This window comes from Zingiber officinale, chromosome 4B (genome assembly GCF_018446385.1).
Source record: "Zingiber officinale cultivar Zhangliang chromosome 4B, Zo_v1.1, whole genome shotgun sequence".
Classification (NCBI taxonomy): Eukaryota; Viridiplantae; Streptophyta; class Magnoliopsida; order Zingiberales; family Zingiberaceae; genus Zingiber; species Zingiber officinale.
Window position 1 is genome coordinate 124,617,900 of NC_055993.1, and position 144,179 is coordinate 124,762,078.

Consider the following 144,179-nt stretch of genomic DNA (forward strand, 5'->3'; position numbering starts at 1 on the left):
TTTCGTTTATTGTTATCCATGGTATGACCGTCCCGACCTGCACGTATGATCCTCCCGACCTGCATGTTGGGTCAGATCTCTGACCTGTGTCCGCCGACCTGCATGTTGGGTCGGATCTCTGACCTGTGTTCATCTGTTGTTATCCATGATATGATCGTCCCGACCTGCACATATGATCCTCCCGACCTGCATGTTGGGTCAGATCTCTGACCTGTGTCCGCCGACCTGCATGTTGGGTCGGATCTCTGACCTGTGTCCATCTGTTCAAAGTAAATCGTATTCGTTATATCCATCCGATCCATAAGCTGGTCTTGAGACGCCCTCAATCTCTGGTTGCACCTGACCCTTGTGAGCGGTCCTCCAGTGAATTTTGTCCTGGGAGGGTCGGGTCCTTTTCCAATTCCCTTTAGAGACCGGATCCGTCCCCGGACCCGGTTCAACTTGTGATTTAGTCGTTTGACCAGTACCTCACTTGAAGTTTTGACTTTGGCCACGTGTATCGGAATCTTGACCTCCTTGTAATTCTGACTTTTGACCCCCATGGTGACATTACCATGGAGGCAAGACTTTTAACCTCCAGGCTGGCTTAACTTTTGACTAGCCACGAGGGCTAGACCTCTGAACGCCAAGCTGGCATAACTCTTGACTCTTTTATGGCTTTGACTCCGTGTCATATCATCTCACAGACCCCACATCGATGCACCGTATCATCGACTATTAATGGTCAAATGGTTGAAGACAATGAATGGTAATTACTCGATCATTCAATACAGTGGGGGATGGAGCTCCTATATAAGGAGGTCATGTCCTTGAGCAGGAGTAGCAAAGAAATTTTCCCATCTTTATCCCCTTATTTCTTTCTGTCTATCGTGCATTTCGCTCGTCAATCTACCCATGATAGCATTCAGGTACAAGCTCAATTCATCACAACTTACTCGTGCTTAGTGGTGATCGCGATCTACCTTTGTATCATGGGAAACAGACGTCCATCATAACCTTAAAGAATCAAGAGGGGGGCGAATATGTTTAAAGAAATTGTATCAAACTCATACCTCGATGTCTCCTTTTCCTTAACCTAGCGACCCATTCGGTCTTGGCCTCCTAACTCTGTGTTCGATGACCCACTCAGGAGTTAGACCCACTCAGCATCTCACCCACTCAAGGTACTTAGGTCTCGTTCAAGTCATTCAGTGACAACTAGAGATGACAATTTCCTCCTAACTCGATTGAGGATCCGATATCCGACCCGAATAAAAGAGTTTATAGATGGACTATCAACATTCGATAACTGACCTAAATACCGGATTAAATAATAAGTTATATATGTTGGAGTGTATACTTAAAAGTTTAGCTTTTGTACACATTAATTTTGAAATAAAGAATCACATTTGTCAAATGTTTACATTTATTTGTTAAATGTAATTGTTCAATTAATTTATATAGTAGATAACATGGAGTGTGGAGTCACACTTAGAAGATCATGTTGTCGGTTCTCTATAAATTATAAACAGTTGCTCACGACTAAGATGGAAAGGAACAAACCATTAGAATAGACGTAGTGTAATTAAGTATTAGTTTATCTTGACTAATAAATTACACTGATACACTTTAAGTGTATTGAGTAGGATCATTTAGGTAAGTTCTTTTTGTACTGACTTAGTAAAAGAACTAGACCTTAGTTATTATGGAAGTGTGTGCTCTTAATCCTAATATAATAACAAGCATGTATATTTAATATTTATTTCTTTGACTTATCAAAGGGTGAGGTTTAGCTCGATAAATCAATATGCCCGATAAGTTGGGAAATGATATTACTTATAGTATGTGTTGTTGATTATAGAAGGAATTTGTGTCCTAGTTATCTAGGTTGAGAATGTCCCCAAGAGGAGCTCATAAGGATTACCATGTTAAACCCTGCAGGTGGACCTAGTCCAACATGACAATAAAGTTGAGTGGTACTACTCTTAGAGCTAGATATTAATTAAATGAGTTGTCAGTAACTCACTTAATTAGTGGACATTCGTAATCTTAAACACAGGGAGACTAACACACTCATGATAAGAAGGAGCCCATAATGTAATTTGGGATTGTAACTCTCTAGTGGAATGAGTTATTATCGATGAACTTGAGTTGTGTGTTCTTGGTGAGCACGAGATACTCAAGCTCATCGGAAGGCCAAAACCAATTTCTCCTCTAGGTCCCTGTAGTAGCCTCAATAAAGCCTCAAGTCCATCCAAAGAAAAGCCTATCTTGGTGTCCAAGAAGGGGCCGGTTCATTGCTTGGTGACCAAGCAATGGCCGGCCACATATTCTCTAGAAATGGCCTGCCCTTGCCTTGGGCAAGGGGGTCGGCCGCAATATTTAAATTAGGAAGGTTGTTTTTGAATTTTTAAATTTCCTCAGATATTTACAATTTGTAAAAAGAGAGATTTTAAAAATTTATAAAATTTTCCTAATTTAAATTAGGTCACAAGGTTTTAAAAGAGAGTTGTAAAATTTATAAAACTTTCTTTTAAAAAGAAATATTATTAGAGATGTTTTAAATTTTAAAGCTTTCCTTTTAATATCCACATTAGGAAAAAAAAAGAGTTTGTAAAATTTTATTAGAAGTTTTCTTATTTTAAAATTTTATAAAAATTTTTTTTCTTTCTTTCCCTTTTAATAAGTGGTCGGCCACCTTGCTTGGTGCCCAAACAAGGGGCCGGTCAAATAATTAAACATCAACAAATAGTTGTTTAATTAATAAATCAATCTAGGATTGATTAATTAAAAGGAAATAAAAAGAAAAAATAGGAAATAGGAATGAGTCTAATTTTTTATAAAACTCTTTCCATAATTTTTCGTTGGGAAACTAATATAAAAAGGGGGAAAGGCGAGGCCTTGAATAACATAACAATTGATATTGTGTTGTTGGAGATCATCAAGTGGCCGGCCCCTCTCCCTCTCTTCCCTTTGCTCTCTTTTGCTCCTTTGTGGTGGTGGTGGCCGAATTCTAGAGAAAGAGGAGAAGCTTTCCGGATGATGTTCGTCTTGGAGGATCGTCGCCCACACGACGTCCAAGAGGAGGCGAGGGATACGGCAGAAGATCTCGAGGTTTTTAGCATACAAGGAAGAGGTACAACTAGTATTTAATTTCCGCATCATACTAGTTAATTTTTCTTTGTATAAATATCAAATACAAGAGGCATTCGATTCTTGTTTTTCGAATTTAATTTCGATGTTGTGTTCTTTTTCTTTTTTCTTTGTGATTTGATTGTTCCTTTTGGTTAACCTAGAGTTATATAAGGAAATTAAATATTAACTTTCCTTAAAAGGCTTTGTCTAGTCGGTGGTGGTTGCTCCCATATCCAAGAAGGCCAAGTGCCTCACCATGCAGTACTGGAAGCCAATTTTGGAAACTAATATTTAATTGAATTTATAACCTAGGTGATTTGGATCAAACGTGTTAAGTTCCGTAGGAGATCCAAATCTAAACCTAAAAGAACATATAAGTTAAACTTGGAATCAAACGTGTTAAGTTCCGCAGGAGATACAAGTTTAACTTAAAAGGACACATGGTAGCTAGGAAAGGTTCAGATCACGTACAAAATTTTTGTACAGTGGAGCCATTGGGTTTTCCGAATAGCAACCAACAATATATATATTTAATGGATATGAGAATGAAGGATATGGAATATGTTCCGAGCCCGAGGCATTGCCATCCTTAGCGATGATGCGGCCGACTCGAACTCGATGACTTAGCTACTCTACCGACTTGGTAGTCAGGCGACTCAATAACTCAGCAAACTTAGCACTTGGCGACTATGCAAGTTCGACACTTGGTGACTCGGATGCTCTAGGGCCACTCAAACCTCACTACAGTCAGTACCACAAGGCTTTATCCAATAATGTCTCTGATAACTCAGCAGCTTTATCCAAAAAAAAAGGGGAAATACATAAACCAAAAACACAAGGAAAATAAATAAAAAGTAACTGCTAACATATAGAATGTGACATTTTACTGCCACCTAATAAAGTTCATATAGATTTCTACCAAACTAAAAAGGATAAGAAATGATAACAACCGCATGTAACTTAACTTGTGGTTCCAGAAGGATTAAAGCTTTCATAATAGTTGAAGGAAACACTAGGGAATAATAAAACATAGTGGAAGAAAATCAACTTGCTAACAAAGATGCAAGTTTCTGATTTTTGTCTTTAAAGTTTGAGTGATAGTTGAAGGTCACTCACCAAATTTTAGCAAATGGTTTTCATAAATAGGTCATAGTCGCCTGATCATCTGAACATCCATATATGCATCATAGTTAAAGCACCAAACTAATAGATCGTTGCCCAATGTTGTTAATCACAAAGCATTAAACAGGCACTCACTCAAAGTTAATCAGCCCATGAACTAAGAGGGTAATTTATCTAACCTGAAACTCAAAGCAAGGCAGTGCCCAATTTCTTGGTGATGATTCACCATGTGCTTATTGATAAAACGACTGCAGAAAACATCTTTGCAGCTCAAACACAACTAGTTTTCAGCAGGGTGATGACACCTGAAATTTCCTTTAACACAACCAGTTAACTAAATGATGTTTCAGAGACGTTATTACGAATAGGTGATGGAGTTTAGATATACTGAACCATTCAAATCGAGGAAGGGCCTTACAAAACCTCTAAAATCGTTAGGGTTTATCTCCTACATTGATTCGTCTTGATCTCCAGATACATGGAATCGTAGTATGATAATTTGTTGTAAAAAAAAAAAAAAAAACTTGAATTAGATATTCAGATATTCATAAGTTGATGAAGAGGCAAACCTAGAGCAGGGGGAACTGGAAGAGGAATTTAGGATAGGTCGTAGCACAACGATGACAAGTGGTCGCAGGTCATTCGAGCCTCAACCCAGCAGGATTTGACACTAAATAACTCTTCCTCATCCACCTTGAGCTAAGGATCAGAAATACACCAATCATAATGATCAACTGGGTACTAGCACAATGGATCCAAAGATAAGAAGGCAAACACAAGGATCACTTACTGTTCCCATCAACGAGCTGTCTTTCGCCGCCATGGTGGCTTGATTCGAAGAAGGGAAAATTGAAACCAAGATGTCATTTGACTATTATCAAGACAAAAAAATTGGCATACCTCGTTTCGTCCCCTTCGTAGATGGCGTTGGGGCGCTTCTACTGAGATAGGGCTCAAAGGGAGGGCCTCTGTCGTTGATGGGCACCTTTGTTGATGGGCCTCGAAGAGGAGCTACTGATAGGGCTCAAAGAGGGTGGAGGTACCTCTAATGTTGATGGTGCTCGAAGGGGGAGGGGGATGGCACCTCTGTCGTTGATAGTGCTTGAAGAGAGGGAGGGAGGGAGATGGTGCTCGGAGAGGGGGGCGCCTCTGCTGAGAGGGCTCGAAGAGAGGGAGGGGACGGAGCCTCTACCGCTAATCGTGCTCGAAGGGGAAGGGGGAGGGGGCAGCGCCTTTGTCGTTGATGGTGCTCGAAGAGGGGGCATCTCTACTGATAGGGCTCGAAGAAGGGGGGGGGGGGGGGGGGGGACGGTGACAGCAGCATTCCACGAAGACAGAGGGGCAAAGGGACGGAGATTTTTTTGGCAAAGGCGAAGAGAGGAAAGGCGGCAGGGATTTTTTTTACGAAGGCGAAAAGACGCACATGTGACTACTTAAAAAAATAGAATTTTACAGTAGTGTATCCGTAACGAGATACTAATAATGCGCCGTTAAAAGTAATTTTAATTCGGTATAATAATTATTAACAGTACACTCCACACGCTGTTAATATTAAATTTTAACGTAAAAAATATTATTATTAACGATACGTTTTAATTATATGTCATTAATGATGTACTGTATAAAGTCATTTTTATTATATTATAGTGCTCATCCTCATCCCATGTATCTCTGTCATTGATAAAACGTGATACTCTGATCGAGGGATATATCAATGAATTAAACATACTTTTAAAAGCGGGAAGACTTGGAATCCACGGGTCTGACTTAGCCAAAATATTCCGTCCATTCCCCACGTGCCAACAAACACAAGCCTTTCTAAATAAACGCCCTGACCTTAAAGTAAAGATCTCCAACCATACGAGGGATGTAACTCAATATCCGCCGCAATATCCTCTAGATCGTAAAAAATGATGTAGGAGATGATTTCTTGATTTGGATTAGTTCAGGGGATGACCCCCATTCATAAAATAGATGGGGACCATTCATCCTCACCAATCCAGATCAAGGGACCATCCCTTGGACCACTTTTTACGGTCCAAAAGATTTGGACTGTTAAAGTACTGCCCCTTCAAAACCCAAGCCACCAACAACTATGGAGATGATATTATCCTTCAAATTTGTTTGGTCAATGCTTTGTTGAAAGAAATTAAGTCAAGAAATCTCATCCCTCCATGTTTCTTCAATCTGCATATAGCATTCGACACTATCCATATATAGGATCTCTATTGGTGGCTCTATCCGTCCTTTTAGGACGATCTAATGGCTAGTGTTTGAGGGGTTGTCATCTATTGACGACTCTATCCTTTTAATTCATCAGAATGGAATAACAACTTAATAATTACATAGGAATGACAATTATGGTTAAAGAGTGGTATTAAAATATTATTTTTTAGTAAATAATTTAATAGAAAGAAGATATTTTTATAACCATTTAATCCAACCACCGATTTATAATTATTTTTAGACAAAGATAAAAAATTGTCCTAAATTTTATAAATCATAAACAGAGCATTTATCTCAAAAATAAATACCCCTCAATTAACCATTATTGTAAAAGCTACCAGATAGCTTTTACAATGTATGTTAATTATCCAATAACTATTATAATGTATTGAGGATGAATTTACAATTTAAAATTATTGTCATGTAGAAGTTAGCAACAATTGTTACAACTTATAGAAATTATTTAGTAGTTGTTTAACGTGTTTAGTGTGAGTTTAGGATTTATGAGTAAGGATTTAAAATATATATACACTATTATATCAAACTATTATTTACCAACTCAATAAAAATTATTTGAACTCCATCAAAATTACTTTAAAATAGTTGTAAAAGCAATTATATAAATAGTACAACCCTAAACCCTAAATCACAAATCTTAAACTCTCCCTAAGCACATTATAGTAGCTACTTGTAGCTTTTACTCGGTGTAAACCATAAATTGTAAACACTAAACTCACTTTAAACATGTTTTAGCAACTATTGGTAACTTTACACGTTGTAGAAACTACTCAGTATCTTTCACAACTCTAGATCCAAGAATATTTTCAAGATATATAAATGATAAATTCAGCTAACCTCATTTATTAATTACGATATAAGAATCATATATATGAGAAGCATCATTTAAATTTTTAGAAAAATAGTATCCATCCATATTTCTCTTAATTTCAAACTCTTTGTTTTTAATTTTTGGGTATGATTTTTTTGAGTTTGTAAATTTGTATTAGGAAATTGATTGAAAAATTTTATTATAATAATAGTAATTTGTACAAAATATTTGATTTTACTTACAATCAATCAAAATTTTTATTATAATACCTTTTTGTTTAATGTTTTAGATTGATAATATTACTAGTCTTTCAATATGTGTTTGTTATCGTATGGAATTGCTTTTGAATATTTTAAATTTTGCACTTAAATTTTTTTTAATGAATATTGTAACTTACTTTTTTTTACCAGAAATATAAATATTATTTACTAAAATATGTGCATGAACATTAAACAACATCACGGTACATTTTCCACATAATCTATTTTTATAATTAAATTTTCATAATATTACTCCAATTAATATAATATGTTGTATGTCTCTTCAATTATTTTTTTACTTCGTACTGACTATTATTTATGTTGGATAATATGTTACTGACGATATTAAAAAATATATTAAATTAAAATTATATAAAATAAAATTTAATTTATCTATTGAGATGACTTGAACAGATAATCTCAGACTGTCAACGAGCTAATTCTGTTAAACTTCCGGTTTACGGAGTTGATGCGGTGCATAATATAATCGAGAGTCGATCGCCAAGTCAGGAAGAAAATTTACTGTGTAAGATACCGAGCCCTGCACTCAGTGCAATTTCTTTGAAACAGATTCGTCTCACCTCCGACTATACTTCGATGTTCTCTCGGGTCCCAAGATACAACAACAAAATCACGCACGCAACTAAATACTGATCATTGTTCATGGCAAACTGAGCATGCACCCGAGTGCTATTACAAGTAGTTCAGTCGAACGGATGCACAACTAAAAGAGTTTTTATGGGAGAACATGGGTGGGCAGAATTTCGCTTCCTGCTCTTCCTCTCGCTCTCTATCTTTTGCTTAAGATATGAGATTTTTATATAGAGGCTCAACCTTTTGATGTAAAAATTAACTATTAATGGTCATTTATTGTCATTAATTGCTAGCATTTTCAATTGGATCAATTAATGTTCAGTTATTGTCATTAATTATTGGTAGTTTCAATTAAATAAATTAATGACTATTATTATCATTAATTATCTATAATTTTAATTAAATGAATTAATTATCATTAATTATCAACGGTTTCAATTGGATTAAATTAATTGAAATTAATTCATATATTTCACCTAAGCAGCAAAAAAAACGTGACAAAATATTGGTTTATTCTCTTGGACAATTCTTACTTCGGCTGGTCCGACATTCCACGTGTGTAAGTCGTGCTCGCACAGTCACGTTGGTTTAGTATAATTTGGGTCTTGGATGTGCACTTACCCTTATGCACCAACGCGTGAGAAAATCACTCCCCATGTATATATTTACAACATCAATGCATGTTTCATAATTTAAACCAACAATAAAGCTAAGAGACTTCTAATGTGGACTAAAAACTCATGTACAATAGAGCTTCTTCGTCTTCACCTCTTTATTCCATTCATATTTCTAATAATACCCCACATGAATGGGAAATAGGGTATGTGATAGCATTCAACAGTTGAGTCTAGTATAGAATAAGTAAATTTTACCCTTTGAACCTGTTGGGGTTGCAAGGTTGCAAACATAGTCCCATATTGGAAACACATGGAAAAGATCATGGGTTTATAAGAGAAAAGATATCTCCATTGGTATGAGGCATTTTGGGGAGAGCCCAAGAGCAAAACCATGAGGGCTTAGGCCCAAAGTGGACAATATTATGCTATTGTGGAGATATCTAAATTCTTTTCGATCCTACAATTGGTATCAGAGCCTGGACTGCCAGAAGGTCTAACCGCCGATTGTGCACAAGAGCTATGGTCTGATTGAGCCATGTGGGTACAATATTGACCTCGAACAAAGAAAGTGGGGGCTCCTATGTTCGGATCAAGAGGACCAGACACCAGGCAGGAAGTCCTAGTAGGTCGGGTGGATCGAGGGGTAGGAAGACCTGGTGGGTCGATGATCGAACGTGGGAAGCCTATGGTCCTTTGTTTGAGGGGGGGATTGTTGGGGTTGCAAGGTTGCAAATATAGTCCCATATTGGAAACACATGGAAAAGATCATGGGTTTATAAGAGAAAAGATATCTCCATTGGCATGAGGCATTTTGGGGAGAGCCCAAGAGCAAACCCATGAGGGCTTAGGCCCAAAGTGGACAATATTATGCTATTGTGGAGATATCTAAATTCTTTTCGATCCTACAGAACCTTCCCTTGTGAAGATTTGTTTGCATACTGGTTGACAGTAGACATGATGTCCTTAAACTGCTCTGCCGTCTGTATAAGGATTGACAATTTTCACCCAAGACTCTCCTTGATACAACTCAGTTCTTATGAGTGTATTCATTATTGGTCACGAACACGTCTATTTCTGTGAGAAGCTCTAAAATTATGCGTCAATTCTCTTCGAAGCGGCTCCACTTCTTTTTCACATAAGTGATCTCTTAAGAGTATTTCATATTACTTTACTGGATAATTAAAAGTCATATGCTTGACCTCTATCCTTCACTGATCTATTGGGTCGTTTCCTCATAGTGAGTAACTTTGTCGGTGCAATTAGGTTGTCCCTTTGAACCTAGTTTTTGGGATCTCCGGTCTGCATAGGTTAGATTTCCTTTGCACCAACATTTCTCATCGGCATCAAGTTCATCCCCCGTGATGAACTTGTAACTAACTCTCTGTTTAACCTTTTGGTTAACAAATCTACTAGGTTATCCTTTAACTTCATATAGTCAATAGTGATAACTCCCATTAAGAGTAGTTATCAGATGGTATTATGTCTACGACGTATATGTCTAGATTTACTATTATACAGATAGTTCTGTGTCTGACCAATTGCTAATTAACTATCACAATGTATGCAAATTGTCGACACAAATTTCAGCCATCTCGAAATATTTTATAAGAATTGTCATAGTCATTCAGTCTCTTTACCACATTTGCTAAGAGCTACAAAATCATATTTCATCGTGGATTAGTTATTATGGTTTACTTAGAAGATTTCCAAGAAATTGTTGTACCTCTAAGAGTGAATACATATCTATTTGCATACTTAGAGTCTTTTTATGTCATATACCCAACTCGTATCGTTGTATCCTTCGATCACAACAGGATATCTCATATAGTGCAATTCATATTCACAAGTATACCTCAAGTACCTCAATATTCTCATTATCCCTTTCCAGTGCTCAACACTAGGATTACTCGTATATCTACTCAATTTACTTATTGCATAAGCCAATCTGGTCGTGCACAACTTATCAGGTACATCAAACTTCCAATCACTCGAGAGTACTATATCTGAGAGATACTTTCACCTCAATTTTTCGATAGATGTTGACTCGTATATATCGGCATTAGTGCCAATGCAGTATCATCCTTGGTAAATTCCTTAAGAATCTTGTCCACGTAATGAGACTGACTAAGAACAAGTTCTTCCGTTGTTCTTAGAATTTTTTATTCCTAGGATCACATCAACTAGGCCTATGTCTTTCATATCAAATTTTGAATTCAACATATCTTTAGTGGATTTGATTATCTTATCATTACACCCAATAACAAGTATATCATCTACATATAAGCACAAGATGATGTAGTCATTCTCTATGGTTTTCATATAGACATATTTATTATATTCATTAATTTTGAATCCACATTCCTTCATGACATTATCAAATTTCTCATGTCATTGCTGTTAGGATCAAAAGTAGCTAGAGGGGGGGTGAATAGCTCATCGCGTTTGCTCGTCTCGTTTGGTTGCGCTTCGTTGCTTGTTTCTTCAAGAGATGGCAGCAGAAATACAAAGAAACAACATACAACGCTAACACGATTGGTTTACTTGGTATCCACCTCACAAGAGGTGACTAATCCAAGGATCCACACCTACTCACGCACCCTCCACTAATAAAACCCTCCTTTATGGTAACTACCAAGGGCGGAGAAGCCCTACAAGACTCAATACAAGAAGAAAGGGAAAGGTAATGAAATACAAGCTTACAATGAGAGCAAAAACCCTAACCCTAGTTTCTTCTTCTTGCTTTGATCCGCCTCTTGACTTGAAAGAAACTCCAAGAACCTTCAAGAACTGGCGATCTCGAGCTTGAGAAGAGCTGTGGAGGAGCTGGTGAAGATCTGAAATGAAAACAGTGAAAGATCCGAAGGAAATGAACGCCTGCGGCTTAAATCAACGCTAACGGTCGAATCCCGATCGATTGGAATGCTCCCAATCGATCGGGGAGGCTTTGGATCGATCCACGGATCTATCCAGAGCGCCTCTGTGCTCTGGAAAAACTTCTGGATCGATCCACGGATCGATCCAGCGCTTATCGCGCGAAGCAACAGCGTCCCAATCGATCCACTGATCTATTGGGACCTCTGGATCGATCCACCGATTGATCCAGAGGGGTTCTGTTCGCGGGGACTCACCGGATCGATCGGTGGATCGATCCAAATCTTCTGGATCGATCCACTGATCGATCCAGATCTGCTGGATCGATCCACGGATCAATCCAAACCTGCTGGATCAATCCACGGATCAATCCAAACCTGCTGGATCAATCCACGGATCAATCCAGATCTTGGTTTTTGCCCAAAACCAAGCCCAAAGCCCCCTAAACCAACATCTAGTCAACCATGACTTGTTGGTACATAAGACCTAGCATCCGGTCACCCTTGACCAGCTAGGACTCTCTCACCAAGTGTCTGGTCAATCCCTTTGACCCACTTGGACTTTTCTCTTCTTGCCAAGTATCCAGTCACTCCCTAAGACCTACTTGGACTTTTCTTCCTCGTGCCAAGTATCCGGTCAATCCCTTTGACCTACTTGGACTCTCATCAGATGTCTGGTCAACCTTGACCCATCTGGATTTCTCTTGCCTGGCTTCACTCACCAGGACTTTCCCAATTGCCTAGCTTCACTCACTAGGTCTTTCACCTGGCTTCACTCACCAGGATTTTCCTCCTGCCTAACATCCCAGTTAGGACTTCTCAGTCAAGTATCCGGTCATCCTTGACCTACTTGACTCTTCTTCAATCAACCTTGCATTATCAAACATCGAAATCCAAACCAAGACTCAAGCTTGGTCAACCAGGTCAACCTTGACCTGAGGAATGTTGCACCAACAATCTCCCCCTTTTTGATGTTTGACAATACCAACACTATCACTTACAATACCACATGTAAGTTAGGCTAATCCCATAGCCTAAACCTTCTTCATGCCACTAGGTAATGAATACATAAGTTAAGCCCTTCATTCTCCCCCTAAGAGGGCAAACTCCCTCTAGGTGATAAAAGCCTAACTTACTCCCTTTCATTCTCCCCCTATTGGCACACATCAAACCATGCCCATTTTTGGGTACACATCAACAGATTCACTTGTTGAAAACTCTCCCCCTGAAGAGTTGCTCATCGTCGTTCACAACTTCACTCGTTGTGATCAGCACGATAATGAAGGTCCCATACCCTTCATTAACCTTAACCCTACATTCTCCCCCAATGTAGGCAAATGCCCATCCTTGAGCATTATCCACTTGAAACCACTTGAACAATGAGGATATCCACTCCACATTATAGTTCAAACGCTCAACCTTGAGCATGTTCTTAACGGAAGGTTAACCACCTTCCAAGGTTCATGAAAAATAATTTTCATGCCTTTAAAGAGTCTCTCCCCCTGAAGACATGGTGGTAACTTCTGTCATTGCACCAACAATGACTTGGAATCCCTAAACCTTTAGGAAACCCAAATTGAGAAGTTTTGAGGTTCAAAAATTCAATATTGAAATCAACTTCAACCTAAACTTCAATTTAGTCTTCCTTAACCATTTCATCCCAGTTTTCAACATGAAAACATCCTTTTTATGTATACAAATGTATTTTGAGGGGTTAGGAATGGTTACCGAGACTAAATATGGTTCAAAGATGCTGAAATCAGGCATTCCCAGCCAAAATCAGCAACTTGAATCGATTGGAGTTGGGTTCCAATTGATTGAACCTCTCTGAATCGATCCACTGATCGATTCAGACTTCCTGGATCGATCGGCTGATCGATCCAGCGAGCAAATCGATCCACTGATCGATTCAGTCTTCTTGGATCGATCGGCTGATCGATCCAGCGAGCTTCTGCTCGCAAGAAATTCCTTCTCAATCGATCGGCTGATCGATTGAGGCACTCCAATCGATCCACTGATCGATTGGAGGTCTGAAATTGCTGAAATTCAATTTCAGCCAATTTCAGAAACCCCTAGAAAATTCTACAAAATTCCAAAAATCATAAAAATTTGTGTAGACATTATTTAGGGTATAATTTATCATGGAAAAATAGTTTTCTATGAAAATACATCATATTTTCAAAGATTGACACAAACTTGAGAACTTGCAAAAACTTTAGTGTTTTCTTCAAGTTTGTGTCTAACTATTCAATGGTGATTACTATCAAAAGATAGTCTTCACCAAGGTTTTCCAAACTTATTTTAAAAACATTTTCAAAACCAATATCCCACCATGTTCCTTGGGCTTAATGCACATGACTTGTACATTAGCTTTCCCAATGATGGGAAAACACATAACTATGTGTTTTGATGAACTTAAAACTCAAAAGAATGCACTAAATCAACATCTTGAGTTTTGTTCATCATCCTAACATCTCACTTGTATCTAGTGTGCACTGAAACACATACAAGTCATCTTATAGGTCTTTGTGAGATGTAAGATTTTGGTTTTGCCCTATTCTAGGGATCATGCATATCTATCTAGGCATTTTGAGAGGTAGACATCCACAAAGGATGTTACTTGTTGATTCACTTGTTAAACAAATGCCACTTGTTTATTCCACTTGTTGTAAACAAATGCCACTTGTTGAACTAATGTCATATGTCCTTAATTTTTTTTTTTAAGGAAATAAACATAATGCATGATAATGTTATGGCATACATCAAAATAAAATAGCTTTCAAAAAAAGATTCCTATAACTACATGATGTATGTATGACATGACATGGTATTTTTGTATTTTTCATGATAAGTCATGAATGCAAAATAAAAATCAAAATAAAGTATGATGTCATGACATATTATGGGCAAACAATCATGGCAAGGTTTAGCATAAATAAAATATACCTAGATTACCTATCTAAGTATCCTTAAAGCTTAGCTAAGTTAAAACTTAACCCTAGATTGCCCTCTAAATGCTCCAAGAAAATGCCAAAACCTAAATTGACATTTCTATTTCTCTTGATTTGTTTATGCCACTTAAAAATTAAGCATATCCTCAAATGTTGGCATATTCCATTTTTCCTCAAGAATAATCACATAAATCAAGGCCCGGATTGCCTTAAATTTCTAAGAGAATACCAAAATCCCAACTTGGTATTTCGCTAGGTTTTCCCAATTTATGCCATTTTAAGATAAAATCAATTTTTCACCATTAGACACATTTTACTCTTTCAAGGAGTAAATAATAATTCCATTTCATTTTCAAAGGTTAACAAAAACCTTGAAAATGCTCCTTGAGTGTCAATTTCCTCAAAGTTGGGTTAACTACCCTTCTAATCGGAGTTGACACTCTCTGACCCATCTATGGGGTAGAGAAAATGCTCCTAGGAACCCAACACCTATTGGTGCTCCTTGGATGCTCTAGGTACTCACTAGGGATAACTTCCCTAGATACCTTCCTAGTGACCTTGTTGGGCTTCTTAGAAGCCTTGGTCACATTTTCTAGGTTAACTATAGGGATTGCTTCCCTTGTGACCTTGTTAGTGACTTTCTTAGACTTCTTAGAAGTCTTAGTCACATTTATTGCAAAAATACTCTTAGGAATAACCTTCCTAGTATTTTTGACTTGACCACTAGACCTAGGGTTGGTTCCATAACTATATGGAACCCTATGGTAAGAGGGCACGTCCTTCTTAGCCTTGGGTTTGTATCCCAAACCTCTATGGCCATTGGATGGCTTTTGTACCCCTAAACCTAGGTTATGCTCATTTTGCCCTAATAGGATATTTTCCATCCTTTTTAGGGTCTTTTCCATTTTATCAAGTCTTGACCTCAAGAGTTGATTTTCCCTCACTAAGTCCTTTGTATTTGATTTTTCATTTGTTCCATGAGCATTTTTATTCTTGGGCTTGTATCTATTATCCTTAGTGTTCTTGCCCAAAAGTCTATCTACCTTCCTAACCTTAGGTTGGTTGGTCTTGGCATGTAGGACCACATGCTTTTCCTTAATGCCCTCATGCTTTCTATTCTTATGGTAAATTGCATTAAAATGATAAAAATTTGAACTATCATGCTTTTTACCATAATGTAAAGGGGTAGGCTCAATGAATGTTACCCTCTTCTTTACCTTAGATGCTCCCCCTTTAGTTGAGCTTCCTCTATGAGCCTTGACCACCTTCTTCCCCTTAGGGCATTGATTTCGGTAATGCCCCTTTTGATTGCAAGAGAAGCACACAATGTGCTCCTTGCTCTTCTTTGTTCCGGGGATGGTCTCCTTGGGCTTCTCCTTGCCCTTTTGTGCCACTTGGCCCTTCTTCTTGGCCAATTTAGGGCATTTGCTCTTGTAATGCCCATGTTCCCTACATTCAAAACATATTATATGATTTTTATTTTTAATTGAAACATTTATACCTTCTCGTGTAGAGATGACACTTGCTCCTCCATTTGATATTTCTTGAATTTTGGAGGTGGCACCATCTTCTTCCTCTTCACTTGACCCGGATGTGGAGGCCTCTTCTTGCTCCGGGTTCATTGATCTACACTCCCCCTCAATCCTAGAGGTGGAGGCTTCATCATCTTGTACATGGAACAAGGAGTATGCTCCCTCCTTGTTCTCTTCATTGCACTCCTTTGAGGATGAAGCTTCTTGGACTTCCTCTTCTTCGAAAGTTGAGCATCTCTCAACTTCGGAGTCCTCCTCTTGATCTTGCTCCAATGAGTCTCCCTCTTTGGATTCCTCTTGATTCGGTACAGTGGAGGGGATCTCTTCATGAAGCTTGGCTAATTTGCTCCATAATTCCTTTGCATCTTCAAATTCTCCAATTTTGCAAAGGATGGTGCTTGGCAATAAATTGACCAAAAGCTTGGTCACTTTGTCATTGGCCTCGCACCTTTGGACTTGCTCTTGGCTCCACTTGCTCCTCTTGAGAACTTTGCCCTTTGAGTTTGTTGGAGTCTTGAAGCCTTCCATAAGAGCAAACCATTGCTCTATCTCCATCATAAGGAAATTTTCGATTCTTGATTTCCAAGAATCGAAACTCGTAGAAGTGTATGGTGGAGCCACCCTCGTGTCGAATCCGAGCCCATCTCGGAATTCCATTGTAGAAGTTGAGCTTTTGAATTTGTTTGACTTTGATGAATTTGCTCCAACTTCTTCACCATCTAGCTTTTCTTGATATGTTTGCCCCTTCCAACGATGATTCCGGTGAAGAGCGGCCTCGCTCTGATACCACTTGTTAGGACCAAAAGTAGCTAGAGGGGGGGGGGGGTGAATAGCTCGTCGCGTTTGCTCATCTCGTTTGGTTGCGCTTCGTTGCTTGTTTCTTCAAGAGATGGCAGCGGAAATACAAAGAAACAACATACAACGCTAACACGATTGGTTTACTTGGTATTCAACACCTACTCACGCACCCTCCACTAATAAAACCCTCCTTTATGGTAACTACCAAGGGCGGAGAAGCCCTACAAGACTCAATACAAGAAGAAAGAGAAAGGTAATGAAATACAAGCTTACAATGAGAGCAAAAACCCTAACCCTAGTTTCTTCTTCTTGCTTTGATCCACCTCTTGACTTGGAAGAAACTCCAAGAACCTTCAAGAACTGGCGATCTCGAGCTTGAGAAGAGTTGTGGAGGAGCTGGTGAAGATCTGAAATGAAAACAGTGAAAGATCCGAAGGAAATGAACGCCTGCGGCTTAAATCGACGCTAACGGTCGAATCCCGATCGATTGGAATGCTCCCAATCGATCGGGGAGGCTTTGGATCGATCCACGGATCGATCCAGAGCGCCTCTGTGCTCTGGAAAAACTTCTGGATCGATCCACGGATCGATCCAGCGCTTATCGCGCAAAGCAGTAGCGTCCCAATCGATCCACTGATCGATTGGGACCTCTGGATCGATCCACCGATCGATCCAGAGGGGTTCTGTTCGCGGGGACTCACCGGATCGATCGGTGGATCGATCCAGATCTGCTGGATCGATCCACGGATCAATCCAAACCTGCTGGATCAATCCACGGATCAATCCAGATCTTGGTTTTTGCCCAAAACCAAGCCCAAAGCCCCCTAAACCAACATCTAGTTAACCATGACTTGTTGGTACATAAGACCTAGCATCCGGTCACCCTTGACCAGCTAGGACTCTCTCACCAAGTGTCTGGTCAATCCCTTTGACCCACTTGGACTTTTCTCTTCTTGCCAAGTATCCGGTCACTCCCTAAGACCTACTTGGACTTTTCTTCCTCGTGCCAAGTATCCGGTCAATCCCTTTGACCTACTTGGACTCTCATCAGATGTCTGGTCAACCTTGACCCATCTGGATTTCTCTTGCCTGACTTCACTCACCAGGACTTTCCCAATTGCCTAGCTTCACTCACTAGGTCTTTCACCTGGCTTCACTCACCAGGATTTTCCTCCTGCCTAACATCCCAGTTAGGACTTCTCAGTCAAGTATCCGGTCATCCTTGACCTACTTGACTCTTCTTCAATCAACCTTGCATTGTCAAACATCGAAATCCAAACCAAGACTCAAGCTTGGTCAACCAGGTCAACCTTGACCTGAGGAATGTTGCACCAACAATTGCTTTGGTGCTTGTTTCAAGTCATATAATCACCAATCTACAAACCTTGTTTTTTCTATCTTATCACAGAAAACCCTTTAGGTTGCTCCATATAGATTTTCTCTTCTAAATCCTCATTTAGAAATATTAATTTTTTACATCTATTTGATATATTTCGAGATTCCATAAAGCAACTATAGCCAGCAATACTCTAATGAAAATTATTCTCGAAATAGGAGAATACGTATCAAAGTAATCAAGGACTTCTCATTATCGGTATCATTTGATTACCAATTTGGCCTTATACTTATCAATTGTGTCATCTAATTTCATTTTCTTCTTAAATATCTACTTGCAACCTAGTGGTTTATTTTTCGAAGGAAGATCCACAAGCTCCCAAGTGTTGTTTTATAAAATAGATTCTATCTTAGATGCAATTGCCTCTCTCCAGTGAGGTCCATCAAAAGAACTTACTGCTTATGAGTAAATGCGGAGTTCACTTTCTAACATGAAACTGATAAAATCCATTTCTTAGGATTTTTCCGCTCGAGCTCTTTTACTCCATCTAAGCTCAACCTCGTATGGGTCCTCATCATCATTTCTATCTTGTGTTTCATATGCCCATTTTAAGAAACTAGCTTCCTCTCGGGTCGTATACGGAAACACATGCTTGAAGAACGAGACATTTCTCGATTCTATTATCGAGTTATTGTGTATATCCGGTATTTGTGACTCATACACAAAAAATTGATATGCACTGTTGTTATATGCATATCCAGTAAATATGCAATTAATATACTTTGGTCTTATCTTAATCAATTTCGGATTAGACACCAAAATTTTAGCAAGACACCCCTAAATTCATAAATATTTGTAGGGTGGTTGTCTTCTATTGCATAATTTATAAGAGCTCCTATCTATTTTCTTCCGAGACATCTTGTTTAAAAGGTAATTAGTTATTAACATAACCCTCCCCCCCCCCCCCCCCCCCCAACATGAATTCTGGCAGTCCAGAGTTTAATAAAAGTGTGTTCATCATCTCCATTAGAGTGTGGTTCTTCTGCTTAGCAACGCCATTTTATTGAGGTATATAAGGAGCTATGGTTTCGTGTCTGATCCTATGTTTAACACACAACTTAGCGAACGGTGATGCATATTCACCACCTTGGTCACTTCGAACCATCTTAATCTTTTTATTAAGTTGGTTTTCAACCTTATTCTTATAGAGAGCAAATTTTTCTATAACTTCATCCTTACTTTTAAGAAAATACACATAATAGTATTTTATATTATCATCTACAAAAGTGATGAAGTATTTATTCTCACCACGTGTTGGTGTACTTTTGAGGTCGCACACGTTGGTGTGAATTAGCCCGAGTAGTTCGTTGCTTTTTTCAACATGTTGAAAGTATGATTTTGTCATTTTTGCTTTAGCACAAATCTCACACTTATGTTTTGGGTCAAGGTGGAATATATGTATGATTTGCATGTTTATTAATATACGCAATACATTGTAATTAACATGTCCTAGTCTACCATGTCACAAACATGAAGACTCAAGTATATAAGTGGAAGAACTTTCATCTTTATTTATCTTGGGTCTAATGGTCATTACATTGAGTTTAAACAACTCATCATATACATAGCATCTTCCTACAAATATTCTATTTTTGGATAGTATAACTCTGTCTGACTCAAAAATAATGTGAAAGTCATATTTGCTTAATAGTGATTTGGACACTAGATTCTTCTGAATCTCTAGAATATACAACACATTGTTTAGAATAAGGTCCTTGCCCAATGTCATTTTCAGCACAACTTTTCCTTGGCCTATGATGTCCGAGGTTACTAAGTTCCCCATGAACAAATTATCCCCACCTTTGACTTCTTCAAAGTTGTGGATCAACTCTTTATTACAGTAGACATGTCTAGTGGCTCTAATATTGATCTACCATTGTCACAAGTTTGAACTGATCAAGTTCAGTTCTGAGACCACTGCGCAGAGGTTATCCATTTCTGGTCCCTCGTTCAGGATGACCTCTTACTTCTTCTTCGACTTTCTGCATTTCGAAGATTTGTGATCGACTTGACCACAATTGAAGCACTTCCCAGAGAATCTCTTAATGCTTCCTCTGGGTCCTATCATGGAAGTCTTGGGGTTCTTTCATTTCGAGTTTTGACCATGCTCGACTATGTTGGCTTTCACAGTAGCCTGAGGGAACAACTTTCTCTCTACTCTTGTTGTCTTCTTCGATGCAAAGTCTAACAATGAGTTTCTCTACATTCATCTCCTTCCGCTTGTGCTTTAGTAGTTCTTGAAGTCCTTCCACTCGGGAGACAGTTTCTCAATGATAGCAGTCACCTGGAATGTTTCACTCAGAACCATCCTTTCTGAGTGGATCTCGTGCAAAATCACCTGAAGCTCCTAGACTTGGCTAATCACCATCTTGGAGTCAATCATCTTGTAGTCCAAGAATCGACCCATGATGAACTTCTTGGCCCTTACATCCTTTGTCTTGTATTTCTTGTCCAGGTACTATACACAGCGTACAACGAGTTGACAAAACAGTTGAGGATATAGTTTCGGCAAAGGAACTTAGAGTGAGTCTATACCTCCACTGTACTGATGGTCTACGCTTCAATATCCTCAGCACGCTTAGGAGGGTCTTCGATCAAGAACTGAGCTAGATTAAGTGTGGTCAAGTAGAAGAACATCTTCTATTGTCACCTCTTGAAGTTTAATCCAACCAACTTCTCTGGCCTTTCCCTGTAGTTCATTAGCACAATTACAATCAAGGTGAAGGGGTCTTCATGTGTTGAGTCTCTTGCACCTCAACACTTTGTTTTGTGGCCATCTTAACAGAACGAAGTCTGCTTCAAGATTGTTGGACAATCTGTTGCCTGAGATATTAAGGAAAATTACTGAATTAAAATTACACAAAATTAATTCAAATTTATTTGTTGAGATGACTTGAGCAGATAATCTCATGTTGCCAGCAGGCTGGTTCTGCCAAGCTTCTAGTGATCCAAGTTGCGAAGTTGATGTGGTGTGTTGCAGAATCAGGAGTTGATTGCCGAGTCGGGAAGGAAATTCACTGAGTAAGATACCGAAATCTGTGTTCAACGCAGTTTCTTTGAAATAGATTCGCCCCACTTCCGGCTGTCCTTCGAGGTTCTTTCGGGTCATTTGTTTCTCAGGATACAATGACAAAATCATATATGCAACCAAGCACTGGTCGTTCGTGGAGAACTGAGAATATACCCAGTGCTATCATGAGTAGTTCAACTGAACAGATGCATTGCTAAGAGAGTTTTTGTGGAAGAACATGGGTGGACAAAACTTTGTTTCCCGCTCTTCCTCTTATTCTCTATCTTATGCTCAAGATTTAAGCTCCTTAATTATATAGGGGCTCAACCTTTGACCGTAATAAATGACCGATTAATAATCATTTATTACCATTAATTGCTAGCAATTTTAATTAGATCAATTAATGGTCATTTATTCCTATAATTATCGACAGTTTGAATTGAATGAATTAATGACTATTATTGTTATTAATTGTCGATAGTTTCAATTGAATAATTAACAACCATTTATTGCCATTAATTATCTGCAGTTTCAATTAGATTGAATTAATTGAAATTAATTCATCTGTTTCACCTAAGCAGCAAAAAAAATATGGTAAAATATTGGTTTATTCGCTTGTCAAATCTTGCCTTGACCAGTCCGACATTCGACGTGCTTAGATCATGCTTACACATAAGTCAACCTTGGTTCAGTACAATCCGGACTCTGAATTTGCATCCACCCCTGAGTACTCACGTATAAGAGAGTCTCTCCCCATGCAAATGTTTACAACATCAATACATGTACCATAATTTAAATTAACAATAAAGTCAAGATATTTCTAATACGAGACTAAAAACCTATGCATAATAGAATCTCTTCATCTCCCTCCTTTATTCTATTCACATTTATAATAATTTATACCAGAGTTATATTTATAAATAAATCATAAATATTATTTTATATACCTATAAAATTTTATAAATTAGGATTTAAAAACTATTGATATTTTAATTATTACTTATTAAGTACTTCATAAATTCGTGTTACTAATTTTCGAATATTATTTTTCCACTATGTTCCTTTTACCTTGTTAATCATTCATATATCCATCTAGACATACTTTAACTATCAAAATTTAGTTGTAATGGATAATCAATAGTCCGAAAAGAGATTCTTCATCAATTATTAATGGATACATTGATAAAATAATTATGAGATTGATACACTGATAAAATGACAACGAATACAGTTCGATTAGAGAGAAAAATCAATTGGAATATATATCAATCAATAAAAATTGATTAGTTGTCTCCCACAGACGTAGCTAAGTTAATATTTAGGTGAGGGGTTGTCATAATCACAGGATTTATGATCTTGTATTAGACCCCCTTTGATTGACTGAATTACTTTTATGATTTACTCAGAGGACGTTTAATTTAGGAGAATAGGAATGATTAGTGAGGAATGAGAATGAGAATCATTGATTGACATTGTTAATATTTAGATTATAAGAATATAAATACAAATAAGGAAATGAATCCTTGAAATTGGGTAATAACTCATTCTCATGTACCTCCCCTTCAATGAGTCATTATCATATTTTCATCAATCAAAATATTTCCTTATTCCAAAATTACCCTTAACCTAAAACTAAAATTTTCTTCTTAATATCAAATATCAAAATATATTTATTTATTTTTTCTTTCATATCACTTCTCTCTCCTTGTTTTCTCTCATCATATTTTCTCTCTCATCGTTTTATCATACACTTTTTCTCTCCTCAATCTCTTCCATCGCACTCTCTTCCTCTTTTTCTTTTCTCATCATATTTTCTCTCTCCTCAATCTCTCCCATCACACTTTATTTTCTCTTTTTTTCTCATCACACTTTCACTCTCATCACACTTTCTCTCTCCTCAATCTCTCTTGTCACACTCCCTCCTTTTTTTTTTTACCCCTACGGGCTGGATCAGCTGGAAGGGTGCCTGACGCTTGCAACGGAGGTTTAGGGGTCGAGGGTCGCCAGTTGCACACGCGCGTAAAACCTTGGTCTGCTGCGCTTTAAATTCCACTCGACCCCCAGTCACCCCTCCTGCCCAGCTTAACCGTGATTTACCCTCTGGAGATCTATGGGGTCGGACCCAAGGGGCCGCTAAGGTGGCGGTTCCACCTTTTTGCAACACTCCCTCATTTTTTTTTCTCAACACACTTTCTCTCTTATCATACTTTCTCCCTCATCATACTTTCTATCTCCTCAATCTCTCCCATCACACTCACTGTCCTCTTTTTTTCTCATCGCACTTTCTCTCTCATCATACTTTCTCTCTCACCATACTTTCTCTTTCCTCAATCTCTCTCACCACACTCTCTCTCCTTATTTTTTCTCATTACATTTTCTCTCTCTTCATACTCTCCCATCATACTTTCTCTCACATCATATTTTCTCTCTCATCATGCTCTCTCTTATCACATTCTCTTTTCTCATTTTCTTTCATCACACTTGCTATATCTTCATTCTTTCTCATCACACTTTCTCTCTCATCATACTTTCTCTCTCATCATTATCTTTCATCATATTTTTCTCTCATATTCATCTTTCTCTCACATCTAATTTTTTCCTTTGATTTATTCTGATAGAAAATATACAATTAACCAAACATTGCTTTTAAGAGTGATATTCATGGTGGCAAAAAGCGAATACGGTCGCCCCTAGCGCCCCCGCCAACCCGTCCTAGGGCCAACACGGAGGAGGTAAATCACGGGCGGCTACTAGCCTTTGGAATAGTGACTAGTACATAAGGGAGGCATTTATCTCGGCTTTGTCGAGATTCGAACCTCAGACCTCATACGCTAGCCACTAGACTCATCCGAGAGGACTTTTAAAAGTGATATTCATGCTCATACCCATTCCCATTTCACAATACAATGATTCTCATTCCAATTCCTATTCCTAGGAAAGAACCAAACACTCCCTCACTTCTATTAAAGGGCCGAGTGTAGGGATGTAAATGAACCAAACGGTTTGCGAGCTATTCGAAGCTCGATTCAGTAAAAAACTTGTTCAAGTTCGTTCGTTTATCTTATCGAGCCGAGCTCGACAGTTTTATCGAGCCGAGCTCGAGCTCGACAGTTTTATCGAGCCGAGTTCGAGTTTAAGGATATTCGGCTCGTGAACTCGCGAACATGTTCGTTTATAGGCTCGCGAGCTAAAAAAATGAGCCTTAAACCGAGCAAAAAAACGAGCTCAAAAAATGAGCTTTAAAATGAGCCAAAACACGAGCTCTAAAACGAGCCCGAAAATGAGTACGAGCTCGCTTAACGAGTTAGGCTCGTTAACTTCGATAATCGAGCTAATAACGAGCCGAGCTCGAGCCTTGTGATAAAAACTCGATTCAAGCTCGAGCCGAGCTCGAGCCCATATATAACTTAAACAAACCGAGTTCGAGCCTAATATTGTTCGGCTCGGTTTGACTCATTTACATCCCTATCTGAGTGAGAGTTATTTAAAAAAAATAACAAATAAAGTATATAATATGCTTATAATTCAATAGTGCTGTTTATTTATTTATTTTTAATATTCTCGTCAGTAAAGTCAACTAAGTTTTAGCTGATAAATCCTGAATTCCTTCATTGTTATCCTCTTAATAAATGATGATGTGTTTTCGAGATGATCTTCCATAAAATTAAAATAAATATCTCTTTTATGTGTTAATTATTATTTTAAAATTTAATAGTCATTCATGATTTATTTTTTCCGTGGACCCCTGAGTACTAGGACGAGTCTATTTACCTTTTGTCATAATATACATGAAGATCTTCTTGGCGCTGCAACAAGAGGGAGGAGTAAAGCAAAAATAAAAATAAAATAGCGACAGATTTTACTGTCAAAATAAGATTTACCTTTCTTATCGAATTTAATTTTAACTTTTACCTGATATTTTTAATTTTTTATTAATCAAAAATAATTTTGACCGTTAAAATTTTTAATAATATTTTACGTTTTATTCAAACGGCGAAAACATAAAAATTATTAATAAATTTAAATATTTATGTTATGTTTGGACGAGTGAGAGAAGGAAAGAGCGGGAGGGAGGAGTAAAGGAAAAATAAAAATAAAATAGCGACAGATTTTACTGTCAAAATAAAATTTACCTTTCTTATCGAATTTAATTTTAACTTTTACCTGACATTTTTAATTTTTTATTAATCAAAAATAATTTTGACCGTTAAAAATTTTAATAATATTTTACGATTTATTCAAACGGTAAAAACAAAAAAATTATTAATAAATTTAAATATTTATGTTATGTTTGGATGAGTGAGAGAAGGAAAGAGAAGTAAAAGCATTCATGATGTATTAATGGGATATTATAATACTCTTTTGGTAGAAGGAGTATTCAAAGTGTTGAACGCATTTAAACAAATGTGGGTGGGCCAGCCAGGACATCCATGTGTATTTTTTTTTAAATTTTATTTATTAAAAACTTAAATAGTTTTAAAAATAGTAAAACGATTGAAATAATAAAATTTTAATATTATTTTTTAAAAATAGTAAAATTATTTTTTTTAAAAAATAAGATTATTACAAAAGGTTCTAACATATGTTACTTTATGTGACAGGAAAAGAAGAGAAGGAATTTTAAATATATAAAATTATAAAAATAATTTTATTTTTTAAAATAAATTTACATGTGAAAAAAAAAGTTATAACCCATTTTATTTTATTTTACATCCCAAATCGATTCATGAGCGGACGTTACCTTCTCGTCCTTTTCCCCTCAACTCACTCCATCCCAAACAAGTTCAAAATTCCTTTTCCGCTTGCTTACCCTCCCAAAAGAGGTAGTCGAGTATATCCGATCGTTTCAAAGACCGGCGTAAGGGCAGTAGGTATCATGGAGGAGGAGATCATGGAGCGGCGGAAGAGATCAACAGACGATTCTCGGAGATATTCCCGACGCCGCAACCACGAGAGGAGTAAGAGGACTAAGCGAAGAGACGGATGTCGTTTCTCCGAGCCGGAAGATTCGAGGGTTACGAGGGATATCACAGAGAAAGAGATCATGGACTACATGGTGAAGAAGGTGCAAAAGAAGGTATTTATCTTTATTTCTTTTGAATACGTTTATTGCGGTTTGTGAGAGTTCTCAAGTGAGGGCAAACTGTGCTTCTTTTTAGGTTCTGAAGGTTGCGAAGAAACTCAAAGCAAACAAGGTGACTGGATATTCTAACGATTCAAATCCTCTTGGAGACCATAATCTGATTGAGAAGTAATGTTTCTTTTTTGTTTTTAAGTTGTTTTTTTTTCCAAATAAATTATGTTTAGATATTTTATTTATTCGTATGTTCATTTTTAATCTTTGGTTCTTTCTTTCCTTTTGATTTACTCAATCCCAAGAAAAAAATCTTGATCCTTGGTTTGCATGATTGTAACTGTGATAGTGAATTAAAGATATAGAAGAATAGTTGTGATTTGCAATCAATCATACCATTAATCATCTGAATTTATCAAATAGCAGGACATAATTGTATAGTTGAGACGTTTTTTTTATGTGGAGTATATTTTTATACCATCCATCACTTGAAATAGTTTGTAATGATTAGTAAGAAAATGTGTTAGGTAGGAGGGGGAAAATGTAACAGACATAGAGTGGTCAGGTTGAGAATCCTTGTTGTTGTTAAGAATGTAGAACTAAAATTTAGATTGGACAAGTTGCAAATCAAAAGAAAACAAAATGAATAAGAGAGAAGATGATAGGAAAAATTGATAGGGAAAAGCTGAAAGGCACATTTCTTTGCTTTGTTTAAAAGATGTCTGTAGAGGGTGGCTTTGGTATTTGAGTTCCCTTATTAGCTCCTTTCCTCCAAATTAGGTTTAGTTGGAGAAAGCAAAGGTAGACAAACATGAAGTGGAAATAAGTTTTAGGGTTAGCATAACCTACTCAATTACTGACAATTAGACTACTTAGTAAAAGCTACTCTATGACAAGGCTGCTGAAGCTTTCATTGTATATATTTGCTCTACACACCAAGGCACGTAGAAAATCAGACATGAATAATTAGATATGACATTTTTTGTCTTTATCTTATGCATTCATTTCTATTCTACAGAAAATATGCTTTCTTTCTAGTTAGACATTCATCATTGAGTTACATGTTAGTTCCTGTAGAAACATCATATCACTGTTTTGTACTTATTACTCTATTCATTTACATATTGGTAGGTTTGTATGGATGAAAAAGATAGAATCTGATATTACACGAGGTGTACTTCTTGATACATCAGTGAATGCTGAAAAGAGTAGACAAAGAGAAAGAATGGTAATTATAGTTGATAATGATACAATTTGTAATAGTCAATTCTTTTATGTTGTATATTTTGTTTTGCTTGGATTGATCAAGGAAGACTGGCTTTAGTAACTAATTAAGTATAGTTACCTAGTCCTTATTCCTTGCATGGATACTCATGAGTGTACAACTTAAAAACTCATAGTGGCATTTAAGGTTTGCTCCACCTGTCGCTAACTAAGATGGTCGCATTAAGTGCAGAGTTGCTTCTTGTTAGAGAATATACACTTTAATTCTGTCTGTGTATGTGATAATATAATGTCACTACATATTAGTCAACTTCTTAGACGTTGGTCTCTTTATATTTGCTGAATTTGTAGTTTGAGCATGATTTTGCATTTTCTCTCGAGATATGCTGTACTTAAGGGAAATGAATGGTGATTATTGTTCATGAATAAAGATAAAGCTTTCTAATCTGCTAAAACAAAATTGTATTCCATTGCATAATGCTAAGTAGATTTTCCTGGATTCTTCTCTTTTGAGTAATTCAGTTTATTATTCTATGTTCTCTTTTTGACCAAAAAAAAAAGAGATTGACATTATACAGGAGATAGAATTCTCTAATTTACTTCTTTTTATTTGCTACAGATCCAAAGTTTATCTGAAAGTAGGGGTATTTATTGCTGCATGCTAATATAATCTACTGATGTAGGCTGAGATTGAAAATATCAAGAAAAGAAGGGAAGAAAGGGCAATTGAGAAAACACAACATGAGGAAGAAATGGTTTGGCCAAATTCTCAATTTTCTATGAATACACTTATCTGAATCTTTGTAAATGTTTTCCTTGTGTTAGTTTAGTTAAATCTTCTCATACTTTCTTTGGTAAAATGCCACAGACAATGTTGGCAAGAGAGAGAGCCTGGGCTGAGTGTATAGATTGGGAGAAGAAAGAAGAAGAGGTGATTACATTTTCAACTTGCCACATTTGTTCTACTCCTGATTTTGTAGTCTTTCATGATATTCTTATCATCTTCTATTAATTTTGTTCTACCGTGCAGTTTCACTTTCATCAAAGCAAAGTTAGATCCAAGATTAGATTGCAAGAAGGACGTGCAAAACCCATTGACATACTTATCAAGACCCTTAATGGTTTAGAAGAATTTGACTTTGATCTAAATGAACCATACATTGTATTTAAGGTATTTAATTCTCAGTTCTCAACACCTTTTGATAAAGCTCTAACTTAAAATTTGCTAATGCCTATTAGGTTTCTTGAGTACTCTTTGTAATATCGAAGTCTATGTTACTCCATGAATAACTTTGAGAATTGTAGATTTCCATAACAGTTACCTCGTGATGTGATTTATTTTTTTTTAATTATTATTATTATTATTATTATTATTATTATTATTATTATTATTGAGTAAATTATTCATAGATGCTAAACGTTGAAACTGCAGGGGCTTACTGTGAAGGATTTGGAAGAACTTTGTAATGACATTAAACTGCATCTAGATTTGGATATAGCAACACCAATTATTATTATTATTATTATTATTATTATTATTATTATTATTGAGTAAATTATTCATAGATGCTAAACGTTGAAACTGCAGGGGCTTACTGTGAAGGATTTGGAAGAACTTTGTAATGACATTAAACTGCATCTAGATTTGGATATAGCAACACCAATTCATATCAGATATTGGGAGGTGAAGTCTTTGGCTTTAGATCTTTCTTGGTGCTCACAATTTGAATTTCTATACATTCCATTGTACCGCCTTCTCTCTCTTTCTCTTACATGAGAAAAATGTTTATTCTCGATTTATCCTTTTAAAATTTGTCATTTACATAATCATATTTGTTATTGGCACTAATGGCTTAACATTTTTAATTTAGCTGATTCCAAAGGAAAATATTATTCACATGAATTTGGATGAATGAAAGATGAGGGATGTCTAATGCAATGCAAATATCTTCTAATAAACTTGCACACGATCAATTTATGTTATAAAAAGGGAATTATGTTTTCTGAACAACTTTAAGATTTCAGATTATATAGGTGGTCCATCTCCATCCAAAAATAATTAGCAAAAGAGTAGGTCAAAAGGTAGAAGATACCTGCATTCCCAAAATTTTCTATTTGGTTGATGTGTCTCAGTTTGGGCTTCTGATCATTAGATTAGATTAATGAAAACAAAGCTTGGGATTTCATATTCATCTGAAAGTTGATGAAATTGAACCTTTTCTGACTATGGTTAATTAATAACTTTGATTCTTTAATTTATCTCGACTGATAGGTTATTACTATATTTCACAATTGATTGAACTCTTTCTGTTACTCAAATGGTAATATTATAATTGGGCTATGGAAATTTCAACACTAATTTGTGTAATAACTTCTTATCGTTTTTTTTTCTATCCATATTTCATAATTTGATTGAACTCTCTGTTACTCAAAGGATAATATTCTAATTAGGCTACTGACAGTTCTAATCTGATTTGTGAACTATGGTCACATAACTTTGATATTTTTTCTTACCTCTATGAATTCTTTTCCTTGTTCCCCCTGATGTAGTTGATATCTTGTTTGCTCCTGATGTTGCACAGGCATTGATAATAGTTTGTAACTGGGAACTTGCAGAAGCCCAGAAAAGAGATGCAATTGATCGAGCTAGAATACGTGGTGAGCAAGCACCTCCTGAAATTCTTGCAGAAGAAAGGGGTTTGCACTCGAGCATTGAAGCTGATGTGATGAATATGTTGGAAGGGAAAAGGTCCAAGGAGTTGGAGTTGATGCAGCAAAGAATTGAGTCACTAATGTGCTCAGGCACTGCCAAGGTTGTCGAGTATTGGGAGGCTATTCTCGAACGCCTGCAAATATACAAGGCGAAGGTATGCTACCAATCTTGACAGCAAGAGTGAGATTAGACTCATTTACTTCTGTTAAAGCTTTGTACTAGTGCTAGTATCTAGTCTCTAGTACAATAATTGCATGTTTTAAATAATTGGAATCATCCACAATGACCTCTTTCATTCTGCTAGAGTTGAATCAACTTCATAATCAGATGTTAGTCTTCATGCCTCTTCTATATTCCTTCATATTGGTCTTTTAATGTACCTATCCTGAATCTATGCCCTCTGCTAGTTTTGCTATTGGAGTTAAATTGAAATCATTGCTATTTGCTATTGGAATAAACCATAGTAAGAGTGCTTGTACCTTGAGTTGTAACATTAATGTTGTGTGAACTTGAATTAGAAATGGAATGAAATGACTCTCTTGTTTACTTGGAAGTAAACAAAAAAAGAGAAAGTAATTTAATTCCTTAAGTTTCCTCTATTTTTATTTCCACTCAGACTAGGCAGAAATAGATTGAAATGGAGTTTAGACATCTCATAAATAAAAATGTGTATTCTCCCTTTTCAATGTTGTCTAGCTAAACAAATAAATGAAATAAAGTGAAAATAAGATAGTATTCTTTTCTTTTCTCTTCAACTTAAACTATTTCGTTACATTCTGTTTCCTCTTCTCTCTGTAAAGATCAGGTATAGATAATGTGCTTCCCATCTTGTAAGCTGTGGTTATTGGACCCCTTCAGTGGACACTTCAAGTTGTTCTATGTGCCCATGTTGGACTTGAACACTGTCACTCCCATGCCAACACTCCAAGTGGACACTTGCACATCTATTGGTTATGTGCAAAAATTACCCATTCTCTAAGAAACTGAGCTTATAGTTATATCTTCCAACAATCAGTTCAGAGTTGGCCTTATTTTTTCTCAAGTAGGGATAGGAATCCTTGAATAGAAAAGGATAATTGAGGACCCATATCAGATGCGCCCTTATCTCATTACTTATCCTTTTCATTTCAATGGTAAAGAATGTGCCCCAAAGACATATTTAAATTAAACATGTGTCTTCCATTATGCATCTGGCTATATTGTTCAAAATTAAAATTTTAGGATTTATGAAATCTATGCCTACACTGTGCATTTTAAAGTGTTTCTCTCAATCTATTGGTTTTATGAAGATGAATTTAGCTCTTTTAATTTATGGGTATTATTGCTCAAACACTATATGTAGGCTACTCTTAGAGAAATCCATGCCTCACTTCTACAAATGCATCTTCAATGTTCGGAGCATCCTGCAGAGCTCAAGAACCGGTTAAAAGAACATGAAGATGCAAAAGCAGAAGAGGAAGAGTTGCAGCATCTGGAGGGTATATAACTTCGAAATTTAGTCGTCTTAGTTATCTGAAATTGCCTGAGTGCTATACTTATGCTGTAAGTTTTTTCCCCCTAGATTCCAAGCATTATTCTCCTGAGCATGTAATTGAGGAAGCTGATGAACCTGAAGAAGAGGGTTCATTCTCACCTCAACTCTTTCAAGGTGATGAAGACAATAAAGCAATTGATCCTGAGGAAGACTGGATTAAACTGGTAATGTTCCTCTCCTACTGTTGGGCAACTTCTATTGTACATGTCATTGAACAAGCCTAGAATTCATCTCTTGACTTTTTGTTCTTATTCTTGATATTCCAAGTTGAATCCCATGTTGGGGTTTTAGTGTATGTGTTATGGAACAACCCTAGAATTTATCTTGACTTTTTGTTTTTATTCATGATATTCCATGTTGAATTGGGCACTCCCAGGGAGATTATAAGGTTTGGTTACTGCATTTGCAGTAATTAGCAGGTGATAGTTTTGACTACTACATATTTTTGGCTCAAATTTGTGAAAGGTAAGTCTAGAAAGTACATATTAAAATCGTCGTTTTCGATCTTATAATATGCTATTAATATGGATATGGCAATTTGTTTCTCTTCTGGTGGTCGCTGATTTTGAATCATGTTGACTAATCCTGCCCAAAGTTTCCTCCAACTCTTTCTTTTTGATTAGTTGGTGTTTGGTACGGCTGATTTGGAAGGACGAACTGCCCATATCATCCATTCAACTGTGTCATCAGTGATGGATAAGCTTATAGCTTTTGCGAAATCTGACAACCAACTTGTTTGATTTCTCCTTATTGCATCACTTTCTGAATTGGGAGACTTTTCATAGCATGCTTAACATCACTTTCTGAATTGGGAGACTTTTCATAGCATGCTTAATTAGCTCATCTCTTGCAGGGGCAGAAACGCAAGGCTGTAGAAATAGAGCAGCAAATGAAGACTCGGGAAGCAATGACTGCAAAGAAGGCGAGCACACCCGAAGAGAATATGGAACTCGAAGCCATGAGAGTGATGGGAACTATGGATGAAGGGGATGCAGTTTTTGGCGCCAACTCTGAAGTAACTCTGGATTCATTGGTACTATTTTACTCTCTTTTCTTCATATCAAAACTACATGTTCTTTTGTGCTGTGACTTATTTCATCAGTTACCAATTTATATGAAATCCATTTTGTTTTAGAAGCCTCGTATATGGATCATTTGAAGAACATTGTGTGTTGATTGAAAAAAAGAGATACCTAACAAGTGAAAGTTTTAAAGGAATGCATATTGAAGAACACTTATTTTTCTTTTCTATTGGGCTTTCATTTTTTCAGGTATATTGGTGGCATGATAAATACCGTCCGCGAAAGCCGAAGTATACCAATTTGGTTCATGCCGGATACAAATGGAACAAATACAATCAAACTCATTATGATCACGACAATCCTCCCCCTGCGATTGTCCAGGGATACAAGTTCAAGATATTTTACACTAATCTTGTTGATAAGTCCAGAGCACCAGTGTATACTGTTGAGAAGGATGGCGACAGTGATGAGACTTGCATTATCAGATTTCATGCTGGGCCACCCTACGAGGATATTGTGAGTTGCAATTTGTCTTAAGTTTCTAATAATATGTTAATTAAAATAGCAAATGCTGACATTCAGCCCTTGCTAATGAAGAATTTCAAATTTTAATCCTATTCTAAAATATTCAATCAAAGCCTCTTTCCACCTATTGTATTAAGATGTCCTTTTGTAGTCTTCATGTCATGTTGCCAACTAACTTGATAAAAGGTATTTTCTGCCAAAATTGTCATAATTAACCGATACACCCTGACATATGGGTTAATTTTAATACAAAATGTTATCATTATACATTTGATTCACTCTTTGTGAATGAGATTAAGACTTTGAAAGTTGGCCAATTTTTTGCATCTATGGCACTTTTTCCTCATCTTTTAATTTATTAGTGTCATCTAGAATCAAATTTTGCCAAGTTTATTATGAATATCATTTATAGCTTTTCCTCATTTTTGAATTTATTAAAACCACTTGCAATCAATTTTTGCCAAGTTTAGTATGAATATCTTTTATAAGCTATTGGGCAAAACATTTTGATGGTCAAAAAGAATTTATTAGCACTGTGGGTGAGGCAGTTGCCTTAACCATTTCAAATAAGGTTATCTGAACTTGGAAAATTTTAATTAGAAAGATTCAAGCTAGGTACCTGTCCTAGTTGTAATTTAATACTAATATGGTTGCCTAATATGTTTGTATTGTTTGTTTGTATAAAATTTGACAGGCTTTTCGCATTGTAAACAAAGAATGGGAATATTCTCATGATAAGGGCTTCAAGTGTACCTTCGAGCATGGGACTTTATATTTGTTCTTCAATTTCAAACAATTTGGATACCGACGGTAGGAGCTGGGGACATATTCATTTGAACTTGATAAAAGAGTCTTTTATTAGCAAACGATTACTCAAACAAGTCTTTTGTAATTGTCTACATTTGACCAAGAAGTACATCTACCTCTGCTGTGCTAAATTGTGCGAGCAAGACTCGCTTGTTAGTTTTTTTATATGTTTATTTCATTTGGGCTGTGCTGCTAAATTATATTTGTGACTTTGCTATCTATCTGATTTTCGACAGTCTAAATCCTAAAACATTTTCAATATTTAAACTTTTAATCCAACAGCACCCAAACATAACAATTATAACAAACTAAAAAGAAGTTAAAAATTATGAGAATATTCCCATTCTTACATAGACTTTCTACTCAACTAACTCTAGGTGCCATGGCCTTACAGAAACTTTGATGACCAATTTCAAATGCCAAGTTCCAACTCAATAAGAAAATGATATTTTACTTGACTGAACCGTGTAAGTTTCAGTAGTATTCATTTTACGTACTTAAATTTTAAAATTCCAAAATGATTAATAAAAAACAAAGAAGAAAAGAAAAAGAAAGAAATAAAACAGGTCATATAAATCCTAGAGAATCGAATGTCGACGTTCTTGATGTGATTGATCTCTTTAGATATTGACCCTATTAATTAACACTGTTCATCGATCTGTTGGATCTTATTTTTTTATTTATTTCATTCAGAGTGAAGGCCATCATTTTTATTTCTTAAAAAATGTATGATGCTTTGGGCGGCCTTCGATATAATTAGTATCAGCTATGGCGTGAGAACAAAACAATATATAATTGACCATGAGAGGAGGCCTGGGTTGTTAAGATAAAAAAAATAATAATAATAATTTACTCGATTGTTACTCATTTATAATGACATGTTATTGTAAATATAGTCTCATTACGATGAGATCATTTAACAACAAATAGAGTATTGTAATATAAAAACACGACATGAACATTATTCTATATACAGCAATAATTGTCATGCGCCTGATCTCAACCGAACCCTTCGACTGGAATTGAAGCCTGCTATTTCCTCAGCGCTAGTATGTCGTCAACAACCAAAAAAAAAAAAAAAAAAAGTTTCGTCATGCCACAAGCTTTAACGGTCAATTGCGAAAATACAAATAAATAAATAAATAAAAATTCATGCTGAAAGTATATACTTAAATCGACAATTCCTCATGATGATAGTGTTAAATGAAAATACGATGTTTGTTTTATATTCTCTTTTCTTTTAATAAACGAATTAGTGGCTAATAACAATAAAATTAAAGAATCTCCGAAGACTCCTTCAATTTACAATCCACTATTTTATCTAACGGCGGATTCAATTTATATACCTAGAAGTTTTTATCCATCCACCTTAATATTCTCCAGCTTCCTTATTGTCATCTTTTCAAATTTCTCTTTGCATTTTTGGTCGCGGACATAATTAAACACTCAATCAACATATTTGAGTTTCTAGATATGAGATTGAGTTATAAATCTAAAGGTCAAGTCAAAACTAAATCATGTAGAAATAGCAGGCTAGCTACTAAAGCAATATGCAAAATATGAACATGCTCTATCCTCAAAAATTGTAGCAGCCAGCATTATTGAGAACAATTAAGGAAATACCTCCTCTATATTCACAGGAGGAGCTTGGAGCTGGAACTGGTTCAGTAGCATTTGGCGTCCAGATCTCTACGCCATTGTCTATACCGCAACTAGCAATAGCAGCAGCATAAGGATGATATGCAATACGGTTGACAACAAATTTATCTCCTTTCAACACGCGCTAAAGCATGCCGTCCCTTTTCCTCCAAATAAAAATTTGGTTGCGGTTTGAACTGCTGCTAACGTACTCACAAGTCACAATTTGGAACACTAGTGATTTCCCACAGAACTACGCCCAAATCGTCGCCTCCGGAGATGAGCATATCACCATATATCTGCATTGAATCTCACAGTGTCTAATTTTGTGTGAATGCTAAAACGCAGAATAAGATCCTGTCACCAGAAGTTAATCAGAAAAGTATCTAGTAAATGCATGCATGCAGTTCACTCACGCATAATAAACTAGAGAAATATTTAATTAAATAGGTAATTAATTAATTACCTCCGAGGCACCATAGCGACTGGCGAATGCTCTCGGGATTAACTGGCCCGTTTCACGGCGCTGTACTCGACGATGGCCTCTCGCCCTCTCCATTTTGGATCACCTTTCGAGCTAGTTCCAATCAACAATCGACGAGCAGATCAGTTCAAACTCCTTAATTTTCAATCAAACAGTGGTGGCCCTTTTATAATAAGGAGAAAATTTAAATTAAAAAAAGGGAAAATATTACATTTCAACTATAAAGAGAAACCGAGTTTGAACATTTTACTTAGAAAGTTTCTATCGAGATATTTGCTCTAATTCTAATTAGGGGTGAACATTCGGCTAATTCGATTAATAAATTAACTAAATTAATCGAAAATCAATTTAATATTGACTAATCGAATCAAATCAAAATTTTATTAAAATTGAATTAATCGAATTAGTTATTTTAGTTAACACTGAATTAACTAAATTTATTTAAAATAAAAATAAAAAGAATTTATATAAAATTAATATCAAATTAACTGAATTAACCGATTTAATCGAATGCATACCCCTAAATTTCTAATTTAACTATATGGTTGCCTAATATGCTTATATTATTATTATTTTTTATAAAAGTTGACAGGCTATTCACATGGTAAACATAGAATGAGAATATATATTTTCACAAGAAAGAATAGCTTTAAGTCTATACCTTCATGGATAAGACTTTATATTTATTCTTCAATTTCAAACGGCACCGATACCAACTATAGTAGGGCGGGTTGGAACTTATTCATTTAATTAAAGCTTAATAGAAGAGTCTTTTATATTACCTATAAAACATATATGATTATTAATATTAATATTAATATCATACATGTATAAAAGAATTCATATAATTAATTAATTAATTGTCCCCCGGTTAAATTTATTTATTTGAATGTATATATGTTTTAAAATTTCTATTTAAGTTTTCAAAAAGAAAATGTAGATCCGCTACAACGACACTCTTTTAATGTTGGCCCTACGGATATGGAGGGAGGTACATGTAGATACATAGACATTAGGTGCATAGTGGGATAAACCCTAGGTCGTCAGTTCTTGCGAATCGACCCCTGACCATTACGTCAGAAATGTCATGCGCCCACTGTATGTGCTACGCCCTGTAAACTCTATTTAAGTTTTCAAAGACTAACTATAAGATGGAGCTAAATTGCTAAATTTCCTAAGCAAACATGCTTTTTTTGCGCTCCTCCTAACTCCAAATTATTTTATACTTTAGGTTATATATATAAATTTTTTATCCTGCATACTCCCGAGCAACCTCATAAGTTTGGATGTTCGGATGTTCATTTTGGTGCCTCAATTCTCAAAAGTGAATAGAGACATTGGATGGACATCCAGGCGTTCGGACATATAAGATGATCCATGAATATGTAAGTTAAGGATGTACACGATATCATCTATATATTAGGGTCAAAATTTTAAATAATGCTAAAGCGATCGAATTTGGCAATAAAGCCAATTTTTGTGTTAGTATTGTCCATATAAATAAAAAGTTAAATGAATATTAGTTGAACGTAAATATTAATAGTAAATTATAAAAAACACCGAAATGAAAATGTAAATTATAAAATAATAATAACGAAATTATAGAGGTTATTTTAAAAAAAAATTGAAATATGAGAGTAAAATAATAATACTCAAATAATTGAAATATGAGAGTAAAATAATAATCCTAATGAGTATTTTTGGATCGGACTTGGACGAAAAATTAACACGTGACGTGATATATAAGGCTTAACTTATGCTCTATCCAATTTAAGGATTAAGAATTAATTAATATAGCATAATTTTTAACCTGTCTTACTTTTTATGTCATGATTTTAACCATGAAAAATAAAATTTTTAACAACGATTATATATATATATATATATATATATATATATATATATATATATATATATATATATATATATATATATATATATATAATCTCATTCTTTACTAATTAATTTTGGTGAAGCCTAAAATGAATTTACGTTAATATCATTTTTTCTATTCACACTAAAAATAATTCAAATATTTATTAGTAATTCTACAAGCGAAACAATCAGTGATCAACACTGTAACACTACCCAAGAAAAGGATATTAGAAAGCATTGCCAAATGGCCATTGGAGGCGGGGAATAGAAGGGATGGCTGCCCAATAAAAATAAAAAATAAAAAATAAAAAAAAGTTTCATATCTTCAACGTTTTACATAGAAAAATTTTTATCAATTAAATATATTTAAAAATAGATATTTTAAATGTAAATGGATACAAATGAATACACATATTTGATAAAAAAATACTATTTAATTCTAAATTTATAATAAAAATATAATAAATTGGCGTAACTTGCTTTACGTATGTTTTCATACGTAGGTAATATGAAGTGGCATAAATTTATTGGCTATTTGGTTGGACGGGCTAACCCGAAGGGTCTAACCTAAATTGACGCCTCTATTGAAAAGGATTTAAATGAAGGAATTTGTTGCTAAAAATTTGATAGTTATGCTTTAATCGGTAACAAATGTAGGTTTTTGAATTTTATACGTGTGACGATAGACAGAACCTGATTCCAAGTACCGAGTCAAAAGTTATGTCAATTTGAAATTTAAAAGTTCATATTGGATTTCAACACGGATTGAACCTATATCACAAAAATTGTTAAGCTCAAGATTAACTCGATAATATTTTCAAACTCAAACTCATTAATTTAATTAAACGAATTCGAATGATGTTTTTTCAACCACTAAAGTGATATTGATTTTTGAAAATTAGCGTCTATAATAGTGTGTTGGTTGAAATTCAATACATTAGTATTGTTTTTGAATTCAAAGCTAGAGTGATTGATGGAATGGATAAAATAGAAAATAAATATGATGTTTAATAAATTTGAAAGTTAGATACGTCTTTCAAATCACCATGGTCAACCGGAACTAAAGGAACGTCGTAGATGACCAAAACGCCCGCCTTTCGGAATGCAATGCTGACGTCCTCCGCCGTGATTCCCTTCTTCTCAACATTGCCGCACCGGTGTTCGTGAGGACAATGATGAGCGCAATGGCCCTCGCGCGCCTCAAATCCCTGTGTGACGCATCTAACAATGCACTCAAATCAAACATAAGATTCACTAACTATATATACACCAATCTCAAAAGCTTAATTAAGTAATCAGACCTGATCTCCTATGTAGGAGTGAGTAGTTGTCATGGTTCGTGCATAATGCCTACAAAAAATTGCAATGAATACAAGCAGGAATTAGATTCAGTAATCGACATCATGCAACACAATCAACAACGTCCCAACGCCCTCACCAAATTCTTCATCCAAGATCTTGAAAAAAGGAGCAAGGCAATTGGTCGTGCAGGATGCATTACTACACAAACAGAGCACGATCTCAATATTTATACAGCAACTACCAAAGTCTAAATAATATACCTAACTATATTTGTCGTCTCGTGACTGTAATCTCCTTCATTCGTGCCCACAACGTATGTTGGGATGTCTGCCCCCTTTGCTGGTGATGTGATGATGACCTTCTTAGCACCGGCTTGTATGTGTTTCCCGACTCCTGAGCCATCAACAAAGACACCCGTCCCCTGTTCTCGTACATGCACATCTTCAATGATGTACCTTAATGACAATGTCTATTCCTAACTCTGCCCAAGGTAACCGGAGAGGATCAAGCTTGGACACAACCTCGATGGGCTTGCCATCTACAGTGATGGTCCCATTGTCTACGATCTTCGCATCGGCTTTGAAGGTCCCAAGAATGGAGTCGTATTCGAGAAGGTGAGATGCTTATTATAGTATGTCTTTGCCATAATTAAGAAAAACTAAATGACGAGACATGTCATACGTTCTTGATGTTGCCAATGTCGTTGACAACAGTGGCTTCCAACGACGAGTCCTTTGGCCATGCCAACAGTGGAGGAAGTTTCGACCTATTCTTCCAAAGCCATTGATCATGACCTTCGGCTTGCAGATAGAAAATAGATATTGTATTGATTTTTAGCTCATGACCAGAGTTTATTGTCGATACAATATTTATAATGAACCAGTGATAAGTAAAGATCTTTAATTTGTGGGATCGTGATAAATAAAGATCTTTAATTTGTGAGATTAGATATAATTCCTAAGAATTTGAAGATGATTGTAATCCGGATTCGGAATCCTAAAATATCGGGAAGTATATCCCTTAATACCCTCCCGCAAGTGAAACGGGGAGACACACACTGTGAGTTTGTCTTGAAGAAGGGCAAAATGATGTGAGGTTAAGCTCTTTGTGAAAATATCATCAACTTGATCCTTAGTAGAAATGTACTGAATGAGAAGTTTCTTCTGAGCAACACGCTCGCGAACAAAATGGAAGTCAATCTCAATGTGTTTTGTACGAGTATGAAAAATCAGATTGGCTGTGAGAAATGTGGCTCCAATGTTGTCACACCAGCAAACCTGTGGTTGCAACATGGGAACATAGAACTAACTCACTTAGAAGTGATTGGAACTAGCATAATTCAACAGTGGCATGCGCTAAGGCATGATATTTTGATTTAATACCTGCGGCATGCGCCAAGATATGATATTCTGATTTAATACTAGAGTGAGCAATCACTTGCTACTTCTTAGAATTCCATGAGATAAGAGCGTTGTCAAGAAAAATATAGTACCCTATGGTAGATCAATGATCATTAGGGCAACTTACCCAGACAACATCAGAATAAGTCGTTAGACTTAAAGAAGAGAAGGATCGAATAAGAATACCATGACACTGAGTATGTTGAAGATATTGAAGAATACGTTTGACAACCACCTAGTGAGACATAGTAGGAGATTGCATAAACTGACATGCACAGTTGACGACAAATGAAAGTTCTAGGTGTGTAAGAGTGAGATACTGAAGAGCACCAACAATACTCTGATAGGGCTGAGAATTAGCCAGGGGATCACCATCATGACGAGAGAGATGATCAGAGGTAACTGAAGTGTGAAGATGTTAGGATTGGCAAGTTCATAGCTCAAGGATCTACATGCACATCTTCAATGATGTACCTCGATGACAATGTTTATTTCTAACTCTGCCCAAGGTAACTGGAGAGGATCAAGCTTGGACACGACCTCGATGGGCTTGCCATCGACAGTGATGGTCCCATTGTCTACGACCTTCACATCGACTTTGAAGGTCCCAAGAATGGAGTCGTATTTGAGAAGGTGAGATGCTTATTACATTATATCTTTGTCATAATTAAGAAAAACTAAATGATAAGGCGTGTCATACGTTCTTGACATCGCCACTGTCGTTGACGTTGCACCTTGTTCCAAAGAGTACATATAATAGGGCACTCAAAGAATAAGTGACCATTTGACTCATTTTGACATTGGCAAAGCATACAAGTCTTGTTCTCCACATAAGGCATTCTATCCGTTGTTTGTTGCTTCCCATGAGCAAGTAACCATAGAATGAATCTATGCTTCGGCATAATTTTCGGCCTCTAAACCAATGATGCCCATGTCACCTCAGGACCTCTCAGCATAAAGAAACCATATGCATTTGTAGTCCCACTTTTTCCTCCTGCAAACCACTCACCCATCAACAAGTTCGCCTCCCCACTTCCATTTGTAGCCCTTCGAATTTTATTTCGAATGTCCACAAGCCGTTTAATAAGAGGAGAGTTCGAAGCTTTGACCTCCCTTTGCCAAAAATCAGTATCGTTGAGATAATGATTGTGCACCCATTTTACCCATAGTGAATCCGCATTAGTTTGGATCTCCCATAGTATCTTGTTAAGAAGTGCTTCGTTCCATGCATGTAGGTCTCGTAGTCCATAACCACCATCATGTCGAGAAAAACACATAGTGGCCCAAGAAATAGGAGGGTGCTTTGAAGACCACACAAAGGTACGACATATTGCTTTGATTTTTTCAATGACACCGCCAGGAATAGGGAGCATGGAAAGCCAATAACACTCCATACCTTGAAGCACCGTCTTCACCAACTCCAAGTGCCCCGCATAAGATAAGGTGTACTTTGGCCAAAAATTAATCTTCCTTGTAATAGTATCAAGTAATGATCCATAGTTTGCAATTCGTAACTTCGGCAGTATGATCCATAGTTTGCAATCCGTAACTTCTCTGCCGCTAGTGGAATCCCCAAGTACCAGAATGGAAATGTTCCTTCCTGGAACCCAATAAGTTGGAGCAATTGGTTCTTCATTCTATCATCAATCCCCACCATATTCATATGAGACTTCAATGAATTAGCCTGAAGTTCTGCTTCATTGTCAAAAACCTCCAAACAATCTGCCTATACTTTTATTGAGGATTCATCTGCCCGTGCAAATAACATCAAATCATCTGCATTTGTAAGATGTGTGATGCCAATCTTTTTACACATAGGATGAAAGTGAAAGGAGGGTGACAAGGAGGCAACCTGCAACCTGCGTGATAATACTTCGATGCATAACCCAAAAAGTAGGGGAGATAGGGGGTCACCTTGCCTTAGACTGCGACACCGACTAAAGAATCCATAGATGTCGCCATTTAGATAAATAGAATAGGATGTCATAGTTACACACTCCCTAATCCATCCACAATATCATTAGGAAAAATCAAAACTAACAAGGGCGCCCATGAGGGAATCTCAATCTACTGTATCAAATGTCTTCTACAAGTCAACCACGATCATACATCTCAGGAAAATTCTTTTGCATGCATACTTCCGTAACAACTCCTGTGTGAGATTAATGTTGTCACCAATAGATCATCCTTTCACAAAAGTCGCTTACGCCGTATCCAACAAGTCCCCCAAGACCCCCGCTAATCGCTCGACCAGTACCTTTGCAATGATCTTGTAGAACACATTGCAACAAGAGATAGGTCGGTAATTTGAAACTCTTGGGGCATGGTATGTCTTTGGCACCAAAGATATTAATGAATGGTTCAATTGTTTGAGTAGTTCGCCACTCTGAAAAAATTTTTAAACGGCTGCGATAAGCTCCGGCCCAACAATATCCCAAGACGTTGCTCCATATCCATCTGGACCCGGTGTTTTATCACTCCCAATATCGTATAAGACTGCTTTAATTTCCTCCACCTCCATCGACCTAATTAAGTCCTCAGATTGACCATGAGTGAGTTTTCTTCCAAGAAATCCACCGCTGTCCATGGGGTCACACACCACTTTTTTCCTAAGTAGATCATGAAAGAAGCCCACAAATTCATCCGCCAGTTCACCTAAGCTTGATGTTTGTTCCCCATTTCGCTTTGTGAGTGTGATGATGGCTTGCCTCTTGTTGTTCCGCTTCACTACATCATGGAAGAATTTAGTACACTTATCAGAGATTCTTAAGTAAACATTTTTCGCACGTTGTTGACAAAATTATTTCTCTGCCTCCGCTAATAGAGTGACTTTCCTCCGTATATGATCATAGTCAATGGGAATAGTACCTCCTGCTATGACCCCTTTCTGTATCTCCTCTAAATCTATATTTGCTCTCTTTGCCTTCTCCGAAATATGCCTAAAATTATTTTTATTCAACTCTCTCAATCTTTTCTTCAAACGGGTCAACTTCACTTTAAAAATGAATTGAACATACCCAATAATCGGGGGTGACCATGAGTCCATCACAAACTCGATGTAACCTTCATTTGGTAACTACATATTAATGAACTTGAAAGATCGATTTGGAGGTCGATCCTTCGCTAGAGTGTGCACTATGGTGCAAGAGTGGTCCGAGAGACACCGGAGCATTGTAAACTCCGCATAAGTATCGAAATCTGCCAATAACCAAAAATAATTCACCAAAGCTCTGTTCAATTTACAAAAATCGTACCATTGGTCCAAGTGAGCCGACATCCAATGGAACGAAGATCCACCAGACCACATACTTGAGTAAAATTTTGAAACTCTCGCATTTCATAATTGGTGACTGGAGATCCCCTTGTCTATCCAATATCGATACAATAGAATTAAAATATTCAAGAATCAACCATAGTTTTGAAATGGACTCCCCAAGATCTGTAAGAGCCTCTCATAATGGTCTCCGAGTAATAATAGAATGAAGTCCATAAATAAATATCACTAAGAAGTTCCTCCCGGCAATCCGGCACCGAACCCGACAATGAATGAATTGTTTGGTCATTGAGGGCACACCCATATCAACTCTGTGTATATCCCAAAGAAGCAGTATACGACCATGATTAGACATATCAAAATTATGGACATGCCCCATACCTGAAAATTGCTGACGCATAATAGGGTCAAGAGAATTGTTGTCCAACTTCGTCTCCAATAACGTCATCACTTGAATATCTTTCTGTTTGAGAAGGTTGTGCCCCCCCCCCCCCCCCCAATGTTTTAGGGACTTGTGAAAGCCCCTAATGTTCCATGCGGCTACCTTCATTTTACACCTCTCGGTCGGGTTGCTCGGGCCCGTAGTTGTCGTGCACTATGTGGGGGCGTTGTATTGTCAATCACTTCCTTGTTCTTCCCTTTATTACATATGGAATCAACCTGAGAGGATGCTGAAGAAGATGATCCCAGTGTCACTGATACAGCCGGAGATGATTATGCCAAGGATCGATTTGCATCACTACTAGCCGTTTGAGGCTAATGATCCGTTAAAGAAGAAGAGGCCTCCTTGCTACTTGAAACCTCCAGTATAGCAGACAACTCCTCTTCCACATTCGGCATCTCTACATGGTGTACGTGTTGCGCACCCACCTCTTTATGATCTAGGGGAGGTTCAATCGCCACGGGCTTAGGACTATGCACCACCACAATTGTCAATCCATTCTGTGTTGCCGGTTCCTCGACATTCTACGATTGTTGGTTGGTTTGTCTTGCCCGACTTCTGTATCTCGGTTGCGATCTCCTTCTCCCCCAATGACCTGCTGATTTGGACCTCGACCTTCCTGCATGAAGTACATTCATATTTGATTGAGATGCACCCCGACAGTCCTCCTTTCGATGATCAATCTTCTTACAAACTTCACAATATTCGGGCAATATTTCATAAACAATCCCGAGATCAACATGTGCTCCAGTAGGTAACGTGATTGATACCTCATAAATTCTATCGCCAATGATCGGAACCTCCACCAAGAGACGAGCATACTCCAGTCGCTCCCTTGATCGCGTCAAGTTATCAGTGTATAGAGGCTTCCCTATCTCTGAACCAATCATACTCAGTACTTTTTGTGACCAACAATCTGGTGGTAACCCATGGATTTGAATCTAAACTGGAACTAGCCGGCCATCCTCATGGAAGAGAAAATAATTTGGCATAAGCTTCAAGAAAATGAGAACTCCAAAAGTAAAATAAGGCCCACCTTGCAATACAACATTTCGATCCTCTTTTGTATCAAAACGGTAGACCACCCACCCACTTTTGTGCATAGAAAATTTGTAGGGAACCCTCCACTGATTGAAAATTGCATAGACTCCATTTCTTCCAGGATGTTGGCCCATGAAACAACCAATAAGACAAAAACTCATGGTGTCTTCAATGTCATCAATATCATCAAAATCAAAAGATAGTCTCTCGCCTTTAGCTTCATATTGCTCCAGAGACACGCTTAATGTTGGCTTCCGATTGTTTCTGAATAAGCTTTCCCATGTCTTCTTCTTTTGTGTCGCTTGTGCCAATTGGGTAGGTGGAACAACATCCTTCTGATTATCACCATCTCCAGCCCCTGGTACTGGATTCGGTGTCACCCCCTCCGTTGGTGCAGCCTCATTCACGTTGATAGTCTCACCAACAGCCTTCGTGTCACGCCCCCAGAGGAGTCCCTGCTAGACAAAAATCCGGCAGCATCTCCCCTGTACCGGTGACAATATGAAGCATACATACATACATCACACTATATAAACATAAACAACATATTCATCAGCCACACGGCTGGAACATACATAAAATAGAAACAACATAACCACGAAATGTATCAACTATATGTATATGTCATAGTTTTCATAAACTACAATTACTATACAGATAAACGACATCTGTAACAAAATTGTAAAATGTAAATACAGCGAAACAAAAGTAAAAAAAACCAGAAAATCAGCACGTCGAGATCTCTGAGCAACTCTATGAAAGTCCAAAATCAACTATAATATCAAAAGGATCCCTGTGTCTGTAAAACTGGAGACCAAGGAATGTAGCAAATTAGCCAAATGGTTAAGTGGATACTCAAGAAAGATGTGCATGAATTTAATCATATTGAAGAAGTCAAGGAAGTAAAATAAATCATCATCTTTTGCTACAACTTTAGGATTTATTCTTAAAGTTCTACATTTATACATATATTGTTGGTTGCTACTCGGAAAGCCTATAGGTTCCATTGTACAAAAATTTTGTACAAAGGTCTGAACCTTTTCCTAGCTACCATGTGTTCTTTTAAATTAAATTTTGGATCTCCTGCGGAACTTAACACGTTTGATCCAAAACTTAATCTATTTGTTCTTTTAGGTTTTGACTTGGATCTCCTGCGGAACTTAACACGTTCGACCCAAGTCTCCTTAAGTTATTAATTCCATTAAATATCAATTTCCATAAAAGGTTCCCAGTACTGACGTGGCGAGGCACATGGCCTTCTTGGATATGGGAGCAACCACCACCGACTAGACAAAACCTTTAATAGAAAGCTAATATTTAATTTCCTAAAATAACTTTAGGTTAACCAAAGAGAACAATCAAATCACAAGGAAAAGAAAGAAACAAAAGAACACAACTTCGAAAAACCATATTCGAAATACTAGAACGTAAGCCTCTTGTATTTGGTATTATTTCCATAAATAACTAGCATGATGCGGAAATAGAAATTACTAGTTATACCTTGTAGAAAAACCTCTTGATCTTCTACCGTATTCCTCTTCTAACCTCGGACGTTGTGTGGGCAACGATCTTCCAAGATGAGAAACCACCAACCACCTTCTTCTCCTCCAAGCAAGGTTCGGCCCACAAAGGAAACTTCACCAAGGAGGAAAAACAAAATACTAACCAAGCTCCAAGAGATGCTAGCTTTCTCTCCTTCTTCTTCTTCTCCGAGTAGTATCCGGCCACCACAAGAACTCCAAGGGAGAGGGAGAGGTTCGGCCACCACAAGAGGAAGAGAAGGAGATGATGGCCGGCCACACCAAGGAGCAAAAGAGGGAGAGGAATAATAGATGTTGTGTCTTGTGAAGGCACCCTCACCCCTTCTTTTATATTCCTTGCCTAGGTAAATTAGGAAATTTAATTACAACAAATTTTCCTTAATTTCCTTGACATGATTTAATTGAGAAAAATAAAATAATATTTCCCAATTAAACAATGATGGCGGCCATCAAGAGGAACAAATTGGACAAGTTTTAATCAACAATTAAAACTTTCCTTATTGTTCAGAAATTTTAAAAATAAAATTTCTCTTTAAAATCTCTTCATGGTTAATAAAGGAAATATCTATAATTTTAATTTTATTAACATGTGAATAATTTTAAAGAAAATAAAAAACTCTCCAATCTACAAATAAGGAAAGAGATCTAATCTCTTTCTTTAATCTTTGTAAAACTTTTACAAGAGAGATATTTTAATTTTAATTCTCTTTAAAATATATCTTCCACATAATAATAAAATCTAAAATTAAATTTCTTTTTATTTAATTATGGCCGGCCCTACTAGCTTGGGTTCAGCTAGAGCCACCACCTTAAACTCAAGCTGGCCCTAGCTTGGTTCCCAAGCTAGCTTGGCGCCCCTTTAGGTGGGTATAAAAGGTGGGTATATGTGGGTATAGTACTCTATAAATAAGAGGCTACGATAGGGACCGAGAGGAGGAATTGGTTTGGTCTCCGATAAAATTAAGCATCCCGTGTTCGCCGAACACACAACTTAATTTATCAATGATAATTCATTCCACTAGAGAACTATCATTGAATTACGCACCAATCCCAAATTACATTTTGGGCTCCTTCTTATTATGAGTGTGTTAGTCTCCCCGTGTTTAAGATATCGAATGTCCACTAATTAAGTGAGTTATTGACAACTCATTTAATTAATATCTAAGTCCAAGAGTAGTACCACTCAACCTTATTATCATGTCGGACTAAGTCCACCGCAGGGTTTAACATGACAATCTTTATGAGCTCCTCTTGAGGACATTATCAACCTAGTATCACTAGGACACGGTTTCCTTCTATAATCAACAACACACACTATGAGTGATACCATTTCCCAATTTATCGGGTTTATTGATTCATCGAACTAAATCTCACCCATTGATAAATTAAAGAAATAAATATCAAACATATGTGCTTGTTATTATATTAGGATTAAGAGCACACACTTCCATAATAACTGAGGTCTTTGTTCCTTTATAAAGTCAGTATAAAAGGAACGACCTCAAATGGTCCTACTCAATACACTCTGAGTGTACTAGTGTAATTATATAGTCAAGATAAACTAATACCTAATTACACTACGACTTTCTAATGGTTTGTTCCTTTCCATTCTGGTCGTGAGCTACTGTTTATAATTTATAAGGTACTGATAACATCATCTTCTGTATGTGACACCACATACTATGTTATCTACAATATAAATTAAATGAACAACTACAAACAAATGTAGATAATTAGACCAAATGTGATTCTTTATTCATAATGAATGTTTACAAAGCTTAGGCTCTCAGTATACACTCCAACATATATATGTATAATCATCTTCTCATTATCTTTAATCAGGTAAAATTTTTAGATAGAGTTTGGGATCTTCACCTTATCATCACTTGTCATCATTAATAAAATCAATTCTTCAATCTTATTATTTAATCACTCAATTATAAGTTATTATGGTAAGATCAACATGTATATCAATAGTCTGAATCTGGTAAATCAACTAAAAAGTGAATCACTGGAGCCAATATCATCAGAGTGAAATATCATATGGATAGGCTAAAAGCCTCCTAAGAGTATAAACTGTCGCATACGTCATCTGACGTACGGGCTATCAACCCTCACCGGTGGAAGACATAATAAACACTGACCGAGGGCTACATCACGCCAACACGCCTCGGGTGTACGGTCAGATACTCTGGACCGCGGCCGCCGCGCTACCACAATAACATGTGGGCGGTCCAGTACTCTAATATAGAGCTCTGGTATAAAGCTAGGCTCATGGTCTTCATTTTTTAATTCTTCATTTACTATCTTTATTAATTCACCGTTATGATTATATTCATCCATTTATCATGATTATTCTCTTTTCATATTGATTGGTCAATCAAGGTAATATTTTCGTATCAAATCTATTAATTTATCATTATAGGGTCCACAGATAAAAAGCTACAAGTATCAACAGATAGAGTATCAAAAGCATGAAGTATGAAAGGTCAAGCAAGTCAAAAGAGACAAGGTACCAACAGAAGAGTAATTCAGAATATTTCTTTAATTTAAAAAAAAAACAACCCTTCCCATATCAATCCCAATATGAACCCATATGTGAACAAGAAATAATATTAATTATTTACCCTCCAATAATTTTAATATTTTTACTCATTTCGCTATTTATAATATCAGTTTAATCCCCATTTTGAAAACAATAATACAACATATACATATTCCAATTTATATATTTATTCATGCACAAGGAAATAGACAAGAGTAGATGTATCCACCTTATATACAGCAAAATCTCCGAGTATCGACAGGTCACCGTGCTCCACTCGAACTCAGATCTACAAACACAATACCAAACATAACTTAAATCATCAAAATACTATCTAATAATAATAATGACCTAAAATCTACACATTATCTCTGATTCAAAATCAGTGAATTATTTTGATCTCGATACCTCGTACCACTTTGCATTCCTAAATACAACATCTGTTCTAATCTAGATAACCCTTCTAACTACACATCAATTTAACCAAAAGCAACCTAAAATATACCTTCTAAGGGTTTTGTGTGGCTGCTGGAAATGAGGACAGCAACTAGGGCTATTTTCCCTTCGTCGTTGGCCGCCTCAGCTAGCTCCGGCGAGCTCCGGCGGTGCTGCCAAGAAAAGGACAGCAGCTAGGGCTGCTGTTGGAGGAAACAAAAGGTGACTAGGGCAGTTAGGGAAGGTTGAAAACAAGGAAAGCTACTGGGATAGTGAAGGGGCAAGGAAAACCTTTTCCCCTCTTTCACCGGTGGTCTCGGCGAGCTCCGGCGAAGGCCACAGTTAGCTCGGATGGCTGTTGTGTTTGGCTAGAAAAGAGAATGACAACTAGGGTTTTGTTTCCCCTCTTCTTCCGGTGGTTTGGCGAGCTCCGGCGAACTCCGAGGAGCTCCGACAGTGCTGCCGAGAAGCAAGACAGCAAAGAGGGGAAGCTTGTTGCCCTTGGAGAAGAGAAACGAAGAAGAAGAGAGGGGGAGGGTTTGAGGCTTCGGTGGGGAAGGGAAGAAAAAGGAAGGGGCATGGGGGAGGGTGTGTGCACGTGGATGAGTGTGGCTGTATTTGTTTTTTTTTCTCACACTTAACACTTCGACTTTCCATGTTCATCTACCTCAGCACCATTTTTGATATTAGAAGCCTTGCCATCAAAAACGCCCTTCACAGATTGGTCCACCTCACTAGAACGAGGGTCCATTTCAAACTCCTGGTTCACTTCATGAAATCCATTGGTTGCCAAGTTAACTGCTTCAATGTGGTTAAATCTTTGTTCTTCATATGAGGCAATTTGCAATTCACATGTTTGACTCAAGGGAGAGTACTTGAGTCTCTTTTTCTTTTTTCCCATATTGGAAAGTTGACACCTAATCACACTTTAAGGAAATTAGTTTCCAAAATTAAAGCCACCGAATAAAGATTTGCCGTTGAAACTAGGAAAGTGGCCCCATCCAAGATTTGTCAATCAATGGGAAGATATTTGGCAATTAATTAATACAATGAATGTAAATTAATGAAAATATTTGTTGTTGAATACTTTCCTTCTTTGGCAAAACTTGGCCAGAGAAGACAACCACCTGAGTTCACCGCCAGGAAAAGCTGCTACCAGAAATCACCAACCACTTTTAACTCTAGAACTCAGAGAGGCCTACGAAACCAGAAAGAAAAACCAAAGAGAGAGAAATAAGGGGAGGAAAGAAATCCAACGGATGGAAAAACCTTCACCTTGCACCGATGATGAAAAAGAGAAAGAAGAGGAAGAGTGAGGGGGCGATGAAAGCACCCACACAGGTCGCCGAAGAGTGACTCCGGTGTTCCTACCAACCTTCAATCAACTTATCTCTAGAAATTCTAGAGAGAAGGGAGAACTGAGAGCTCTTTCATAATTCACCCTCTTATAGCCGGTCGCCAAGGGACTAACAAGTGATATCAGAGCCCAGCAGCTTCAGGAGCACTAACTGACGAACGAAGCATAAGAGATGAGTAGACCGAGCATCAACCCACTGAAGTTTGAAAGGGAATTCGCAAGTTGGAAGAAAAAGATAGAGATATTCTTTAAGGCAGATTTTGATTTACTTTTAATAATGATATTTGGTTTTGCAGCACATGAGGGTAAAGAAGAATATCAATGGACGAAGAATGAGCAAGCTGACTTCATGGAAAATGACAAAGCAGAGTTCCATCTGCTGAGCATCTTACCATCATAAGAAGTCAATTGGATCGGAGCCTATAAGTCTGCCAAGGAGCTCTGGGAGAAATTTTTGGAACTACACGAAGGAACATCTGAGGCAAAACTCGCGAGATGGGATCTACTCAGGAAACCAGATCAGTAACATCAAATTAAAAGAAGGAGAAACCGTTGCACACCTTTACTCAAGAATAAAAGAACTCATCACCGGACTCACGAATCTCAGAGAAAAGGTAAGCAACTGAGATTCGCTAAGGTACGCGCTTAACGCATTTCCTAGGACTACTGAATGAGTATTATTAATAGATGTTTATTATATATTTAAGGATCTAGAAATTAAGTACTTTAGAAGAATTATTTTTAATATTTGAAGTCCACGAAACAAGATGCGCAAATCTGAAGAAGAAGTCAAAGCACAACATTTCCTTAAAGGCAAAAATGGACGAACAAGATTCTGAATTTTCTCTCGATGATGACGAAATGACATTCATGGTAAGAAAATTTAAAAAGTTATTTAAAACTAAAAAATTTAATCATGTGTAGGGTACAAGAAGAAAAAGAAAAGTAAGATACTACCACTGCAATGAAGAAGGGCACGTGAAAGATAAATACACAAAATTGAAGAGAAAGGACATCAGAAGAAAACAACACCTCAGGGAGAGCCTCAGATTACGGGATCAATAAGGTAAATCAGGTACGGTCTCTTCCTCCTGACAAGTTATTTCTGTTCGTAGAAAAAGACAATAAAGAGTTAAAATCAACCTTAGATATATCTTATCGATTATAAGAACTCGACAAAATAAAAATGAAAAAAAAAAATAGAAATAGAATATTTAAAAAATTGTGCATGCTTACATGTTCAAAATGTTAGAAGATATAATGGTTTAAATTGACATTTTAAATATCATAAGGGCCAAATTAGGAAAATATCACAGAAATATATTCCTAAGAAATTTTTGATTAATCTAGTAGGAAGGAATATATTTTGGGTTTCAAAATCATATTTAGATTAATTATTTGTTTGGGATTTCAGAGAGAAAATTAAATATTTACTTTCATTAAAAGGCTTTGTCTAGAAATGGTTGTTGTTCCAATAACCAAGAAGGTCTAGTGCCTCGCCACAGTCTGGAAGTCAATTACTGAAATAAATGTTTAATTACTAATTGTGAAACATTTAATTGTTAACTAATACGTTAAGTGTTTGTCAAAAATTTTGTTAGAAATTAATTAGAAGTTAATTTTTATGAGAAAGATAACTTTATCACTTATCTATAGAAAAATTTTTAAATTTTTCTGAATGTTAAAATTTTTAATTATTCAGCAAAATTTATTTTTCTTGAAAGTATATCATATTCTCTCTTAAAGGAAATTTTTCAAATTTTTTTAACTCATTATTACTCTATATTTTTTTCATACTTTTGAATTTAGAAATTATCTCGAGAGTCATTTCTCTCTATCCAATTTTTTTTTAAACAAATTTTTTCAAAGTTTTTTTAAAAAATCTATAGATTCAATTTTTTTTGGAGTATTCCCTTAGACTTTTCAGTTTAGACATTCCAAGTAGCATTTTAAAGTACCCTATTTTTAATGTGATCAAAGGGGGAGTAATGAAGATTAAGTCTAAGGGGAGGGTAGTATAATCTTTTTATAAGTTTTGTACTTGTAAATATTTATAACTGTTATTTGTTTGTAATTTACCCTAACTTAACCTGAGGTTGCTCATATCAAAAAGGAGGAGATTGTAACTATTCTAAAGTAGTTTTGATGTGATCAACCAAGTCAGGTTAGGTCTTGTTGTGGTTTAACCCTTGTGTCTAAGTGTGCAGGAACTTAGGAGCACAGAAAGTTGAGCGAAAAATGCAGCTAGCGAGAATGATGGCACTGGAGAGAGATGACAGGCTTGGTGGGTCTGAGGGACGATGTGCTGCAGAAGAGTACGTGGGCGGATGAGAAGGAGGCGTGCGACGTTTCCGAGGGAAGAGAAGCCAGAGCGAAAGGTTGCTTGAGAAGGTCGAAAAATGGGTTCGGGTGAGCCCTATTCTAGAAGATCGAAATCACCCAAGTGAGCAGAACCGGAGCGGAAGATTTGGACCAAAAAGTCAACTAGAATTTGACTTTACTGGTCCAGGCGCCCAAACCCTTCCAGGCACCCGGAATCAAAACTTCATCATTTCATAACGTGCCATGATTCATTACGACAGGGATAAAATTATATTCCCCTCCAAACGCCTGGACCCCTTCCAGGAGTCCTGACTAGGGTTATAAATACAGCCCTGGTCCCAGAAGATCAGAACAACACTTGTAATTGATTCATCTTTAGTTTTGTTCTGTAGTTGAGTGCTTCAACTGCTGTAAGAGGCTTCTGAGATTGTTTAGTGAGCTTTAATTTCCTTGGATTAGCAATCCCCTGATTGCAAACCAAGTAACCCTTTTGTGCCTCTTCTTTTTCAGTCTCTTTTTTTTTTTGTATGCATGTGTTAGACTAATAAAGTTGTAAAGTTTGAGAAGGGGTTTGTTTGTTTTTATTGTGCAGGTTATTCATTCCCTCTAACCGGTCGCCAAGGGACCAACACCCCAAACATCGAAATGTATTAGATCAAGAGGTCCTGTAGTTCAAGACTGAGATAATGAAAATTACCATTTATAGGCCTTTCCAAATTAACATGTATAACAGAAAGAGATACTCTAATTGCCTAAAATAGGTAGACCATAATGAGAGATAAGACGAGCAATTATAGCTAACGTCGGATGTCCCAGACGATGATGCCATGTGCTGGCAAAAGAGCGCTCACCATGACAAGCAGACTTCTTGATAGAGGGCTCATTGGTCTGGGCTAGATGATAGAGATCATCCTTAAGGATACCTCGAAGTAGTTCCACCTTTGTAGCCTGATCCTTAATAACACAACAAGTCAGATGAAATTCAAAAAAGGCACTTTTATCGGTCATAAAACAAACAATACTAAGTAGATTTTTAGTGATAACAAATACATGTAATATATTTCAAAGTTGTAATAATATGGTAGGGCTAAAAATAGGCGAGTCACAAATAATAGATATGGGAAGAGTCGTACCATTGCCAACAACAAGTTGTTCCGTACCTTGATACGGGGAGTGAACATGTAGGTTCTCTAAATCTACTGTTAGATGATCAGTGGTGCCTGGATGAGGGTACCAAGCAAAATTAGAGACCGTGACAGGTTCAGCTATCATAGCTGATGGTGGTAGTGGAAAATTAAATTTTTGGTCAAAATGATATCGATACAATGTCGCAGAATGACCCCCTCCGTTATAGATCGCATTGGTGCGATGTACGATAGTTAGTAGTGACATCGCCAAACCTGTCACATAGTTGACACTGGGTCATTTATTTTCATTATGACGACCTCCACAGTATGCACAACCCTTGCATTGATGATTATGGGTGAGGAGTCTATGGTTTGTTATGAAAGGAGCTGAACTCGGGTTCTCTGAATATTGGGCTTGATACTTACCTAATGAAGAAGTGGATGATGACCTGTGAGGGTTGTGAGCCCTTGAAGGGTTCGAAGAAGAGGGGCACCCAATAGAGGACCCCCTGAAGTAGCGACTATCTAGAGTGGTGCCTCGACGGAATTTCTCCTAGACAATTCGAGATACATACGCCATAGAAGATGGTTCGGCGGTGTGCAGCTGTTCCAGTCTCCGCTCATGAGTAAGTAACATGTCGGTTAACTCTTTTATGCTTACTTCTTCACTCTTGGTTGTTATGGCAATCACCATAGATTCATATTTGGATCCGAGTCCTCTAAGAATATTGAGCACTAGATCGGTCTTTGGAATCCGATGTCAATGCCTGTGAGATCATCCGAGATGGATTTCACTTTCTGTAAATATTTGGTCATGGACAACTCGCCCTTCTTCATTGTTTATAGTTGGAGTCGGAGTTGCATGAGGCATGCACTAAATTGTGAGTCCACCATTCTCCCCTACGATATCGACAAGTGCCTTGAAGTGGTGCATGAGGGGTCAACGACTTGACCCAATACTTCATCTAAAAGTGTTGATAGAAGCCAACTGAGGAAACGTTGTTGGTCTTGCTACTCCCGGATTGCATATTTAGGATTAACTTTGATCTCCTCTACATCGACTTCATTCCACTATTGTCTCGGTTGGGATTGTGGACTCTGTTAGAGTGTATACTAAAAGCCTAGCTTTTGTATAAACATTTATTTAGAAATAAAGAATCACAATGGTCAAATATCTACATTTATTTGTTAAATGTAATTTGTTCAATTAATTTATATAGTAGACAACATGGTGTGTGATGTCACACACAGAAGATCATGTCGTCGGTTCTTTATAAATTATAAACAATTGTTCGCGACTAAAATGGAAAGGAACAAACCGTTGAAGTAGTCGTAGTGTAATTAAGTATTAGTTTATCTTAACTAATAAATTACACTGATACACTCCAAGTGTATTGAGTAGGACCATTTTAGGTAAGTTCTTTTTGTACTAACTTTATAAAAGAACTAGATCTTAGTTATTGTGGAAGTGTGTGCTCTTAATCCTAATATAATAACAAATACATATATTTAGTATTTATTTCTTTGACTTATCAATGGGTGAGATTTAGCTCTATAAATCAATAAGCCCGATAAGTTGGGAAATGATATTACTTATAGTGTGTGTTATTGATTATAGAAGAAAACTGTGTCCTAGTAATCTAGGTTGAGAATGACCCCAAGAGGAGCTCATAAGGATTGTCATGTTAAACCCTGCAGGTGGACTTAGTCCGACATGACGATAAGGTTGAGTGGTACTACTCTTGGACTAAGATATTAATTAAGTGAGTTGTCAGTGACTCATTTAATTAGTGGACATTCATTATCTTAAACACAGGGAGACTAACACACTCATAATAAGAAGGAGCCCAAAATATAATTTGGGATTTGTGCGGTAGTTCAATAATAGTTCTTTAGTGGAATGAATTATTATTGATGAAATTAAGTTACGTGTTCGGGGCGAACACGGGATGCTTAATTTCATTGGGAGACCAAAACCAATTTCTCCTCTCGGTCCCTATCCTAGCCTCTTAATTATATAGTACTATACCCACCTATACCCACCTTCTTACCCATCCTATAGGGGCCGACCAAGCTAGCTTGGAGTCCAAGCTAGGGCCGGCCAAAGGCATGGTTCATGGCTTCATGAGGTGGCCAACCCTAGCTTGAACCCAAGCTTAGGTGGCCGACCCTATTAAAATAAAAAGTAATTTTATTTTTAAAATTTTTCTTACGTGGATTCCATGGTTTTAAAAGAGAGTTTAAAATTTAAATATTTCCTTTTATCGCTTTCTACAAAAGATTAAGAAAAGATTTGAAATCTTTCCTTATTTGTAGATTGAAAGGTAGATTTTAATTTTGAGAAAACTTTTCTTTTTTAACTCTGTTCATGATTTAAAAGAGAGTTTAAAAATTAAAAATTCTCTTTTATTAGTTTCTACAAAAGATTAAGAAAAGATTTGATATCTTTCCTTATTTGTAGATTAAAAGGAGATTTTAATTTTTAGAGATAACTTTTCTTTTTGAAATCATCCACATGTTTAAAAGAAAGATTTTAATTTATAAAATTTCCTTTTTATAATTCACCCTGAAGGAAAAAATTATTGGAGAATTTTTTTATAAATTTTCGGAGACAAATTAGGAAGTTTTAATTCTTATTATAATTAAAACTCTCCTTGTTTATAGCTTAATAGGTGGCCGGCCATTGTAATTGAAAAAAGGAATTTGATTTTGATTAATTAAAATTTTCTTTTTCATGGAAAAAGAATTAAGGAAGTTTTTATTTAAATTTCTTTATTTTCCAAGACTAAGGATTATAAAAGAGGGGGTAGAGGTGTCTTCATAAAAAATGACTCTATTCTATTTTTTTTCCTCTCTTTTTCTCCTTGGGTGTGGCCGACCTCTTCTTTTTCTCTCCTCTCCTTATTGTGGCCGAAACTTCTTCATTGGTGGAGTTCTCTTGGTGGCCGGATCAAGCAAGGAGAAGAAGGAGAGAAAGAAGGAGAGAAAGGAAGCCTAGTCTCTAGCATCCCTTGGAGCATTGGTGGTGGCCGAACCTCTTCATCAAGAAGGACTCTTGGTGGCCGAAGCCTAGGAGGAAGAAGAAGGTGTTTGGTGGTTCTCATCTCGGAAGATCGTTGCCCACACAATGTCCGAGGTTAGAAGAGGAATACGGTAGAAGATCAAGAGGTCATTAAAGTTCACAAAGAAAGGTATTACTAGTATTTATTTTCCGCATCATGCTAGTTTATTTTTCTTTGTATGAATTCCAAACACAAGATGCATTAGATCTAGTTTTTCGAATTAGTTTTTCGAGTTTGTGTTTTCTTCTTTTTCGAATTTGTGATTCGATTGTTCTTTTTGGTTAACCTAGAGTTATTTAAGGAAATTAAATATTAGCTTTCCTTAAAAGGTTTTGTCTAGGCGGTGGTGGTTGCTCCCATATCCAAGAAGGTCATGTGCCTTGCCATGCAGTCCTGAAAGTTAATTTTGGAAATTAATATTTAATGGAATTAATAACATAGATGGATTTGAATCAATAGTGTTAAGTTCCGCTTGCAATTCAAATCTAAACCATTAAGAACAGATAAGTTAAATTTGGAATCAATGATGTTAAGTTCCGTCTGCGATTCCTAATTTAACTTCTAAAGAACACAATAGATTATTTAAGGAAAGTTTCGACACTTATACAAAATTTTTGTACATTGGAACGTAACTGGTACGATTTTCCTAGGACTAACCAACAGACTCCTCATACATGAATTAGAATAAGCAATGACCTTTTAATATATATAGTACCTAGGCCAAAGAGTGTAATTTCTCTGGTTTAGTTTTGTCGATATTTGGGTAGTAAATGATATCATGATAGGAGTTGTTGTTAGTTGTAGATTTCCAACTATAAGATCGCTGGAATTTTCCTTTATACCAAGATAGAAAATAGATATTGTATTGATTTTTAGCTCAGGGTTAGTGTCTTGTTGATACAATATTTATAGGGAAACAATGATAACTAAAGATCCTTAATTTGTCGGATCATGATAAATAAAGATGCTTAATTTGTCAAATTAGATATGATCCTTAAATTGCCCCAGGGCATAACACAACGGTCGGTGTATGACGTTTCTGGTGTAATAGCTAGAGGTCGAATTTTACAGGAACTCATTATATGGAATTCACCCTATCATACGGCTTCCGTTTGTATACCTGAATAAATTTACCTCCCTCCATACTCGTGGGGCGGCTCTAGGAGGGTGCTGAGGTGGCCGATCCACTTTTTGAGATATGATCTCTAATAATTTGAAGATGATCGTAATCTGGAATCCCTAAAATGTTGGAAAGTATATCCCACTGTCACTCCCTTTGTAGGAACAGCTCTGGCTGCCTGGCGATTGGCGAAGCAATGCACAAAAGCCAACACGTCTGAGAAGGAAGCTTCTCTTCTATGTCCTACGAAGGTGATGCTCGATCTCAGCCCTGAGAATTCAGCAAACTCTAGCTTCTGCAAGCATGAAATTGAACTTAGATCATTCGACAAGGCATTCATACACCTGCAAATTAAATCACTGTTAAAACTATATGTAGAATGAGAGAGACCTTGTTGAACCTGATGTTGCAGGGGATGCTGGAAGAGGCAAGAGTTGCATGGCTGGCCATGGCTCAACTAAAGAGCTCAAGGGTTGCTGATAAGAGATCTATATGCTAACTGATGTGCTCCAAAGAGACATACATACCATGAGCGATTGGCGATAGCATCATCACTCTTTTTTGTATGGTGATGGAATGAAGTTCATGAGGAAGGGACTCACCTTCCTCGAGGTCCAAGAAGCAATCTTGATTGGATAAGGTGGCATGGCAGCCACACAATATATGCAGAGATAGGTTCCCAATATGCCATTTTTTAATAAAATTTCTACATTGAATAAGTGAACCTGATAAACTTCATGCTGCCTATCCATTTCAGTGCCTTGGGTGTGTGCCAATGAGCTCCACTGTCTCTTGACAGGGACTGTAGAGTGATGCAGAAGGTGGAATGAGATATCCAACCTCTTTCAGGCACAATGGGTGCTCACGCAAATTCTATGAATACCTTCTCATGTAGAGATCTCTAGAAAAGGTTATCTTTTTTATCAAATCTGATGCTTCAATTCATCATAAATATTGATTCTAGAAGTTTAAATTGTGTGTGTTTCTCTTTCCACTTTCTGTTCTCTCATGTCATCTAAATTGTGTGATTTCTCTTGGTGTCTGTTCTAATAAGTAATTCTGGATGCACAGAATGGAAGTCTTTCTTCATTGTGTCTCTTTCTTATTGAATTGATTTAATTGTCTTATGTCAAGATATCAAAAATATATCTATAAGAGTATTTATCCAATTTTTTCATGGATTTTTTTTATTATTAGAACAAAATTATTTAGCTCTTAAATCTTTCACAATTACAAAATTAGATATGCCTGTCATTTTTATTTAAATTAAAATTTAAGAATATTTTAAAAAAGAGGAGGGGACTATCGGAGGGCAAAATTGGTATTTTATTTTCGGCTAATGCTATATTAACTGATCCCGTCTGCTCTGAGCTCAGACGACCCGGCATCCAATCGCACAACCCTCTTCGGTGCGCCAATGCCCCCGGCGGCGAGGCTCCTGCAGACGGACTCCGGCATGCTACCGGTGTCCCAGCCTTCGGAGCCGCTATCCGTAGACTCTGATGCGGTGGTGATCCTCGCGGCGCTGCTCTGCGCCTTGATTTGCGTCGTCGGGCTCGCGCTCGTGGCCCGCTGTGCCTGGCTCCGCCAGGGGGCCTCAGCTTCCCCGCTGTGCAAGGGGCTCACAGAGAAGGCGCTCAGGGATCTTCCCAAGGTCTCCTACGGCGCCGCCGCCGACGCGAGGCTGGCCGAGTGCCCGATCTGCCTCTTGGAGTTCGAGGGCGGCGACGAGATCCGCATCTTGCCGCAGTGCGGACACGGATTCCACGTCGCGTGCATCGACACCTGGCTCGTGTCCCGCTCCAACTGCCCCTCCTGCCGCCGGGTTCTCGTCGTCGCCGCCGCTCCCGCCGCCCAACCGTCAAGGGCTTGCGGAGCTAGTTCTGAGGGCTCATGCGCTACCACCTCCACCGCCTCTGCGGCGGAGGAAGTGGCCCAGGCTAGAGAGGATCGCGACTCCAGAATGTTCCTCCCCTAAAGTATTCTTCTTTAACTCTTTCATTAGAAAAAGTAAATTGTAAATTGTATCTCTCTGGTTAGGGTTTGTTCTTGTGACCAGGCCATTTATTTGTAAATTGATGTCTTTATATAATAAAGTACACTAGAAATCAAACAAAAGAAATTAACTTGCAGCATCCGGAATATGTATCCACCATTAGATGTTGAATAAACGTTTAAAAATGTAATTTTTCATCCGTTCAAGAAACCTAAAGCCATCATTTTCTAGTCCTTTATTAACATCTTTAAGTTTGATTGTGAAACACAACTCTTCCTCCACCACTGGGCTAATATTTTACTCCACCAAGGGGGCCTTAGATGGTGGATTTTTAAAGAAGTGAGAATAGATACACTGAAAAAGAAATTTGAATCTTCCCCAAGAAACTAAACAGATGGAAGTGTGTGATTATTTAGTTTGAATTTTTGTTGTTCCACTGACTAATGTTGACTTGGGAGGATCAAAATGAGGAGTGGGAGTGAGAAGTTAAGACTTTCTTCTTGTAGATTGGTGTCTGAGGGTTGTGTAATATTGTAGACAACAAACTTATGTAAGTTGAAGCATCTGGAATATATATTAACTTCTGGTCCTCCATTAAAAGCTTTAAAAGATATTGTTTTTTATCAGTTCAAGAAACCTAAAGCTAGCATTTTCTAGTCCTTTGTTAACTTCTTTATGTTTGATTGAGAAAGACTACTCTTCCTCCACCAGTCGACTATATTTTCCTCCACTAAGGGTCTTGGCAGGCGAATTTTTAAAGAGGTAAGAACAGAATGCAGTGAAGAAAAATTGGAGTTTTCTCCAAGAAGCTGAAAACTGATGTAAGTGTGTGATTATTTTACTTTAAATTCTTCTTGTCCCACTGACTGATGTCTACTTGGAAGGATCAAAATGAGAAGTGGGGGCAAAAAATAAAGAGCAAGAAGCTTCCCTGTAAGTTTGATAAGTTTGGTGGGACTAGTTTGGGAAGTGGTGGCAATCCACTCTTAGACATAAGAAATTTTTAAAGAATGCACTGTTGTTGGTTGAAGTGTGTAGGGTAACTGGAAGTTGTAACTTTTCCTCACATGTCATCTCTTTTAGTTGTTTGTTTCCGAGATCTTGATCACTGAAACAAAGTTCTTGTATTTCCATTCATGTACAATACTGAAAAATTGTACTGGCAAGCGAAAGCAATTCGAAGAAGATGAATTAGTTCAAACGCGACTATGTAACTTGCTTCAGTTTTAAGAAACTTCAAAATAACACACTGATATTGGTTGGAGAATGTTGACTAATTACTCCTTTGATTAATTTACAAGTTCTTGTATTTTCTATAGAGTAAGAAAGTTTTTACCCATCATCCCTAGGATTAATTGGTTAGAAGAATTGGATACCGGTTGCCAATTAATATATATATATATATATATATAAAAGAACTGGTGATCTGGTAATGTTTAAGAGCGTAGACTGAAGTGTGACTTATAGTGCTTTGGATGATTAATCTATCTATTAATTCAAACTTATATGGCAACTTTATCCCATAATCAGATTGGATTATCTAGGTGGACCAGTTCAAGAAAAGATTAAAAGTTAGGTAGTTTGATACTCGAAAAACTGTTTTTTAAAATGATGAAGAAAAAAATCAAATACAATTGGGAACTGATAGATTGAGACAAGTTTGTCTCATAGTAATTTAATAAATTCTTTATCAATTTTTTTTTATTATTTTTTGTTATAAAGATAAATGAATTTAGGATTGAATATTCGATTAAAATTGAACCGAATTAATTTAAATCGAACAAATAAATTTTTTTTTCTTGAATAAATCAAATTGATTAATTCAATTTTCAATCGAATTAATGAAATTTTTGTGTGATGTTGTTCTTATGGAGGATAGGATAAATTCTGAAGGGAGGATTTATCATCCATTCAACGTCGGAATCTGATCATCGGATTCATGCATATTCGGGGATACACTACTTTCAGTAAAACTGTGAAATCACTTTCGATATTACAATCTTATTTAACTTTCAAAATATTTTGAACCTTTTAAAATAAGAAAAAAATTGTTCAAAACTCCTTAATAACAAATTATTCTTCCTATGTCTCTACATAAAAAAAAAAAAAAAAAATTATTACTCTCTTCATACAAATTTTGCTTGTATGCAATTTTGTAATGCATAATGATTTATCTAATTATCCTTTTTTTTTATAGGTACAAAAAGTTCATATAATTTTTTCTAAATTAAGAACATTTAAATTAGAATTTAGTATATTTTTTATCAAATTGAGTACAATTTGTTTCCACCTGATCAATCGATTGGGAGCTCATACCAATAGATTGACTTAAGCTGAATCGATTAAATTTAAAAAAAAAACATACTAGATTCTTTTTAAATAATGATAAATTTAGGAAAAATTATGTCTTCTTTTAAACTTTTTATACTTATAAAAATGAAGACAATTAGATAAATTAATATTCATTATATTTAGTTAGGGAATGAGAATAAATATTTTATATAGCGACTAAGGGTAAAATTTAAATTGTGCTGAGGGATTTTTCTCCAATTTATATTTAAAATAATACTTTGGAAAAGCATCTCAAAAATAAAATAAAAATTAATTCACATCTATAATTTATTAGACATAGTAGGAAAAAAATATTGGGGGCGTTTTTTTTGCTAATAATAATTACAATGTAATTAATAATCTAATATTTTTGAAAATGGTTCTAAAATCGCTCTGTTTCTTCTCCTTTCCCGCTATGCGTACTGAAGTAGAAAAAGATCACCTGTTATGCTTCGCCTACCGAATACTGCTCTTGCCAACCATCGCAGTCCACGTGCCACCTTTGTTTCGTCTTCTGGAACCTATAAACCCTATCTCCCCCGTTCTCGTTTCTTCTCTTCTCTCGTCGCCTCCGCTCCCCGCTCTCCTCCCCTCCGTTCTATCCGGCAGTGGTTTTTGCCGTCTCCCGAAGGCAGCATCGTTCACCCGCCTCTCCGTTTCTTTGGGGCCTTGCACGTCTTTCGGATACCTGAAGGAGGTATGGTATGAATTGTTCTTAATTTCCGACCACCCGGCTATACTTGCCAAATGTTCATCGAGCGCTGGTAAATCACAGTGATATCTGCTTCTGACCTCGAATACCCTATAGGAATTACGGGATATAGCTCCATTCCCGACTTCCTGCTTTCCCTCTTCTCTTTTTCCCACCATGAGAGCAGACGTCGAGATGAACGAAGAAAGTTCTAAGCTTTTCGAGAGGGAGCAAGCTATATACAATAATCTGGTAACGGTTGATTCCTACATCTAGCCTATATTTTATGCTATTTTTGTTATTTTTTTTGTTTTTGTTTCATGTTGATCATTTGGTTTGGTTGCAGGACGAAAGGTTTGAGATCCACAAGGAGAAGTACAAAGGGCAGCAGTACAGCCACATATACTTCAGTCGGCTCCACCACATGAGGAATCTTCTTTACTCGCTCGTTCCCAATTGGAAGCCCAACCTTCCCGGTGATTTCCTGGATTTCTCTGGTGACTGTATAATTTCGGAGTGATGGGTTTGGATGTCTAACAGTTTTGATTGGATTTGATATATTCTCTCTCTAAGTGTTTTATTTGCTAACATATGAGTGTAGAGTAGCATAACTAAAGCCTTAGTGTTCAAGTACATAGTGATGCTGTATTTATTTATTTTTGAATAACTGCATGGTTAGGTGTTGTAGATTCCAAATATTTATTTCAATTATAAAACTTTCTGATGACTGGCCAAATTTGAATCAGCGAAAAATTTTCTTCTATCCTGTAAAATCATTTGCCTTTTCACCTCTATTTTAGCTACCTGAATACTTTTTAATGACAATTTTTTTTTCCAAGTGTCTGGCATTCCACTATTGGCTTGATTCATCAAACTGCCCTTATGTTGAGGATCTTGTGTTAAATTTCTTTGAGTGATGCCTTGATATGTGAGCTCTATTGTGCAGCTGAAATACTCTGAAAATGCTATATTTTTTGAGTTTTTTAAATACTCAATCAAAGTTGATGTATGAAGAGAAGACTGTGACAGGGTTGAGATCTTTTGTTTTTTCGCTTCTTTAGGAAGATGGATACCTTTGTGTAAAGGAAACAGAAGGCAATTTCCTACAATACATTAATAAGGTGGAATGTATTGGAAACATATGAGTACCTCTTTGAGATATTATTTATTGTTGTTTAAACATTTGTCTTGTCTCAGATTATTTGTGCTGACATCCAATTAGTATGACTAGTCAATCTTAGTCATATGTGATTTTTGAATCGTTTGGAAAATCAGAATAAATAATTCTTCTTTGGTTCCTTATTGTATTTCAAGATCTCAATTACTAGAAAGCAAAATTAAAACTTTGGGTTCTTGTAAATAAGAAACTAAGAATTTTGTTAGAGCTTACTGTTTGTATCTCATTCCTCTTTTCTCCTGCAGTTAAAACAATTTTGGGACTTGAAGAAGGGAAAGAGTGCATAATTGTTGGCACGATATACAAACACATGAAACTTAAGCCTTCTATACTTGATGAGTATTCCAAGGAGGTACACCTAAATCAACCATCCAGTGTTGAACCATGAAGGTGCATGTCTTTACTAGGACCAATCTTAACTTTCAACTCTCAATTTTGTTTACAGAGATCTAAAGTTCCTCTTGTGAAGCCTCACAATTTTGTGCACCCTGATGACCATCTTATTTTGGAAGATGAAAGTGGTAGGGTTACACTTACGGGTAGTTTGCTTGACCCTTCTGCTTTTGTAACAGGTGCAAACTGCATTATAATAGTTTTATTATTATTATTTTTTGATATATAGTGTGGTACATACATCTTGTAAAATTTATATGTAATTAGTTCATCATCAGTTTTCAGATAGTCAAAGGGAGTCCTTCACACAGCATAATATTATCACTATCTCTCTCAGGTATTGTTGTTGCCCTTCATGGGAAGGAAACTAGTGAAGGTGATTTTTTTGTTGAAGATATGCTCGAAGCTGGGATACCTCCTCAAACTGAACTGCCGCTTAGCTCAAGTACTGTTCTATTTTACCTTTCCTCAACATTATGTCTATATACAATAGCTAGTTAGTGTACTTATTAGGAAGGCCAGTGTGCTCATGTACAAGTTCTGATGGTAAAACAAATTCAAACTTCTTTAGCGAGAGAAGTCTATCTTCAAGCAATGGGAGCAATCAGAGATAGCTAATCTGATGTTTAAGGAGACCCTAGTTTGTGTACTTTAGTGAAATGAAATAATTGTTTGCACTGACTTCATCACATTTTATGTTTTGGTTATAATAAAGCCCTAGGCGACCCTTTTTAGTTGTTTGGAATTTGTAGGTGTTAAATTTTGCAACTGATAAATATTTTAAATACCAATATAGTTTTTTTTGAATATTTAATATTGATCACATATGCCTCTGCGTAATGCATATATGTCATGCAGTGAATTGACCACAAACATCTGCAACAATAAAACTTTTGAATCACATGGAGATTCCTATTCACAATTTTTTTTCTTGTCCAAAGATATATCTATTTTTCTTCAAACCAAAAAAAGATATTTCCATGTTCCTTTTATCTGCTTATTGTGATGTTACATGATCAATGAATAGTTGTGTCTAAAAGAATAATATTTTTTCTCAGTTCAGTGTATCAAGAACGTGACTTATGTTTCACCTTTGCAACTCGGGATCTTAGGTTGTCTCATCATTCTTGCAGGAGAAGACAAGTATGTTGTTTTTGTATCTGGATTGAGTATTGGAAGCAGCATATTTAATCCACTTCAATTCCAACTTCTTGTTGACCATATTACGGGTCATTTAGGTGATAGAAATGTACGTTCTATCTTTCGCTGGGTCATTGGAGGGAGACCAATGTTTGAGTTTATTTATGCTTCTGCGTACAACAGGAACAAAGCATTGCATCGCAAATAGTCCACGTTGTTGTTGCTGGAAATTCAGTGCAAATTCCACAAGTACTTCTTAGTGGTCATGTAATTCTCTAAGGTTTTTCCTACTGATTTATATACTTTTAAGGATAGGTTCTTTGTTTGCATCCAGGGCTTCTTTGTGCTGGTTCATGTAATTTTTTCTCAAGGTTTATAAGGATTATTACCTTTCTTTTGTATACATGTGAGACCAGACAATTGCTCCCAGGGATCAGTCTACCTTAACAGAACCAATAAAGGAGCTAGATATTTTACTGAATCAGGTATGCACTTTCAACCCCGTCAACTTACACCTTGAGAAACATTTTGACAAATCAGATTATGAAAGAAGAAACCTTGTGGTTAAGAGTTTTCTATAAAATTCATTTTCTTCTCTTTTGGAGGATAATTTGTTTTATATCATGCACATGACATAGTGAACAACAAACTTTTCCATTCACTTGTCTATTTTGGGTTTGCAGCTTGTTGCAGCTATGCCTGTTGATATAATGCCAGGACCCAATGATCCGGCAAACTTTTCCTTACCTCAACAGGTGATTGTCTACTTTCCTATTCTCATACCGACCAGTGATCTTGCCTTCTAACCAGCATGTGTTCGTTCAACAAAACTCATCTATTGGTAGTGACTTTCTTTAATAATCAATTTTTTATATGTATTCATATGTGCTCTTTAAGCCAGCCTCTAAACAGATGCTTGTTTCCTGGAGCATCTGCATATAACACATTTATGTCATGCACAAATCCTCATCAGTTTGAGTTGGATGACATTCTGTGAGCACTTAACAAACTTGTAATCTACTTTTTTTTCCTTGTGTAATTACAAGTTTTAACAGGGTGACTGATTAATAGGTTTCTTGGAACATCTGGCCAGAATATAGATGATCTGTTCAAATATTCTGAGGCTAAAAACAGACTTGAATTTTTGGAGAAGACATTGAAATGGAGGCACCTTGTACCGACAGCTCCAAACACTGTTGGTAATGTTCACTTGTCTAGATGAGTAGCATGTCATAACTTCATTGATCTATCTATTTTGGTTTGTTCTGTTGGTAACACTTCTTGTCATTTTCCCATATTTAGGATGTTATCCTTTCACCGATAGAGATCCTTTCCTCATTGAAAGTTGTCCACATGTGTACTTTATTGGTAATCAGGATAAATACGAAACCACATTAGTACAAGGTAAAAATCATTGCTACAATTTTGTTTTCAATATGCCTGATTTATATTTGTCACATTTTGATTTGTTTGCAGGGCCTGAGAAGCAGTTAGTGAGGCTCATTTGTATCCCAAAATTTTGTGAGACTGGCAATGCTGTTGTGGTATGTTTTGTTTTAGCTAATTTCTTGTATTGTAGTTTAGATATTAAACATGCATGGTATCCAAAAGGAAATGAGCTTGTTTGCAAATACCTATTATTATATTTTTAGATTAATATGAAACATAAATGATGCTGAGTGGTTTTTTGGATAAAGGGATAGGAAATCATGAAATTTAGTATGAAAGGATTGAAATGCATATAAGGAGACATGAAGGGTGAGAGACTCCTGCTACAAAGGATAAAATGGAACACACCTAGATGTATCTAATATTCCAAAATCAGCCCAGCCCGATAACGTTTCATAATAGGAGACTCCATTGATCAAATAGTCTGTTAATTTGTTTTTTTTTAATTCCTAACTGTCCAAATTGTCCCAGAGCTTCAGATAGCCAATTTTGGATTCTCTTACCTAGCCATTTCAAGATGTATCTGACGAATTTTAGCAAATGATAGGAAACAATTTTCTATGCACAACCTGATTATTGTGGCATATAAGCATTCTCAAAAACTTTTAAGGTTCGTAGGTTCCCTCGTGCTAGTAACATTCTAACCATTGATACTATGCAATGAACATTCATCAGCTCAACCTCTTTTAAGTTCTCCTGCTGCCAAACTTTTTTCTAACAAGAATGAATTGCTGAGTTTAGGTTCCACTAGTAAGTTCAATTGACATAGTACTTGTCTATTCTTGCTCATGTATCTTATCTATTAGGGAGTCCTGCCTTTGCAATTTTACCGCAAGGATAATGTTGAAGATAGGACAGATGCTAAGATAGCCAAAAAAACGTCAACACGTAACTAATTACCTAACCTGCTTCATTGAAAACTTACTTTTTGAATATCAGCCAACCACATGATGCTACTTCTATATTTCATGCATTTACATCAACTAGCTCATCCCTATCTTCTGCTTTAATTGCTGATCCACAGCTTAATCTGAGGAATCTAGAGTGCCACACCCTCAGTTTCCCAACTAGCTTGGATTTGTAACCTGGCATTCCAGACCTTCGAATCGCTGCTAAGTTAATTTGACTTTCGACACCAAATAGCTGATGGTACTATGTTGTTTTCTTTCTTGCCATGCTCCGATATTGACTCAGTATGGTTGTTTCAAGTGTAGACTGTGTTCTATCTTGTATCAACTGCATCTGAAATTTTTTGAAGTTTTTGGTCTTGCAAATGTATCAGTTTCTTAGTTTTGTTTGAAGACTTTTTCTTGAGGAAATTAAACTCTTGTTTAATGTACATCCAATGCTTTATTGCAAATTCTCATCCCTTACACTTCAATTGCCATCGTAAATTCCCTGTCCCTATCTCTCATCTACATACTAGAACTTTGAATTCAACTGTGGACTTCAAAGACGACACTTGTAAACGCCTGATGCTCAATCACTCTGGATAGTACTTCTAGCTACCCTCTCTTTGTCTACAACTATAATCACAAGGCTATACGAGAAGATACATCTTCGAGCTATTATCAATACAAGCAGCTGTGAAATGCCGGCATCCAAAATTCCGGTCTATTCGACTCACTCTCAAGTGGAGGGATGGAAGAAACAGGAACCAAGCAAAGCCCTTTGCTCCTCAGCTCATGCACCTCTGACTCCACCGTCGTCTCCATCTCTCCGTCCCACGAACTATCCTGCCCCTAAAAACACATAAACTATTTTTTTTTTTTTTTGACAAAAATCAAACTGTTTCTTATTGACAATTTGATTGTTCTATCTATACCTTGATGGCACTCGACCTCAAGTATGGATCACTCAGCAGCTGCATTGCCATGGCAGACAATAAAAATAAATGAAAAAAATTATTCATTCACAAATATTTATTATTATTATTTTACATAAAATTAGGCTTTGCAATATTATGATATTTGCAGTTCTTACCTGCACTTGCTCCTGTAAAATTCTGATGTAAGTTATGGTTTCCATCAAAACTGAAGCTTGATCTGTCTGCCAGAAATAAAATGCCATAAAACAAATTAACATTAATCGGACTATAGATTTCGTCGATATTTCTTTTTTTTTTGTAAAAAGATTAAAAAACAAATTATACCTTTCCAAACGGTGAGACAATTTGCTGGAGAGCACTAATCTTCTCTGCTATCTTTGCTTTAGGCACCTGCATCTGCTTGAAATTTGCTTAAAACCGAATCCGCAAAAGAAAAAAAAAATGATCAAATCTATAAACACAAACAAAATCCCAACCTTTTGAGATGAAACTGATGAGCTACCACACTTGGACTTCTTGAGTGATTCAGCAGTCTCTTCACTTGATCTCTTCTTCTTTCCTTGGCCACTTCTCGCCGTCGATCGCTTAGCGTCTGAGCATCCATCGAAGGGAATCCCGTCGGATAAACTCCATGGAGCGTTGGCCTCATGGAAGAAGCAGCCACTCGTGGAAGCTTTTTGATCATGGCATGGAACTGGAGGAGCAATGAACCAGCTGAGGGAGGAATTAGGGTTCAGATTTAACTCCCAGTTGCTGTCCATTTTCTTCAAGTAGTCGAAGGCTGTTGTGGGCTCGAACACACCACGGACATCATCACTTGGGGAGCCATAAGCAAAGATAGCTTCACGTCGTTAATCGATCTAAAATAGTTAGAGATAAATATGACTTGGAACACTTACACTAGAACTTGGTTCCAGAGATGATTCTCGGCTACTGGCTTTGTAGGGAGGTCAGCAGAGGAGTCGTCCATGCTGGGCTCGTCGTACGAGGACGGCGAGGATATTAAGTTTGCGACGACAACGGGGCCGCAGGGAGGTGGCGGCGGCGGCGGCGGCGGCTGCCACTGGTAGCTCCAAGAGGAAGAGGAGACGGGCGGCGGCCACCAGCTGCTAGAGGGTAGCAGAGGCGACGAGCTGGCGATGGAGGCCTCAATGCCTTCATGAAAGATGGAATGCATGACGGCGAAGGGAGGGAGCAGAGGCTTGTGGGTTTATGAGAGGGAGGGAGAGAAGTAATATACTGCCTAGCTAGAGCTGTGGCATGGTGCAACTTCTGAATATTTTAAGGAGGAGAGCTTTAGCCCAATATTAAATTATGATATTATGATCTTGTGGTCACATCTTTGAATGTTGAAAATAATCTTAGTAATGTTATACTTATTGGATTTGCTTTATAAAAACAAAAGACTTCAGTTTTTGGTAATTCAACTAGTCAATCTACATATTCGATTAATTTTGAAGTTAACGGAAGTTTTTCATCGGTCATAAAAGTAATCAGAAAACACAGATCAATTTTGACGAATAGTCCAACATCATAAATTTTAAAAAGCTCGTCCGATCTCTTACAATCGTACCATAGTGAAATGATTTCATTGGATTCAATTAATTATTTAGATCATGAATATCATTGATAAATAGGAATCCATATTATTGAATTTCGTACTATTATTTCTAATATAAAATAAGTTAATCATCTATTGTGATCTCTTTGAAGTAAAATAGTTATCTTGTTCTTCTATTGATCAAGAATTTCGGTCTTATGAAATAATAGATTCAATATAGTCCAATTCCTTCCTAAAATTTTATATTGACGGAAGTTTGTGCATCGGATTATTTTATAATTGAATGGAATTAGTTAATTGAATTGTGGTGATCTGACTCCTGCAATAATTAATTGTAGACTTATTTTTTCTTGATATTGAATTGTGAACCGACAATGATATATTACATAATTTAACTTTGCTAGGAGATAACACTAAATTTTAGTAGATAAAAGGCAAGTGTTCCTTCACCAAACCAATTAGAAGATCTTTAATTGCCTCCTTTATGATCAGCTTATTAAACTATGGAGCATGCAAATTCCAACACTCATTCTAATTCCTTTAGCAAAATAAACAATTTTTTTTTTCATGCAACGGCATCAAACGTTTCCTATTATTATTTTTGCCAATTAAAAACATCGATCACAAATTAAGCACTAAGGGTCAACTTTTTCTTAACATCATGATGATCACAATGAGAGCTTATTACTTCTTAGAATATCATATGCTAAAAACAAAAGACAAAAGCACTATGGAGAAGATTGATTTGTGAATGGGTGCTGAATGTCAATTGTGCAATTAATTAATGTTTCAATTTTGATCAATTACAAAATTTCAGCTCAAGTCTCTGTTACCCACTCAATGACAAACTTGACAGGAAGAAAACATAGTTGTTATGGTATAATCCAACCAAATCTCAGCAAGAATCTAGTTCTAATCATTCATAATATTAATTCACTGATGTAAGACATAGCAGCAAAAAATTTCCTCACACGATAATTGATAACCATCGAGGGAGCAAAGCTTAGTGCAAAATTCTCCACTTGACATTTTCCCTTATTCGCTGGGGCTCTGAGAATCTCAAGAACCCTAGCCCATGTCCCCTACCAGACCAACCAACATGACTCATTCATTTCCCTTCATCAACAAAGTAAGATACATGTTTAAAGATGCAGACAAAGATTAAAGCTTTTACTTGTTTCCATAAAAAAATGCCAAACAGAAACATATAAAGCTGAAAACTGTATCACAATACGAAGAGAAATTGTTTATGGGGGCTAACCTTATTAGCTTTCTTCTTCCTCTGCCATGCTTCTTTCTGAGAGGTTGGCTTTAAAAAAATTGGCCTAGACAGTGAGTGGTTTTGCTAGGGTATCACGCCTAGGCAGCACAATGGCATCTACTCCCACTAGTACTCACCAGTGTGCTGAATTCATCGAAAGAAGAAAAAGACAGGCTAAGTTTATTTGCCTATATTAGTTTATGCACCTTAATTAGGCCCTGCAGAGACATTCCACAACAAATAAATTAACATAAAGAATGCATGATGTTGATATCATGCCCCTTTCTGGAGATAGATGCCTAACAGTGTTAGTGACAGTGCAGAATGCAATATTATTTAGTTTTGAGTTTTAGAAAATTATAGCTTAATCTCATTAGTAAATTATAATCATTAGTAGAGATCCTTCAGACACAGGTTGCACAATGTAGCCTTTTTTTTACAGGTAGGAGGATCCCCTGGCAATAAGCATGCAAGACCTTCCAAACTGGAAAAGCTAGAGTACACACAAAAGAAAGAAAGAAAGAATTTTTTTACTTAATACCTGCTCACCCTGCTTTCAGGACTATGGAGCTTTTCTCCAATCACTTATGCCACTGGAAAAGAAAAAAAAAATAGGGGGAGAGTTATTTATGTTTGCAATCCTATCATTTTCAAGAGAAACCCAAGTTGAAATGTAAGGTCTGCCCACTTCTCACTGAGGTTGGTAGGAGTGGACTCTATGTAGGTTTGATGGTGACAAGAAATGTAAGGTCTGCTGATGATACTTTTGATAATGAATGACTAAAGTACAGGAGCAAAACTGAAGTTAACATAATGGAATTTACATGAAGCACTGCGATCCTCCTTCATACAAGTTACCAGTGTATGCTTAGTTCTTACTATCATTCATAAATGACTAACTTTACACCAAGTCTAATACAAGCACAATTGCACAATTTTGCCTTCAAAGGAATCATAGATTGCAAGAACAAATCAGACTGTTGAAAGGAGTTTTTTTTTTTCCATACATTATACTATAGAGAGGCTATATTACTACATGATGATATTAAGAGACAAAAAATAGGAGACCTGATCACATACATGAGTCTTTTGAGGCCCCAGTCCCATCAGTTCTTCATCTTTTGAAAGAAATGCTTCTTATATTTATAATGATCTTGGTGGGGTTAGTTGTGCAGTTCAATTCCAACCATGTAAAGCATCTAAAAAAATTGTAATGAGTTTGGCAAGTTTCTCAGTAGATGAACATGCAGAAATTCATTTCAATGTAAATTTTCATGCATAGTCCACAGAAAACAAATTATCAAACTGAATGACTCAGGAATTTGGAGATGATAAGAATCAGTTAATTGACACATAGAACTTAGTGATCTGTTTATGACCAAAGTTTCACAAAACCTCTTGATTGAAGATTACTCTGCATTACAAAAAGTATGGCAAGATTCTGTTCTGTCTGTTGCTTGGAAGGTTGCCAAATGCACATGAAATTACAGCAAAAGAATTTTAACTGTTGACAGTCAAAGTTTTGCATCTCAGTCTTCTTCACTAAATCCTTGTGTGTTCATATTCCAGTTGTATGATAAGGTTCTGCTCTTTGTTCATAGTCTGTCTTCAGCCAATTGCATACCGACTAGTTAACAATTTGCCATAAGAACATAATCAATAACAACTGGTCCTGGCACCTGCACGTTGGGTGACTGCAGCAGAAATAGATACAAGTTGTAATTAAAAAACTTGCATCTTGAAGATCAAAATGTCATTTATGATCCAAAATTTCTGGATACATAATAGTTTAAATTACAAAAATTTCTGCATATATTTTGCAGTCAAATTGAAGGCAAAAATTGTTTTGGTTGGTATGAAAAAATTTACCGTTTCACATTTTGACCACTACATAAAATTTACTTGAAATTGTGATACCAAAGAGAGCTTCAGTCGATCTACTGGTTTTTGTGATGAGGTAAGTTAATTTCTTTTTTGTTTTTCCTTTTGTGTCTACCTTCTTTTGGATTTTCCTCTCCTCATGTTGACATGCTCAACACAACACCACTGACACAATCTGGCTCCGATTAGAGACTAAAATTTAGGCATAGGCATAGAATATATTTTCAAAATTAAACCGTCGGTACCATCGGTTCTTCCCTAATCCTATTTCAAAAATACTGATCACTAGTAATTAAAACTGCATGGACATTCCCTGATTCTCGAGCTATCTTGGTCGCAAGGTCTAAAATAGGGGCCCCTTCAAGGCACCATAATTATGATTTGAGTAAACTCAGAGAGAAAAAGGAAAAGTAGGAGGAAAAACCATGCATGAGAACAATCTGTGGGTGGGTCACTCTTAGGAGAAGCCATGATTGCAGTTTGCTCATAGAGCAGGCTGGAAAATGTGTTTGATCGATTGATCATGTGGTCATCCTATGCTCTCTTCCTAAAGAGAAGTCCCTTTCAGTGTTTTGTCTTCTATAGACACCCCTCACTGACATGAAGGGAATAGTAATTTAGAGGATAATTATTTATTATATACTAATATGGATCAGACCCTATGTTTTAAGTAAAGTTGAATCAAATGAATGTATGTGAGGACCAGCCGTCATTTTACGGATGATCCTGTCTGAAATCGGAGAAGGTGGTGCACTAAGTAAGTAGCTTCATTATTAACCGTGAGAAGACTTTTGTACCGAGAATAGGGGGCGCCGAACGATCCTGCTTGTCAAAAAAGAATGTGGAGGTAAGAAAACATCAACAGCCGGGCTAGGGAGTGGTCCTCGAAGTAGACATTCCGACGTTCAAGTCAGTTAAGTGATCGGGATGAAACAGAATGTAGTGAACAGTAGAAAGGAACAATCAGCTCTGAGTGCATAATGTTGCGTAGCGTAGCGTCCCCTTATATAGTGTCAATTTTCCTTTATGCTCGAATATTAATGCATTTCCAAAAAAGGACCGATCATTCTGATGCTCTAACACCTTTCTAAAAATAGACCCACCACCTTTGCGCTTTGCAGGATGGAAGTTTCCATCATAAAGACTGTATAGGGAATATTCATGTATTCTCTGACAACCATTACACAAAACGTCAAAAAGGAATATTAGATCGTTGGGTTTATGGACCCTTAATATGCTTTAATGGTAAGCCAGTTGAGTCGCCTCTATCGCTCGATTAGACCTCGTTGCGTACATGGTCGAGTCGGCTAAAGAATGATGATCCTCTCAAGGACTCAACCCTCGCTCGGCCTCTCTGCTCGGCCAAAGAGCTTGACCGGGCTGTGTGCTTAGCATGTCCGCTAGGCCTGATAGGTCAGACCACTCGATCGAGACACGTGCTTGTGTTAACCCCCTGTGACCCAGTGGGCTTAGCTCCAAATGACACTGAAACAACTCGAGGTTTCATCGACCCTCAAGGACTCAAGATCAGATCGGACCAAAGGTTCGATAGACTAGACCACTTGGCCGAAACATGTAATCGTGTTGGTCCCGAGTGCTGACCATTCCTTGACTGTGACCGCCACATCAGCAAATTCTATTGACTCTGCCCCCGACTTCGGGGGTCCATCTTATTCATCGTATCAACGGCTAATCATGAGCTTATGCTAAGCTTAGACAAGAGCAATTGACCCGACCCATAACTTTGCCATGTGGACAAGAAGTTGATGCCCCGAAGTATCAAGTCTCCGGTGAGAGCAGTGACCAACTAGGATTGAATAAAGGTGCATATCAGATTGATAATGTTAGAATAATATCAAAGGAGTTGACACGTCTCTAAAACAGATATCATATGGCTAGCTTATGTCACCTCAAACTTATAGATACTTCCTCATATAGAGAAAAAAACAACAAGCTTTTTACTCTGCCACAATTGATACGAATAAAGTTTAATCTGTTTAGTGACTCAAGAAATTCTAATTACGGGATGGCAGAATCAGTTGAATATTTATGTGTCGGGATAACATTTGCTGGTAGAACTTGGTGTTGAATATGTGTGAATGGAGAAGAGGTGGAAGAGGATAGAAGTTCCATTGTGAATGGGACTTTAGTCCCATATTGGAAGTTTCAAGGCATGTTGGTTAGTTTATATTGATTCACTTGTATTGAGAATGTGAACAAATGCATGAGTAGAAGCTCTTTTTCATGCGTGGGTACAAATTCAGGGCCCGAATTGCACTGAACCATATTGACTTGTGTGCAACAACCAACATTTTGCCACATAATATTTTTGCTACTATGTAACAGATGCATTAAATTCGAGATTAATGCAGAATCAAAACGGTCGAGTGATGATGAGTGAAACGGTGGGTGTTTCATTGCTCGATGAGTAATGATCATTAATCGATCATTAACGTTATCGTTGATCTGAGCTCCTATATAAGGAGGCTGCGATCACAGACAGAGGATACACACAGCAAAACACAAGCAAAAACTCTCCACCGGTGTTCCCTCCTCCTCTGTCGTGCAACTCCTGCTCAGCGGAGAGCCCATGATAGCAATCGGGTGCCACTTAGTTCGTCGTGACCACCAGTGTTTGGTGAGAATCACGGGCAGTCGTTATATCCTAGGAAACAGACGACCCTAGTAAGCCTCGAAGCACAACCGGAGGTGGGGCGAATCTGTTTCAAGGAAACTGCGTCAATTGCAGGCCTCGGTCCGCAGCTTAAAACCCGACTGACCACTTGGCAGACCTGTCAGTCTGCAACATAGATCTGTCGCTCTGCAACATAGATCTGCTCGCTCTGTCGCTCTATAACACAGATCTGCCCGCTCTGTCGCTCTGCAACACAGATCTGCTTGCTTTGTCGCTCTACAACACAGATATGCTCGCTCTGTCGCTCTGCAACACAGATCTGCCCGCTCTGTCGCTCTGCCGCTCTGCAACACAGATCTGCCCGCTCTGTCACTCTGTTGCTCTGCAACGCAGATCTGCCAGAACTATCGCTCTCCAACACAGACTTGTTGTTCAACCGACCTGCCAGCTCAGCGACTCAGTCCGCTCTTTGGGACTAACAAAAACCAGCCCCTACTGGCAGTCTGAGATTATCCGCTCAGGTCATTTTGACTGTAAATTGAATTTAATTCAATATAATTTAAATTCAACTAATATTCCATAAATCTCCGACAACATATTGTTTATTTCAACACTTGGAGACAGGAAAGAAAAGATGGGTGCAAAAAAAAGTCAAAACTCTGAGAAAGTGGGGTATCACAATAATTCAGCAACAGATCAAGGATTAATTTCTCCAAACATCATGATCAGTTTGAAATAGATGCTCCACATAAGGAATGTACATGTTAAGCTACAGTCTCATCTAACAAATAACATAACCCTTCATCATTTATTTCTTAGTGGAAGTCAAATTGCTAAACCTCTTTACAGGCTACAAACTAAGGATGGAAAAGTACAACATTTGCCTCGGGCATTACTGTCTAAAGAACCTTTTAAGAGCGGAATGAAGATTCATTGTCCTTGTCTCCATTCCCTCAGTCTAACGTTACCAATCTAGAAGATAATCGCATTGAAACTGCTGAAACTTTATCCAAACCATGAAGAAAACCGAGAAGAACGCTAGCATCACGGTCTGCTGACTATTCAACAGAGCGCCTAAAATCCAACCTAAACATCAGAAACAGCAACCTAAACGCACGCCTAAAATCCAAGAAATGAAGTTTCTCACTCTAGAGCGCAAGGAGAAAAAATGCGTTGCAAAATCACATCAAGGAAGATTGCTTCTAGCCAATGTCAAGTTCAATCTTATATCACAAAATATATAGAAAAAACAAGATTGACACACCTGATGATAACCTAAAAAACCGTATATTTATCGCCAGACGCCCAAGGATTGAAGAGTAAATCGATGCCTAAGCACCGCAAAATGCCCTTTCGAATCCCCCACAAAACAGATCGAGAAGACGAGCACAGTCTGTTCAAGAGTCCTCATTTTATATCGGGATTTAGGAAGCCGCGACGACGGGATATCGGCAGCCGGTCCGGTGAAGAACGATAAACAGGATTGGACGGTTGAGATTGAGTTAGTTAGTTGGGCGTGAACTAGAGTAATTAGAGATAGTTATTGCATTAATCGAAACACAATAATGGCACACCAAATCTATCTTGTCTAAATTCTGTCACGTGTTAGTTAAGAAGCTAATCCATTGATACAGTTGAATGGACCAAATAAATAATTTATAAAAAGCAGGTTGCATTTCCCAAATAATCATATTCGACACAATTATTAAATTATTGGTGAAGCTGATTATGACAATCAATGGTGCTTTTTGAATTCACTTAGTTGGGCAGAATATAAGGTCGGATTAGTGCCAAATCTCGATAAACGATATTAAAAAAAACATTTATAATGTGCTGAAAACGACACTTGAGCAGCAAAAATCACACAATTTCATAATGTTTTTTGTGCTTTAAATCTGAAGACCTTTTATTTCTCTCCACATTTAATGTCAATTTTTGAAGCTATATCATGAACTAATTTCAAGTCTTTTGGCTGGCTCTCAGTTCACATCTTCACATTGTCCATACAATTCAATTCCTCATGTATCACATTTTTTTTAGTCAGATATTATGAAAAAAAATATATTCGGCCAAAAATAGAAAGAGAGTTCATTTTTAAATTTTTTTATCAAAAAGGACGTTCGCTTCTATAAAATAACATAAATACAATCCTATATACTATTCACTTCGGACACGCATTCACTATTCACTATCTAAATTCTAGATCCGATTGCGTACTTATGTTGTAACAGTTAGTATTTCATAACTGCTATAATATAATTTTTTTTAAGATTAAAATTATTCATAGCTTTTCAAAAAAAATTAAACGATATTTTTAAAGTTTGAAACCTAGCTATTACGGGTTTCACCACATAAGTAGTTGTAGATATCTGAGTGAGTTTCGATTTGATATATTATACATCCCATAGTTCAACCCGAATCAAAAGTTATGATATCTTAAAATTAAGGGTTTAATATTTTATGTTGTACCAATTAAAGTTTCGTAACTGTTATAATTGATCTACCATGCAATTTTAGCAGTTACGATTTCATAGTTGCTATAACGTATATGAATGTTAAACTATAAATTTTGAAAGATAATAACTTTGACTTAGTTGAATAACTAGACGTACAATATATTAAATTGAATTCGTTTAGAGATCTACAACTAGTTATGATGTGAAACTTGTAACGATCTAATTTCAGATTGAAAAAATGTCGTTTAAGTATTTTTCGAAGGCTTTGAATTATTTTAGTCTTAATTTTTTTTCATATTATAATAGCTATGAAACAATATTTGTTATAACTATGTAGTAGCTACCATGTAGTAGCTAAGAAATCAATTTCATAGATGTGTAGTAGCTACCGTGAAGTAGCTAAGAAATCGATTTCATAGCTGCTACAAATACGCTTGACCAGTTCAAGATTTAAGTGGGAAATATAGATAAGATAATAATGAGAATAATGCTAGAGAATAATTTGTTTCATTTTAAAGGAGGTGAGACATCCTTTTGATAAAAAAATTAAAATGGAGCTACTAATTAAGTAGTTTCTACATGGTATATATTTTAAATTTTAAACTCACCCTAAATATGTTGTAGCAGTTATTGGATAGTTTCTATATGTTATAACAACTATCAAGTAGTTTCTACACATTATAAGAGCTATTGGATAGTTTTTACACGGTATAAATCATAAATTTTAAACTCATCCTAAACATATTGTAACAACTACTACTGAGTAGCTTTTATATATTGTAGAAACTATTCAGTAACTATTATACATTATAGAAATTACTTAGTAGCTTCTACTAAAACGATTAGGGTTGTAAATGAATCAAGCGTTCGTAAACAAATTTGATGTTCGACTTGGTAAGAGCTTGTTTATGTTCGTTCAATATACATAAGATTAATTAAACAAACAAGTTTGAACAGCTCGTTAAGCTAAACAAATAAGTTTGAACGCATATATATTCAGCTCGTTAACGTTCATGAACAATGTTCGTGAACAATGTTCACGAACCATATTCATTAATAAAACTCTTTTCAATATGCTAAATAAACAATAAAATAAAATAAGTAAATAAATTTAAATTATCAAGTTCAATAATCAATCAAATAATTAAAAATTTCAAACAATCAAACAAGATTGAATTGAGAGCTTGATAACATCTAAACAAACCAAGATCGAACCAAACTCGAACCAAGCTCAAGCCAAGCTTGAATTGAGAGCTTGATAACATCTAAATGAACCAAGCTCAAGCGAAGCTTCAAACAAGCTCAAGCTCATAAAAAATAAATCAAGCCAAACTTGAACACTCATTTCAAACGCTTGGTTCATTTTAAGCTCGGCTCGACTCAGCTTGGTTACCTTATCAAATAAACTTAAACACCTCAAAATTCGACTCAGTTCGACTTATTTACGGTCCTAATAATGATGAGTTAAGGAGTAATTTCATGATAAAATCCGTTTATTTATTTATTAAAAAAAATGCTCATATGATATTTTTCACCTTTCAATTTTTACCCAATTTTTTTTTATATATTTTCACAGTTTTTTCTTATTTTATTAAAATCACAAAGAGGAATTATAAGGCCCCTCTGATAATAAAAATAGAGAGGTCTTTTTCATGAGAAAGGGAACCTTTTTATATTTCTTTTTTTTTTTCCCTGCTTAATTTTCAACAGCATAAACAAAGGATTTTCTTATCATTGCCTTGTTCCTCCCAAGAATGCCCAAAGCAATTGCAAGCTTGAGTTTGCAACGATTAGAACAACACCCAGTGAGAAAATCTTCCTGATTTCTTTGACTCTGCTCATATTCTTCTCTAATTTTGGCGCAGTAGTTCCCTGTCCCTCTCGCCGTTAATTTTTCTTTGTCAGTGGAACAGTTGGATCCATTTTCGCGTGGAGTAGTTGCATTTGGTTTGGATCTTCATCTGTTTTTCTCTAAATCCTGCATTTGTTTCCTCAATCGTAGTATTTTCTTCGGCCTGCAACAAAATTATATATGGTTTTGAATAGATTCACACCTTAACTTCTTCTGAATCAAATCTCTTAACCTGTTTCTGAGAACTGGTTCAGGTAATCCTTTATCTTTGGTTTCTTCATCATGGATCTGCTTTTCAGCAACTCTTCCCTTTTGCTTCTTCGCTAATCATGCATATGTGAGATGGATTCGTGTCAAATTTGAGAAAAGAGGGGAAAAGTTTAGATTTTTCTGCTTAAATCTGATGCAATGAAGCTTGCTTTGCTTCTATTGTTGGCTCTGCTTCTTGATCTCGCTTCAACTGGCCTCGGCAAGAATGAAACCGCCGCCAGGCCTGCTACAGTCCACATCGGTGCCATTTTTTCTCATAATACCACCATTGGAAGAGTCGCCAAGGTTGCAATCGACGCTGCCGTGAGCGACATCAATGCAGATCCAAGCATCCTCCGCGGCACAAAACTGGTCGTGGAAATGCAAGATTCCAATTGCAACAACTTCATTGGTGTGGTTCAAGGTGCAGCATATATAGCACATTACCTGACTGTTGAAATTCCTGCACGAGCTTCAACACTGCGGGCTTATTGTTTCCTTTTTGGGATTTTACTTGCACAGCTTTGCAGTTCATGGAGACGGATATCGTCGCGATCATCGGCCCCCAGTCCTCTGTAATCGCCCATGTCATTTCGCATGTTTCGAACGAGCTCCGAGTTCCTCTCGTTTCCTTTTCTGCAACAGATCCCACACTTAACTCTCTGCAGTATCCCTTCTTTGTCCGTAGCACCCGGAGCGACCTCTTCCAAATGGCTGCCGTTGCTGATCTAGTCGACTATTATCAGTGGAACCAGGTTATAGCTGTTTTCATCGACGACGATCATGGTCGGAATGGAGTTGCTTCTCTAGCCGACAAACTTGCAGAAAAACGCCACAAGATCTCATACAAGGCGGCATTACGATCTGGGGCAACATCGAGCGACATCATGGACTTGTTGGTGAAGGTCGCACTCATGGGCTCAAGGATTATCGTCGTACATGTGAGCTCAGACATCGGCATCAGAATCTTCTCCACAGCAAGATACCTCGGTATGATGTCGAGCGGGTATGTTTGGATAGCAACGGATTGGCTTTCTTCTCTGTTGGATTCTTCCTCACTGCTAGATGCAACGACTATGGAGGCAATGCAAGGAGTTGTCGCCCTGCGCCAGCATACCGCCAATTCGAAGTTCAAGAATGTGCTGGTCTCGAGATGGAGCCAACTAGTGAAGAATGGAAAGGCTGAAAACTTCAAACTGAACTCTTATGGTCTATATGCTTACGATACAGTTTGGTTGGTTTCTCATGCATTGGATGCCTTTTTCAGAGATGGAGGAAGGGTCTCATTTTCGAATGACTCGAATTTACACGACGCGGAGGGAGGGAGCCTACACCTTGAGGCCATGAGCGTGTTCGATGAGGGGCAGGTTTTGCTGAACAAGATTTTGAACACAAGTTTTGATGGTGTAACTGGTAAAGTCCAGTTTGATTATGAAAGGAACCTGATCCGACCGGCCTATGATTTGCTCAACATAGTAGGAACTGGGTGGAGAACAATTGGTCACTGGACAAATTATTCAGGATTGTCGATTGTTCCTCCTGAAAAGTTGTATGGAAAACCAGCAAATCTTTCTGCTTCTAATCAACAGCTGTTTAGTGTGATTTGGCCCGGGGATACTATATCCAAGCCTCGCGGATGGGTCTTCCCTAACAATGGCAAAGAACTGAGAATTGGAGTTCCAAATCGGGCAAGTTTCCGACAATTCGTTTCGGTATCATCAAAGAGTAATGACATCAAGGGATTCTGCATAGATGTGTTCACTGCCGCTGTCAACTTGCTGCCTTACCCTCTTTCCTACAGATTTGTATCCTTTGGAAATGGCCATGAGAATCCCAGTTATTCCAAGCTTGCTGAAATGGTTGCACTAGGGGTAAATGCTCATTGAATTTTCCAATTAGTAGAAGAAAAAGCAACACGAAAAACTTCTTAATCTCGATTCTTTTCTTGTTTTAGGAATTTGATGCTGCTGTTGGTGACATGAGCATAGTAACGAATCGAACAAAGATTGTCGATTTCACACAGCCATATGCTGAATCTGGGCTTGTAATCGTCACCCCTGTGAAAAAGATGAACTCTGGTGTGTGGGCTTTCTTGCAGCCATTTACCTGGGAAATGTGGCTGGTCACAGTGTGTTCCTTGCCTCTAATAGGAGCTGTGATTTGGATCCTCGAGCACAGGCTCAACGACGAATTCCGTGGCCCTCCTAAAAGGCAGATAGTTACTGTATTTTGGTAAGCTGTTATCACATTCTTGGCATAGGATTTGATCTCGCATGAGAATTATAAACATCTTCATTCTATATAATCTTTGATTTCTTTGCAGGTTCAGCTTCTCGAGTCTATTTTTTGCACATAGTAAGTGAAGCTTACTTGATCTTCATTCTTTAGTCACTACTGTTGTTCAAGTATTCAGATTTCTCTCTGTTTGTTCACAGGGGAAAACACCATGAGCACTGCAGGGCGTATGGTTCTCATAATATGGCTGTTCGTCGTGCTGATCATCCAGTCGAGTTACACGGCAAGCTTGACCTCGATTCTCACTGTCCAATATCTGTCATCATCACTGGGAGGCATCGACAAATTGATCGCCAGCAACGAGCCTATTGGCTTTCAAGTCGGTTCGTTTGCTGAAAACTATCTCGCCGAGGAGCTCGGCGTTTCGAGATCCAGACTAATAGCTCTTGGCTCGCCTGAGGACTATGCGAGAGCACTCGAACGCGGCTCCGGCGAGGGAGGTGTCGCCGCCGTGGTGGACGAGCGCCCGTACATCGACCTTTTTCTCTCGACTCAATGCAAGTTTGCTGCAATTGGCTCAGAATTCACCCGAAACGGCTGGGGATTCGTAAGTTTTCGCAAGAATTTATAATCACTGCACTGTTCGGTTTGCATGAACCTCCTTAGCCTCTGCGCAGGCGTTCCCGAGGGACTCTCCTTTGGCGGTTGATTTCTCGACTGCAATCCTTACGCTGTCGGAAAACGGCGATCTCCAACGGATCCAAGACAAGTGGTTGAGCACGAGCGCGTGCAGCTCCGATGGGAACGAGCTCGATTCTGAAACCCTCCATTTAAACAGCTTTCTGGGCCTGTTTCTGATATGTGGACTGGCTTGTGTTCTCGCTTTGCTCGTGTATTTCGTAGGCATGATTCGCCAGTACTTTCGCCATTGCCCAGTGGAGGGAACTGATTCTTCCGCCGCCGAAAGTTCGAGCTCAAGGCGCAGCCTGCGGAGGTTCTTCTCTTTCATGGATGTCAAGGAAGAAGATGTGAAGAACAGGTCCAAGAGAAGAAAGATTCAGCGGGAAGAAAGCAGTGTTGTTTCGAATCAAAGTTTTGTTGGTTTTAACTCGGCGATATCTCCATAATTGTAAAGATTCAGATAACTTTAATTGGGCTACATATAGTTTTGTATATGTATATATATATATACACAGAATTTTGAATGGGTATATTGTTCCTTTTTTTTTAATATATTTTTTAATTGTCCGTCATTAAACTATGATAAATATTCGAAGAATGAATCTCCTAAATTATTACATTAATACTAGATTGTTCCTCGAAAGGAACGTGTTGTAGAATCTGACTGTAATATTTTATCAATGACAGCTATATCTTTCAAACTCAAATATAGTATTAAATATGTAAAAGTTTGAGTTATATGATCTAATTGTAATGTATCGACAAGTATCACTATATCTCCATGAGAGCTTATGTGTAGTATTAAATAAACAAGAGTTCTTATATCATAGGTTGGATAAGAATAAATATTATAGGAAAACCAATAGTCTAAAATTTGAAACATGGAACATGAAAATTTTTACTAGTAAATCAATGGAGGTAGTAAAGGGACCAGATCCTCTCGACCGCTTTTTGCGGTCCAAGGGATGCCCCCTTTGCATGTCATCCATTCCACCAATGCATGCAAAGGGATCATCCCCTAGATCGCAAAAAGCAGTCCAGAGGATTGCTCTAGGTAGTAGATGTGATGAATGGGAGAAAAATTAGTATTTTGTATGTACAAGAGATAAAATGAGTAAGCAAGAAGGTAAAAATGATAGAGAACTCGAGTTATAATACATAATAAAAGAAGAAATGGAGTGAGTATTGCTGTAGATAGTTCATTAAAGGATGGAGTTATAAAGGTAGTTAGAAATAGGAATAAAATTATAGTCCTTAAAGAAACTATGAACGTAATTAACAATATGCACCACAAGTAGGATTAAATGAAGCTACCAAATCAAGATTTTAGGACGACCTTGATGAAGTATTACAAAATATTCCGCCAAATGAAATGATTTTAATAGGAGGTGATCTAAATAAGCACGTCAGAGTAAAAAATGACAAATATGAGAGAGTACATAGGGTTATGAGTTTTGAACAAGAAATGAAAAAGAGAAAACTATATTGGATTTTGTGATAACATATGACCTTATATTAGCCAACATATTTTTTAAGAAAAGAGAAGAACACTTGATCACGTTCAAAAGTGAAAATAATAAATCACAAATTGTCTTCTTATAGTTAGAAAGAGGGATAGAAAGATTTGTAAATATTACAAGGTCATTTTTAGAGAAACCTGTACTACTCAGCATAGGTTAGTAGTGTTGGATATACGCTTCAAGTATAATATCAATAGAAAGAAAATATATACGACTTGTAGAATTAAGTGGTTGAAGTTAAAAGATAGGAAGAAAAATATATTTAAGGAGAAGGTAAAAGTACAAACATTAGATGAAATATACGGTAACTTTAATATGACATGAAATAAGATGATATCAAAGTTAAAAATAATAGCTAAGAGTGTGCTTAGTGAGTTAAAGGGACATGTACTACTAAATAAAGAATCTTGGTGGTAGAATGAGAAAGTATAAGAGAAAGTGAAGAAAAATGAACAGCTTATAAGAAATTATATATTTATAAGAACGAGGAAAACTTAAAAAGAAATATACAATAGCCAAGCAAAAAAGAAAAGAAAGTAGTGAATGAAATAAAGAATGAAACTTTTGAATGATTATATCAAAAAAATTGGATACAAAAGAAGGATAAAGAGACATTTATAGAATAGCTAAAGTGAAATAAAGGAATACAAGAGATCTTATCTAAATAAAATGTATTAAAGATGAATGCAATAAAATACTAGTAATAATAGAGAAATAAAAGAGCAATGGAAAAAATATTTTCATCAATTTTTAATGAAAGTTTAGATAACCAACTTAATTAGGTAATTTAAGTAGGTCAAATGAGTATAGAAATTTAATTTTTTATTGTAGAATTCAAATTTAAGAAGTAGAGCAAGTTTTAAATGGGATGTATAATGAAAAAGCTGTTAGACCATATGATATTCCGATAGAGCTATAGAAGTGTCTAGGGAAATAAGGTATTGAATGACTTGAAAAATTATTTAACATGATATTGAAAGTGAAAAAAATATATGATCAATGGAGGATAAGTACTCAAGTTCCCTTATATAAGAATAAGAAAGACTTATAAAATTATGTAAACTATAGGGATATTAAACTAATGAGTCATACCATAAAACTTTCAAAAAGAGTAATAGAAAAGAGATTAAGCAAGAAGACCACGGTGACCATAAATAAATTTGGGTTAATGCCGGGAAGGTTAACAATAGAAGCTATACATCTTCTCAGACAACTAATTAAAAAATATTGAGAGCAAAAACAAGATCTACACATGATATTTATTGACTTAGAACAAGCTTATGATAGAGTCTCAAGAGAAATTATATGAAGAATTCTAGAAAAGATCGGTGTTAGGGTAACATATATTGAACTAATTGAAGATATATATGAGCATGTAACTATCAGAGTAAAAACTACTTTAGGCGGAGTAATGAAACATTTTCAATAAAAATAAAGTTACATCAAGGATTAACTCTAAGTCCCTATATTTTTACATTAATTATGAACGAACTCACTGCACACATTCATGACAGTACTGTGGTGCATGTTACTTGTAAATGATATTATTTTGGTAGATAAAATACGTGAAAGAGTAAATGTTAAACTAGAATTTTGGCGGGAAACACTAAAAGGAAATTTTTTTAGATTTAATAGAATAAAGATAAGATAAAGTTTAGTAATATTAGAATAATTGTTAAGACAGAAGATGACAAATTGCCTGAAATTGAATATTTTAAATATTTAGGATTATTTGTTTACAAAACAATGGAGAGATTAAAAGAGATGCTTTATATAGAATATAAGTAGGATGATTGAAATGAAGGACAGTGTCAAGTATTTTATGTGATCATAAAGTAGCTCTAAAACTTAAAGAAAAGTTCTACAAAATCACAGTTAGATCTGCTATGTTATATGAAGCTAAATATTGAGCTATGACTCGAGCACATAAGCAGAAGATGAGAGTTATAGTAATCATAATGTTAAAGTGGATGTGTGAACATAAAAGAATAGATAAAATAAAAAATGAGTACATTAGAGAGAAAGTTGGAGTTGCATCTATTGAGGAAAAAATTCCGAAAGACAAGTTTAAGATGATACGAGTATGTACTTAGATGACCAATAAATGCTCTAACTAGGCGATGCGAAACTATAATAAATACACACGTCAAACGATGAAGAGGCCAGAAGACAAAAAAAAATTGATTAGCAACAATAAAACAAGAAAAATTTATTTAAATATAGATGATGATATAATAAGGGATAGAGTCTAATGACGTAAAATGATCCATATAACCGACTATACTTAGTAGAATAAGATTTGATTGTTATTATTGTATATATTTTTAATTGACACTATGTATTCAACTTACATTGAAGTGATCAACTTAGTCTTACAAAAAAATTTCATCAATTATCATAATAAATCAGAAAAATACTCTAACGGATTATCTATTGGCATAACATTCTTAAGTTAATCATTTATTCATTAATTTGTTCAAATTGACATTCAACTTTTAGATATATAGAAAATTAAAAAACGGTCTCCACTGCACCAAGGCAATGGTTTATGGTTCCTTGTTCTTCCCCCTTCAAATAAACATTGCATAGCCATGCTATTTATTATTTCTTGTATTTACATTCGTATCCAATCAGCCAGCGGGTAGCCTTTTAGCGGCCCCAGAACTCATTCCCTTGGATCTGTCGAGCATCCACTCACCATCCGCCGCGTGGATACCATGGATGTCCTATTAATACTCGGATCTAACCCTCACTTTCGACAACTGGCCACCGCCGCCATGCCGACTCGCCGGAGGCCCTCCTCGAAGCCTGTAGAGGTCCAGACTCCGACCGTGGCTGAGGAAAAGAAACCCCTAGCGGCGGAAGACCCGCCCTTGGCTCTGCCGAAGCTTGGCATCATCGTCCCCGCCGCCGCGGCGTTTTTCCTCCCCTTCTTCTACCTCGTGTTCGTTCATTACCAGATCGAGCCTGGGCTTCGGAGATCCATTTCCATCAGCGCAGCCATGAGCTTCGGCGCCTTCGTCGTGGCCGTAAGGATGATCCCCGTGGCGGCACGCTACGTGCTGCGCCGAAATCTCTTCGGGTTTGACATCAATAAGAAGGGGACCCCGCAGGGAGCCATCAAAGTGTTAGTTAATTCTTCCCTCCTAGCTTCTCTACCATGGATTTCTTATTTAAATGTTACCTTTCGTTTATTTTTTGATAGTGCCAGGTTTCTCTGGTGTCAATTTTGTTAATTTCTGACTCCATGCGAGTTGATTGCGTAAAATTTACTGTTGGTAGCCGAGTTTATGATACTGGCGATTGAACTTTATTTCGTTTTACCTAAATAAAGTCTGTTCCTTCCACGCAAAGGATTATTACTGTTAGTTAAATTTAACCGTTGGAACACACGCATGTCCACTTTCCTCATCTTACATTAAGAAGACCAAGTCTGGTTGCATATTTGTGACCAGCTAGCTGAAATTGTTGTTAGAACTCTATCATACTTGACAAGTTTTGGCCATTTTATATTGAAGCTTCTTGCTTTCACAAAATCTTCATATCAAAATGTTATACATTATTTTCATATTTATTGAGGTAATATTATTATTGACAAACTGTATAAAGTCTCCATATTATATAAATTATTGACATTTGAATCCTCTACTAGGATGCCATCATCTGTATTTTGCTTATCATGGTTAATGTTTCGGTTACTCATCAAGTTGACACTATTTCAATTTTTTCATTGAACTTGCCGATATTATTAAGTTGCTTTATAATGGAGACTAACCATGGCGACTTCTCAGGGATCAACATAACTAAACTGATGATTATTTACTTTGTTTGTCTGTCTTGTCGATCTTTTGTTGGTTTCCAAAAGTTGGATTCTCTTATGCATAACTTTGTGGTAATAATGTTTAGGTTGGGAAATAACTCTAGATTGCAATACCCAAATAGCTAAATAACTTGGAAAATAGGATGCTCTATTGCTAAGATGCGTGTTAGTTTTTTTTTATGAGTTTTTATTTCCATTTTTCTTTGTTCAATATAAGCTAATCAATTCAACACACACACACAAAACATTTGTGTAACAACAACCTACTCTCACTGGAAGAAGAATTCTTGCATGAACTTAATGAAGGGACAAATTTGTTTTTGAAAGGTATTAATCTGTATAATAATTTGAATATTTATGATTTTGAGAAATATTTATTGTAATGTCTATGCTTCATCATATTATGCATCAAGATATTCATAATATCATGAATTGTTTTTCAGGCCGGAATCTTTAGGCGTCCTTATTGGATTTGTCTACTTGGTTGTTGCCATATTGTTTCAGCATTTCAACTTCACAGCAGACTCCAATGTATGTATATTTGTGTATGAAGCTCATGAATATATGCTGTGTAGATGTGCATTTCTCAATGTATTTTCTGAGCTGACTCTTCAGAAATATACGAAAATAAACAATTAAAGTTTTTTGTAGACTTTCTTATTCTGATATAATATGATGCACTGTAATTGTTGTAGGAATACTCTCCAGGTAGTTGTGGTGGTAAGCAGCTTCATTTTGTCTAAAAACTGAGATTCCATTTTAGAAGAATATTGTAATAAATTAACAATGAAACAAAGGTTGTGTTCAATTTATTGAGAATCTAGGAATATGAAGAAATACAGTTATGATTTTATAGCTTCTAACTTACCTATTACGCAGTTGTTGGCCACCTGGCTGAAGGTACGTAGTATCTATTCTGAAGATTCAGTGTAGTATGCAGTGAGTTCAAGAAAATGTGGTAACCGATAGATATGAATAAATAGATTTGAAGCCTTGAAAGAAACCTATAGTATGAGTATGACTGATTGTGTGCTTGTTTAGTTTCTCATACATGTTCAAAACTTCAAATCATATGTCAAACCACTAAACAGTTAATGTTGCACCTTGCAGCACCAGGTCTCTTTTGCATACATGTCCATACCAGGTTCCTTTTGCATTTGGAAGAGTTTTGTGCTCATTTCTTATCACCTTGTTAGTTGTTCGGTGATAGAGGCAAGCATGGTCATATATGATCGCACTTCCATATTTCAAACATTATGTTGTATTTGATATTTATGGACTCTTTTAATGAAAGTTAACTAAACCAATGTAGTTTTTTGACTTACCACCCTTTTCTGCATTCTCTGAATGTGCTCTGTTCATGTAAGATGTTTGTTTGACTTGTTCACATTTCAACTGCTTAATGTTCACATTATGGGTTCAGAAATTTAACATGCACTGTTGTCCTTTCGGTGGGCAGCTCTTATTTCAGATAATGCAAATGGATGATGCATTCCCTTCAGAAGACTAATATGCGTTTATGAATTTAAGTCACTTGTATGGCTGAGCTGATTGTTTTGAATGCAGTGGCTTGTTGAGTATAATGCAGCACTGGCTTCTATCTGCTTCATGATTCTTCTGGGATTTGTGGATGATGTTCTTGATGTCCCATGGAGAGTGTATGATCTGCTGAAGCAACTTTATTGTATTTAATTTTTCTAGCATTTTTTTATATTATCTTTTTCTTGACAACTTCCTACATCTGCATCATCTCATTCATCTGGAGTCAATTCTGCATGCAGTTCCCTAGATGAAGCTGATTCTCTTTTCTTTTGAAGGGCAGAAAATTGGTGCTACCTTCATTTGCAACTCTTCCCTTGTTAATGGCATATGCTGGGCATACTACCATCATCATACCAAAGCCACTTATTCAATATGTTGGAGTAGCTGTTCTTGATTTAGGTACTTTTTTGGTGGATACTAACACATGACGTTTTACATACACCATTTATCACATTGGAATAGATTAGATATTAGTTTTGACTTTCGTGTTAACTGCTGATAGTGTTAGGTTGCATCATGAGAATGCTCATAAAAAGTGAAAAAGAAAAAATTCATTCAAAAACCATCCCAGCTCTCAATTCAGAAGTGAACATTGTGTTAACAATTTTCAATATATATGTATCATAGTCATAGATGAACCTCACGAAAGAATGAAGATGTGATAGTGACATCTTCTGTGTTGTTTGCTAGGAGTAAAAGGCACTTCAACTCGGAATAATCTGACTAGTCCTAATTTTACTTACTATAAGGATGAAAGTTAAATAAAAGGAAATCCTACTTGCAGAACACACATGCATGTGATTCCACATTCATACAGTCTCCTTCCTGAAGGATTTTGAATTTGTACATTTTTTTTATCAATAAAAAATAAATGTTGGATTTACCACCATACTTTTCTTTTTATTCCAGAGATTCCTAATATACTATTATACTAAGGCAATGTTTGGGAGGGTAGAATGGATTCCTCTTATCATTCCTTTCCATTCAACTCTCATTTTTTCCCATTCCATTTCCTCTATGTATTGGGGTTTAGATTGAATGGAATGGTGTGGAATAGATATATACTGCTTTTCCTATCTCGGTTTCAACATTGCAATAAACATTGAAATGATTTGGACAATTAAAAAGAGTTATGCAAGCATGAATTTAAAAAAGAAAATAAAAAGGAGGTGAGATCTAAGATTTTTTTGGTATTTAAACTTAGAATACTGATTCCTAGGAATGAATGGTTCTGTTCCTCCTTTTCAAATAGACACAGATTGGAATCCAAAGTGGAACAATGATTCTCTTCCCCTTTTGATTCAACATATCAAACATGCCACTGCCATTCCATTCTCCAAACACGAAATTGAGTTATATAGGTGCACTCCTAAGGATAGGATTGATATTTCTCTAAGTCTAATTCTGATGAGGTATGATTTTAACCATAGTGGACTCAAGGTAAGGTTGATAATGATATGAATCCTGTATGCCTGATAAAGAGTAGTTCAACCATATTATTTATTTGTTTAATCTTGAATTTTTCAATGAAGATGTTTTCTCTCAATAATTATTTCAAACTGCTTATGCATGGTCTCTTTTTGGGTTCTCTGGCAACCTCTGTTGGAATTTTGTTCTAATAAATAGGTATCATCTATCACTAGATTGATTCATGACGTTGCTCTTGTTTTTGTCTGTATATTTGTGGGAAGAACAGGTTGGATTTACAAGCTATATATGGGCATGTTAGCAGTTTTTTGCACAAATTCCATTAACATTCATGCTGGTTTAAATGGTCTGGAAGCTGGGCAGACTGTTGTAATTTCAACTGCAGTAAGAAGGCTACACATCTTGATATTTCTTCCAAATATTTCATTTCCAGATGAAACTAATAATAGGCAACCAAATTACAGGTCTTAATCCATAATGTGATGCAAATTGGTGCATCAACAGACCCAGAATATCAGCAGGCTCATGCGTTTTCTATTTATCTTGTCCTTCCCTTACTGACTTCTTCATTGGCTCTACTTTCTTATAACTGGTAATCGTAGTCAGCTCAACAATTGGTAATTGTAGTCAGCTCAAATACATTTACAAAGCTTGGCATTTGGAAGTCTATGCAACAAAGATTTTTTCCAGATATGACTAGTTCTATTTGTATGATAGGTATCCTTCATCAGTCTTTGTGGGTGACACCTACACCTACTTTGCTGGAATGGCTTTGGCTGTTGTTGGAATTCTTGGCCATTTCAGGTATGCTCAATTCTTTTGCTAACTTTCTATTTTCTATATATATATGAAGCTAGAACAACTGCAAATTCTTAGCTGTAGTTGTCTGCCTATGGACGTCATCATAATATTTCTTTGTGCTGTAAAATTCTTTCTGAAAGTAGAACATTTAGATGGTTTGTACAGAGTAAAGCACATAAAAATGGTCTTGATCTCCATGTTGAATACTAATGCTTATTAGCACGTTTGATAGATATCAAGTGATGGACATCTTAGCATTCGACTTAAAATCAGTATTTTGGCATAGGAACAATATTTCTTTAAACCAGATATAACCCCCACTTCTGCACAATTGACCTGGTGAAACATGAGATTTCTGATTACACTGGTGGAAGATCTTTGTTGCTAGAGTTGTTCGAGACGTGGTCAGAGGGAAGGAAAAAATCACTGGCACATGTTAATTTTCTTTCTCTACTTCACTGCCAGCTCTAAGGCTATTGATAAAGATTCCCAAGGATACTTTCGATGCTAGCTATTCTGTTCAACCATGCAGGAATCGCTCAACTGAGTAACAATTTTGTGATGGGATTTATGACTCCTGCTAAGACCTGTTTGTCTATACCCCGCATAACTGTATCAATATGCACGTTAGACTTTTATGTGGATTTTACATGCACATAATTCTGAACTCTTATCAATTTATTCATGCTAAGTAACTGCTGTTTCTCTGTAGTGAGACACTGCTACTCTTCTTCTTGCCACAAGTTTTGAATTTCCTGTACTCATGTCCTCAGGTTCGGTTAGCCTCCCATTTGTAAGTTTCAGTTCCAAATATATTATTTTGTGCTACGTGATCATTTTATTTTGTATTGTCTCTATTGTCATTGCAGCTTTTAAAGATAATTCCTTGCCCAAGGCATCGCCTACCAAAGTAGGTTCATTCTATATTCTCTGTTGAATCATGTTTCCATCTTTACAGATCCTTTTTAGACATTGTAAGTTTTGTGTTCAGATTTGATCCTCGAACAGGGCTGTTGACTGGGACAAAGGATGGCACCCTGGTAAACCTGTTCCTCAGATTGTTCGGCCAGTGCACCGAAAAGATGTTATGCATCAGACTTCTTATTTTCCAGGTGAGTTTGCAGGAATTACTTCCCCTTGCATTTCTACCAGTGTAATGAATGCATCAATTCTTTCTTTACAGGCTTTGTCGTGTATTTTCTGTTTCTGGTTGAGGCATTTTCTTGCTGGATGGTACAAATGAGGTGAGAGAGCAAACCTGACAAATTTACAGTTATTTCCTGACATCTCGACGGTAGATTCCTTCGCCGCAACTGTTTTGAGACTCATAAATCTTTTACTCGCTGATGAAATGTTAAGATTTCCAGCCGATACTACTCACCAAAGTGTAAAAATACCATGAGTCTATGCATCGTCCCAATATTGAGTGTATTTCAAGCTGAATAGAATCATTCTACTCCACTCCTGTTAGAGTTTTTTTGCTCTTGTGAAATGTTATCTGAAGTAGAAGATTTATCAATGAAATTCCTGGTGTCTGAAACTTGTTGTAGATAGACTTTGTAGAAACTACTCAAGATAAACAATTAAAAAAGATACATCTCTGTCAATTGTTTATCCAAAATAGATTTATTCTTTTGTGGAAAAAAAGGTGATGTACTCATCCTAGACGCTCCTTCAGGCCCGCCCCAAGACATTTGGAAGGGAGATAAATCCCGAGTGACGTCGCTTTAAGTAGGAGGAATTTTTTTCTCCAATAAATTATTTCCTCAGGTATTTTGTTCTCTTGTGACAATCTATCATCTGAGTACTAGCTCAGTTAGGTTCATGAGGACAAAATAATTTACTCTTTGAATATTGATAAATTGATTACCCCATAACATTTTAGAGAAGCACATTATTAGTTTGGCAAGAACAATTATATTAAAAAAATATTCTAGAAAATTTCACTTACCCCAACAATTTCTTAAACTTTCATTTGACCTTCAAATTTTGCTAAATGACAATGGGCCTTCTAATTTTTAAAAATTAATCATTTTGATTATAAGAAAAAATCTAATAATTTTAAAAATCTAAACTTACATCCATGCGCTTTGATCGAATGGATGTCAAATTCATGAATGGTATTTTATTGGTAAATAGAGAACTGTTGAAATGAACATGGCTCTCTCACCCTCCGACTTATTTGTTCGCAAATGGAGAACTGTTGAGATGATTTTCTGATTCTTTAGTTCGTCAACCAACGAGACGACGCAAACCTTCTAAGTTATAGTTTAAGTTGATTCCTGCACATCGCTCCAAAGACTTGTGCCGAGAAAGATGCCAACTTTTTCTACTTTATCTGTGTTAATTTCTGCTTTCTTAAATGCAGAAGGCTCGTGTCGATGCACACTCCAACTACGCTGTTGCAGTTTCTTTATCTTTTTTTAGCTTTCTAGGAAGTTGCATGGATCGCTCGGTTCAAATCGGAGTCATTTTGTACCAAAAAAGAGTGATTTTTTGTCTCTTAAATGAGTAAAGAATAGAGCATTGCCATCATTCTTCCAAAAGATGGTCAATAAAAAATGCAGCACTCGTCACATTCCATACGTCACATTGTCTCTCAATCTTTAACAAATACCCATCTGTTGCTCCACAAAGCACAATTTTCTTTCCGACTTCGAAAGTTCTCCTTTTTCAGCAAGAAGTATTAAAGCAATCCTGAATCAAGAATCAGAAATCCCTAATGCTGCTTTAGAGTTTTACGAAGAGCTGTGGATATGGGTTTTTTCCTGGCACAAATCCATGGTATGACAGCAAACGTCTTATACCCAGTTCTAGTTCAAATCCATGAACTTTCTGGGCTATTCTTAGAACCTATGCTGTTGCTCCATGCCATTGTTGGGTTGTATACCCGTTACAATCGTCAGAAGCTCTGTTTCACACTTCTGAGTTTGTGCCAGATGCACAGATACGACTTACAAACAAGTAGGCTTGAGCAGATAATCTCAAGCCGTCGGCTATAGCAAGCCGAGCCTTACGCCGAGTTGATACGTCACCTTCTCGAGCGGACACCGTGAGTTGTTGCCCGTTCTTCGTCGTGAGTCGAAGTTTGATGCTTCCTAGATACCAACTTGATGCCGAGAGCTACAACACGAACACTAAGTGGATGCCGAGTCCAACAGAGTGATGTCTCCTTAAAACAGATTCATCCCCTCCGCCGTGCTCAGAGGATTAGGTGGACGTTTGTTTCCAGGATAAAATGACAGGATCACGAGCACAACCGAGCACTGGTTATCGTGACGATCTGAACTATACCTGAAAACTCTCACAGATATCTAAGGGGCAAAAGATGCACAGTAGAAAAGAAAAGTAATTAGAGGGGATTCTTGCTCTCAAATTGCTCTTAGACAAGAATGGTGTAAAACGATCACAAAGCACTCATACTCTTCTCTGCTTTAAGTCTTCTCCACCTTATATAGACAAGAGTGTTGCAAGCTTGTGGCTTGCATGTTTGCCAAGCAAACCACAACGTGGCTGCTTCACAAGACCACACCGTGGCTTAGTTTCCAAGCCACAACGTGGCTTCTTCTTAGCAAGGCAAGCCAATGAATTATGCAACCATAGGTGGCATGCATGCAAGCCAAACATGTGGCTTTGCTTCCAAGTGATACACGTGGTTTTACATGTGTCATTGAGCAAATGAAAGAGACACATGGCCTTTGCCAAAAATGAAATGAGACACATGGCCTTACTTGGCAAACTTACGTGGATATCTCATGTCCCGATCAGTTTGTATGAGCATTTGAGTTCACAAACGAACTATAGGATTAGTGTAATCCGGGCCTTGAATTTTCACTTCTTTTGCTTGATTTAGTCGTAAAGCCGTTCTTTCGTTGTGGGACTACAACCCACAAGTCGCGTTTCCATTCAACGTTTTCCAACAATCCCTCACATGAATGGAAACAAGGATTTGTGATAGTCTTCGACAGTTGAGTCGAGTATAGGATAGGTAGATGTAACCCTTTGAACCTTTCCTTGTAAACTTTGTTTGCTCATTGGCAGATTAGTAGACGTGATGTCTTTGAACTGTTCGGCCGTTGGTGTAAGCATGGACAGATCTTATCCAAGACTTTCCCTGATATAGCTTGGGTCTTATGAGTGTGTTCGTTCTTGACCATGAACACGCTTGGTTCTGTGAGAACTTCTAAGACTTGAGCCTCCAATTCTCTTCGAAGCGGCCCCACTTCTTTCTCACATAGGTGATCCCTCAAGAGTTGCCATCTACTCTTCTTGATCATTAAAAACCCATCGGCTTACCCTGGTCTGGTCACTGTGTCTTTGGGCTACCCCCCACAGTGTGTCTAGTCAGTGCAGATTAGTTGTCCCTTTGAACCTAGTTCTTGGGATCTCCAGTCAGCATAGGTTGGGTATCCTCTGTACTGATCGCTGACAACGGCATCAAGCCCATTCCTCTTGATGAGCTTGCAACTAACTCTCGATTTAACCCCTTGGTTAGCGGATCCGCTAGGTTATCCTTTGACTTAGTCAACAGTGATAACTCCAGTTGAGAGGAGTTGTCTAATGGTCTTATGTCTACGACGTATATGTCTAGACTTACCATTATACAGATGACTCTGTGCCCGACCGATAGCTGATTAACTATCGCAATGTATGCAAATCGCCGGCACAGGTTTCGGCCATCGTGGAATATCTTCTAAGAATTGTCGTAGCCATTTAGCCTCTTCACCACATTTGTCAAGAGCTACAAACTCAGATTCCATCGTGGATCTGGTTATTACGATTTGCTTAGAGGATTTCCAGGCAATGGTTGTACCAGCTAGAGTGAAGACATATCCACTCGTAGACTTAAAATCTTTTATATCAGAGATCCAACTTGCATCGCTGTATCCTTCGATCACAGCAGGATATCTTTTATAGTGTAGTCCATCTTCACGAGTATACCTCAAGTACCTCAGTACTCTTGTTATCCCTTTCCAGTGCTCCACATCGGGATTACTCGTGTATCTATTCAGTTTGCTTAATACGTAGGCCAAGTCTGGTCGTGTACAACTCATCAAGTACATCAGACTTTTAATTACTCGAGAGTACTCTATCTGAGAGATACTTTCACCTCGATTTTTCGATAGATGTTGACTCGTATCTATCGGCGTTCGTACCAACGCAGTATCACCCTTGGTGAATCTCTTAAGAATCTTGTCCACGTAATGGGACTGACTTAGAACAAGTCCTTCTGCCATTCTAAGAATTTTGATTCCTAGAATCACATCAGCTAGACCCATGTCTTTCATGTCAAATCTTGAGTTCAACATATCTTTAGTGGATTTGATTATCTTATCATTACTCCCAATGATAAGTATGTCATCTACATATAGGCACAAGATGATGTAATTATTCTCTGTGACTTTCATGTAGACACATTTATCACATTCATTACTCTTGAAGCCACATTCCTTCATGGCATTATCAAATTTCTTATGCCAGTGCTTTGGTGCTTGTTTCAAACCATATAATGACTTCACCAATTTACAGACCTTGTTTTTCTGTCCTGACACAGAAAACCCCTCAGGTTGGTCCATATAGATTTCCTCTTCTAAATCCCCATTTAGAAAGACTGTCTTGACATCCATTTGATGTATTTCGAGATTCCATAGAGCAGCGATAGCCAACAATACTCTAATGAAAGTTATTCTAGACACCGGAGAATATGTATCGAAGTAATCAAGGCCTTCTTGTTGTCGGTATCCTTTGATTACCAATCTGGCCTTGTATTTATCGATTGTGTCATCTGATTTCATTCTCTTCTTGAAGATCCACTTACATCCTAGTGGTTTACTTTCCGGAGGAAGATCCACGAGTTCCCAAGTGTGATTTTGCAAGATAGATTCTATCTCAGATACAATTGCCTCTCTCCAGTAAGGTCCATTAGACGAGCTTACCGCTTCTGCGTAACTCCGGGGCTCACTTTCCAACATAAAAGTGATAAAATCCGATCCGTAGGATTTTTCTACCCGAGCTCGTTTACTCCGTCTAAGCTCAACCTCAACTGGTTCATCGTCTTTTTCTTCATCTTGTGTTTTATATGTCCGTTTTGAGGAGCTAGCATCCTCTCGGGTCTTATACGGAAACACATGCTGGAAGAACGAGGCATTTCTCGATTCGATTATCGAGTTCTTGTGTATCTCCGGTATGTGTGACTCATACACACAAAATCGATAAACACTACTGTTATGTGCATATCCAATAAATATGTAGTCCTTTGGTCCTATCTTAATCCTTTTCGGATCATGCACCAACACTTTGGCAAGACACCCCCACATTTGTAAATATTTGTAGGACGGTTGTCTTCCATTTCACAACTCATAAGGGCTCTTATCTATTTTCTTCCGGGGCACCTTATTTAAAAGGTAATTAGCTGTTAACACAGCTTCCCCCCACATGGACTCTGGTAATCCAGAGCTTAATAGAAGAGCATTCATCATCTTCTTAAGAGTTCGATTCTTGCGCTCAACAACTCCATTTTGCTGAGGAGTATAAGGAGCTGTTGTTTCGTGTCTGATCCCATGTACAACACACAATTCAGCGAACGGTGACACATATTCACCGCCTCGGTCACTTCGAACCACCTTAATCTTTCTATTAAGCTGATTTTCAACCTCATTCTTATAGAGAGAAAATTTCTCTATAACATCATTCTTACTTTTGAGAAGATACATATAACAGTATTTTGTGTTATCATCTACAAAAGTGATGAAATATTTATTACCACCACGTGTTGGCGTACCTTTTAAGTCGCACACATTAGTGTGGATTAGGTCAAGTGGTTCGTTACTTCGTTCAATATGGTGAAAGGATGACCTTGTCATTTTCGCTTCAACACAAATCTCACACTTGTGTTTTGGGTCAAGGTGGAATGTAGGTATGCTTTACATGTTTATTAATCTACGCAACACATCGTAGTTAACATGTCCTAGTCTACCATGCCACAAACACAAAGACTCAAGAATATAAGTGGAAGAGCTTTCATTTTTATTTATCTTGGGCCTAATGGCCATTACATTGAGCTTAAACAACCCATTAGATACATAGCCCCTTCCTACAAACACACCATTCTTGGATAATATAACTCTGTCCGACTCAAAAATAATGTGAAAGCCATGCTTGCTCAAAAGTGATCCGGATACTAGATTCTTCCGAATCTCCGAAACATACAACACATTGTTCAGAGTAAGGTCCTTGCCCGAGGTCATCTTCAGCACCACCTTTCCTTGGCTCATAATGTCCGAGGTTGCTGAGTTCCCCATGAACAGTTTGTCTCCAGTGACTTCTTCGAAGTTGTGGAGTAGCTCCTTGCTGTAGCACACATGTCTGGTGGCTCCAGTATCGATCCACCATTGCCGAGGATTGGAACCTATTAAGTTCACCTCAGAGATCACGGCGCAGAGATCCAGATCCTGTTCTCCTGCCAGGTTGGCCTCAAGCTTTTTCTTCTTTGGCCTTTTACAGTCCGAAGCCTTGTGACCCATACGATCACAATTGTAGCATTTCCCTAAGAACTTCTTTTTCATGTTTTGTCCTTTGGGTTGCGTCGTGGAAGATTTTTGATGCTTCCGTTTTGAGCTTTGTCCGTGCTCAACAACATTGGCTTTTACAGTAGCCTGAGAGAACAGTTTTCTCTCCGAACTCTTGTTGTCTTCTTCTATACGAAGGTGAACAACAAGTTCCTCCAAGTTCATTTCCTTTTGCTTGTGCTTCAGGTAATTCTTAAGGTCCTTCCAGCCAGTTGGTAGCTTTTCGATGATAGCTGTCACTTGGAAGGTTTCACTCAGAGTCATACCTTCTGAGTGAATTTCTTGTAAGAGTACTTGAAGCTCCTGAACTTGACTGATTACAGACTTCGAGTCACTCATCTAATAGTCCAGGAAACGACCAACAATAAACTTTTTGGCTCCAGCATCCTCTTATTTATATTTCTTGTCCATAGATTCCCACAGTTCCTTTGCCGTTTTCTTCTCACAATACACAAGATAGAGTGAATCGGCAAGATTGTTGAGGATGTAGTTTCGACAGAGGAACTCAGAATCGTTCCATTTGTCGATCAGAAGGAGGGTGTTCACCTCAACTACACCCTTAACAACCTTGGGAGTTTCCTCGGTCAAGATACCTGCCAGACCTAGCGTGGTTAAGTAGAAGAACATCTTCTGCTGCCACCGCTTGAAATTCACTCCTGTGAACTTTTCTGGCTTTTCCCCATGATTGATTGGCACATTCTCAATCGGGGCGGAGGAGGTTGGCACATGTTGAGCCTGTTGCATCTCAACATTTTCTGCCGTCATGGCAAGGGGACGAATCTGTTTTAAGTTTTGTTGGGTTGTATACCCGTTACAATCTTTAGAAGCTCTGTTTCATACTTCTGAGTTTGTGCCAGATGCACAAATACGACTTACAAATAAGTAGGCTTGAGCAGATAATCTCAAGCTGTCGGCTATAGCAAGCCGAGCCCTGTGCCGAGTTGATACGTCGCCTTCTCGAGCGGACACCGTGAGTTGTTGCCCGTTCTTCGTCGAGAGTCGAAGTTTGATGCTTCCTAGATACTGACTGGATGCCGAGAGCTGCAACACGAACATTGAGTGGATGCCAAGTCCAGCAGAGTGATGTCTCCTTAAAACAGATTCGTCCCCTCCGCCGTGCTCAGAAGATTAGGTGGACGTCTGTTTCCAGGATAAAACGACAGGATCACGAGCACAACCGAGCACTAGTTGTCGTGACAATCTGAACTATACCTGAAAACTCTCATAGATATCTACTGGGCAAAAGATGCACAGTAGAAAAGAAAGAGTAATTAGAGGGGATTCTTGCTCTCAAATTGCTCTTAGACAAGAATGGTGTAAAACGATCACAAAACACTCATACTCTTCTCTGCTTTAAGTCTTCTCCACCTTATATAGATAAGAGTGTTGCAAGCTCGTGACTTGCATGTTTGCCAAGCAAACCACAACGTGGCTGCTTCACAAGACCACACCATGGCTTAGTTTCCAAGCCACAACGTGGCTTCTTCTTAGCAAGGCAAGCCAATGAATCATGCAACCATAGGTGGCATGCATGCAAGCCAAACATGTGGCTTTGCTTCCAAGTGATACACGTGGTTTTACATGTGTCATTGTGCAATGTCATTGAGCAAATGAAAGAGACACATGGCCTTTGCCAAAAATGAAAGAGACACGTGGCCTTACTTGGCAAACTTACGTGGACATCTCATGTCCCGATCAGTTAGTTTGTATGAGCATTTGAGTTCACAAACGAACTATAGGATTAGTGTAATCCAGGCCCTGAATTCTCACTTCTTTTGCTCGATTTAGTCGTAAAGCCGCTCTTTCATTGTGGGACTACAACCCACAAGTCGCGTTTCCATTCAACGTTTTCCAACAGCCATTTCTTCTTCATGCCATCTCTGCTTCTTGCTTTCCCTCTCTGTTATTTGGTTTGGCCAGCAACGTAAGTCCATTAGGCACTCTCAGCGTAGAGGAGATAACAACATATTCTTGTACTACAACCTCGCTCTTTTCACTTCCATGAACTTGGTTCTGTTTCATATATCCTTTTGCATTTTGGGCTACTTCTGGTATCATAGCAATGACCGACTTCTCTTTGTTGAAGTGGGATTAGCAACCAGAGCGGTTACATGGTTTGCCTTTACTGCTTATCTACTTACTGGATTCAGCAAATCTAGTGAGGATAGATTTCCGACCTTCCTTAGGATTTGGTGGGTTGTATACTTGGTATTATCCTGTTCTGGCCTTCTTGTGGGGATTCTTTACCACACAAAGAAAGAATTCCCTTACATAGATCAGTTAGTGTTTCACTTTTGCTCAGTTTTGCAGGGTTGATATTTAATTATGCTGGATACTTTGGCAAGAGAGTAGTCAATGAGACTATTCATGGGGAACCTCTCTTAAGTGGTTGGAATGCAAATGGGTTTTCCGATGTGAATGAGACTAACCTTGCCTCTCGTTCACTATATGAGAATGCTAGCATTCTTAGTATTCTTTCCTTCTCTTGGATCAGTCCCTTGCTTTCTGTTGGTCATAGGAAGGCATTGAACCTTAGAGATGTGCCACAATTAGCTACGGAGGATGATGTTCGTACTATCTTCCCAATTTTTAGAAGCATCCTTGAATCATATGCTCCGGCCAGTCCTAATAGAATAATTACCTCATGGACATTAGCTAAGGCATTAATCTTATCAACATGGAGTGAACTCTTATTGGGGTCTTTCTGTGCACTAATGGCAACAATGGCTTCATTTGTTGGCCCCTTTCTCATTGATTACTTTGTACAATATTTAAACGGTGACCTGAAGTTTGCAAATCGAGGGTACCTTTTGGTTTTGGGTTTCATTATGTCAAAGCTTGTTGATGAACTATGTTATGTACAATATTATTTTAGAATAAAACAGGCTGGGATCAGGCTCAAGGCCCCCCCTTGTTGCAATGATCTACCAAAAAGGTCTTACTCTATCTAGTTGCACGAGACAGAAACACACCAGTGGGGAAATCATAAATTACATGAATATCGATGCTCCAGGCATTTGCTCTTCTCTTTGGCCCTTGCTTAATCTTCTGTTAGTCCCTGTGAAGGTAATGTTGGCCTTGTTAATCTTATATCCAAGGATTGGCCTTGCTTCACTCATTGCCTTAGTGACCACTCTAACTTTAATGTTAGCCAACATTCCATTAGCCAAATTACAGCAGAATTACTCGAAAAAGATTATGGATTCCAAGGATAGTAGAATGAAGGCCACTTCAGAAATCTTGAAGAATATGAGAATCCTCAAGCTCCAAGCTTGGGAGATGAAATTTTTATCCAAAATAATGGAAATGAGGAGAAATGAGACAAATTGGTTGTGGAAATCTGCACACTCATCAGAAATGAGACAAATTGGTTGTGGAAATCTGCACACTCATCATTTGCTATAAAATTTTTATTCTCATGTTCCTCAATTTTTGTGGGGGTAGTGACCTTTGGAGCTTGTATGCTTATGGGGATTCCTTTGAGAACAGGAAAAGTTCTAACAGCACTTGCAATATTTCAAGATCTGCAGAATCCAATTTATAGTATTCCAGGCTTCATATCTGAGTTAGTTCAAACCAAAGTTTATCTTGATAGAATTTCAGCATTTCTTTGGCTTGAGGATTTGCAACCAAATGTTGTTCAGAAGCTCCCAAAAGGCAGTTCGGAGGTTGCAATTGAAATCAACCATTGTAATTTCAGTTGGGATTCCTCCCTTGAAAATCTTACTCTAAGGGATTTAAATTTCAGTGTATTGCCAGGAATGATGGTTGCTGTTTGTGGATCTGTTGGTTCAGGTAAATCAAGTTTACTGTCCTGTATTCTAGGCGAAGTACCAAAGATTTCCGGAACTATTAAGTTGTGTGGCAAAGAAGCTTATGTCTCCCAGCCACCCTGGATACTGAGTGGTAGCATTCAAGACAACATAACTTCTGGTAATAAAATGGATGCGAATAAATATGACCAAGTTCTTGATGCATGCTCTTTGAAGAAGGATTTGGAGGCCAGTGATCAAACAATTATAGGGGAGAGAGGCATTAACTTGAGTGGGGGACAAAAGCAACGTGTGCAAATTGCTCGTGCTATTTACCATGACGCTGACATTTATTTATTTGATGATCCATTCAGTGCAGTCGATGCTCACACAGGATCACACCTCTTTAAGGTAATTGATTCACTACTGTTTGTTTTCTTCCTGCTAGTCGCAAGATAGAGAAAGAGAGAGCGTGTGTGCATGTAATGCATATGAATTGAGAATTTCTTTCTGTTAAATTATTGCTGCCGTGTTCTGATTTGAATGACACTAGTGTACATCTTTATTGCTGAAGGAATGTTTGCTTGGACTTTTATCTGAAAAAACAGTGGTCTATGTTACTCACCAGGTGGAAATTTTACCTGCAGCTGATCTTATCCTGGTAAGTAGTTCTGCACATGCAAATTTGCATCTTCGTTTCGATTTTGGTCAGGTAAACTTTATTCTTCACATAGGTATTAGAAGATGGAAGGATTGCTGAATTGGGCAAGTACAATGGGATGCTAAACTCAGGAACAAAGTTCATGGAACTTGTTGGTGCCATTCCAATACTTTGTCAGCACATAACTTGATAGAACAAACAAGTGACGCTTCGGAAGGTGGTTCTTCTACGAAATCTAATGCATTGATTTCTCAAGACAAGGAATTACCAGATGAGGAAAATAATAAATCGGAGGAAGTTATGCAGAAGGGACATGTACAAGATGAAGAGAGAGAGATTGGCAAAGTGGGATTTTGGGTTTATTGGAGGTATATTACAATGGCATACAAAGGAGCTCTTGTTCCACTGATACTGCTGGCTCAAATACTCTTTCATGGCTTTGGGATCGCAAGTAACTATTGGATGGCTTTGCAATCTCCTCAATCAGATGAATCACAACCTCCTATCAGTGGCCCGACTCTTATATCTGTCTATGCTGCATTAGCTGTTGGCAGTGCTGCTTGCATCCTCCTAAGGTCTTTTTTTACTGTAATTTCTGGATATAAGACTGCAACAATGTTATTTAGCAAGATGCATTTATCCATTTTTCGCGCTCCCATGTCATTCTTTGATTCCACTCCCACTGGGCGCGTTTTAAATAGAGTACGCGCCAATTTTGTTTTATCATTCAAGAATATCCTTCTCATGCTCCTGTCTGAGAAATGTTTTTGCTAGTGTAGGCATCAACCGACCAAAGTAGAGTGGATACAAGTCTTCCTTCATCAGTTGGTTCCTTTGCGTCTTCTCTTATTCAACTTCTAGGGGCAATTGCAGTAATGCCCCAAGTTGCATGGCCAGTTCTCATCATCATTGTTCCTATTGCAGCAGTTTGCATTTGGTATCAGGTATATATTTTCAAGTCTTCCGACTTTAGACATTTTTATGTTTTCTTATGTTGTCCATTGTCTTCATTCTATTGTCGCTTTTGATTAGTATCAGCTTTTGAAATGCCAATTCTTCAAGAAATTCTATGCTGAAGTACTTCTAACTTGTCAAAGGTATGATTTGGCCGTGGCATGCCATTCATTTTACGGGGTCTCACTTGCACTTTTCCTGGAGGAAGAAAGACGGGAATTGTTGGAAGAACAGGCAGTGGCAAATCAACGATCATACAGACAATATTTCGTATCATTGAACCTACAGTTGGCCATGTATTCATAGATGGCATTGACATTTCAACCATTGGGCTGCATGACCTGAGATCCAGATTGAGCATTATCCCACAGGATCCAGTCAAGTTCAAGGGAACTGTGCGTAACAATCTAGACCCACTCGAAGAATGCACGGACGAAGAGATTTGGAAGGTGCTCCGGCTTACTAATGCATATTGTTGTCATTTGCTAGATGATTACTTAAAAAGTCATTTCATTTCCATGTATTTTCTTGTTATTATGTCCTTTGTAGGCTTTGGATTATTGCCAATTGGAGAAGAGATAAGGAAGAAGGAATTGAATCTCAACTCCAAAGGTATGTTACCATTCATAATGGTGATAAACTGATACTAGAATCAATAACATGCCACAAAGATGTGCCTACTGAATTGTTAAGCATTTAACAAACAAGGTTGGCGATGACTTAGTTTACCTTATTATCGGTGCTAACTTATGCCCCGTGCAGTGATGGAAAATGGTGAGAACTGGAGTGTTGGCCAGCGTCAGCTTGTATGCTTAGCAAGGGTACTCTTGAGGAAAAACAAGATATTGGTTCTGGATGAAGCAACTGCCTCAGTAGATACTATTACTGATACTGTAATCCAAAAAACCCTAAGACAGCAATTCTCTGAGTCGACAGTTATAGCCGTTGCTCATCGTATCACTTCTGTTATTGATAGCGATATCGTCTTGGTACTCGATAATGGTTACACTACCAGATACATTTAAGATTTATCTCGAGCTTCTCCATTAGAAAAGTATATTGAATTCTTTTAATATAGCACTAGAACATGTATCAAATCATCTTGAATAATTCAGTGACTGAGAGAACTCTTGCTCCGAGTCGTCGAAGCTGGGGCACCTTGAATGCTGCTCTTCAAAAGAAGCACAAAATAGATCACCATCAAGGTCTTCAACTTCTTCACAATGTACAGAAGCTAATTCTAGTTTCTTATTGAACCTTCCCTTTGTCAAACCTTGCAATCTTGTCTCTACTTCTTTCATGTTAGGCCTCTCTGCTCCTCTAACCCTCAAGCATTCCTCTGCTAAACGAATCACTTCATCAAGTTCTTGCTTTGCTCCCTCTGCCTTTACCCTCGCCTCTAAGATATCGAACACGTGTTTATATTTTGTCGCTTGGTTGAAGTACATCACCAAATTCATCTCCCCATATCTAGAGGATAGAACAGGTTTCTTTCCTGTTAAAAGCTCCAAAAGTATAACCCCAAAGCTATATACATCACTCTTCTCTGTCAGTTTTCCAGTTTGATAGTATTCAGGATCCAAGTAGCCAAAAGTACCTTGTATTGTTGTGGTCAGATGTGTCTGATCTATAGGAATAGATCTGGAAGCTCCGAAATCTGAAACTTTTGCAGTGTAAGTATCATCTAAGAGCACATTTGATGTCTTGAGGTCTCGGTGGTATATCGATATTGAAGCGGCAGAGTGTAGATAAGAAAGTGATCCCACAACTTGTGATGCAATCCTTAGTCGATCCTCCCATGATAACGAGGACCTTTTGCCTTGGCCATGGAGATGATCTGAAAGAGCTCCGTTTGTGATGAACTCGTACACCAGGAGAGGCACCTCAGTCTCTAAACAGCATCCATAGAGCTTGACAACATTTCGATGATTGATTTGAGAAAGAATAGCAACCTCGTTTATAAACTGATCGATCTCTCTCTCTACTACTATATTGGTTCTTTTAATGGCGACGACACGCTGATCGGACAGGATGCCTTTGTATACTGTGCCATGGCCTCCCTGTCCGAGGATTCTCGTCTGGTCGAAGTTGTTGGTTGCTTTCTCTAATTCTTTCAAAGAAAAGATCTTTGCTCTCCCTGTATTATCGTCATTAGTCGATAGTAGTTTCTGCAACAACAAGCCTTGGTTTTTGAGGAAGTATCGCTCCTTCATCCGCTTCAGTTTCAGCAGTTTCAATCTTTGGTCGAAAAATATCGCAGTGGCTAAAACAGAAAGAAGTGCAATGGTACTGCTCACTCCGGCAACGATGCCTGTCATCATTGTTTGTCCCCGTGGAATCCGTATACCTAGAAAATTTAAATAAATAAGATAAATATAACTTGCGTGAATCCTCTGTTCAGAGAACTTGAGCACGACTAGCTAGCTGTTTATCCATTGGTGTTTGATCTAAAGGAGTGAGGGAGAAAGAGGCTGACCTTGGCAGCCATCCAAAACATATGGATTTCCATGGTGGCCTTGGACGCACTTGCAGCGATAACCGGAGCGATTGGCGGCGGCGGCGGCGTACACATCAACGCACACGCTGCGGTGGCTGACGCACGCGTATTGAGTCTCATTCAGTTTGACAGCATCCGCGCAGGGCAACTTTTGGATCGCCCACTCAAACATCATCGACTCGTCCAAAAATTTATAAGGACCTCTCTGGGGATCGATGCCTCCCTCCAGCAGCACTTCCTCTGCCGGTGTCTGATCTGTTCGTTGAACTCGCACTTGACCTTCCTCAAGCAGCACCTCCACCACGTGAAACAAGCTCATTCCTGAGCGACTAAACATGAGCATCGGCGCCTGGCACACCAAGCGGAAGCTCTCCTCCTCCTCCTTGTAGCAGCCTTCTTGCAGACCGAAGGGGAAAGGAACAGTGATGTTTCCGCACTTTGTTGGGCAGTCTGATACGGGACGATGAGGTGACGCCGGCGACGCCGTCTCCGTCGGCGATGATGCTGGATGAATATTTGAATGATCTAAATGGAGTGATTGATTATGTTTTAGTGCTTTTGATTAGAACTTTATAGATTATTACCTTGGCAGCCGTCGGTGATGTAAGGATTGCCATGATAACCTAGCATGCAAACGCAGTAGTAACCGAGGCCACTGGTTATGCTGTCGGAGCAGACGCTGTTGTTGCTGATGCAGGCGTAATTAGAAGTGCTCTTGATGGCTTCCTCGCAGGATGATGAGCCGTTGATGGCCCACTCCATAAAGACCTCCGGCGGCGCGATGCTGTCGTCGGCGAAGATATCCGCCTTCTTGAAGACATATTCCTCGTTGCCGGAGAAGAAGGCCTTGACGCTGGAGGTGGGCTCCGAGTCGTTGCGGGTGAGTTGGACCGCATACGGACGGACCAACAGCGGTAGGCTGATCTGGCAGCAGCCGATCCCGCTGCAACTCGCTTCGGCGGCGGTCAAGTCGTCGTCGTTGGGGCAGATGGTCATGCAGCTCCCGATGGTTTTGTTGTTGCGGTCCATAAGTAAGGCGGTGGCGCTGCACCCGACGACGGTAAGGGCGGTGACGGAGGAGAAGAGGGCGGCAAAGGGGGCCTCTGTCCAGCCGGTGAAGAGGGAGCGCGATTGGTAGCTCATGGTGGCGATGCCGAGACGGACGTTCATGATGGGGGCAGACGGAGAGATACTGAGCACCTCGGTGGCGACGCCGCCGGGAAGGAGGAGCTTGGTATGGTCGGCGTCGCGGTCGCAGAGGAGGTCGAAGCCTGGGCGGAAGCAACCGCGCTCGATCCCAAAGGGGTAGCTGATGGCGATGTCTCCGCAGCTGCTGGAGCAATTAGAGGGAAGGTGGAAGGAAGTTGTACTACGGCTCGAATTAGTGCTTGCGCCATCGGAGATCGCCATGACCAGCAGCGGCAGCAGCAGCGCTACTGATCGATGCATCGCCATTGTTCTCTCTCTGTATCGTACGAGAAAATAAAACATCTGCACCAAGCCATCATTTTATTTTACCTCCATTATTTACACTTTTTTTGAAAAGCCCCTCCCATTAGAGTTTGAGGTATCAAATTACTCCTTATAATTTAAAAGTTCTGCTCATTGCACCTCTCAATTATTGCTGTTTTCATAATTAGAGATGAAATGTTAAGAACTTTCAAAATGAAAGGGACATCAGTGGAGAAGACTTGCATTGACTCTAGAACAATTATTTAAATAGTTGAGTAATAAAAAAAGATTTAGTGTCATCATTTAAAGGGATTAGTGTGGATTAATCTAAAGTTAGTCTTCATGAAAGAAAAGCCTATAGAAAGTCTTTTCGTATAAATTTTTTTCACCGAGACGCAACAATCAAGAAGTCGTTCTTCAATCTGGACCGTCAAACTTAATATGGACCGTCAGATGCGCTGAGTATTCCTCTCACGTATCTAGCAGGAGCCGCGTGGAATACACGGCAGCAACACCGCCTTAGTCAAAATAGAGTCCTCCCATGTTAAAATCGTGCTTTTATCTGAACCGTCCAATTTGCCAACGTTCTCTTGTCGCCGTCCAACTAAGAAATAAAAGAAATATGAATAAATTTGAAATTTAAGCGTCGGTCGTCACCATCTCTCGATACCCTAGACTGCCTCCTCGATTTGGCTCGGGAAGATTTCTCCTCCAGTTGCAATCTCGCTGGTAGGTGGCCGGATCGTCCCCTGTTTGATCTGTCATAGAATGGCGGCGTTTTCGATAACTTCCTTTTTTTTTTTTTCTGTTTATATTGAATCTTCCACAATCTGTTTCTTTTATGTAGTTATGATTTAGGGAAATGTCGGAGTCCAAGAGACGAGTGCTTCTGCTGACGGATAACGTCTTCATTTCTGTCAATGCGGTGCTCGCTTCTGCGATCGATTCGAGTCTGGGATTGGATTTGTCCGCTCGAGACGACGTGTTCGTCAAAGTTGCCCCTTCCTTTCGTTCTTTGTTGGGATTGACTTCATTCCTTGCGGCAAGGCAGTTGTCCAGAACTTCTATTTAGTGATTCATAGGGTTTACAATTGAAGCAGCTGCAGACGCGTTAATCTCCTAAGTAATCTTTTGGCATCTAAAAAGTGATCTTGCGACTATTTGCGCAATTATAATTAATTAGGGTAAATGGTTGGTTACAGGGGGAAAGTTGCCCATTGAGTCTGGATCACTGGATGTAACTGTGTCAGTCTCCAAGTCACTTGAACTTGTTGATGAGGAATGGGTTGAGTAGATCTCAAGAGTGTTTAAACCTGATGGAACTGTTTAATTTCAGACTTCTTATGAGCAGAGTGGAAATAAGGTATGAAGTCATAGATCAGCTGGTTGATTATTTTTCCATTAGATTAAGAGATTGATATAGTTTTTCTTATGCTGGTAATGTGTCTAACTTGGGTGTCAAATCTTTGGTTTCAGCCACCCAAGAAGAGAGAAGTGAAAGTTACTCGACTGCAGCAGCCTTTGATCACAAAACATCTCATACAGGAAATGTTAAGAGTAATAGAGCTGCTAGTACATGTTCTCTTCTGAAAAGCTTCAGCTGTCCGACCTTGCCGAGTCTATGGCATAAGGATTCAATGGCTTTTATCAGGCTAACCATTCAAAAGGTAAAAGAGGTTAGAACATCATGATTTTGTGACATTACATTTCAATATAACTACTGCAGTAACTTTTTTTGCACTCATATCAGCATATCAGCTTCTGAATATTAATTAAATCATCTTAAAAGTTTGGGTTTTTGCTAGATTTAGTTTATTATTTAGATCTATAGTTCACATTTTTAGCTCAGATGAAATTTATAAATTTCTTCATATAGTTTTCTTTTGCACCTCTATCATTTTTCATCTCAAGAAAGGATGTTTATGCATAAACTCAACTATAAGGCTTTATGAATTGCTAGAATTATCTAGGAGAGATAAACAGCTTATCAACTACTACGAACTTAGAGTTGGAAAAGGTAGTATCAAAAAAGAAACCTTGCAATATACGTACATAGTAAACTTCTAGTCGATAGTAGAAAACTACCACTGCAACACAACATAAAATATGGAACAATATTCAGGTAGGTGATTTATCTTTCCCTCCCTAAAGATAACTTCCATTAGAAAAGCTAAACATATATTACATATAAGTATCTGAATACATAATAACTGGTGCCATAAGATATTTAGAGATCATATCTAACAGATAAAGCTGGTTGCAACAATTCATTCTGTCCGCCTTGATTCCTTCTCATTCATTTTTCTGGAGAGAAACTTCATGCATATCGGTGGCTTGACTTGGGCCAATGCAAGCACTGCTTGAGGTAGACTCCATATTCCATCACCACATATCAGACCAGATGCTGCTGCCTTTGTCCTGTCCATCTTTTGCCACACATAGTATCACAGTTCCTATAAACATGTCGATGGCAAAGGCTGTTCCAATGTAAAAAGGTATAGCCATTGCCATTGGAATTGGTATACTTTGGCCCACCTTATAAGAAACAAGTCCCTTGCCAAGTTGATGAGAATAGCCAACACAAAAAATATGTAGCACAATATGAGGAGTGCTTTGGTAGTGAGGACTGAGGAGACACCGTTGACCCCTAGAATTGCCATGTTTCAGTAAATAATGGCACAAGGTGCTGGATATTGACTGCCTGGAACGCCTATATCATCGAAGGCCTTATAGTAAAGGCAGAAAACACATGGAGCAACCACACAACCCATGGAAATGCCAATGAGATGGCTCACAAACATAGATCTCGGAGAAGAAAGTGTTAAGTACCCAGTTTTGAAGTCTTGCATTAGATCAGAAGCAGTGGCTACAATGTTCATCATGACACCACAGGAAGCAAGGCCTGCAAGCACAGCGCCATGGTGGGCACCTGACCAAGCCTAGTGTAGGTCGAAGCCATGTTCCAATTTGTGAGGCCACACCCATAGGCATTGCAGAAAGCTAGTACTGGAGCCAAGGCATAGGCAACCAAGATGAAGTACCACTTGAGTGGAGGAAAGATGTGAGGGAGTGTGATGATTGAGACAAAGGAAACTATACTATATCCCCCAATTGCTACTCACTTTGGGATTTGATCTTTGAGGAATACCTCAGCTCTCCTATCATCGTCATATGAAACGATTGGTTGTTTAGCCATTTGAACTTCATCTGAGACCGGAAGAGTGATTAGATGGATTTTTTGTGAATCAGAAACGAAAGCTTGCACTGTTTTAGTCAGGACCTTGAGGAAATTGTAAGGGTGTGTTTGGTTGGAGGTTATTCTGGATAATCTTAGTTATCCATCCAAGGTTATCAACAAAAATCATGTTTGGTTTAGGTAATTGATGATTCTCGAATAATGTTCCATACTCGACACGTCAGCAAAAGGGGCATGCAACCAGAATCGGAAAACCTCGAAAAATTGAGGTTTTTCTTGATTTCGGGGTTAACTAATTTTTTTTACCCAAAATACACTCGGATAAGAAAATAATATGACAAAAAAGAAAAGCATAAAGAAAAAACAGAAAAATATAAAAAATAAAATTTAAAATTTTGAAAAAACATAAAAAAAATAAAAAACCATAAAAAAAAAAACTTAAAAATAGAAAAACATTTAAAAATAGAAAAAACATTAAAAAAATGAGGAAAACATAAAAAAATAAAAAACGGGAAAAATAAAAAAAATTTAAAAAGTAAAAAATAATAAAAAACGTTAAAAACATAAAAAATTAAAAAAAACGTAAAAAAATAAAAAAACAGAAAAATTAAAAAAAACGTAAAAAAATAAAAAAATCTTATAAAATAAAAAAATAAAAAAACATCAAAAAAACAAACAAAAAAAAAAATAAAAAATATATATAAATAAAGAAAAACGTGAAAAAGAAAAAGTAAAAAAACGTAGAGTTAAGTATAGTTGGTTTTGCAACTAAGGGTAATATGATAAAATATTAAACTAAGTTATTCATTAAACATAACCAAGATTATACATGATAACTTGAACCAAACGCACCCTAAAGGCCATCACCAAGAATTATGGAGACAACTATAAAGACCTTAATGATGTTGAATACAAGATAAAACTAAGGCTGTAATCGAGCCGAGCCAAGCTCGAGCTCATGCCAGCTCGAGCTCGAGAAAACTACATACATAGGCTCGACTTGAGCTCGAGCTCGATCGAGCTTGTGAGTTTGAGCTCGAGCTCGAGTCGAGCTCAAGTCAAGCTTGAGCCTGACTTGGAAAAATAAATTAAAAGCCTATTCAAGTAGGGATTCGAACCGTAGATCTCAAATACACTAAATGACATGCTCTAGCCACAAACTCCTCCTTAACTTATTCTTCATTTTAAAAATAATAATAATTTTAATTATTAAAATATTAAATTAACCTGACTTGACTAGGCTCGACGAGCCCTCGAGCCAGTGTTAAATGAGCTCGAGCTTGGCTCGAGCTCGGTCAAATTCGAGCTCAAGTCGAGCTTTGATCGAGCCGCTCGCGAGCGGCTCAGCTCATTTGCACCCCTAGATAAAACTAGGGAATGCTAGGTTTTAGTTGAAACAAGGATTACCCTGTATCCCTGCAAGCCATCTAGACTGTTTGGTGCAAGATCTGCTGAATACCAGTTACCCTTTTGATTATTAATGAGAGGCCACATGATTCCCCATGAAAGGATGATTCCTATGAGAAGTGTTACATTCACAATTTGTGGGCAGATCATTCCGATTCCCACATACATAGCCGAAAAGTCGAAGTTAAATCTGAAAAATTAGTTCATCAATTATTAAAACTCAAATTGTTTAGAATTATGAAACCAAATATAGGCTACTCTCGTTACTTGTTCTCATAAGCCTTAAGTCCCAATGTAGGGAAAGCTTCAAATCCACAGTCATCGCCAGATTTATAAGGCCGTTGGAAGAATCCCCACAAGAAGCTGAAGCTAAAGAATTTTCCTAGTGTCCTCACTTGCTTCCTGAAGGTTTAATGGACAAGATCATTAGATTCTCATTACTGCAAAGGTGAGAGAGAAAAGACTTTGATGTTCTTGAGATAGTTACTTGGCTAAGTTTTTGCCCGAAGTGGCTACTAACGTCTGTTTGACGCTCCTCCAATATATAGCCCCTCCAGCAAGCATGAAGATATTGTTGGAACCTCAAGGTGTTTTGATGTGATCAAACAAGTTAAGTTAGGTCCTGCTTTGTCTAACCCTTGTGTCTAAGTGTGCAGGAGCTTAGAAACACAGGAAGTCGAGCGGAAGACGCGTCTAGCGAGAAGGACGACACGGGAGAGAGCCGACGGGCTCGGTGCGTCTGAGGGACGAGGTGACCGCGGAAGAATATACCGGTGGACGAGAAGAATGTGCATGGCGTTCGAGGGACGAGAAACCGGGAAGGAAGGCTGCTCGAGGAGAAGGCCGGAACTTGGGTTCGGGTGAGCCCTATTCCGGATGGCCGAGATCATCCAAGCTAGCGGAGCCGGAGTTGAAGACCCGGACCGAGACGTGCTAAACCGGAGCAGAGGAACCACAAAAAGTCAACAGGGTTGACTTAAGTAGGTCCGGGCGCCCTGGGCACCTTTTGAGGGTCCGGGCGTCGGGAACCCTTCCGGGCGCCCGGAACCCAAATCTCATCCACGATGATGTGGACGTTGACTGAACGTTGGGGGATAAAATTTTATCCCCCCAGGGCGCTCGAAACCCTTCGGGGCACCCCCTATAGCACTGGTTTGCACAGATCATTCAATCAACTTGTAATCCATTTTCTCTGTGCTTTCTATTCGTTTGTACTGTCAACGCTGTAAGAGGCTACTCCGTCCAAAGGAGAATCAGATAGTGCGCCATCTTTGTCTTGGATTAGCAATCCTCTGATTGCAAACCAAGTAAACCCTCTGTGTCTGAATTAGTTTCTAATTAGTCTTTTTTTTATTATTACCAGTTCTTTTAAATTAGTTGAATATCCGAGAAAAGTTTGTGGTTTAATTTTTGTAGGGCAATTCACCGCTCCCCTCTTACCGGCCTCCAAAGGGACCAACAGATATAACCCGAAGTAAATCTTCTGCTATCCAAGCATCCAGCAAAATCGGAGTCTGAATATCCAATCACCTCCAGATGATCTGATCTTGAGCATATGTCCTTTAGTTCTTTGGAAATACCGCATCACTCTCTTTACCGCTTTCCAGTGTGACGATCCTGGGTTACTAACAAATATGCCTAACATCCCCACTATATATGCTATATCTGGTCGAGTACAAACTTGTGCATACATGAGACTTCCCATTGCTGATGCATATGGGAATTACTCCATCTCTTTTATTTCAAGTTTAAGCCGTGGACACTGCTGCAAGCTGAACTTATCACCTCTTGACACAGGTGTGTCACTGGGTGTACAGATCTGCATATCATACCTTATAAGCACATTTTCAATATAGGCCTATTGTGAAAGTCCAAGAATACCTCTTGAACGATCACGATATATCTGTATGCCTAAAACAAAGGATGCTTCACCAAGATCTTTCATTTCAAAATTACCAGATAGAAATGACTTGGTTTGATGCAGCATACCCTTATTATTGCTCGCAAGTAATATATCGTCCACATATAAAACAAGTATAACAAACTTGTTTCCACTGAACTTGACATATATGCACTGATCAACAGGGTTCTCTTTAAATCCAAATGAGGTAATCACTTGATCAAATTTCCGGTACCACTGACGGGATGCCTGTTTTAAACCATAAATGAATTTTTTTTAATCTACATACTAGGTGTGAGTCGTTAGACTCAAAGTTCTCTGGTTGCACCATATATATAGACTCCTCTACGTCTCCATTGAGGAATGTAGTCTTTACATCCATTTGATGTAGCTCCAAATCATAATGAGCTACAAGTGCCATGATTACCTTAAGGGAGTCTTTCGTCGACACAGGTGAGAAAGTCTCCTTGTAATCAATGCTTTCTTTCTGAGTGAATCCCTTGGCAACAAGACGAGCCTTATACTTTTCGACATTACCCCTTGAATCCCGCTTGGTTTTAAATATCCATTTACAACCAACGGGCTTCTTTCCTTCAGGCAATTCGACAAGTTCCCAAACGTCATTGTCCGTCATAGACTTCAACTCTTCTTGCATGGCGTTAATCCACCTTTCAGGATCAGAGCATTGTTTGACTTCTTGGAAAGATGTATGATCACCTTCCAACCCTATGTCAAAGTCATGCTCTTGGAGATAAACATAATCACGAGAATTCGTACTTCTCCGTTCCCTTGTGGATCGCCTTAAAGGCACTTGTATTTGAGGTGGTTGAGGTACTTGCTCATCAATATGAGGCAATACTTCAATTTCAGTGGCAGGTTCCTCCAATTGCATTGGAGATATCATGAGAATATCTTGGTTCACTACGCTTACTGGATGTGTGATACCCATAATGTGCGGTATGATAACCATACCGCTACTGATCGCACTAGTTATAATCACAGGAGGATTGTCATCACATTCCTCAAAAGATATTTTCCTGATTTTATCACTCCCACTGTCCTCAATGAACTTGGCATTTCCCGTTTCGAAGAAGGATCTATTAGAGGGATCATAAAATTTATATCCTCTTGACTTTTCAGAGTATCCTACAAAATTACAGCTAACCGTTCTTGAGTCCAGTTTTCTTTCATTAGGCTTGTAAGGCCTAGCTTCAGCTGGACAACCCCAGATGTGTAAGTGCCTAATGCTAGGCTTCTTACCCGTCCACATCTCGAATGGGGTTTTATTTACTGCTTTACTAGGTACTCTATTGAGTAGGTAAACTGCAGTCTTGAGTGCTTCACCCCACAAGGATTCTGGTAGAGAAATGAAAGCCATCATACTTCTTACCATGTCTTTTAGGGTTCGATTGCGACGCTCAGCTACACCATTCCGACTGGGTGTATCAGACATGGTATATTGAGGCACAATTCCACACTTAGCAAGGTAATTCGCAAAAGGTCCTGGACGTTGTTCACCTGATCCATCATATCGACCGTAATATTCACCTCCACGGTCGAATCGGACAGCTTTAATTTTCTTACCTAGTTGAAGTTCAACTTCGGCTTTGAAAATTTTGAACATGTCCAAAGATTGCGATTTCTCATGAATAAGGTATAGATAGCCAAATCTGGAATTGTCATCTATGAAGCTAATAAAATATGTGTGTCCATTCCAAGATACCTTAGGAAATGACCTACAAATATCCATATGTATTAGCTCCAAAACATCACTACAACGGCTAGCCCCCTTATTCCTTTTGTTAGTGGTCTTCCCCTTGATACACTCTATGCAGACATCAAAGTCTGACATATCAAGGGAATCGAGAATTTCATGTGGCATTAACCTTTCTATGCGTTGTTTGGATATATGTCCTAAATGCCTATGCCACAACATGGAAGAATTCTCATTAGTCAATTTACGTTTTGTACCTATACTATGCATTATCACGTTGTCAACTGTAGGAGTAATGGTGTTCAATTTATAAAGCTTATCAACCAAGGAACCATTGCCAACCAACACTGAATTAAAGAAAATACTGAAAATTCCATTTCTAAATGAACAAGAATAACCTGATTTGTCCAAACAAGAAATTGAAATTAAATTCCATCGAAAAGATGGTACAATAAATGTATTTTCTAAATCCAGAAAGACATTGGTTTCTAAACAAAGTCTAAAAACACCAATCGACTCGACTTTAGCCTTCTTTCCTTTTCCTGTATAGATGTATCTTTCACTATCAAGCGGAAGTCGGCTCCTGAGACAATACTGCATAGTGACACTTATGTGAGTAGTAGCATCGGTATCTATCCACTAAGTATCAGTGGGTACAATAGCTAGATTGACTTCCGAACTAACAAAGTTGAGAAGTTTACCTTTCCTTACACGCCAGTTAGCGTACTTGAGACAACCTTTCTTCATATGACATTTCTTCTTGAAAAAGAAATAAGTGGATTCCTTATTTTGCTTCTTGTGCTCCTTATGGTCATTACCTCCAGAATCTGCAGTTTGTTTTCCTTTTTCTTTGTTGTTGATCCTCTTTCGTTTCTTGCTCGTACTTTGAGAACCAGATGCTAACTGAGCACTCTCAGATGTCTCAATCTTTAGTCTCCTCTTCTCTTGCACGCTTTGAGCAATAAGCTCATTCAATGTCCATTTTTCCTTTTGAGTATTATAAGATATCTTAAAAGGAGTGAACCGTGCAGGCAGAGACATCAAGACGAAATGCACTAACATACCCTCAGACATATCGAGTTTTAGTGCTTTCAGACTTGTCGTTATATTGGACATCTCCATAATGTACTCCCTTATGTTTCCTTTACCATTATACCGCATGGTTACCAACTTCGTAATAAGTGTGGTAGTTTCGACCTTTTCATTTGAGGTGAATCGGTCTGCTAATTGGTCCAGGAAACTCTTAGTATCTTCTCCCTCTGTTATTGAGCCCTTTATTGGTGTCGGTATGGAAAGCTTCATGATACTTAAACACATACGATTTGATTTCTCCCACAGCTGAAATTCAACCCTCTGCCTTATAGTGCTAGCATTGGTCGGAGGTGCGAGGCGATCATTCCTCAATGCATAATCTAAGTCCATGCAACCTAAGACTACGGTTACATATTCTTTCCTGTCACGGCCCGGGAAAGTCCCTGTCCGAAGAAATTTCGGCAGCACCTCCCTTGTACGGGTGACAATCTGAAGCATTTCTACAGGCATAATATACATCAGCCACAGGCGGCTGGAATATACACACAACCACGCAGTTATATATATATCATCAGCCCACACGGCTGGAACAAAACCAACACAACGAAAAATGACAGAAACCCAATACAAACCAAAGCACAAAAACTACTAGCCGGCTAGGCTTACACTACCAACAATCAATACATAATACCACATAACAACATAACACTTCAAAAATAAAACCGGAGTACAGAGCTAAACAAACTGATACATAAATAAACAAAACATAAGTGAAATCGATAAGTCTTCTGATGTGACGTGGGGACTAGCAGACAGGATACTCCAAGTGACACCATAAACAACCTGGTACCTGAAAAATATATTTCCACGGGGGTGAGTTCAACAACTCAGCAGATACCTAGTTGACATGTATAGTAAACTATAACAAATAGTAATAACTATGGAGTACAGTCTCCTGAACAAAAGAAGGTAATGCATAATAGAAAAGGCTAAAGAGTATCAGACTCACCACCTATCGAATAATCGGGTTGTCGGACCGGAAGTGTCGTAGAACTCAGATGCGTCAAACATATGCATCCATCCAAATGCAGCATATAAGTGCAGCAAACACAAGCAGTAAATGTATAAATGCGTATGATGCCAATGATACGTCCTGGCCACCCCTGACGCCAGTCAGTCATCTCACACACAATGGTGAGATCGAGTGGGTAGGGCTGTGACAGCCGTGCACTCTACCATCACTACACCTGATGAGTTACTGAGTGGACGGGATGCTGTCGGAGTACTCCTGTTCTCTGACCCCAAATCATAAATGGGGGAGCTCAATGCTCTCATCTCCCGGTACACGATGACGGGGAGGTATCTCTGCCGGCTACCACGCTGAGTCACCTGACCAATGGAGCCAAACAGAGTCCACCGTCTGTCGGCTACCACGCTGCTACACTAAATGCCAGCGGAGCCAAACAGAGCGGAACTGTCTGTCGGCTACCACGCTGAGTCACCTGACCAACGGAACCAAACAGCAGAATCGCCACACACCTGCCTGATATATCACTAATCCATGAGTGGTGGTGTGTGCAGTACATGTAACTGACGATGTGCTCAGCCATAGTGGAGCCGACAATCGCACAACATGCAATCATGATGCATGACACTAAGCATAGCAATAAATTGATCAGCATAACCATATCCATATATAAAATGAGTACCGTAATATCGATGGTCAAATACGAAGATCTAAAGTACACATGTCAGATAAGATATCAAAACCTAAGTCCTGAACATAACAAGCATGGTATGTCACTACTTCTCTGAGCATATATACATATAATTATGTGGGTACTAGCATAAAATGCATATCAGGTGAGCAAACAAGCATGTAACAGGTATCCGGTAGTGACGTACCGAAACAAGGACGAATATAATTATTACTAAAGGCTATAACCTACTAGACATAGCAACATGACATATCAAAAAGATAAGTCAAGGTACCCGCCTCAAATAGCAGATCCAATCTAGTCAAATCCAACGTCAAGACGCTCGTCTCGAATCAGAGTTCTGTAATACATCGTACAGTTTAGCTAAAAACAAAATAGCTAAACAAAAATCCTAATCCGATTAGGAAACTATGTTTTAACACCATTTAATTTAATTATCTTATCCTTTCCTAGTTCCAATCCTGAGCATGCTGCTACAAATGAGGAATTCTTCCATTCCTTACCTCACTTCACCGCTGCTGCGGAAACCAGGTGCTGCTGGAGGGAATTTCTGTCGGAACCAAGAAAAAGGCCCCACAGAACAAAACCTTGCCTCATAAACCTAATCAAGTTGCTGTCCACCGACCGGATCAAGAAAAAGAGGTCATAATTCAACAAAACAACCTATCACCAACTAATATCCAGCAACAACTAGGCACCTTACCTCTTTTCCTCTAATCCCGTGACCTCCATCCGTAGCACAGCAAAGAAGATGTAAGATCTGATTAGGAGGAAAGGGAATGGAGTGGTCCGACACTCTCCCTAATCCAAACAAGAAGGATTAACACAATAATCTAGTGAAATCCATAAACCAACTAGGGAATCCGGAAATAAATCAAGAGGGAAGAAAGGTTTTCGGTTGCTCACCCTCGAAGCCCTAAGGCATCTTCACTTTGGCGTCGGCTATGGCGCGAGCTCGACTAAGGGGAAGAGGAAAGAATTGGAACAGAGGCTCTTGGGCAAAGGGGAAGTGAAGTAGTGGAGATCGAGCGTCGCCGGCTGGGGGCGACAACAGCGGCGCTAGGCGGCGGCGTCGGTATCGCTCCGCGAGGGGCGGCTATCAGCAGAGGAGAGTGGTGCGATCGGAGAAGAGGAAACTCGGTGCCGGTTGAGAAAAGAAATCGAGAAGAGCGGTTAGGGCACGCGCGAGGATGAAGAAGAGGGCGCGCGGGTTCGGCGAGGAAGGAAAACGGAGAATTAAAAGAAAAGTAAAGAAATAAGAAATAAATAAATAAACATTTCCTCGCTTAAATAGGGTAGCCTAAACAGGCTTTCCCCGGGTCCCATTTTTATCCCCGTAAACTCGTCCATACGGTCTCCGAAAAATTCCAGAATTTTTTTTAAAAATTCCGAAAAATTCCCTTATCATTATTCGCCATTTTTCGGTATTTTACATTCTCCCCCACTAATAAAAATTTGGTCCCCAAATTTCATTATCTACCATCAGCAAATACTAACAACAGACAAAAAGTATAAATGCTGAACGGTAAATTAATCCATATACCTCAAGTGAAAAGATGGGGACATTGAGCTCGGATCGTATCCTCGAGCTCCCAAGAAGCCTCCTCATCCGTAAGGTACTACCATCCGACTTTAACAAGCCGGATAGTCTTGTTCCACAACTGACGCTCCTTCCGATCCAGAATTCGTACCGGAATCTCCTCATAAGTGACGTCAGACTGAACTGGAACTGAGATACCTGTCAGCACATGCGTCGTGTCGGATAGGTATCTCCTCAACATAGACACGTAGAACACATCGTACACGCCTACCAAGGACAGTGGTAGTGCTAGCCAGTAAGCTATCGCTCCAATCCTCTCCAAGATCTGGAAAGGTCCAATGTATCGCGGAGCTGACTTACCTCTAAGGCTAATCTCTTCACCCCTTTCGTGGGTGAAACTCGCAGAAATGCCTGGTCGCAAATGAAGAACTCTAAAAGTCTCCGACCCCGGTCAGCATAATACTTCTGGTAGTCCTGTGCCTCTGACACTCTCCGTCTAATAGTACGGACCAGCTCTGCCTCATGCTGAGCTCTATAAGGTCCCAACAATTGGGCCTCCCCAACCTCATCCCAGAGGGTGGGTGTCCGACAAGACTTATCATACAACGCTTCAAACGGTGCCATCTGGATAGCCAAATGCAAACCGTTGTTGTAGGCGAATTCTACCAATGGCAAATGGTCCTCCCAACTGCCTCCAAAATTCAATACACAAGACTTCAACAAGTCCTCTAGAGTCTGAATGGTCCGCTGTGACTATCCATCTGTCTGAGGATGGAAAGCTGTACTGAAACAGAGCTGCGTGCCCAAGGCCTGCTGCAGACTTTGTCAAAAACGAGACGTGAACCGGGGTCTCTATCCGAAATAATAGTCAACGGAACACCACGTGATCTGATGATCTCCCGGCAAAATAGATCTACCAATCGATCCAGGAAATCTGTCCTCCGAATAGCTAAAAAGTGCGCGGATTTGGTTAATTGATCAACGATTACCCAAATCGCGTCATGATCTCGTCATGTCCTCGGCAAACTCACCACAAAGTCCATAGTAATATGTTCTCATTTCTACTCAGGAATAGAAATCTGCTGAAGTAAGCAGACAGATCTTTGATGCTCGGCCTTCACTTGCTGACAGACAAGACATCTAGCTACAAAATCCCCGATGTCTTCCTTCATGTCGTTCCACCAATAGAAACACCTCAAATCTTGGTACACACGGGTACCGCCTGGGTGGACAGCAAATCATGAGCGATGAGCCTCCGGAAGTAACTCCTATAAGACCGGATGAGACTGAAGTACGCATAATCTGCCTCGGAAGTGTATAACATCCTCCTCGTCTCGTGTGAACTCGGTCTGCTATCCGGAAGCTATCTGGCTGTAAATAAACTGCAAATACTGATCAGCAGCCTAGCTAGGGCTCTCGGATCCTCGTCCTGATCGACGACTGTGCAACCATGGTAACCAGAGTACCCTGCTCTGTCTGTCCTATCCCCTCAAGGCCCAAATCGGAGAAACATTAAATCAAGTCTGTGACCACAACTCGGTGGCAAGCTAAAGTCCCTCTGGACTTCCTGCTAAGTGCATCGACAACCACATTAGCTTTCTCCCCGGGTGATAGCTAATGGTACAATCATAATCCTTCAGGAACTCCATCCATCTCCTCTGTCAGAGATTAAGTTCCTTCTAAGTAAACAGATATTTGAGACTCTTATGGTCAGTGAGAATCTCAAATGTAACGCCATATAAATAATGTCGCCAAATCTTCATGGAAAAAATAATGGCGACTAGCTCCAGATCATGTACAGGGTAGTTCTTCTCATGCTCCTTCAACCGACGAGAAGCATAGGAGGCTACTCTATCGTGCTGCATTAGAACAACGCTCAAACCCTGAATAGACGCGTCGGTGTAGAGCACGAATCCGTCATCTCCAGAAGGTATAACCAACAATTGGAGCCGACACCAGTCTCCGCTTCAGCTCCTGGAAGCTGGTCTTGCAATCCTCAGTCCAAGTGAACTTCACGCCTTTCCTGGTCAGGCGTGTAAGTAACATAGCAATCCGTGAGAAATCCTCAACGTATCTCCGGAAATATCGGCCAAACAAAGGAAGTGGCGAGCCTCTTCTATAGACTCCGTCTACTCCCAACAGTAACAACTTCGATCTCCTGTGGAACCACGGTATACTTCTACTGGTCACCATGTGTCCCAAAAAATCTCACAGAAGACAATCCCAAAACGCACTACTGAACTTCGCATATAAATGTTCCCATCAAAACATATCTAGAACTATGCAAAATAGTGTGCGTGTCTCACCGCGGATCCGAAATAGATCACAACATCGTCAACAAAGACAATGGAAACCGATCCAAACATTCTGAGAATACCAAAATCATCAAGTCTCTGAAAACATCTAAGGCTCCGCAAGCCCTAATGGTAAAACCGAGACATATAATGTCCGTATCACAGACATTCCTAACCATAAGATCTCTGATAATAATTCGGAAATCTAATCACCAACAACATAAATCACCTGAGAATAGATCCTCTAGTGTGAGAGCAACGCTCCATCACACAAAATACCACATATATGGGAGCAACGCTTTACCACAAGAAATCCTCCATATGTGGGAGCAACGCTCTACCACAAATAATCTGAAATATGTATCTGCAATAAATATGGGAGCAATGCTCCGCTATAAGCAATCCGCAATAGGTGGGAGTAACGCTCCACCACAGACAATCCATAACATGTGTGGGAGCAACGCTCCATCACCAACAATACATAAGTGCCCAAGGCATCTAACTATCCAGCTAGAGACTGCATGAGATCTCTCTACCACAGATCACTGTGGGTAGCCTAGGGTATAAACAACCTAGTAAGCAACTCAAATCCATAGTCAACTCTATCATCATCCTAGTAGGTCGGTCACCCACTAATAGGAGAATTAGTTGACAGAGTAATACTACAAATGTCATAATGTAGACATTCAACATTCTACATTCAACATAGGTAGAATCATCATGATGCTACCAACCATGCACCTGGCACACGTACACTCACAACATATGTATGATCGACATAATCCTCCAATTAGTACACACCAAACATACTCACAACAAAGGTATAAACCATCGTGATACCTCTAACAATGCATACCGAACCCGTGTGCACGTATCAATATAGGTATAATCGACAATACACTTAAAACAACATTCACTTGACATATATACATCTATGCCAAGAGTATAATCAACAAATACTTCTAGTAATGCATACTAAACTCAGGTGCACTCACAAATCAAACCTAATCAACAAGATACTTCCAATAAGACACTCACACCCATGTGCACATACCACGACACAGATTTAAATCGATAAGATATCTCCAATAAAACAATCAGACACGGGTAAAATCTACTAGAAACCCACAACAATCAGAACTGGAAAAATATACCCATAATAATCATCATTTGGACAAATATACACCCACTACATGCAATTTAAACCGTCCATTATAACACTCCTACAACACATAATAATCATATGTACACCACATAGATATGCAGAATCAGCATATTTAATCCAATCAACCCGATATTCCATATGCTACCTTCTATGTTATCCTACTATGTGCATACAGTCTAAAATAAAAGTCCACATGGAATAGGATACATCGATCCTCTATAGACTGACCAAACCGATTATGGTATACGGCTAATTCAGTCTTTTCCACGTCAGTACGAGTCATGTACCCAAATGTACTCTAGATATCTAACTAAGCACAAATAATCAAAAGATTCGAACCTCTAAAAAATAGAGTATGACTGTCCTCTACTGATCAAACCAACAAAACTAAATCAGTCATCTACTAACTAATCAAGAATACCTTAATCCTCCACAAGCAATTAAGGTATATCAATATACGACTACCCAAATCAACAAGTGTAAATCAGACTTCTACTGATCAATCTAACAAGAATAAACTAATATTTACTGATGAAATTAACTAAGATAACATGGTATACTACTGACTAGGTCAACATAAAGACATAAATACTATCCACTACCCAGCTAATAATAGCAGAGGCTGGTATGTCCCTCAATCTGCTAACCAACTAGTAATAACAGAAGCTAAAAAAACTACTGATGTATGATATGATAAATCACCAGAAACAGTAACCCTTAATCTCTATCAAGGTCGATCATCATCAGGGTTTTACCTAATACATAAAATATATGCTATCTCAACTAGACAGGTACTAGTAAAGTGTGCTAATACATGTCATAAACTGTAATAGTCAACGGTGCATATACTAACAAAAAGGTAGGATAACAGTATACCAACATACCTCCTATAGCTTAGAGATGTCCTGCCGCTGCCAGGTCCCAAAATCCGAATGGTCACATCGAGAAAACCAAATCACGAAATCTGAAACACCAGAAATAAGACTCGTAATCTAAGCTTTGATACCAAATAAATTGGTATCAGATAAATCTCAAAATCCAGAACACATAGCAAGTATTGTATACCTGCTCTGATACCACTAAATTGTCACGCCCCGGGAAAGTCCATGTCCGAAGAAATTTCGACAGCACCTCCCCTATACGGGTGACAATCTGAAGCATTTCTACAGTCATAATATACATCAGCTACAGGCGGCTGGAATATACACACAACCACGCAGTTATATATATATCATCAGCCCACACGGCTGGAACAAAATCAACACAACGGAAAATGACAGAAACCCAATACAAACCAAAGCACAAAAACTGCTAGCCGGCTAGGCTTACACGACCAACAACCAATACATAATACCATATAACAACATCAACACTCCAAAAACAAAACCGGAGTACAGAGCTAAACAAACTGATACATAAACAAACAAAACATAAGTGAAATCGATAAGTCTTCTGATGTGACGTGGGGACCAGCAGATAGGATACTCCAAGCGACACCATAAACAACCTGGTACCTGAAAAATATAGTGTCCACGGGGGTGAGTTCAACAACTCAGCAGATACCTAGTTGACATGTATAGTAAACTATAACAAATAGTAATAACTATGGAGTACAGTCTCCTGAACAAAAGAAGGTAATGCATAATAGAAAAGGTTGAAGAGTACTGTACTCACCAGGGCCACCTATCAGAATAATCAGATCATCAGACCGGAAGTGTCGTAAATCCTGTATGCATATCAAACATATGCATCCATCCAAATGCAGCATATAAGTGCAGCAAACACAAGCAGTAAATGCATAAATGCGTATGATGCCAATGATGCGTCCTGGTCACCCCTGACGCCAGTCAGTCATCTCACACACAATGGTGAGACCGAGTGGGTAGGGCTGTGACAACCGTGCACTCTACTGTCACTACACCTGATGAGTGACTGAGTGGATGGGATGCTGTCGGAATACTCCTGTCCTCTGACCCCAAATCATAAATGGGGGAGCTCAATGCTCTCATCTCCCGGTACACGATGACGGGGAGGTATCTCTGCCGGCTACCACGCTGAGTCACCTGACCAACGGAGTCAAACAGCAGAACCGCCACACACCTGCCTGATATACCATTAATCCATGAGTGGTGGTGTGTGCAGTACATGTAACTGGCGATGTGCTCAACCATAGTGGAGCCGACAATCGCACAGCATGCAATCATGATACATGACACTAAGTATAGCAATAAACTGATCAGCATAACCATATTCATATATATAAAATGAGTACCGTAATATCGATGGTGAAATACGAAGATCTAAAGTACACAGGTCAGATAAGATATCAAAACCTAAGTCCTGAACATAACGAGCATGGTATGTCACTACCTCTCTGAGCATATATATATATAATTATGTGGGTACTAGCATAAAATGCATATCAGGTGAGCAAACAAGCATGTAACAGGTATCCGGTAGTGACGTACCGAAACAAGGACGAACATAATTATTACTAAAGGCTATAACCTACTAGACATAGCAACATGACATATCAAAAAGATAAGTCAAGGTACCCGCCTCAAATAGCAGATCCAATCTAGTCAAATCCAACGTCAAGACGCTCGTCTCGAATCAGAGTCCTGTAATACATCGTACAGTTTAGCTAAAAACAAAATAGCTAAACAAAAATCCTAATCCGATTAGGAAACTATGTTTTAACTCCATTTAATTTAATTATCTTATCCTTTCCTAGTTCCAATCCTGAGCATGCTGCTACAAATGAGGAATTCTTCCATTCCTTACCTCACTTCACCGCTGCTGCGGAAACCAGGTGCTGCTGGAGGGAATTTCTGTCGGAACCAAGAAAAAGACCCCACAGAACAAAACCTTGCCTCACAGACCTAATCAAGTTGCTGTCCACCAACCGGATCAAGAAGAAGAGGTCAGAATTCAACAAAACAACCTATCACCAACTAATATCCAGCAACAACTAGGCACCTTACCTCTTTTCCTCTAATCCCGTGACCTCCATCCGTAGCACAGCAAAGAAGATGCAAGATCTGATCAGGAGGAAAAGGAATGGAGTGGTCCGACACTCCCCCTAATCCAAACAAGAAGGATTAACACAGTAATCTAGTGAAATCCATAAACCAACTAGGGAATCCAGAAATAAATCAAGAGGCAAGAAAGGTTTTCGGTTGCTCACCCTCGAAGCCCTAAGACATCTTCACTTTGGCGTCGGCTATGGCGCGAGCTCGACTAAGGGGAAGAGGAAAGAATTGGAACAGAGGCTCTAGGGCAAAGGGGAAGTGAAGTAGTGGAGATCGAGCGTCGCCGGCTGGGGGCGACAACAGCGGCGCTAGGCGGCGGCGTCGCGATCGCTCCGCGAGGGGCGGCTATCAGTAGAGGAGAGTGGTGCGATCGGAGAAGAGGAAACTCGGCGCCGGTTGAGAAAAGAAATCGAGAAGAGCGGTTAGGGCACGCGCGAGGATGAAGAAGAGGGCGCGCGGGTTCGGCGAGGAAGGAAAACGGAGAATTAAAAGAAAAGTAAAGAAATAAGAAATAAATAAATAAACATTTCCTCGCTTAAATAGGGTAGCCTAAACAGGCTTTCCCCGGGTCCCATTTTTATCCCCGTAAACTCGTCCATACGGTCTCTGAAAAATTCCAGAAAAATTTCTAAAAATTCCGAAAAATTCCCTTATCATTATTCGCCATTTTTCGGTATTTTACATTTCCATTCAGTAAAATTCGAACCAGTTAGTTTTAGGATGTTATTAATGCTGGCAGTTACAGATTGCACTGAAATTAAAGAGAGAAATTTATTTAAGCTTATGATTTTACTAAAGCCAAGAACATATTAAGTAATATAAAATTATGCAAATTAAATAAAATTTTAAATGCATATAAATGGACTCTTTATGAAATATCAAGTACAACATAATGTGCCTTCCTTTGGGCTGACACATTATTTGTTAGCGATACTCTCTAATATAACTCAAACTTTAATTGTCACACAATGTGCCTTCCTTTGAGTGCGCATAATATGATACTTTATATGAGTTATATTTTGGTTAATAACTTACAACGACCTTAATCGGCCACATAATATGCCTTCCTTTGGGCCAACATATTGTGTGCATGATCTGAACAAAATAATATTTTGTTCTATAGTTGTAAGCTACCTTATGCATATATCTGGCATAAAAGTAACCTTCCTTTGAGCCGATTACTTTTAGCATAGATATACATCTACCAACACAAAATGCACTAAACTTACCTAAGGTGCCTTCCTTTGGCCCGACACATTAGTTCAACTTAGTAGCACGTTGTGTCGATAGACTCAAGAAAATACTAGGAACCTAATTCGAACATAAATTATTTAATCAACCTTAACAATATGAAATTAGGTTTATTAATCGATTGATACCTTATGGTAGTCGATTGATAGATCCAATCAATTATCCCAATCAATCTGAAAACCTATTATATGCGACTACGTGATTGTATATAGAACCTTCCATAAGAAATTAAAAAATTTCTTTAGTTCTATAATTAAATAGTATTATTTCATGCTATTTAATCTTTTAATTATCCATGCATAAAAAGAATATTTAATGTATTCCTTTTATTACATGAAATAATAATAATAATAATAATTATTTTTTTAAAAAACATTGTTTTTAATGAAACAGTTTATTACTGTTTCACGAAACCGTGTTTCATAAAAATCGATTTTTTTTCTTTTCGATATTGTTTTGTTGAAATAGCAACCTTCATGGAAAGAAAAAAAAAACTTAATAAAATAATAATAATAATAACCTCAATCGATTAAAAAATAATTTTAATTGATTAATGATTGACGTAGTCACGAATTTAAGGGGGAAATAAATTAAGAAAAATTCTTAATCAATTTCCATCAATTCTGTTCGATGTTTTAGACTTGGTAATATATTGGTCGACCAAACCAATCTATTAAACCATTACTACATGGAAGATCAAGTCTTCAAAAACTTGGCTCTGATACTAATTGATGGATCGAAAAGAATCTAGATATCTCCACATTTGCATAATATTATCCACTTTGTGCCTAAGTCCTTATGGTTTTACTTTTGGGTTCTACCCAAAAGGCCTCATGTCAATGGAGATATCTTTTCTCTTTATAAATCATGATCTTTCCTATGTGGTTTACAATGTGAGACTATGTTTGCAACCTTGCAAACCCAATAAGACTGTCCTAAGGGATGGTCGGACTCGAGGTACCTAGTGCTCCACTCTTATACTAAAACACCAGTGTATATCTGACCATTCATTATCCGCTTGGATGTAAGGAATGACCATCCTTATTGACCGACCTTCCATAGGACTGAGCGACCATATATTCGACTGAGCCTAGGGGACCCAACCTTTCACTCTCAGAGTCCAATTCAGTATACAGTTGGTCGATCCAATAACCAGTCGAGCCTGCGGGTCTTTAATGCTTATATATGTCTATTCTCCTTCATATACATAGCCGGCTATAGGGCCAGTCAGATTGGCAGGGTTGAACATTCCTACTTGTGATAAATATGCAAGGCCACTCTCAGTATAAGCTCGACTGAACTTCCAGAACTCATGCTATTATCTCAGAGGCAAGTATTCCATTATAGGGTCGGTCGATCATAGAACCGACCGGACCTAGGGGACTTCGCTTCGTATTGCTTCACTATCAGAAAGCGTACCACCATGCATAGTCGTCCAGCTTACAGAACAGACGACCCTATTATACTGGGTACTCTGCTCATGCATTACTCTATCAATACATATCCGATTGGCTAAACGTCTAACCGATATATACCCAGAAGATAACAGTGTCAGAGAATCACAATAGTTTATAAGAGAATAACAACCGCTTGTCAGAGAATATTCTCCTATTATCATAAGAGCATTCAATGGAACCTTCCTTGACCGACACATTATGATAACATATTTCTTTAACCGCCTTATTAATGCCGTAAATTATGAAAAGGGTGCACATGAATAATAGAAGATTCCTCGGACGGTTATTCACCTCCCAGGCTGTACATATTTTCTTAATAGTTTTTGACACCTGACATTCTCTGCGGTCTCATGATTATTGATGTTATGAGAGGTGATATATAAAAGAGGGGAGGGTTATTTCCGTTGACAAGATATGTTTTTACAGTAGTCTCATCTATGTGCGAATCTTTACTATTCGTCTCTTCATTTCTCTGCTTGGGCACTACACTGACTTGAGCATCGGAGGATCTTTGCTAGGGGCCCCTTCCCTGATTTTTGGCACTGACATTCTATTGACTCTTTTGAGTGTTTGGAGAGAGAATTCTCACCCCTTTTAGTAGCCTATTCTCCGATTCAGAGTCTTCTTCCCGTCAACATCCGAATCACCCGTCCAATGCGCCATCTCTCCATTTAGACGGGATCAAGAACCAAAATGTCAAATATTTTGTATTCGTCAGAAAATTCTAAGAAAAATTAATGATACGTAAATCAAAACTTGACCATTCCAATCGAAAATTGCATAAAATAATCACGACCTAATTTAAAAGCCTTAATGAACTTCATAGATAGATGACTTTGTCAAAATTTCGTAAAAGAAGCTATAAGTATACCGTTCCCTTCAACAGTTAGCCATTTTTTAAAAAAAAATTAAAAAGGGAGTTCTTACGAAATATAAAGTTGTTTGGCTTTTGATGAAAAAGATTTAAAGTTTGAAAATGTCCTTAAAATTAATAAAAAAACAAAATAGATATATCAACTTTATGTGGGCAATATTTTTATTCTAAAAAAATTTAATGAACTTTTTGGTATTATGATGAACACCAAATCCTTACGTATCCTTTGAAAATTAACCAAAATAATACTTCTTTTTTCTAAAATAGTAGTTAATCCCTTGATTTCCCACCTTTATAAATGAGTATATTTAATTATGATTTAGCTGTATGTTTTAAAATTTAATGATCATGTATAATTTTAATTATGTGATTAGTAATCACATAATTAAAATTATAGGGAATAAAATATAATGGTTTAATCTTTGGAATACTTGGAACATAAAAAAAACGAAAGAGATGGAATGAATAAATATAGACTACTTAAAAATACGTCTAATGGAAGTTTTCAAAATTTTTGTAATTATATTAAAATTGTTTTGAGACGAGAGAATAACTAGTAAAAATAGTATCCTAAAAACAAAATTTATAAAAAATGAGGTATTTTAGAATACCTCTTTCTTCTCACACATGTTGGATAGTTATTACTGTCAACTAAACCAAGGAATGCAAGCGATTATGTCTTCAATATAATTGATAAGAAAATTTGAAGATATTGCATTCAAGCAAATTATATGGATTTATCTTGATAAGAGTTAATTAATAGTTTGGGGGAAAAAATATTTAACATATTGAAAAATTATGTTGTTGCTTCAGCCAAGTTCCATAATGAAGCAAATCTGTTGATGGCACGATTTCAGAAGTACAAGTTCAGTAAGATAATTTTTTTTTCCCACCCAATGAACAACTTCAGTCGATTAGTATGAGTTCAGATTTTTCACTTATTTGCCCGTGCTAGGATCCATTCTAGAACAAGAACACAGTAATATAATTACAACCCTGCTAATCGTTTAAGAACCTTAAATGTTAAACCCTAAAATGGTCTTTTAAAAACTTTTGAAGGGGTTTTCATTTATGGAGACCTAACATTGTGCATGTTAAAAACCCACTTTTAAGCTAATATAATCCTTCTGTTAAAGTCTAGCTTGAAATGGCATAGATGTGTATGAATCTTTTATATATATGCATTTCATTGTTAACGATTCCATGCACATGATCAAGGTACCGAAGGGTTCTTGGTTGTGACACTGATGCTTAAATCATCTTTTATGTTAATCTTAAAAAGGGCTCTTGTTGCTCATTATTGAATTTTTTGCTGTGGACAACTTGATGCAGATCCAGTGGAAAAGGATCTCTCGCTCGCTCAGTCGGTTCGTTGATCTTCCGGACGAAAACAGGGAAAATAATCTCAAAGGTTCAAAGCTGATGAGGAGTCTTTTATCAGACGACTTGAGATCAACAAGTTTTCTCTTCTGAAATTAAAAGCTTCAGCATTCCGACCTCGCCGAGCATATGGCATAAGGACTCAATGGCTTTTATCATGCTAACCATTCAAAATGTAAATGAGGCTAGCAAGAACATCATGATATTGTGACATTACATTTCAATAGAGCAGCAGCATAATGTCTTTTGTATTGGAACACTTCAGAGCTACGCAGCTTGCTTCGTCGATGTTGATTTGTAATAGAAAATACGACGCAAGCTCCTCCAATGTTAACTCAAAAGATTTACTTGGTATCCATTTTAAGAAGAGGTGATTAATTCAAAGATCCATACACGAGTATATGAAATACACTGCTTCTTGGAACAATCCGAAGGCGGAGAAACTTCATACAACTCACCGACAAAAATACAACTCGAAGCATGAAGTAAATACAAGAATACAAATGAAAACCTCTTCTTGCTTGATCTCTCGTTGATGAAAATGTCGCTGGATCAGTTGGAAAGTGCAGCAACACTTGTCTTCCAAGCTCCACGTCTGGCAAACAGTAGTGGAGAAGAATTGTGTAAGCGTTGTTGCATTTGAACCTCGTCAACGACTTTATTCTTCGTGATTTAGGGCTCCCAATCGATTGGGCTTACTCCCTAATCGATTGTCACAACAAATCCAGGTGATCCCAGCTGTCCAAAGCTCGCAATCTGCGTAACAGTAATATCCCAATCAATCGGTTGATCAACTGGGACAGCTGGATCGATCAACTGATCAATCCAGATGTCTTCTGTGCTCTTGCAGAAGACCCCAAAATCGATAGACCAATTGATTTCGGCTGCCTCATGTGATCGCGAGAAAATCAGATCCAATCGATCAACTGATCGATAGGAGTAGCCCAATCGATTAGCTTGGGGAGCACACTGTGCTCTTGCGATTTCCCCCAATCGATCAACTGATCGATTGAGCTTCTCGCGTCAAAAGCACTACTCAATCGATCAACTGATTGATTGTTGCAGCTTTCAATCGATCAGCTGATCGATTGGGATATCTTTGCTCACAACACTCTCCCAATAGATCACTTGATCGATTGGGCTCTAGTTCAATCGATCACCTAATCGCTTGACCAACCATAACTTGTTTAACTCAAGTCTAGGATTCCCTTGCCCAACATCCGGTCAACTGTGACATGTTGAGACTTCCTCATTGCATAACATTCGATCATTCTTGTCCTGTTGGGATTTCGTCACCAAGTGTCTGATCATTCCTTTGACCCACTTGGACGTTTTTCATTGTGCCAAGTGTTCGTTCTGGTCAACCTTAACCCACTTCGACTTACTGTACACTAGATATCTGGTCAATCTTGACCCACCTGAACTTTTCTCCCTATACTTAGTGTTCGGTCAACCTTGACCCACGTACTTAGACTACCATCTCGTGCCAAGTGTCTGGTTCTCCATGATTCACTTGGACTTCCAAACACCAAGTGTCTGGTCAATCTTGACCCACCTAGATTTTCACATGCTTGACTTCACTTACCATGACTTTTCACCACCTGGCTTCATTCATCAGGATTTTCCTTTGCCTAGTTTTACTCACTAGGGCTTTTCACCTGGCTTCACTCTGTTGGTTGGTCCTAGGAGGATCGTACCGGTTCCACTGTACAAAATTTTTGTACAAGTGTCGAACCTTTTCCTAAACAACCTATTGTGTTCTTTAGAAGTTAAATTAGGAATCGCAAACGGAACTTAACATTATTGATTCCAAATTTAACTTATCTGTTCTTAATGGTTTAGACTTGGATCGCAAGTGGAACTTAACACTATTGATCCAAATCAACCTATGTTATAAATTCAATTAAATATTAATTTCCAAAATTGGCTTCTAGGACTGCATGGCGAGGCACATGGCCTTCTTGGGTATGGGAGCATCAACCACCGCCTAGACAAAGGCTTTTAAGGAAAGCTAATATTTAATTTCCTTATATAACTCTAGGTTTAACCAAAAAGAACAATCGAATCACAAATTCGAAAAATAAAACAAAAGAAACACAAATTCGAAACAAATCCGAAAAACTAGAATCTATTGCCTCTTGTGTTTGGTATTTCCAAAAATAACTATACAAAGAAAACTAGTATGATGCGGAAAATAATTACTAGTTATACCTTTCTTTGTAAGCAAATAACCTCTTGATCTTCTACCGTATTCCTCTTCTAATCTCGGACGTTGTGTGGGCAACGATCTTTCGAGACGAGAACCACCAAGCTCCTTCTTCTCCAAGCTAGATTCCGCCACCATCAATTCTCCAAGAGAAGTAGAGGTCCGACCACGACCACCAAGCTAAGCTCCAAGGGATGCTAGAAACAAAGCCTACTTTTCCTCCTTCTTCTCCAAGCAAGATCCGGCCACCTTCCAAGCTTCAAAGGTTGAAGAGATTCGACCACCAAGGACAAGAAAGAAAAAGGAGAGGGAAGAACTTGAAGGGCCGGCCACACCAAGGAAGAGAGGGAGAAAAATAATAGAGTTGTTCTCTATGAAGGCACCTCTATCCCCTCTTTTATAATCTTTGGTCTTGACAAATAAGGAAATTTAAATAAAAACTTCCTTAATTCTTTTGCCATAAAAAGAAAAATTAATTTAAAAATCAATTTTCTTTTCTTAAACATCATGGCCGGCCACCTTCTAATCCCAAACAAGGAGAGTTTTAATTAACACAAGAATTAAAACTTCCTAATTTGTTTACGAAAATTTATAAAAATTTCTCCAATAATTTTTCCCTTTCATGGTGGATTGTAAAAGGAAATTTTATAAATTAAAATCTTTCTTTTAAACATGTGGATGATTTCCAAAATGGAAAGTTATCTCTAAAAATTAAAATCTCCTTTCAATCTACAAATAAGGAAAGATATCAAATCTTTTCTTAATCTTTTGTAGAAACTTATAAAAGAGAATATTTAATTTTTAAACTCTCTTTTAAATCATGAACATGGTTAAAAAAGGGAAAGTTTTCTCAAAATTTAAATCTACCTTTCAATCTACAAATAAGGAAAGATTTCAAATCTTTTCTTAATCTTTTGTAGAAAGCTATAAAAGGAAAGATTTAAATTTTAAACTCTCTTTTAAAACCATGGAATCCATATAAGAAAAATTTATAAATAAAATCCCTTTTAATGTGATGTGGCCGACCACATCATGCTTGGATTCCAAGCATTGGCTGACCACTAACTTGGCTCAACCACTTGGTCTTGGCCGACCCTAGCTTGGGTTCCAAGCTAGCTTGGCCGGCCCCCTTGGGTTGGGTAAGAAGTGGGTATGTGGTGGGTATAAATCTCTATATACAAAAGGCTACGATAGGGACTGAGAGGAGGAATTGGTTTGGGTCTCCCGATGAAATTAAGCTTCCCGTGTTCGCCCCGAACACCCAACTTAATTTCATCAATAATAATCCATACCACTAAAGAATTATTATTGAACTACCGCACCAATCTCAAATTACATTTTGGTCTCCTTCTTATTATGAGTGTGTTAGTCTCCCTGTGTTTAAGATGTCGAATGTCCACTAATTAAATGAGTTACTGACAACTCACTTAATTAATATCTTAGTCCAAGAGTAGTACCACTCAACCTCATCGTCATGTCAGACTAAGTCCACCTGCAGGATTTAACATGATAATCCTTATGAGCTCCTCTTGGGGTCATTCTCAACCTAGATTACTAGGACACAGTTTCCTTCTATAATCAACAACACACACTATAAGTAATATCATTTCTCAACTTATCGGGCTTATTGATTTATCGAGCTAAATCTCACCCATTGATAAGTCAAAGAAATAAATACTAAATATATGTGTTTGTTATTATATTAGGATTAAGAGCACACACTTCCATAATAACTAAGATCTAGTTCTTTTATCAAGTCAGTATAAAAAGAACTTACCTAAAATGGTCCTATTCAATACACTTAGAGTGTACTAGTGTAATTTATTAGTCAAGATAAACTAATCCCTAATCACACTACGACTTTACCGACGGTTTGTTCCTTTCCATCTTAGTCGTGGACAACTGTTTATAATTTATAAAGAACTGATAACATGATCTTTTGTGTGTGACACCACACACCGTGTTATCTACAATATAAATTAATTGAACAACTACACTTAACATAAATGTAGATATTTTTGACCAATGTGATTCTTCATTTCAAAATAAATGTTTATACAAAAGTTAGGCTTTTAGTATATACTCTAACAATCTCCCACTTATACTAAAAGACTATGCTGCCATAAATGCTGCCATACATTTGATTCCCAACCCTTCAACATGCCCATCAAAAGCTCTTGCCTTAAGGACCTTAGTGAAAGGATCTTCAGGTTATCACCTAATGCAATCTAGGTGGCAACAACTTCTCTCGTTATACAATGTCTCGTATTGGGTGGTACTTGTGCTCTATTGTGTTTACTTGTCTTATGGACTTATGTTTTCTTCGAGTTTACTACTGCATCACTATTATTACAATAAATTGTAATAATTTTTGGATAAATCAGAAATCATATCTAAGTCCATCATGAAGTTTCTGAGCCATACAGCTTCTATGGTTGCCTTAGAGGATGCAACATACTCAGCTTCTATGGTGGAGACCGAAAAATATCTATGCTTAACACTCCTCCATTGTTATGGCTTTACCTCCTAAAGTAAACACAAAATCCCGAGGTCGACTTACTATTGTCCCTATCTGATTAGAAGTCAAAAATCCGTGTAACCCACAGAAATCAAATCATCTACCTAGTAAACTAGCATATAATCTCTAGTCCCTCTAAGGTACTTTAATATATGCTTTACGGTAGTCTAGTGTCCTGGTCCTGGGTTACTTCGATATCTGCTAACTATGCCTTGGGCATAACAAATATCTAGTCTCGTATACAGTATTACATACATTAGGCTTCCGATAGCCGAAGTATAAGGAACTACCTTCATGTCCTTTATCTCCTTTGATATCTTCGGAGACATTTCTTTAGATAAAGCTACTCCATGCCTAAAAGGTAGAAAACCTTTCTTGGAGTTTTGCATACTAAAACGAGCAAGGATTGTTTCAATAAGCACAATATTCTTTTCTTGCGATCCCTTATTACTTTGATCCCAAGAATATGTGCATTCTCCCAAGTCCTTTATATCGAATTTGTTTGGACAATCATACCCTTACTTCCGACAACATTTTGATATTGTTTCCAACTACCAAAAATGTCATCTACGTATAGTACAAGAAATGCCACCACGTTTCCATCACACTTCTTGTATACACAAGACTTATCTGATCACTGAATAAATCCATAGGTTTGGATTACTTTATTAGACCAGATGTCCAAGACCTTGAAGCTTTGCTTCAGTCCATAGACCGATTGAGCTTACATTCTAGATGCTCCTTGCCCTTTTCAATGAACCCTTCTAGTTGCTTTATATGGATATTTTTTTCAAGACTTCCATTAAGGAAAGTTGTCTTGATATCCACTTACCAAATCTCATAGTCCATATAGATAAAAGAATCTGGATAGACTTAAGCACGACTACCGGCGAAAAAATTTCCTTTTTCAACAAGCCTTGCTTTGAAAATTTTTACCTTCCTGTCTACCCCTCTTTTCCTATTGTAGACCTATTTACACCCAATGGCTTTTACACCATTTGGTGGTTCTATAAGCTTCCAGACTTTATTACAATACATATATTATAATTCTGTATTCATTGCTCTTTACAAAGATGTTGCATCTTTATCTTGGAGCACTTCGTTATATGTCTGGGAATTAGGTTCATGTTCACTAGGGATCAAGTCCAAAGACTCTCCCAAAACATGAATATTTTAGGTTGCCTAACAACTCTCCCATTACGACGAGACACTTTCTGCAATTGTGTATCATCTGTGATATGTGTTGCAGTTTCTTGTGATATTTTATCTTGTACAGTTGGTACTAGATTAGACGTGTTTTTTATTATTTCCTTAAGAACAAATTTACTTATGGATTTATGGTTTATTACATAGTCCTCTTCTAAAAATCGTGTATTGGTGCTAACAATGACCTTCTGATTTTTAGGACTATAAATCTCCTTTCATTTCTTTAGGATAACCTAAAATAAGTGAACTCCTGTCCAACTTATCAGTGTCTCTCATGTGCTAGACCACCCAAATCCGAATATGCTTCAGACTAGGCTTACGCCCATTCTACAATTCTATGGGAGTAGAGAGTTCTGACTTAGAAAGTACTATGTTCTCTTCCGTTTCCAGTGTATATCCTCAAAACGAATTTTGATAATTCTGAATAACTCATCATTGATCTAACTATTTCCATAAGAGTCCTATACCTTTGTTCTACTATACCATTTTGTTGGGGTGTACCAAGTGCAATTAGTTGAGATTGAATCCCGACTTCTGATAAGTGACTCCTAAACTCTCCCAAGAGGTACTTGCCACTACAATCTCAGTGTAGTGTCTTGATACTTTTACCTTGACGTTACTCCACATCAGCCTAATACTCTTTGAACTTATCAAAGCACTTAGACTTGCGGCTCATCAAGTAAATGTACCCGTATTTTGAATAGTTGTCTATAAAATAGATGAAATATTCGAAACCACCTCTTTCCTGGATAGTCATAGATCCACACAAATCAGAATGAACCGATTCCAATATATCTTTAGCTCCATACCCCTTAGACTTAAAAGCTTCTTGGTTATTTTTCCTTCCAAGTAAGACTCGCAGGTTAGATAAATTTCCACTACCAATGAACCCAAGAGTTCATTGGTTATTATCCTTTGAATTCTATTCAAGATAATAAAAAATTTTAGGTTTAGGGTTTACTGTAGCAATTACTGTAGCAGTACTACAACAGTACTATAGCAGACGACTGGTGTTTTCATCAGTCGACTGCTAGTGAACAGAATGTCTCTGTTCGCTAAACTCATGTGGAGTAGTCGACTGGTATCGAGACATTGGTCTGTAACGATCAAATTCTACTTACTACTAATCGACTGGTGGCGGGAAACACAGCTAGGTGTTTTCTCCCGAGCTCTATTTAATAGAGCTCGGGGTGCTTGACCAAGGTTGACGAAAATAGAAGTGGTTAACCCCTATTAGAATCTCCAAGGTTGTCAAAGGGGAGCTTCAAAGGTAAAGGGGAAGATAATCCCTATTTTGAAGTTTAATCCATGCTCTAATTTTTACATGCTTGTTAGAAATAATGTACATTATTTGCCCCAGCATAATCATGGATTTAGATATAATGATAGGAATAGAGTTAATGTAGGTGATAACCCTAGGAAACATATTCATGCTAAATCTAGTAAGAGTAGAACTAATAAGACCCAAACCACTTTACCAAAGGAAGGAAAAGTGGGTGAAAACCTAAGCATTAATCTCAAGAAAGGGAGGCATATGCCTAGGAAGGAGGGTAAGTCTAGGGATGTTCAAGGTGGACATGTTGACTCTAGGATTAGAACCCTAGAGTAGGAAAATCAAGCCTTGAAGACAAGTTTGAGGAAATAGAGAAAGTTCATTATTGGACCTAAATGACTTGACATGTATTTGGGCGGTCAAAGACTTAAAAATTTCAAATTAGGTTCCTCCAAGACTAAAAGGAGGTCAAGTGCTAAGGTGGCAGAAGATATTGGTAAGGAAGGTGTGACCAAGGACAAGGGAGAGTCATCCAAAGCCAATAAGAAGGAATATGCTAGGGTGTCATATAATTATGGCAAGGATGAGGTGTCCAAGGTTAAGGACAAGAAGAAATTAACCAAAGACAATGTGTCTAAGGTTAAGAGGGTGAGTTTTGTAGGCCAAGTGTCACCTAAATGAGTCACTTAGGGAGGTGACTAAGGTTAAGAGCTTAAGGGGGAGCTCAAAGAGTCTTTGGGACATATGGTATATGATCTCAAGTGAACCAATATGTGCCAAAGTGATTTGGAGAGGGACTTGAGTCTTAAATCTAAGAAATTGACAAAATTAGGTTGAGTTTCATACATGGAAATATGAATTGAGTTCATATTGAATGAAAATTGGTTTTAGATGTATAGATGTCATATAAACCAATGCTCGGGATGCATTGTGGTTTAGTATGGGCAGATACATCAAGAGGAAGCCAAAACTAGGACTTTAGGTTAATGTTCAATTGAACAATTTATCTAGTTTTGAATTTTATGTTAATCTTGGGATCTGTAATAAATATATTTATATATATATTTTTTCGAAGTAGACAAGGTTAAAATAGATCTCTCTACAAAATTTGAGAATTTTTGAAAATCTATGAAATTTTTAGTGCATTTATGAAGTTAAGTCAAAAAGGTTGATTTTTACTGAAATAAAGAACCAGTCGATTGGTACAGTTACTAGTCGACCGGTAACAGTAATTTTGAGCACAAAATGTCTCTGTAAGCTCATTTTGACGATGACAATCGACTGGGACTTATGACAGTCGACTGATATGGTATGAAAATATTTTTCAATATTAGAAAATGACCAAAAGGGTGGTGAACATGTATGTAATCTTGTGAGGGATTAATATATGATGTTTATGGTCATTAGAGGTCAAAGAGTACAATAATTGAGATATTATTGGAACTCTTTTTGATGTATGACAAAGGGAGAGATGTTTAGGTTCAAGTGAGAAACCTACACACTTTTACAAGAAATCCTAGCTTAAGGGGGAGTTTAGGTGAAGGGGGAGTGATTGCTCATTTATTGGCATAGGGGGAGAAGTTTACCTTTGTAGAAAATCCTAGCTCAAAGGGGAGCTTAGGTGAAGGGGGAGTCTAGAGTTATGTTCCATGACATATGCATGAGTAGATATGCATTGTTATTGCATTTATATTTCCCTAACTTAAACGGGTTGCCAAATATCAAAAGGGGGAGATTGTTGAAGCAATTTGGGTACCCTACGTTTTGATGTTTAGGCAAAGGTTTAAGTTAGGTTTATTGTTGTATTTGATATGCATTGTTAGTGTGTAGGATACAGGTACAATAAGAAACGTCCAAGTGTGATCTTGGCAAAGGAGAAAAGTCCAAGAGGAGTCTTGGCGGTGTAAGTCCAAGTATGTAGTTTTGGCAACGTAAGTCCTAGTGTGACTTGGCAAGGTTGAAGTCCCGGAGGTGAGGAGCCTCTTGGTAATGAAAGACCCGACAATAAGGACAAGGCCGAAG

At 37.8% G+C, this 144,179-nt stretch overlaps 8 protein-coding genes, 1 long non-coding RNA gene and 2 pseudogenes across 29 annotated transcripts; 6 read left to right on the forward strand and 5 right to left on the reverse strand.

Moving 5' to 3' along the window:
• The first annotated feature begins 26,026 nt into the window (after nt 1-26,026).
• On the forward strand, nt 26,027-34,415 carry LOC121976444 (cactin-like). The gene is made up of 13 exons (XM_042528605.1): nt 26,027-26,396; nt 26,479-26,570; nt 27,525-27,621; nt 28,301-28,372; nt 28,486-28,548; nt 28,648-28,788; nt 29,206-29,301; nt 30,200-30,484; nt 31,673-31,808; nt 31,892-32,028; nt 32,718-32,897; nt 33,136-33,402; nt 34,106-34,415. Exons 1-13 carry the CDS (start codon nt 26,046-26,048, stop codon nt 34,223-34,225), a joined length of 2,037 nt encoding a protein of 678 aa, XP_042384539.1. The 5' UTR covers nt 26,027-26,045; the 3' UTR covers nt 34,226-34,415.
• Nucleotides 34,416-39,203: 4,788 nt separating this feature from the next.
• Nucleotides 39,204-60,096, reverse strand: LOC121976445 (glyceraldehyde-3-phosphate dehydrogenase B, chloroplastic-like). Of its 10 annotated transcripts, none has more exons than XR_006110620.1 (6): nt 59,574-59,872; nt 59,184-59,478; nt 52,585-52,657; nt 49,990-50,049; nt 39,517-39,565; nt 39,204-39,423 (listed from the first exon to the last, which is right to left on the reverse strand). XR_006110620.1 is itself a non-coding variant. In XM_042528607.1 (3 exons), exons 1-3 carry the CDS (start codon nt 39,711-39,713, stop codon nt 39,276-39,278), a joined length of 270 nt encoding a protein of 89 aa, XP_042384541.1. In that variant the 5' UTR covers nt 39,714-39,790; the 3' UTR covers nt 39,204-39,275. The 10 variants fall into 10 exon arrangements, 2 of the variants coding, with proteins under 2 accessions (XP_042384541.1, XP_042384540.1); XR_006110619.1 differs by having other exon boundaries at nt 39,204-39,436; XR_006110623.1 differs by lacking the exon at nt 52,585-52,657 and having other exon boundaries at nt 59,574-59,870.
• A 307-nt stretch (nt 60,097-60,403) lies between these two features.
• LOC121977922 (probable E3 ubiquitin-protein ligase ATL44) lies at nt 60,404-62,352 on the forward strand. Its single transcript, XM_042530324.1, has one exon. The coding sequence runs from the start codon at nt 60,601-60,603 to the stop codon at nt 61,159-61,161; it is 561 nt and encodes a 186-aa protein (XP_042386258.1). The 5' UTR covers nt 60,404-60,600; the 3' UTR covers nt 61,162-62,352.
• Nucleotides 62,353-64,050: 1,698 nt separating this feature from the next.
• On the forward strand, nt 64,051-69,729 carry LOC121976447 (DNA polymerase delta small subunit-like). 7 transcript variants are annotated; one of them, XM_042528609.1, is made up of 15 exons: nt 64,051-64,207; nt 64,319-64,453; nt 64,548-64,677; nt 65,624-65,730; nt 65,824-65,950; nt 66,109-66,216; nt 66,830-67,020; nt 67,095-67,178; nt 67,328-67,396; nt 67,595-67,666; nt 67,813-67,904; nt 67,983-68,110; nt 68,214-68,315; nt 68,388-68,455; nt 69,385-69,729. In XM_042528609.1, the coding sequence occupies exons 2-15, from the start codon at nt 64,379-64,381 to the stop codon at nt 69,442-69,444; spliced, it is 1,413 nt and encodes a 470-aa protein (XP_042384543.1). In that variant the 5' UTR covers nt 64,051-64,207; nt 64,319-64,378; the 3' UTR covers nt 69,445-69,729. The 7 variants fall into 7 exon arrangements, 6 of the variants coding, with proteins under 6 accessions (XP_042384543.1, XP_042384547.1, XP_042384544.1 ...); XM_042528613.1 differs by having other exon boundaries at nt 66,905-67,020; XM_042528610.1 differs by having other exon boundaries at nt 64,059-64,207; nt 64,286-64,453.
• On the reverse strand, nt 69,688-71,456 carry LOC121976448 (transcription factor bHLH113-like). 2 transcript variants are annotated; one of them, XM_042528615.1, is made up of 6 exons: nt 71,088-71,456; nt 70,665-71,004; nt 70,513-70,578; nt 70,344-70,409; nt 70,186-70,224; nt 69,688-70,102 (listed from the first exon to the last, which is right to left on the reverse strand). In XM_042528615.1, exons 1-6 carry the CDS (start codon nt 71,363-71,365, stop codon nt 69,932-69,934), a joined length of 960 nt encoding a protein of 319 aa, XP_042384549.1. In that variant the 5' UTR covers nt 71,366-71,456; the 3' UTR covers nt 69,688-69,931. The 2 variants fall into 2 exon arrangements, with proteins under 2 accessions (XP_042384549.1, XP_042384548.1); XM_042528614.1 differs by having other exon boundaries at nt 70,513-70,584; nt 71,088-71,453.
• A 491-nt stretch (nt 71,457-71,947) lies between these two features.
• Nucleotides 71,948-79,002, reverse strand: LOC121976449. Of its 3 annotated transcripts, none has more exons than XR_006110631.1 (3): nt 78,791-79,002; nt 74,091-74,704; nt 71,948-73,603 (listed from the first exon to the last, which is right to left on the reverse strand). It is a non-coding gene; the product is annotated as an uncharacterized LOC121976449 (long non-coding RNA). The 3 variants fall into 3 exon arrangements; XR_006110632.1 differs by having other exon boundaries at nt 71,948-73,154; nt 73,552-74,704; XR_006110630.1 differs by having other exon boundaries at nt 71,948-72,865; nt 73,011-74,704.
• A 2,687-nt stretch (nt 79,003-81,689) lies between these two features.
• Nucleotides 81,690-85,529, forward strand: LOC121976450 (glutamate receptor 3.1-like). 3 transcript variants are annotated; one of them, XM_042528617.1, is made up of 7 exons: nt 81,692-81,929; nt 82,089-82,507; nt 82,606-83,954; nt 84,038-84,315; nt 84,407-84,438; nt 84,519-84,925; nt 84,996-85,529. In XM_042528617.1, exons 2-7 carry the CDS (start codon nt 82,243-82,245, stop codon nt 85,443-85,445), a joined length of 2,781 nt encoding a protein of 926 aa, XP_042384551.1. In that variant the 5' UTR covers nt 81,692-81,929; nt 82,089-82,242; the 3' UTR covers nt 85,446-85,529. The 3 variants fall into 3 exon arrangements, with proteins under 3 accessions (XP_042384552.1, XP_042384551.1, XP_042384550.1); XM_042528618.1 differs by having other exon boundaries at nt 81,690-82,507; nt 84,985-85,231; XM_042528616.1 differs by having other exon boundaries at nt 81,692-82,507.
• A 3,743-nt stretch (nt 85,530-89,272) lies between these two features.
• On the forward strand, nt 89,273-95,731 carry LOC121976451 (UDP-N-acetylglucosamine--dolichyl-phosphate N-acetylglucosaminephosphotransferase-like). The gene is made up of 11 exons (XM_042528619.1): nt 89,273-89,646; nt 90,783-90,870; nt 91,906-91,997; nt 92,162-92,280; nt 93,578-93,693; nt 93,774-93,901; nt 94,027-94,113; nt 94,823-94,883; nt 94,980-95,020; nt 95,102-95,222; nt 95,294-95,731. Exons 1-11 carry the CDS (start codon nt 89,297-89,299, stop codon nt 95,351-95,353), a joined length of 1,263 nt encoding a protein of 420 aa, XP_042384553.1. The 5' UTR covers nt 89,273-89,296; the 3' UTR covers nt 95,354-95,731.
• A 7,948-nt stretch (nt 95,732-103,679) lies between these two features.
• LOC121978638 lies at nt 103,680-108,070 on the forward strand (annotated as a pseudogene).
• Nucleotides 107,646-111,031, reverse strand: LOC121976452 (wall-associated receptor kinase 1-like). The gene is made up of 3 exons (XM_042528620.1): nt 110,127-111,031; nt 109,522-110,046; nt 107,646-109,392 (listed from the first exon to the last, which is right to left on the reverse strand). Exons 1-3 carry the CDS (start codon nt 110,995-110,997, stop codon nt 108,143-108,145), a joined length of 2,646 nt encoding a protein of 881 aa, XP_042384554.1. The 5' UTR covers nt 110,998-111,031; the 3' UTR covers nt 107,646-108,142.
• Nucleotides 111,032-113,261: 2,230 nt separating this feature from the next.
• LOC121978639 lies at nt 113,262-115,747 on the reverse strand (annotated as a pseudogene).
• Nucleotides 115,748-144,179: the final 28,432 nt, after the last annotated feature.

What these genes read in the sequence shown, in the direction of transcription:
- LOC121976444 (XM_042528605.1), top strand. Translation starts at nt 26,046, where the DNA reads ATGAGCGGACGTTACCTTCTCGTCCTTTTCCCCTCAACTCACTCCATC. An exon ending in GACCATAATCTGATTGAGAA is followed by an intron (nt 26,571 to 27,524) that starts GTAATGTTTCTT and finishes ACATATTGGTAG; the next exon opens with GTTTGTATGGATGAAAAAGA. An exon ending in CACAACATGAGGAAGAAATG is followed by an intron (nt 28,373 to 28,485) that starts GTTTGGCCAAAT and finishes AAAATGCCACAG; the next exon opens with ACAATGTTGGCAAGAGAGAG.
- LOC121976445 (XM_042528607.1), bottom strand. Translation starts at nt 39,713, where the DNA reads ATGCATCCTGCACGACCAATTGCCTTGCTCCTTTTTTCAAGATCTTGG. An exon ending in GATCTTGGATGAAGAATTTG is followed by an intron (nt 39,566 to 39,653) that starts GTGAGGGCGTTG and finishes AATTTTTTGTAG; the next exon opens with GCATTATGCACGAACCATGA. An exon ending in ACTCCTACATAGGAGATCAG is followed by an intron (nt 39,437 to 39,516) that starts GTCTGATTACTT and finishes GTGCATTGTTAG; the next exon opens with ATGCGTCACACAGGGATTTG.
- LOC121977922 (XM_042530324.1), top strand. Translation starts at nt 60,601, where the DNA reads ATGCCCCCGGCGGCGAGGCTCCTGCAGACGGACTCCGGCATGCTACCG.
- LOC121976447 (XM_042528608.1), top strand. An exon ending in TTGGAAGCCCAACCTTCCCG is followed by an intron (nt 64,678 to 65,623) that starts GTGATTTCCTGG and finishes TTTCTCCTGCAG; the next exon opens with TTAAAACAATTTTGGGACTT. An exon ending in TTTGAGTTGGATGACATTCT is followed by an intron (nt 67,905 to 67,982) that starts GTGAGCACTTAA and finishes ACTGATTAATAG; the next exon opens with GTTTCTTGGAACATCTGGCC.
- LOC121976448 (XM_042528614.1), bottom strand. Translation starts at nt 71,365, where the DNA reads ATGCATTCCATCTTTCATGAAGGCATTGAGGCCTCCATCGCCAGCTCG. An exon ending in CTCTGGAACCAAGTTCTAGT is followed by an intron (nt 71,005 to 71,087) that starts GTAAGTGTTCCA and finishes TGGCTCCCCAAG; the next exon opens with TGATGATGTCCGTGGTGTGT. An exon ending in TGAGGTCGAGTGCCATCAAG is followed by an intron (nt 70,103 to 70,185) that starts GTATAGATAGAA and finishes ATGTGTTTTTAG; the next exon opens with GGGCAGGATAGTTCGTGGGA.
- LOC121976450 (XM_042528616.1), top strand. Translation starts at nt 82,243, where the DNA reads ATGAAGCTTGCTTTGCTTCTATTGTTGGCTCTGCTTCTTGATCTCGCT. An exon ending in CTGAAATGGTTGCACTAGGG is followed by an intron (nt 83,955 to 84,037) that starts GTAAATGCTCAT and finishes TTCTTGTTTTAG; the next exon opens with GAATTTGATGCTGCTGTTGG. An exon ending in CCCGAAACGGCTGGGGATTC is followed by an intron (nt 84,926 to 84,995) that starts GTAAGTTTTCGC and finishes GCCTCTGCGCAG; the next exon opens with GCGTTCCCGAGGGACTCTCC.
- LOC121976451 (XM_042528619.1), top strand. Translation starts at nt 89,297, where the DNA reads ATGCCGACTCGCCGGAGGCCCTCCTCGAAGCCTGTAGAGGTCCAGACT. An exon ending in CCGCAGGGAGCCATCAAAGT is followed by an intron (nt 89,647 to 90,782) that starts GTTAGTTAATTC and finishes ATTGTTTTTCAG; the next exon opens with GCCGGAATCTTTAGGCGTCC. An exon ending in TCCTGTACTCATGTCCTCAG is followed by an intron (nt 94,884 to 94,979) that starts GTTCGGTTAGCC and finishes TTGTCATTGCAG; the next exon opens with CTTTTAAAGATAATTCCTTG.
- LOC121976452 (XM_042528620.1), bottom strand. Translation starts at nt 110,997, where the DNA reads ATGGCGATGCATCGATCAGTAGCGCTGCTGCTGCCGCTGCTGGTCATG. An exon ending in CATCACCGACGGCTGCCAAG is followed by an intron (nt 110,047 to 110,126) that starts GTAATAATCTAT and finishes ATATTCATCCAG; the next exon opens with CATCATCGCCGACGGAGACG. An exon ending in TGTTTTGGATGGCTGCCAAG is followed by an intron (nt 109,393 to 109,521) that starts GTCAGCCTCTTT and finishes TAAATTTTCTAG; the next exon opens with GTATACGGATTCCACGGGGA.